Source organism: Cornus florida, unplaced genomic scaffold (assembly GCF_030987335.1).
Source record: "Cornus florida cultivar Cherokee Brave unplaced genomic scaffold, ASM3098733v1 CherokeeBrave_3.0.0_Hap2_Chr05, whole genome shotgun sequence".
NCBI lineage: Eukaryota > Viridiplantae > Streptophyta > Magnoliopsida > Cornales > Cornaceae > Cornus > Cornus florida.
This window is the reverse complement of record NW_026775575.1, coordinates 95,988,213-96,114,685: the sequence shown is the minus strand read 5'-3', so window position 1 is coordinate 96,114,685 and position 126,473 is coordinate 95,988,213. Positions and strand designations below refer to the sequence as shown.

Here is a 126,473-nt window from a genome sequence, read left to right as displayed (position 1 = left end):
AATTCTTTGTCTTAAAACAAATATTAAATTCCTCCACTTGAATAGTTAATTTAATGTGGAAGTTCTCAAATAAATTTGATTAAAAATGCATGAATGGCAGTCAAAGTTGAAACTCTTCAGAAAAATGTGAGTTCAAGAAATAAAATCATCTGTGTATAATAATACATTATATTTTTTGTTTTCCCCCTTTTTCTCCACTTGAATTACCAATTCTTGATCTTCATCAATTCCCTTGTTACAACCAGAGGACCTAGAATATTGAGCGAGGGGGCAAAAGTGAATTTTTTTTTTTTTTTTTTTTTTAATTTCAGGGGGACAATGGTAAAATTTCAAAAGTAATACAATTAAAAATAAGAAAAATTACAATAACTTAATTCTAAAAAAAAAAATATAAAATAAAATAAAATAAAATTTAGGGGGCAATTACTATGTTAAAATTTTAACACCATTTGGAGTGGAGAGGAAAATGAAACACTGTGGGCAACTCTACACGGCGGGTCCCACATGGGCCACATCATTATTTCTGTCCCGAACTTCAAATTTGTAGAACCATGGGTCACGTTGGTGGGCCATTAGCTATATTCATTTTTAAATATAGGAAAACTACATTTAAGATAGAATTAGCAATTACTATGATTTATTTTAAAGCTTCCGCCAAGAAGAGCATTGTTAAACTTCAAATTTTAAATGGGATGATTCAGTATGAAAATAACCCATTGGCAACTCTCTGAATAATCTTTATACAATAGTTATTAAGCTAATACAAATATATTTTAATTTTAAAAAATGTGTGATACTGATCATTAAACTAAATAATTGGACTTTATTATAAATGTTAGAATATAGATGGAGCTTGCAAAAAAAAAAAAAAAAATTGAATATTTTCCTTTTGTGATGGAAGGAAAAGAAAATGCAATTTCATTCCACTATTGCTTTTAATTATAATTGAAATAATTATCAATTGTCTCTGTCTACAACTAATGTTAAAAGGTTATATTCTACAGTTCCCAACAAGCTTAATTAATGAGAAGAATGATAGAGTGCATTTCACCCCTCCCAACATTCTTTTATACTACTTTATTATACGGATGGTTTCTTAAATTTTTTTTGAATGAAATAATTATTTGATTTAAAAAGATAATTTAATATTTTGAAGTTAAATTAACTAGTAACTATATAAGTAAGATCATTTGTAGGATAAACAACAAATACATATATGGAGGTAATAAGAAATTCTCCAGTATCTAGTGCCGAGAGTAATTCTCAATTGTTGACAAAGACAAGATTTTACATACACTGGTTAAAAGTTTGAGTCATGAGGTGAAATATGACAATCCAACACCTAAATTTTTTTGATGTAAGTGGAAGTTAAAACATTATAATACGGTTCGGCATTGACGTGAGCCGAATTATGATACGATGATATAAAATCACAGTATGATACTAACTTTTTATTTTTATTTTTATTTTTTATTTTTATGTAAGTAAACGTCATAAAACGATTAGTTATGAGGCTGATGTCAGTTTTTACTCACATCATATTATTATCGGATTCTATTATTTTTTAAAAAACTTTTTTACTTGATCTTTTGTTTTTTAAATAGTGGAGAATTTAATAGGTAATTAGGATATTATCAGTTATGTGCCTACCCGCTAAAAAAGCACATTGTTCATCATTAATTATTGAACTCATAATATGCTTCAACCTGTTAGCTAAGACCTTTGCAAAGATTTTATAGGAGACATTACAAAGAGCAATACGCCGGTAATGAGAAACTTGAGTCGGAATATCTACTTTGAGAATTAAGACCAGATTGGTTTGATTCATACTAGTGAGTTAGTGTCTCAGAATGAATGAAACTTTTTACAGAAGCATACCATCCGGTCCAGGAGCTTTGTGCGGTTGCATTTCAAAAACTGCCTGTTTGATTTCTTCTTCTGTAGGAGGTTGAATCAACTGCTGGTTCATCTCCTCTGTAATGCAGGGAGGGATGGACTGAAGAAAGCAATAAATACCCTCTGGATTTTGTGATTGGAATAGCGTGGAAAAGAAATTATGGAACACATGTTGAACTTCTTGTTCTTGTTCAACCCATTGACCATGCCGGTCTTCAATCCCGGAAATAAAATTTCGTCTCATTCTTCTAACTGTTGAAGCATGAAAGAACTTTGAATTCCTATCCCCAAGCTTTAACCATTGAATTCTTGATTTTTGAGCCCAAAAAAGTTCCTTATCCTTCCATAGCTTAAGCAATTGATTCATAGTCTCTCGGATACGTTCCGGCTCATAATTACGAAAAGTTTCTTTGAGAACCTTGAGCTGATTCTCCGTCGCCATGATTCTCCCGTGGCTATTTGCAATTTTTTAGTTTTTCCAACTATTGAAATTAGGGGTGCAACTTCGGCGGGTCAACTCGAACCTAAATCAAAAATTTTGAAACTTGAATTTTGAAATTCACAAATCAGGCTCAAATTGGGTTGGGTTTTCTCAAGACCCAACCATGTTCGGGTTGGGCTAGGGTTCGACCCGAGCCCAACCCAAAATCCAAATTTTTTTTTTTTTTTAATCCAAATTAAATTTATTACCAAGCCAAAGAGGTCGTGGGATTGTATGGCCGTCCTGGCTTCCAAGAGGTTGCATCTTGTTGCCTTTTAGTTTCTGATATATATTTTCATCGTGTGAATGAAAATGATCAGAGAACCATTTTTTTTTTGGCTGATCTGAGAACTATTTTATCTCCTATACAATTCTAAAACAAAAATTTACTTTTTTTGTGTTCTGCATAAAAGTTTAGGTGGTATATAGATGGTCTTTGTAATGGTAAAGAAATTTAAAGAGAAAAAATGGCAGTATCAATGAATTGAAAACTAAATTTTTCTAGAAAAAAATTGACTTTCAAGCTGAGGAACCCAAAAATGTGATTTTGGCATATTTGTTTGAAAAAATAAAATTAAAATAAGATAAGTTTTATTTTTGGAACAAAAAAAAAGAAAAAAAAAATTGATATTTTAAACAAGATGTAATTTGCATATTTGAGAAGGAAAAAAAAAAAAAAAGGGTTCAATGGGTCAACCTGTCTGGCCCGAAAAAATTTAGGTTTGGATTACTTGAAAGCCCATATCTAAGGTGACATCGGGCTGACCCAACCCAACCCGACTTCGGGTTGAGCCATATTTCCTCCCCTAAACTTCTTGCACAATATCCATTATCCTCCACCCATCTAGCATCAAAATGAAATTGGTGATGACCCTTATTTTTTAAAATTTTTTGAAAAACAGTCAAGGAGGAGGGCAGAGTGGTCGGAACCTGCGACAACCAAATGATTAATTATGTCATGCTTCAGGGAACTTAGTCCGCCATCCTTCACCAGCCAGAGCACGATCCAATCTTTCAAGAATTGTCGCCCCTCCTCCTCTCTAATTACACCAAGTAAATGGGTACCCTATGAACCCCAAGTCAGATAAGGAACATTCCTCCAACAGATTTTTGAAGTTTCGGAGAACCCATTGTGGTTTCAAATTTCTCCCTTCTTCTTAACTCTCAATCCAATCATCATCAGAATATATATATATATATGTGTGTGTGTGTGTGTGTGCGCGCGCGCGTTAAGTAAACTACAAAGCAATTTCTTACATTTTGTTTCTATAAATATTTTGAAAAAAAATGATAATATATACTCCGGTGATATTGAAGACACTGTCCAACTCTTTAACAGGTGTATTCATTTTCAAGTATCTTTTTCTTAGTTTGTTGATGATAAAAAATAAAAAAAGAAAAAAGAAAATTAATAATTTAAAATAAAAAGGTTTAATTCAGTTACACCCTTTGTACTTTGTCCAATTTTTAAGAAGACCCCACACATTTGCAAAAATTCAGTCAACCCCCTGTTATATATATTGTCGGCTGACAAAAACAAATAAATAAATGAAATGATTAAATTATCCTTTTGTCTTTTTCCTATATACACTTGATCAAACCACATTTGTATAACTCAAACCAAAGATTGCTTTATCTGTTGAACCAAACACCGTGTAATCTTGTAGCTAAACACTTCAATCCACTTTACTTCCTTAACCCAAAGTTATGTTTTTCATTTCATTTTCACGACTAACATCCCTAGAGAGGCAAAGAGAAGAGATATGCAGAGAGATATAACCCTAGTTTCATTTGTGAAGACATCGATTTTGGTTGAAGCCTATACCGAATACGCTTGATCAAACAACATATCTGCAGATAGTTGAAGGTTCGAAGGGGAATAATTTGAAACTGTTGAGAAAATATCGCAATTTGATAGGGGGTTTGGGGTTTGTAAAAATGGGTTAGTTTTTGAGTGTTTCTTTGTTCAGTTATTTTGGTTTGGCGGTTTAGGGTTTGTTAAATTTAGATCTGTAACTTAGGATCTTGGTTTGGGGGTTTAGGGTTAGTTTATCAATGTTTTTTGGTCGGTTGGTTGAATTTGTTCAATTTGTCTTTAATTTGTTCGATTGATTTAGGATTTTACTTGAAAATGCATATTTACTGAATTTTTGTTCAATTTGTCTTTAATTTGTTCGATTGATTTAGGGTTTTATTTGAAAATGTATGAATTTGTTTAATTTATGTTAAAATTCTATAAAATTGATATTTTATTGCTTTAATTTAAATTAGGGGTTTAGGGTTTTCTTTGCTTTAATTTAAATTAGGGGTTTAGGATTGATTTAGGATTTTACTTGAAAATGCATATTTACTGAAATTTTGTTCAATTTGTCTTTAATTTGTTCGATTGATTTAAGGTTTTATTTGAAAATGTATGAATTTGTTTAATTTATGTTAAATTTTTTTTTATGCCATTGTTTTTTTTTTTATTTTTTATTTTATTTTTATATTCTCATATGTGTTTGCTATATATGTTGAAAATTTTCTTGTTATTTGAATTATTGACAGTGATAGGAGATATTTATTATAATTTTCACGTGCACTACAAGTCAAAATGTAGAACTGTTAATTATGTAGACCCTAACAAGTATGGTTTGTATGATTTCTCGGAAGACATAAGTAGAGCTGTTCTTGAGGATTATCCTGGGGGTTTACGGTTTACCTATGTTGTATACTGTGATATTCCTGGTTCTTATTCTAAGATGTTGCTTGAGAATGAAGCTGATTTGTTAGACATGTTGTACTTAAATAGTGAAAGAACTAATGTGTATCTTAAGATGGAAGAAGTTGAACCCTTAAATATATCAACTGATATGGATGAGCTTTATGAGGATATGGATTATGGAGTGGATGCTAAAAATAGTGAGGGACTGGGGGAAAAAAATGATAAGGAAGTAGATGATGAAAACAATAAGGAAGAGGATAGTGATGTGGAGAAAGATGATGTGTGTGATTTTAGGAAAGAGAATCAAGATTGGATGGTAGAAGGTGATACTGATTGTGTTGAAACTGACACTGATAGCTCAAATGATAAGTATGCAGGGTTTGAATACAATGATGAAGACTACAATGTGGACTGTGAGGATGACCTATCAGATTATGAGTCAAATGATGAAACATGTAATGATTCAAGTGTAGAGATTGGTGTGAAATATCTAAAGAGAAATAGATTAAATAGTAAGGATTGGGATAAAAATATGAAAGGGAAGGAATATGTAAAGGTTAAAGGATAACCTATAAAACTAGAACAATATATGTTGTTTCAAAATGTGAAACATTTTAGAGAGGTGTTGACAGATTATATAGTCCAAGAAGGGTTTCAAATTAGAAGGATAAAAAATGAGAGTAAAAGGGTAACTTGTGTTTACAAAGCCAAAGGTTGTCCATGGAGGATCCATGCCTCCCCATTGCCTTACAAGACTTACATGATAAAAACATACAATGACAATCATTCTTGTGCGAGTGGTAATAAAAATCCATTAGCCAATTCTACATGGATTGCAAAGAAGTTTTTTAACAAACTCAAACAAAACCTATAAATGACAGTTGAAAGTCGGCGATCTACACTGCATAAGAAATATGACATTAGGGTAAAGAAACAACAATGTTATAGGGGAAAGGAAAAAAAAAAAAAAAAGGCATTAGATGTGATTGAGGATAACCATGGAAAGTTATACAGTTTGTTGCCCTCTTATAGGAATGAAATTAGGAGGACAAACCCTGGTAGTTTGGTCACAATTGATTATAATGATGCTGAATTTAATGGAGTCAATAAATTCAGAAAGATTTTCATTGCTTTTGATGCTTTGAGGTCTGGGTTTATAAAAGGCTGTAGGCTATTCATTGGGTTGGAAGGCTTTTTTTTTTTTTAAAGGACCCACATGGTGGAGTGCTTTTGCATTAGATGACAATAATGGTTTATTCCACATTGCCTATGTTGTGGTAAAAAATGAAGGAAATGAGACGTGAACTTTTTTCTTAGATAATTTGAAGGATATTCTTGGTATAGATGCACAAGCCAGATATTGGACAATTATGTCTGATATGCAAAAAGTATAATTTATTTCTTTAACTTGTTCATTATTACATTTTTTATTATTACTTTTAATTTATTTTATTTTGCATTTCAGGGTCTTGAGGTTGTAATTTCAAACTTGTTTTTTGAGGCAAGCCATAGGATATGTTGTAGGCATTTGTTTAACAGTTTTAGGAAGGATAATTCAGGCTTGTTGTTGAAATTTTTTTTTTTTTAGAAGGCTGCTAGATCATGCAATCAGCTTGAATTTAATAATGCAATGAATTACATGATTGAGATTTCTACAAAAGCTCATGATTGGCTAATGGACAGGCCTTTGGCAATGTGGTCTAGGGTGGGGTATAGTGAGACATCAAAGAGTGACCATATCACAAACAATTTGACTGAATCCTTCAACAATTGGGTTGGTCATTATAGGTCTAAGCCAATCTTGAATATGCTTGAGTGGATTATGATTAAATTAATGGTGAGAATCCAGAAAAGGTATCACAAAGCTTTAGCCGGAAGACAGCCAAATATGAATATGAGAAGTTGTTCACAACCAATTCAGAGTGGCAGCAGAGTTGGAAGACAGCCAAACCAGAGTGGCAACAGAGCTGGAAGATAGCCAAGTCAGAGTGGTATTGGTGTTAATCCTCCTGTTGGGAAACGTGCAAGTTTTTAAAACTTTTTGAGGGATTTGCAATCATAGATCTTGATTCATTACATGGAGACAAGTTTTATGCAAAGATAAATAAAAGATGATGCATAATTCAATAAACAGATTGAATACTTACATCAAAGGTCTGAGTAAACCTTTTGAACTTTCCTCTAAAGTGAATGTTCTCACTTATTGTAGATCCCTTTAGCAAGATCCTTTCTCCTTCTTTTTGATTATTATCTTCCCTTTAGGAATCACCAATATGCCTTGATGAATGACCTTGGAATCTAGGCTGGTGGTAGCCTCCTTTAGAAGAGAAACAAAACCCTAAAATCTAGAGAGAGAAAGTGTATTCCTTTTTCTTGTTCTCCAAGTCACCCCTAAAATATACATGAACTCATGTATATATAGGCAAAATAAAAATAAGAATAAGGAAACAATAAATCATTCTCCATCTCTAATTCAACTTTCTCAATCCTAACATGACTCCAATATCAACTTGGGCTATTGGTGAGAATCCTTTTGGGCTTACTATTTTCTTGGCTCTTATAAATTAATAATTGGTCCGGTCCATTAAACCATGGACCCAATTCAATTAATTCATAAATTAATTTCTACTCCACTAAAAGAAATTAATTGCACTCCAATTAAATAGTAAATAACCTCTAAGTCAATGTTGCACTTTGACCCCTCTATGCTTAATTATTTATCGGATAATTAAAGCCATCAATCCGACAACATAATTAATATAATTATTTTGTTACCTTTGATTATTTCCGGCTCGATCACAATAAAATATTTATTTGACAAAAAATAATAATAATTTATTAAATAAATATATATATAAAACATTTGTCTAAAACATACGATGGCCTTCGAATTTAATTTGTGATCAACCATAATCAAAACAAAATAAATACAAATAGCACTGATGCAAATATTGAGAATATAGACCTCTAATTATTAATTACATAACTACCCAAAGTGTCGATCTAAGGATCCCGAGATATCCGCCGAACAAATCAAAGTAATTATTAATTAATAAAAGAGTCTATACTTCTCTCATGCTTGAGAGTCAAAAGCCATGACTGTGATAGAGAGCAATTGCATACGACAGCTCTCGCAATATATCTCAATCTATCGTGGACTCGATTTAAGTTTTAACTAATTAAATGTCCATCCATAATTACCGACTTTAAACCATTTATGATTACTAATTTATATCATAGTTTTAATTGCCATTACATACATATATAAATATATTTTGTAATCAAGCGGACACCATCAATTCCATAAAGAATCGAAAAATAATACATTCCATTCACCAATTGTATAATGCTTTAATAATAATATCCAGACAAGAAACCATGACTTTTACAATCCAAAATTAGAATTTGCTATGCTAGGGCACACATATCCTAACACCTCCACCATTGGTAAGCAATAAATTACCTAATATTTATCCTCATACACATTAAATTATTGTTGCATTAGTATTCTAATCCTAACATTCAATTGCAGAAAGGGTAGTAAAAGCAATACAAGGAAAGAATCACAGAATGTTTATGTTGGAGACTCTTTTGGTTTTTATTCACCACACAACAGTGAGCTGGTTTTAGGATTTTTGTTACTTTTGATTCCAATGTTGTAATATTGCTTTTGTTTCTTTTGATTCCAATGTTGCAAGGATTGTATTAATATTGAACTAGTTTGTTTGAAACTTGTAAGTTGTGGTTGACACTGGTTATTATTATTATTATTATTATTATTTTTTTTTTTTTTGTGATTTCTTAGTAATAGATGATGCTTGCTTTTTGGTGGTATATGTATGTGCAGTGATAATAGATTAATGATGTTTTATGTGGAAAATGTACTTAATATAGGTCAATATTCCTTGCATCACTTTATTTGAAATAAATAGCAAAAATAGATAACAAAAAGCAAGCAACTACAACTATCTTCAAATACAAAATAGCTTTTTCAACAACTTGTAACCTTGAACCTATATCTTGTCTCTACAACCTCAGTTCAGCAACAACTTCAAGCAAAAGTTGATTTGCAGGCGAATATGTAACGACCCTAAACTGATTCCAATTAAAAAAAAATTCGGCATGACCTTTGCTAAAAAGGGGTCCTACGCCAACCTGCTTAAATGCATAAAAATGTAATAGTCTCTCTTGGACCTTCAAAATTTAGCTAACCTGTCCCAGCACACAATGCAAATAATATAAAATATTTTCAAAACAACAACATCAACAACCTCCTCAAAATAGTCCATCATCATCATCCCATTCATCCAGAATAAAGGAGTACTTGTCTTATACATAATCCCATGCTCACATACTAGAATTTTACTCCAATTACATCTACTTACAGTCCATGAATATAATTACAATAACAAGAATCCATAAGTCTCCATACATAATATAATATACTAAGTTTTACAAAAAAAAAAATGAGACTTAGGTACAAAAATAGCAAAATGATCTTCTAATCCAAATTAGGCATATGGTGGAACGTCATCCGCCACTTCTTTCCCATATCCTGAAAAATGTTAAAATAATAGGGTGAGCATAAAGCTCAGTAGGTGGTGCTTAAAATACACCTCTTGTGACCTCATGAATCTAAACAATGAATAGGGCAATAGGGAGCGGGGTCATGCTAAGCCGGGAAAAAAACATATAATCTTAATTTCAAGTTCGAAACAAGCAAATGTCTTGCCATAAATGCAATGCCATGTAAGTCATTCCCCATTTTCTAAAACATGCATCACTTTACAAACTGTTAATATAATCTGTCCTTTGGTGACTCCGCAGCGACACGAGAGAAGGATTGGCTACTGTCCCTAACCCTTGGTACCCTCGCGGCGTCATTTGGGGCCCAGCTAGCTCAACCACGCTAGGGTGTTTTCCCTAATTCCCTTTTGGTTACATTAACACACCGACTCTTTGGTAACTCCGCGGCAACCGGGTTTTCTCAAAATTTCTCCCCAAAAATCCCTTTAATTTTCATGTCAAAACACTTTCCCTTTTTCTTTCATGCCTAATGCTATAGATGCACGCTACATATTTTCCCAACAATATGAAAATAGAGGAAATTTAAGCTTCACAATTTAACATGCTTCTTCATAGAAATTTCTAGGAAAATATCATAAACACCATGGCATGAAAATTAACATTTAGGCATGCTTCTCACATAATACAATCAACACATATAAGCATAGATTTTGTAGTACAACAATTTTATCATTTTCAAGGAAATCAATTTAAATAAGGCATGCTTCTCATACTATTTAACAAATACACATATTTGCATGCTTCATATACACAATTAAGTCATTCAAGGGACAATCTACTCAAATTAATCATACTTGACAACAATTAAAATAGGAAAAATTCACGAAAGTACAAGAATATGAAAATTAGAGACCCCTACCTCTTAGTTGAAGCAAAGTCCCAAAATTCCCAAATTAATGCCCTAGATCTCGAGTTCCCTAGAGGGCACCAAACAAGAAATTACTCCGATCAACTTGTAAATCTTGCCGTGAGCTTCAATTTGCCACAAATAGCATTAAAAAATACCAAGGATTGAAGGAGAAATCAAGATTCAAAGTTTTGAAGTAAAAAGAAAAAAGAAAAAGAAAGTTTGAGAGGAAGAGAGAGATACCAGCGGGAGAAGAGAGAATTGTGAGACCAAACATGGTCTCTTTGGCCTTAATTCCATTGATGGTGGGTCTCACTCTTTTTTATTTTATTTTTTCTTTTTCTTTTGTTTTCATTTTACACCACATATACATATACACACATTAAATAATTTTCATCACCTTATATAGCACATTAAATAAAATAAATATAATGCAAATTGACTCAATTAAAATCCCCGTGCACGACATTTCCAGTAACGGGTTCCACACGGGATCGTTCGGCCCGAAAACGAAAAAAATGGAAAAATGACCACCCTTACATTTCAAAAAGTCCTGGACTCAATGAAATACTCCAAATAACTCTCAGACACAACTGGCACACTCCACAGTGTCCGGTACGAAAAACGACAAAAGGCAAAAATGCCTTTGCTGTGACAAAATTTTTTAAAAAATGAAAAATGGCAAAAATTTGGAAAGATTACAATCTACCATCCTTAAAGAGATTTCGTCCTCGAAATCTACCCTCCTTATGAAGAAGGCCCACAGCCACACACTCTCCCCCAAAAACACCTCACAAAACATCGAGACTATGAACCAACGACATTGTCGCCTTTGATACCAGACGTCACTAGACAATCACACATCACTGCTACCAAAACCCAATGTGGTTGCCCATCTCTCCCTTCATCATAACATAAGACCAACTAGACCTTACGCCTGACTCAAAACAGACATCAGTCTATTCTATACAGTCACAAAAGGCTCCAAAACCCGAGAAAAGGACAGTTATCAGACCACCTAAAAAGACAACATCTAACCTCAACACATCCTTCAAAGGACACACCAAACCTCAAACAAGAAATCTTATCTATTTCTCGATCAATCTCAACTCTATTCTACACATCCCTAACAGACCAAACACTTGCTATCTAGTACGTAGCTACACTACCACATAACCGTACCAACAACTATAAATCATACTGTATGACAATCATTGTACTTAACAACTTCAAGGTGATTAAACAATGAGTCCACCAATGACTACATAAATATTAGTCACCAAATTAGTAAAATGCACCATTCTGTACCCAGGACACAAATCCTCAAAACAAGACCTTTAATAATCAAAAGAATTGGACACTCGGTCCCACCTAACACACCTCGTCACCCGAAACAACTCACACCACCCTACTGACACAACGCCCAACATCATACTTCCACTATTCGTGAAAACTCAAAACATCTTCGACCTTTGACCTGACGTTGCGCTAAAGAAGGATTGATTCATGAGTAATGGTTGACCAGGCCATTCTCATCCTCGATCCGGTCTCAACACAGATGTCGTTCCTGTCCTTAGGTCCAAACCTCAAACACAGTCTCACACAGTCCATAAAACAATCATGAAATCAACTCATTATCCATCCATTGTTCCACATAACCTCAGTAACTACACAGTCACATACCAGCTCTAAGAATCTCAATAATTCCTCAATCATGAAACTTGTAACAGACTAAAAACAACATGGCACTAAACGTTAGAGTCATCAATTAGCACAAAAGATCCCTAATTTCCTCGTAACACCCATACCAGAACAACTCATAACATTACTCGATTCAATTCTTACCTTGTCAAAACACATAACACGACCATCTCATATCTGAAACCTCAAAACCAAAGTCCATCATTCTCATTATTCCTCAATGGAACCCCATAATCATTCTCTAGCTGCATAACATTCGACAATACCAACACCTGTCCTTAAAACACTGTTAGAATCAATCACCTATGAAAACATCCAAATACATGAGTCACATCACATAACCTGATCATCCTCAATATTTCATCCATGACAATTCCTTGCCACCACCACTAGTACCAGACACTGAAAACATACAATCCCCATTCAACAACTTGTGCCTCATATACCACCGATCAAAGCCACACTCAAAACGAGCTCTACAGAAACCAAAGACTCCACCTCCCTTCGAGGGAGTGAGTCGATTCATTTGATCAGAACCTCTCACAATAGAACGATATCATATAGGATAACTCTATGTAAAGAGGATGTCGAACCCATAGGGAGATGAGATTTGCATTAGTCTTTAATTTCATTTTATGGTTTACAGGTAACTTGGTTGGAAAGTTTGTTGGTTGTCATGATTTAACAAACTAAAATTATAACAAAATATTTAACTAGAGCAAATTAAACTAATTTAAAGGCTCAGAGAGAGAGAGTCTTAGGGCTTTGACTTCACCACAACCATCATATTATGGTTAATTATACTAACTCTGGGAATTTAACAATGATATTTTTTAAAAGAATTGAACTCAATAACATTCGTTCAATTCGGGTTTTAAAGAAAGATGTTTTACAAGATTAGCTAATTATAACCTATCTGCGATTAGCGTGGACTATCCGCTTACCTACTCTACATACTTTAACTACTTTGCGAATGAACCACATTTCCTAAGCATAGATTGTGAAAACATTCTTTTGTAAAAAATATGAAAGTACCATTATATGACCTCTATTCTTGTGTCTAGTAGGGCTTTGCCAGTTACCGTACAACAAGATAAGTTGAGAATAGAGAATAAACTATCACATCTAAGATAAGGGAATAACAGTTTATAATCTATCAAAGCATGAAAACCACTTGAGTTGTCTCAAGTGCTCATAGTCATATAATCAAGAAAATAATCATATATTAAAATAATCCCAGAGTTAAAACAATCAAACCATAATATTAGGTTGGGTTACATTAGTGCCTTAAGAGAGGAATTAGCTACTCATGACGAGGCTGGATATCATCTGTGTTAAGTTCATCTCTATCATCACGGACGACACTTCTCTTTTCAGGATCTTCACTTTTAAGGTTGTAGGAACCCTAAAAGCCACCACGCCTTCAGCCTTCTGAATTACACCGTCAAAAGAGATTGAAATTTCGGACCTCCTCTATCAAGGCTTACGCTTTCTTTTATAGAAGAAAATAAGTATTTGGTGGACTTTTAGGTCTTCTGGCCCAACTGGGATGAGATACGGCTGGTAAAGAGAGCAATCCCGCAATTTTTAATCTGACATGTCATGGAAGGCTCGAGCTTCAGGAACAGAAGCTTGAGCTTTAGGGTTCATGCTCGAGCATAAGGAACAAGGCTCGAGCCTTTCTGGATGGATACTCGAGCTTCCATAAATGGTGCTTGATCTTTACATTGACACTTCAACTATTTTCTGAAGCGTCTTTTTCTTCAACACTTAGAATATTTTTAGGGTTGAACTCTTTTAACATTGCTTGATCCAAGCTTTATGGGCTCGATCACTAGGTATCAGGCTCGAGCATTTGGGGCTCAAGGCTCGAGCATCAATGGATAATGCTCGATCCTTAGTGGATGGTGCTCGATCTTAGAGGTGAGGCACGAGACCTGGGAGCATAGCCTTTCAATTAGATCAACTCTTCTCGAGCACCCTATGGTAAGGCTTGAGCACCAAGGTACAAGGCTCAAGCATTTGGTCCTTGTTGACTTTTCTTCTCTTCTTTGTTTTGATGCTCGAGCCCAACACTTGGGCTCGAGCTCGAGGGCTTGAATTGCTTCAAACTTCACCATTTAAGCTCTTGGCTTGCTCTGAATGACCAGCAACGACTCTGTAAGCTTCGATATCATCATAAAGTCCTGGTTTTAACCATTTATCTGGGAAAATACCTACAAACACACATTAAACATAAATTAGTCTAATTATGGATAGAAGTATCACTTTAGGCCTTAACATATATGTATTTAGGGCTTGAATATGCATATATTCAGCGCTCATCACACCTCCAAACTTACATATTGCTAGTCCCTTAGCAACACAGAACTAAAAAGCCATTTTAGTGGGATTCACTGTTGCATTTAGCTTATGCAACAAGCCTTTAAACCCCTAGGTTTCCCCTAGTGGACGAGTTGTAGTCTCGTGAGGGTTTCCAGTGAAGATACCCAAAAACTTCTTGAATCAGTGCCTTAAATGCACATCAAGCTTATTCAAGCCTATTTTCAAATCATATTATCCCTGCAGTTCATTAATCAGTCAAATATAGCAAGTACACCAATTATGTAATCAGAAAAACTTTCAACTTCCAATTTCAATTAAGCAACCATAACCCCCACATATCAGTTTAATCATTCGTTCAACAATTTTAATCTCTAAAGATACTTTGAAAGTGATCATACAATTCAACGTGTGACTTATTGTCCATACTTGCATTTATTCCTTGATATTCTTTAATTCACTGGCAGACTTTTCAAACTCTAACTCCCAAGGCATTTTTTTTTTTTTTCGGGTATGCATTTTTCAAAAAGGATACTGTGTAATGTTCAGGTTTACTAAGCTTTCTGAATCACCCTTGTAGCGAACTTTCAGCCAATGACTCACAGACCAGATGGTTTTAGGGCATTAAGTGTTAAAACACCCCTTATGACTTAATTGCTCAAGTAATCTAGGCAACCTAAACCGCTTAAGTAACAAGCTTTCAGCCAATGACTCCCAGACCAGACGATCTTAAGGCATTAGGTGTCAAAACACACCCCTAAGGACTTAATCACTCAAGCAATCTAAGTACAAACCTAAACTTGATCATTTTCTACTTTTCTTTTTCTTCTTTATTTTTCATCATGTTTTTTTCATTTTTCATTCACATTGGTGAAGAAATTTTTTTTTTTTGTTGCTTTGCATACATACCAAATTTTTCTGTGTTTTTTTTTTTTTTTTTTTTCCTTTTTTTTTTTTCTTATGCCTTGGACACCAAAATTGTCATATCTACTTGATCATCTCAGTCTAACTCAAAACAAAATAAGACTTCTAATTTCTACCTCATAGAATTCATGCAAGTGTGAATATGTGCAAAGTGTAGCATATCAGAGATCAACATCATTAAACAACAATCATCCTAACAGAGTGAACCACAAGCAACCAACTGATTTTAAAATTTTTTAAGTAATCCCTTTCACAGTAATTTAGCATACAAACCAGTTCTAACCAATATCAGACTACAAACAGAGTATATAACCATTAACAGACTCAAACATATGCTTATATCATCACATATTAAATCATATCCTTATATGAGCAGATTAAAATAAATTTTCCAAGCCAACCTTACCCCCAAACTTATTGTGCACATTGTCCTCAATGTGTGAGAACAAAGAAGAGTTAAAAAGATATTACCATACAAGTAGACCAACAAAGATATGACAAAATACTGCACAGATTGGTAAAAATGAGTTTTCAGCATCGTTTCCTTCAATATAGTGGTTCCTCTCAAAATCACCCCCAAACTTAATCTGTTGTATCTGGAAAAATCAATAAACTCTAACACACATCAGAGTATCAAGTATATGGAGTAAGTAAAGAATAATATCACAAGGATAATATAACCAAAAAACATGTATATATATCAGATATCAGTACAATACTTTTGAAAGAAAGACTTAGGGCAGGTATACATCATATGGAAATAAATATAGCAAATAAACTGCCCTAGTCAACAAAATATAGAAAAGTCCTAAAAACTAATCCATATGTGGTGGTGGTGGATCGGAATAAGTGGCTAGAGCGGACGGAGTGCGGCAAAGTAACTCCTCCAATATACTCTGCTGCCCAGCCAGCATCTGCCGCAGCACCATCTGATCATCTTGCAGCTCGGCCACCCTGGCCTGTAAAGCTTTAATCTCAGCCTGAGAAGAACTCTCAGGTTGGGCTGCAAAGCTCTTATCTCAGCTTGAGAAGAACTCTCAGGCTGGGCTACAGGAGCGGGCCTCCTCTTAACCTGGGGTCTAGAATAGGAGAGATACATCTCCTCATCCGTATCCTCATCATCGTTGTCATTGTCCTCGTCCTTATCCATCGCTGCCATCACCACATCAGCAGGGTCGGTAGACAAAATAGTAGGAGGGGGTAGATAAGGTGGAAAGTGCAGCACATAAGGCACACCCCGTGCCTCAGCGTCCCTACACCGTCGATCCTCTTGAATCTCATCGTCAACACCCTACTCCAGCTTCCTCGTCTTGGGTATATGCCCAAAGACGTTGTTCCACTACGTGAAATGGTATTGGGTGAAGACGGTCATAGAGGCCTTATTCGGGGGTATCTGAACCCCCGACATCTCCATCAGGTTGGTGATAAGCCTGGGAAAGTGAATATGGTGGTTGGGAGGGCATCAGGCCTCTCCTATCTTATCGTATAGCCGGTGGAGCTGTACAAAAACTAACTGGGGAATCGACACCCAGTAGCCAGCGTGGAATACATAGGTCGCATCCACAATCTCAAGGCATCACATTATTTTGTGTCTGATAGGGTGAGTGTTGGCCACAAGGACCGTATCTAGGAACCAGAAATGTCACGGAAGCTGTGACTTTTGGATCGTTTCTAAGGTGGTAGACTATTGTCCCTAGCGCAAAGCACTGACCATCGCCTCCCTGGTCATGCCCGGGGGAATCTGTGGAAACCTCCCCTCAAGAGCGGCTGGGCACCTGTGATGGCAACCCATAGCCTGAGCAATAGTATCATAGCTCACTGTTAGCTGTACCCCCTCGACAGTGGCTGTGAAGTGATCTTCCTCATCGTCTAACTGTAAGGAGCGGTAGAAAGCTCAAACCAGCCTGGGGTAGGCAATCTGGGCTGGATGCTGTAAGAATCCTAAAAGCTGACGAGCCTGCAGGGCCTCTACTGCCCAAAATGTATCACGGTGGAGTTGAAAATCCTTTAAAACGAAATCTTTCTCATGGCAGATCTTGCTGTACCATCATGAATCATCTAACGCCATTACTGGCATCCTAACAACCCGCTGCCTCGGCCGTCTCAACATCTCTATAAATCAAAGACAATATCTAAGCAAAAATCCCAACTCTATGCTCTGATGCTCGAGCCTAGGGTATAATGCTCGAGCTTGGAATCCTAATGCTCGAGCCTGCTGCAAGCAAATGCTTGAGCCTCAATCTGAAGGCTTGAGCTTCCTGGTTTTCAACCGAAGCAAAATCACTCCCAAATCCTCCAAAATCGATTGAACTTCTCTCCAAATGATCCCCAAACTCCTTTGTATTGCTCACAACCCCTAAACTTCAACCAATTTGCTTGAAATACCTCAAATCACCCTAACTTGTGTTTTTCAAATCTAACTTAGATTCGGAATTTCTACAAGTTTTTGGATAAATTTGTAATTAGATAAGGTTATAAAGGATTAAGACGAATAATTCTAGGAAATTTGGGAGTTGTTTGGATATGGAATCAATGAATGTAATAATCCACTCCACCACATGGTATGATATTGTCCGCTTTGGACTCGAGCCCGCACGGTTTTGTTCTTTGGTTTTATCCCAAAAATGCCACATACCAATTGGAGAAAACACCACCACATAAAATCACTTCACCTTTCCCTTACCTAAGCGATGTGGGACTGTACACTCGTAGCTCGCCCAGTGTGGTAGCTTGTTAGTACCTCTTGCACCCGTCCACGACACACTCACCTACAAGGTCGTCACATTTTAAGTCCCACTTTAACTTTCTTAGGAGTAGGAACTGCAACCTTAGATAGACACCCCCACACTTTTAAGAATTTATAGGAAAGTTTTCAATCTTTCCATAATTCATATGGTGTCACATTTGTTTATTTATTTATTTTTTTTAAGGTATTTTATTGAGAATATAATTTGCGGAAAGAAAAATTTCTCCCCACAAATTTTGAGTTAAACCAGAACTTATCGAAATAGCATTCATCATTTCTTAACACCTTGATCTTTTTGCCAAGTTGATTATCAACCTCTTTTTTGTAATGTTTAAACATTTCTAAGGTTTCATCTTTGTTTCGTAACAAATATACATAACAGTATCTTATGCAACCATTGATAAAAGTAACAAAGTACCTTTTTCCACCTCTAGTTGGCACATGTTTAAGGTAATGTAACATACTTCATAATATCATATTATAAAATTAAAATAATTCAACTAATATTGAATTATATAAATAATTCAATAATCTACTTATATAACATGCTTCAATTTCACAAAATATTGAACACATTAATATTTAGCTTGTTATCATATAATAATGTATATAACATTATTTTATTATATCTCAATTATTAGTATAATCTCTACCCTTTTTTTTTTTTTTTTTTTTTTTTTTTTTTTTTTATATCTGAAATAGAAGCATATAATAAATTCTACGCAAGGAAGATTCTGTCTTAAGATTGTTGGTAAATATATATGCTTCACGTCACATTTAAGGTATAACAACCCTTATACTAATATGCCATTAGATAATTAACAATATGCTAAGAAATAATTAATTAAATATGTAACTATATATTTAATTAAATATGAAAAATAAAGTAATAAATTAATAAATAATAAATAAAGAACCTGGATCGAGGCTAGTATTGAATATTATATCCTTAAGACAGATTCACCCCGCTATAGTGCTAACGGACTCAGTGGCGTCTATCTCTCAGGATACAACAGTCTACATCCACTAGTAACAGTATTACAAACTTGTAGATACGGCGAACCTCTTCCGTGTAATACTCTCTCTGACTCAAAAATGCATCTATACTATATAAATGCTAAATTGGGTACAATTCAAACCAAATGGTTCGGACCAGTCTTAATATGGATCGATGAAATTGGATTAGGGTCTAAGTGGCTCGAACCACTTAACCTATGGTTTGAACCCACTTGGGTTGGGTTCAAGTCTAGAGAGGGAGATAGAAGAAAAATGAAATGAATGATTTGCAAATGATCTAAAAGGGAGTATTTATAGGCAACACGGTGCCTTTTCGGGAAAGTGCAACCCTTTGGAAAACACTAAAAAGTAGTTTTTAAGCAAGGTTCCTTTTCGTATTAGGTGTGTTTCTTCATCATTGGACACAATCATTTATATGTGTCTCTTCATCATTGGACACAACCATTTATATGTGTCTCTTCACACTGGACACATCCAATCCAATTGGTTGCAATGGTTCACATGGTGTCTGTTCACCAATAGACACATCAACTCCAATATGTTGTAATGGTTCACATGAATAGTTATGTTTGTTGGTTTTGAGTTGTATCTTTTCATGCCATAACTAACTAGTAATTGCACCTGTTCAGTCCAAGGCATCTATTGATGACTAATCAAACAATTTTCATTCACAATTTCTAACATATACATATAAAAGAGTTCCGTTCCTCCAATTCCTTCAAAAAACATGGAAACGTCAATCCACTACCTAGTCACATACTCCTTTACAAAGAACATAATCTAATTACGTCAATTTATAGTCTATGAAATATAGCTGAAATCATAAGTCCATAATTTTCAACATTATACAAATTATACTAAAGTTTTACAGAATAGTCAAGATTTACATTTACAAAATATTAAAGTTCTAAAACAAAAATAACAAAATATAAATCTTTAATCCCGTCTAAACTTGTGGTGAATGGTCGTCCGCGAACTCCTTTTCGTGTCCTAAAAAAATATTAATAATAAAGGGGTGATCATAATGGCTTAGTAGGAGGTGCCTAAGACACACCTCTTATGACCCCGTGAATCCAAACAAGGAATAAGAAAAAGAATCGGGATTATGCGATTTCCAGAAAAAAATATATATATAACCACAACATCAACAACAATAATCCAAGTCATAAACGAACCATGCCATGCTATAGATTGCATTGTCATGCAATGTCGCTCCCCATTTCCAAAACTTTTTTGGTCATCATTTCCAAACCGTTAGTGTAACTCGTCCCATGATAACTTCATGGCAGTACAAGAGAAGGAGTGGCTAACTGTCCCTGACCTATGGCAACTCCATGGCGTCATTTGGGGCCAGGTAACTCAACCACGCTAGGAAAATCTTCCCAGTTCCTTCTAGGCCACATTAATGCCGCGGTCCCTAGGCAACTCCTAGGCGGCCGGGTTCTCGTAAACCCTTTCAAAACTTTTTCCCTAAAACCTTTTTCATTTCATTTCAAAATAATTTTCCCATTTTCCTTACCCAATGCTTATGCATGAAATGCATAATGCTTTTCATACCATGCCAATACTCATTTTTATACAATTAATTCAACTTAAACCACATAGCATGCTTTAAAAGTAAATAAAAAAATAAAAATAAAAAATACATACTTTCATTCAACAATAATCTAGCATGATAAGCTTATAAAACATGAATTTTAGTCCATACAAGCATGCTCGATCACAACATATCATTCAACACATAATTAAACATTCCATATACAACATTTAAGCAATTCTTGCGAGAATTTATACACATTGAACATGCTAGGTAACAATTTATACAAGATAATTCACAAAAGCACAAAAAGATTATGGATTAGAGACCCCTACCTCTTAAGATGCAAAAACCCCCAAAATGGGTCCTAAATTCGAAATTCCTAGGATGCACCAAATGATGAATTGCTTACAATAATGAGTAGATTTCACCGTGCTCTCCGTTTTGCCGCAAAGGGCATCCAAAAACTCCAAAAGATGAGAGAATAATTGAAGCTTGAAATTGTGAAATGAAAAAAGAAAAATAAAAAGTAGAGGAAGAGAGAAGGCAGCCGCTTGGAGAGAGAAAGAAAGTTAGGTTCGGTAATGACCCCTTGGTCATTACAATGACTAAAGCCCCTGTGGGGCCCACGGCAACAAATAATACATTTAACATTTATATATATATATTCATTTTACAACCATAATAAGCATTTAAATAATTAACTTATGCACAAAATAATAATGCATGAAATGCAATGGACCCGTGACACAGCCCCCGTGCACAATGACCCCGGTAGCGGATCCTACCTGGAACCTCCCGGCTCGAAAAATAAAAAAATGTTAAAATGGCAACCAATACATTTCCAAGAGTCTTGAACTCAATGAAATACCCTAATCAACACTCTGAAACACTCGGCACACCCTACGGTGTCTGGCACGCAAAACGAGACAAGACGAAAATAAACCAAAAAAAAAATTTAGAAAATTCCAAAAAATGGAAAATGGCAAAAATAAAAAAATATTACAATCTACCCTCCTTAAAAGATTTTGTCCTCAAAACCCACATTCCTTAAAGAATGAGGCCCACAACCACACACTTTTTCGAGAAACACCTTTTTAAACCGCAGGACTAAGAGTTCAACAACCTTATTGCCTTTGACACCATACGCTAATAGGCAATCACACACCACCGCCACTAAAACCCAATGCTCACCACCCTCTGAGGGTACTCATCACTCATAACATCATAACACAAAACCCGTTGGATTCTACACCCGACTCAAAATGAACATCGGTCCATTCTACACTGCCACGCAAGGCATTCGAAGCCTGAAAGAAGAATGGTCACAAGACCCCTGAACATGACAACATCCAATCTCAACTCATCCTATAAAGGACATACAAAACCCTAGACAAGGAACCTGTCCATCTCACAACCAAGCTCAACTCAAATCTACACATTCATGTCGGACCAAACACTCGTTATCTAACACATAGGTATACCATCGCATTATGGTACAAATGACCACCAACCGCACCAATAGGCAATCATTACACTTAAGAACCTCAAGATGACTAAATAATGAATCTCGCAACGACCACATAAACATGAGTTACTAAATCAATAAAACGCATTACACTGTACCCATGACACAAATCATCAAAACAAGATCTTTAATAATCAAACGAATTGGACACTTGGTCCCACCTAACACACCTCGTTACCCGAAATAACTCCCTGAATCCACACCACCACACCGACACAACGTCCAATACCATATTTTCACTATTCATGATAACTCGAAACAATCAATGACCTTTAACCCGACATCGCGCTAAAGAAGAATTGATTCAGGAGTAATGGTTGGCTAGGCCATTTTTATCCTTAATCCGGTCTCAGCACAAACGTTGTTCCTGTCCTCAGGTCAAAACCTTAAACACAGTCTTGCGCAGTCCATAATACAGTCATGAAATTCTACTCACTATCCATCCATCGTTCTATATAACCTCAACAACTATACAGTCACATATCAGTTTTAAGAATCTCAATTATACTTTAATCACACAACCCTTAACAAGCTAAAAATGACACAGCACCAAACGTCACAATCATCAATCAACATGAAAGATCTCTAATCTCCTCATAACACCCATACCAGGTAGACAACTCCATAACATCACTCGATTCAATTCTTACTTCTTTAAAACACACAATACGATCGTCTTATGCCTAAAACCTCAAAACTAAAGTCAATCATTCCTATTATTCTCCAACAAAATCCCATAATCACTCTCTAGCTACTTAACACTCAAATAATACCAACACTTGTCCTCAATACACTGCTCAAATCAGACATCAATAAAAACATTCGAATACATGACCCATATCACATCACCTAACTATCCTCAAACTTACAATTCATGACACACCCCTAGCCCTCACCGATAGTACCAGACACCAGAAACAATCCTTATTTGGCAACTCATGCCATCAAAACCACTCTCAAAATAAGCACCACTAAAAACCAATGACTTTCTCTCCCTCTGTGGGAGTGAGTCGACTAAATCAACCAAACTTTTACCAATGAACTCTAACAACATGACAAACCACACACAGGTCCGTCCACCCACGGACGCATATAACTCCTAAATAGAGAACAAGACTTACGACAGACAACGTCCTTGCCAGGACTAGAACAAACGGAAAGGGTAACGAACCTCGCTCTCACAAGAGACTAATGACTCGTACTTGAATGAGCCCGACACCCTGTCACACGTTACACACCAAACATCCAACCATGGACACCTAATCTCACTTAAGATGAAATGAACTCTTTACACACAAGGAGAAAAACCAATTGGAAACACATAAGGAACTACGAACTCAATTCCAGGCGACCTTGCCACTAACGGACCATCATATATTATCCACACAAAAACCTCGCATACGATACACCACGATACCCATGCTAACCAAAACTAATCAGGTAAGAGCACCAAGTTCTCATAGGGCACTAACATTAGGAACGGTCACAGTACGTTGCACATCATGGTCCCGTTCCATCTGGAACCCGTAACTCCCAAATGACAACCTCTATGTTATACAATGACATTAGATCACCTATTATATCTTTACCTTCTCAAGCGACACTGCCTCAATCACCGTGCGCATAAGACCTGTGACCTCAGTCACAACAACCCACTGAATCTCCAAAAGAAAAGGATGCCTATATGGCAACACCGCTCTTATTGGCTTTAAAGACTAAGCCATCCACCATCACCTCGACTGATGTACAACCACCTTTACCTACCTGATAATATAAGGTAAACAACAGATACTCTCCAATCCACCCTCTGATCATACCCTAAACCATTCTGCTCATCCATATAAAGATATCATGTCACAATGCCTCAACTACCACCATCCTCGAATGACAACTCGAACTCACGTCTCACCAACTCTACATGTTACCGCCAAACGATCTCCTCTCAAGCATCCCTAGGATGACACCATCACAACAAGAGAGTATACCCCTTTCTTTATACTCCCCACAACAACCACTACTTGTTACCAGAAAAGAACCTTCATACAGTAATGCCATGTCGACAAATCCCCAATGGAAAAATGAGCACAAAAAACTAAAATGCTCAACACCCAATAGTTGCCTTAAAACCATCAACGATGCAATCAATCATTAACGGTTAATCGGATACTCAAACTACCCTTTCTAAGCAATCTACGCATCTAAACAAGAAAACTTCATACCCTAGGTTCAACATCACTACCTCCCCTCTTCACCGTTCCTCAGAACACCCTTGGCCCTGACAAAAGTTGAATGGGGCTACTAACTAGACCTACGAGATCACCCTCATCCCAATCATTCTAATTATCGATCAGTCTACCTTTTCGGATCCTCAAACAACCAACACTTCAATTACCCTATACTACCAGCCTTATCGCGCAACCCTGCACTAGACAGCTATAACTAACCACTAAACACCACCTCGAGACTCTCTCGACAACCATAACAACCCATAAACCCACTCATCGACTGAGCCGTGCAATCAACTCACCATGAGTCGATTACCCGCGACACATTCCTGTAGTTTCCTGGAATGGGAATCACCTCTCAACCAACCATAACCAACATACTTCCTTAAACAGTACCAGAACAACCGTAATACACATCTACAACCCATAGACTACATTCGTGACTCAAACAATCTTTGTTACACCTACTACGACCGGTTTGAAAAGAACGTCGGCACCAAATTGTGACCCAAGTCACAAACACTAACCTCCTAAGGTCATACATTTCTCCCTCGAAACCCTCACTCGCACACTTGACCTCCACGGTCACAAGAACCCATCCACCGATGCATGGAACTCACACACAATAAAGACACCATGCCATGAAATATGAACCCGTTCTAAAGTCGTGCTCTAAGCATAGCACAAAATGCAACAAGAAGAACAAAATGACTACACACCAAATAGCTCAATCCACGAGCTAGAAGCCCACGCCATTAGTTCGACAAGAACTAGCACCTAAACAACCCTAGAGCAACCGAGCTCCTCGCCTACTCAAGTCAAAACTTACACAATTATCTATGCCACAACAACCGTACTAGCAACAATCCCATACTCAACCATACATACGCACATAAATATAAATATATAATAACCGTACCCCATACCATGATACAATCGTGTCTCTTTATTTAAAATTTAAACACCCCGTCTTTCCTTTAAAAAAAAAAAATACTTGCAGACACCTTGCCTAAATGACCATCACAATACCATATGAAACATGCTTTCAATTATTATCACATAAATATTATGTATACTTGGCCATGGCATTTAAACACATAAACATGCGAACACTTAACAAGTAAGCATGCCTTTCAAAATCGTAAACACATAAGCAATTAAGCAAATAAACATGATACTCAAATAACAAACACTTTAACACATAGGCACATAAACAATGCAATTGACTTCCCACACAACCTTAGGTAGGCCTCTACCCGTCATTTTAATAGTTTTCGAACCATTGTTCTGATACCAAATTTTGTAAAAACCCAAAATGATACCAGACATAAAAAAAATAAAAAATAAAAATTCGGCATGACCTCAGCTAAAAAGGGTTTTACAACAACCTATTGAAATGCATAAAAAAATGTAATGGTCTCACTTGGCCATAAACTAATCTATCTTGTTCCAACGCACAATGCAAATGATATAAAACATTCCCAAAACAACAATATACATATAAAAAGAGTCACGTTCCTCCAATTCCTTCAAAAAATATGGAAACGCCAGTCCACTACCTAGTCCCATGCTCCTTTACAAGGAACATGCTCTAATTACGTCAATTTACAGTCCATGAAAAACAGCTGAAATCAAAAGTTCATAATTTTCAACATTATACAAATTATACTAAAGTTTTACAGAATAGTCAAGATTTACATTTACAAAATATTAAAGTTATAAAAAAAAAATAGCAAAATATAAATCTCTAATCCCGTCTAAACTTGTGGTGGATGGTCGTCCGCCACCTCCTTTCCGTGTCCTGAAAAAATATTAATAATAAATGGGTGAACACAATGGTTCAGTAGGAGGTGCCTAAGATACACCTCTTGTGACCTCATGAATCCCAATAAGGAATAGGAAAAAGAACCGGGATCATGCGATTTCTAGAAAATATATATGTATATATAACCACAACATCAACGACAATAATCCAAGGCATAAATGAACAATGTCATGCTATGTCATGCAATGTCGCTCCCCATTTCCAAAGCTTTTTCCGTTATCATTTCCAAATCGTTAGTGTAACCCGTCCCATGGCAACTCTATGGCGGCATGAGAGAAGGATTAACTAACTGTCCCTGACCCATGGCAACTCCATGGCATTATTTGGGCCCAGGTAACTCAACCACGCTAGGAAAATCTCCCCAATTCCCTCTAAGCCACACTAACGTTGTGGTCCCTAGGCAACTCCTAGACAGCCGGGTTTTCGCAAACCCTTTCAAAACCTTTTCCCCAAAACCTTTTTCAATCCATTTCAAAATAACTTTCCCATTTTCCTCGCCCAATGCTTATGCATGAAATGCATCATGCCTTTTCATACCATACCAATACTCATTTTCATACAATTAATTCAACTTAAATCACATAGCATGCTTTACAAGTAAATAAAAAAAAATATACATGCTTTCATTCAACAATAATCTAGCATGCTAAGCTTATAAAATATGAATTTTAGTCCATACAAGCATGCTCGATCACAACACATCATTCATCACATAATTAAATATTTCATATACAACATTTAAGCAATTTTTGCAAGAATTTATACACATTGAACATGCTAGGTAACATTTATACAAGATATTTCACAAAAGCACAAGAAGATTATGGATTAGAGACTCCTATCTCTTAAGATACAAAAACCTCCAAAATGGGTCATAAATTCGAAATTCCTAGGATGCCCAAAATGATGAATTGCTTATATCAATGAGTAGATCTCGCCGTACTCCCCGTTTTGTTGCAAACGACACCCAAAAACTCCAAAAGATGAGAGAATAACTGAAGCTTGAAATTGTGAAATGAAAAAAAGAAAAAGAAAAAGCAGAGGAAGAGAGAAGGCAGCCGCGTGGAGAGAGAAAGAAAGTCAGGTCTGGTAATGACCCTTGGTCATTATAATGACTAAAGCCCCTGTGGGGCCCCAGCAAAAAAACATACATTTAGCATTTATATATATATATATATATATATATATATATATAAACAATTCATTTTAGAACCACAATAAGCATTTAAATAATCATGAGTTCGGTAATGGGTCTTACTTGGAAGCTCCCGGCCCGAAAAATAAAAAAATATCAAAATGGCAACCAATACATTTTCAAGAATCCTGAACTCAAGGAAATGCCCCAATCATCACTCCGACACACTCGGCACTTCCCACGGTGTTTGGCACGCAAAACGAGACAAGACGAAAATAAACAAAAAAAAAAATCAAAAAATTTCAGAAAATGAAAAATGGCAAAAATCGAAAATATTACAGTTTTAGAGCTAAATCAAAAGAGATGTCATGGTTATGAGATTTGAAATAGGGTTGAGAAGTGTAAAAAATGAGGAAGAAGAAAATTTATAATATTTCGGTACTCAAAACTGAATATTTTGATTACATAGTATCTTTTAAGCTGGTAGGTGGAAAAAAAAAAAAAGAAATAATATCATTAGTTAAGTGTTTGGTTGATTAATGAAGGAAAAGAAAGAAATTATGAATCTTCTTGGTGTTGCTAGAGAAACCCCATAAGAAGTCTGTCATCTTCTTTTCAATAAGCATAATAATAGATGAAGGAATTTTAAAGACTGAGCACCAAAAATAGGTGAAAGAAGTTAGGACGGTCCTCACCAATTCCACCCTTCCAGCAAGAGATAGCTTAATGCCATTCCAAGAATTCAATTAAAGAATAGTAATCTTATTTGAGAAAAATAATAGAAAATAAACTATTCTAATGAATTTATAATAATACTCTCTTTCATAGATTTTGTTTTTTTATAAAAAAAAAGTAGGATAAATTTGATATTAATAAGTTTATATTAATAATTGCTAGTCAATTCTTCTATTTTCTCTCAAAATTCTTCCATTCCTTATCTTTTTCCCTTTGAAAATTTTACATTTTGTTTCTATAAAATATTCACAGAAAAGAAATGATAATGTACTCTAATGATATTAGCATTGAGAGGTGAATGTCACCAGTCTTAGTCATATATACCTTCTAGATGCATCTTTCCATTGCTGACTATTTCAAAGAATTAGTTGCAGAAGGCCAATATATCCCCACCCCAAGGTATTGAAGAAGTTGACATATAGATGGTTTATGTGGACATCCTTGACCTTGGATTTGTTACACCAAAGTTTCGACTGAATGTGAAGCACTTCTTTTCCACTACTGTGGAAAGGATTAGCCAGTGTGTGTATATGCTCAATTTGTGGTTGATGCCATCTGAATAGGATCAATTGAAAGGTCAATTATGCAATTAGCTTTTAGTCAAGGAAAATGATATTCAGGTTGAAGACATTAGTGGAGTGTTCTGCTAACACTTTGCATCCATGGCCAATGGGATGCAAAGGGATGGGACCCACTCTATGGATGCCTTCTAAAGACTTCCGCTGAAGTTTTTGGCTCTAATGGCATGGTCCTTTAATTTATACTCGTGGCGCAACTGTAAATACCAAAAGAATGGAAAGGGACGTCTAGGTCTAAGTCACGTAGAGTGGGAGAAAGTGCAGGAGCGAAAGAGAGAGTATGAAAGTGTCAAAGTCTAAATTTTTTTAAAGTAGGAATATTGTGTATTAGGTTTAAATAAAATTATATCAAATCATTACATATATATTTTATATATTTTTATTTATTGAAATCCATATGCAAATATATACATGATTATTTATTCTATTAATGATATATGAAATAAATATGTTAATTTTTCTCACTAATAGATGCGTGATTTATTTGTAATATTCTCTAATTGGGAAGTTTTTTAATAATATATTTTCAAACATGTATAATTAATATATCTATATCTATATCTATATCTATACTATTATTAAATGTGAAAATCTATACTATTATTAAATGTGTAAAGTGTTTCAGTGTTTCAGTATTTCAGAATTTATTTATTAATTGATATAAATTCTATAAAACTCAAAATTACCTAATAAAAATAAAATTAATTCAAATCAACAAAATATAAAAAGAGTTTAATTAAAATTACAAAGTTCCACATTGGTTTTAAGTAAAAATGATTACATGCCTCTTATAAAACTATAGAGCTAGTTAAAGAAATAATAATCACACATTCTCGGCCTTTTGGCTAAGATCAAGTGTGGTACTAAATTTTTTTGGGTCGGCCTTTTGGCTAACCTTTCTTGGTCTTCTGGCTAAGATCAAGTGTAGTACCATTTTCTCGGCCTTTGTGCAAATAGTTTCAGTATTTATTTATTAATTGATATAAATTCTATAAAACTCAAAATTACCTAATAAAATTCAAATTAATTCAAATTAACAAAATATAAAAGAGTTTAATTCACAATAAAGAGCTCTCATTAATTATTATATCCCACGATATACTATTAAATGTGCAAAGTATTTCAGTATTTATTTATTAATTGATATAAATTCTGTAAAACTCAAAATTACCTAATAAAATTAAAATTAATTCAAATTAACAAAATATAAAAAGAGTTTAATTCAAATTACAAAGTCTCACAATGGTTTTAAGTAAAAATGATTACATGAAAGCCTCCTATAAAATTATAGAACTAAATAAATAATAATCACACCTTCTCGGCCTTTTAGCTAAGATCAAGTGTAGTACAAAATTTCTTTCGGTTACCCTTTTGGCTAACCTTTATTGGTCTTTTGGCTAAGATAAAGTGTAGTACTACTTTCTCGACCTTTGTGCAAAGAATTTCAGTATTTATTTATTAATTGATATAAATTCTATAAAACTCAAAATTACATAATAAAATTCAAATTAATTCAATTAACAAAATATAAAAGAGTAATTCACAATAAAGAGCTCTCAATAATTATTATATCCCACGATATAAATTTTATAAAACTCAAAATTACATAATAAACTTATAATTAATTCAAATTAACAAAATAAGTATTTATTTATTAACTGATATAAATTCTATAAAACTCAAAATTACCTAATAAAATTAAAATTAATTCAAATTAACAAAATATAAAAAGAGTTTAATACAACTTACAAAGTCCCACATTGGTTTTAAGTAAAAAGGATTACATGAAAGCCTCTTATAAGAGTTTCAGTATTTCAGTATTTATTTATTAAATTATATAAATTATACAAAACTCAAAATTACCTAACAAAATTAAAATTTATTCAAATCAACAAAATATAAAAAGAGTTTAATTCAAATTACAAAGTCCCACATTAATTTGAAATAAAAAGGATTACATGAAAGCCTCTTATAAAACTATAGAGCTAAAGAAATAATAATCACACTTTCTTGGCCTTTTGGCTAAGATCATGTAATACCCCCACATTTTCCACGCATAAGTTGATCAGACTTATACACGAAAAATGAAAGATATCAAAAACATTTGGTAATATACAAGCGTGGAATACAAAATGATAATAATAAAAGAACTTAGACAGGAAAGGAAAACTCGATAATAAAACATCCATCCATCCTTTAATAAATACAATACTCCGTTATACAACTTGGAAATCCCATGTCTAGGATCCCTATATAAAAACTTGAAAGTTCAACGTCGGAAGTAAATAAAACTGAAAACTAACTAATACATGAAACTTCTACCCTGAACAAGACCGTAAGAGTAGATGAGTTCGGATGGTGGTCCCACACTGCTAAGCCTCAACCTGGAAACGGGTACTGACCGTGTCCTGAAATAACAACAATGGTGGGTCAACCCCACGAGCAAGTCCTCTCTACTATGACCCAAATCAGAGAATCAAATAAATTAATCATTAATATTCGGCAGTATACTATACCTGTATACACCCTAATGAAACTATACCATGTATAATATGACCTCAACCAGAATAGACGGTGATCACTTAGACTCACACGAGGTGGTTAAGTGTCTCCTTTCCCTACCTGGTAAATCAACTATTAATACATGGTGCAACGATACTGACAACACAGACTATAAGTCATACACAGTGGTAACACATCTCAAGGCACTAATGCATATACTGAGCATATCACTTAGGCAACACATGCCAATAATATTAAACCACATACCTCGACAGCCACACATTTGTCTATCGCAACGAATGCATAAGATATAAATGAGTCTCAACTTATTAGTCAGCTCACATGGTTCTATATGGCAACACATCCATATAATATAAATGAGACATAAATTTATTTAGCAGTCCATTTACCTCCTGAAATGCACACAGCATGGTAATAATAATTTGTATATCATTAACAACATAAATAATCCCGTAATGTATACTGGACAATTTATAAAACTATGTAATCATTTAATTGAACATTAACGATTAATACCATTTAATAAAAGAAAAACACAATTAATATTTAACAATATCATTAAATTAATTACATCTGTTTAATAGCGACCCGTACAGAAAATGATGCAATTAATATTTAGAAATAGTAATCGGACATAATAATAATTAACGGGTAGTACAATAATAATTTAATGTCCTGCTAACCCCGAAAATACCAACCCGAGGCCCAAAAATGCAAGTTGAAGACTCTGGAAATTACAAATCAGTCCTTAGGGGTATTCTGGACTTTTCCAGCAGCTGCAGAGACCCCACACGCGCCCTCACGCGCCTCCCAGAGCTTCCTACATGCGCCGCCACCTTCCTCACATGCGCACGCGCTTACACGCGCCACCACGCGCGTCTGGCATCAGCCACGCGCGCCCTAATGCGCCTACTGACGTGGCGTGTCCTGATTGGTCTGTTGTAACGAACTCCTATGTACGCGCTACACTGGATCAATCTGTTGACCAAAAACTAATCTAAGGGCTGCGGATGTAAGCACACACTAACTACAGTGCGCCGCATCACACCGGATCACTCTGGTCATCTTCCTCACTGCCGGTGGCCGGAAATACCGCCGGAGTCTCGCCGGAAATTACATAAAATTCCCGAAAAATTCTAGAAAATTCTAAAAAAATCCCTAAAGCTTTAAATAAATATTTTAGCTATAATTAATTATATAGGCTAATAAAATAATATCTAACCCTTAAATAATTAATATTTCACTAATTTAATAAACTAAAAAAAATGATAATTTATTAAAATCCTAGCATGCTTTCTATGCTCCAAAGTAACCGAAATAAATTAAATAATTAATTTATGGATTCAAAGGAGAAAAGTAGATAATAACTTGCCTTATGGATTTGAAACAAATCCGCCGGTTGCGCGTAGTCGGGTAAAATCACCTACACCGGTCCAAACTTCCTTCTCTCTCCCTTTTCCTTTCACTCTTATAAAATTGCTCACTGTTATCTTTTTGTTTCCTATCCTACTTACGTGAATCCCCTTCCTTTGATAAGTTAACTAACATAAATATATATACTAACTTATATAATATAAATAATACAAATATCTAAATTTACATTAACTATCAAAACTTCCCACCTAATTTAATTCAAGGCAATTAAATCTAAGTCAAATAATTGGCATAAAATTCTACCCTAGTAAATGAAATTCTATCCTAAGATTAAATTGACATCATGGCATTGTTTGGATAATATTTTTATTATTATTATTATTATACTACAAAACAAATGTCATATTTTAATTAACTAATATTAATTAATCTAAAACATAACTAATAAAATATATAAATCAACATTATAATAAAAAGAACATACAAATAATATTACATGCACAAATAAAGAATATTAATTTAATAATTTAGCATACACAATTAAAAGGTGAATAAATCTACACATTAAATAATTAACCTAATACAAAATTAATTTAAATAAACTCTTTTAAAAAATACGGGGTATTACATTCTCCCCCCCTAATAAAGGAATTTCGTCCCCGAAATTCACTATATACCTGTATGAAAGAGCTCGGGATACTTGGCACGGATAATATCTTCTCGTTCCCAAGTAAACTTTGTTTCACTATGATGACTCCACTGTACACGTACTAATGGAATAGTCTTCGTGCGCAGTATCTGATTCCTATGATTGAGAATACAGTAAGGTTGTTCTAAATAGGTTGCATTGGGTTACAACTCAATCTCACCCACATCAATGTGTTGATATCTATCTTCTTCCCGTAGAAATTTTCGCAGCATGGATACATGAAAGACATTATGTACCTGTGAAGGGAAAAAATCCCCTCCAATAAGAATATTCCACGTTATCACAGATGTAAATCTATCTGCCAAAGGCCCGTCATGCTCAAGCCCAAATTGAGTGTATTTTTAGCCCAAGACCACTGTTATTTGTCTTCCAACCTCCATCAAGGCCGAATCAAAAGGTCATCAGTCCAACTTTTTAATATTGAACATCCGGCCCGTTATTCAAGCCCAGCCGGATCAAAGTATGTTCAGCCCAGTTATTCAAGAATGCACAAGTCCTACCAGTTGAAGTATTTACCATAGAAGGAAAATTCTGAGATAAGAAGTTCTGTACAAGGCAAGTTCTATGCATGGAAAATTAGACAATGAAAAGAACTCTATTAGTAAAGAATGTTTATATAGAAAGAATTGGAGGACAAGCAACGCGAGTCCTACCATAATTCTACAATCTTTTGTATATAAATAGAGGCTTAGACCTCCAATAAAGAGATCAAGCAATTCTACGCTTCTCGATATACTGTTCTTGTTTATTTTCATTATTTGTTGAGTGAGTTGTTTTATTTTTCTTAATCATTATTGGTTGAGCGAAATTCTGCACCTACACTTTGACGCCGTCTGTGGGAATCGTATAGAAATAAATCCCCACCAAAGTTACGACACTTCAAATTAAAATCTCCAAATCCAGCAACGTGACTTGAAATTAAAATCTTCAAGTCCAGGATTTGAACCCAAGTCCTCTCCAACAACGACTCTCATGGCCAAAAGTCACGTTGATGAATACGTTTTCGGACAATAATGCGTACCAAAGCTGATGAATGGAAAACCCAAGAGGCATCACATGTGTTTGCCCTGCAATCAGATGTCCATCGGAGTCCACAAAGCCTTAAGTTAATCAAATAAGTGTTTTGATTTTGATTTCCTGTTAATTTTGATTATATATATATATAATCTTGAGCAACAATTCCATGCATAATTATTGTTCATACTAATCTGAACTCAAGATTATTAAGTCGAGTTGATCTTCAGAACTCGAGTCTGTAACTTGACCATCAGGTTAATAGAAAAAATAATTTTGAAAAAATAAATAAATAAGTTCATGTTTTTGAAGAAACTTGAATTAGCTGGAACACTTTTTCCGGCAATTTCTTGCTGCTTTTGGCCCCAATTTCTGGGAATCCCAACTTATAGAACTCTGCAAAGAATTAGAAAATCGATTAGGGTTGGGAAGAATTGATATAACTGAAATTCTTGGCGATTTGCCTAAAATTCAGAAGCTTACTTTCTATGCATTTTTTGTGAAGTTTGTGGCAGCAATGTTTGATTATTTGACAGCACTAGACTGCGTGACATGACATTGGATCAACTTCGAATTATGCTAATGATAAGTTTAACATTACAAGAGAATTGATGTGTTTCCGAGCATCATCAAGAGCAGAAACAATGTGGGTGGACTGAAGAGCCGATTAATTGGCAATCATGAGGAGATCATACACTCGGCAATGGACCCCAAATCCAAAGTCGGAGACATGCTCGATCTCTGAGATGGAGTCGCTGGCGGTCCGGATCTCACGTCAGGTGTGTCATCGTTCTCATAATCGGACGTGATAGAACGGGTGGAGGCAAGGGTGGATCGGGCAGAGACCAATTCGAGATCCAAATGAACTCGATTCATGGATAAGATTTGATAAAACTCCTTCTGAAGTCATTTCATAGCGATTTGTATAAGGTTTTAGACTCGCACAAGCATGTCGAAGGTTGAGATCGGCCAATTTTCATAACAACCCCCAGTTGTACAAGCCACCATCGCCACAGCGGCCTAGACCGTCACCACCAGCCAAGTCCGCCGAATGCACCGACGAGAAGTCACAGCCGCTTCCTCATGACCGGACCGGAGTTCATCCCAGCCGAACCACCCGTCTTCCACAAGCTCCCCGGCTATCCTCATCAGCGCCGGCTGCATCCTTACCAAGCTCGCAGATCTGTCTCGCTGGTGGTTTTCACCTCACCAGCCGTCCATCTCTACCGCGAGCTTGCCGACCAACTTCATCCTCGTCAAGCCATCGCCTACAGGCCGAACAGCCCGCCGTCCATCACAACTTCTCCTTGCTCGCCTCCTTTGTTAATTACAAACTTGTATCAGTTTATATATATTTATATATATATATATAGCCTAATGGTCACTGTTTGGTTGCAAATGTAAAGCTATTCTAGTTTTGGATTAGTCCAGAACTAAACCCGCTTGGTAACCTCATTTGAGAACTGGTTCTGTGGTAACCCAGTTCGGGAAAAAAAAAAAAAATTATATTGCCGATTTGAATTGGGGACTCATTTTGGAGCATTCAAAGCTTTGTCTTCCGAGATAGCTTGGTCTTCCAAGAACCGAAGAAATCAGGCTCTTAGGTCGGCAAAGTTCTTCCCAGCATTCCATTTTTCAAGGCTAACGGTGAAATAAAGGTGTGGAGGGAAAAAAACTCCCCCCAATAAAAAGCGCACACGTCACCACTACCCATATCTACATTCCAAGGACATATAAGGCCCATCATGCTCAAGTCCAAATTGAGGGTATTTACAGCCCAAGACCATTGTTATTTGTCCTCCAACTTCCATCAAGGCTGAATCAAGAAGTCATCAGCACAGCTTATGAATATTTAACATCCGGCCTGTTACTCAAGCCCAGCCGGATCAAAATATATCCAGCCCAAGAATGCACAAGTCCTACCAGTTGAAGGATTTACTGTAGAAGGAAAACTCTGAGATAGGAAGTTCTGTACAAGGCAAGTTCTATGTATGGAAAATTCGACAATGGAAAGAACTCTATTAGAAAAGAATGTTTATATAGAAAGAATTGGAGGGCAAGTAACGCGAGTCCTACCATAATTTTGCAATCTTTTGTAAATAAATAGAGGCTAAGACCTCCAATAAAAGGATCGAGCAATTCTACGCTTCTCGATATACTGTTCTTGTTTATTTTCATTATTTGTTGAGTGAGTTATTTTATTTTTCTCAATCATTATTGGTTGAGCGAAATTCTGCACCTACACTTTGGCGCCGTCTGTGGGAAGCGTATAAAAATATACTCCCACTTGTTCTTCAAATCAAATCCTTAGTCGTGTCTGGAATGTCAAACGGAGAGTCAGCAATGAATCAACAGATAGAATTGATGCAAAAGATGCGAGAAGAGTTCTTGCACTAATTTGAGACACTCCGGCAAGCAAACGATACGAGTGTCGCCCAGATAGCTGCGCTTCAACAGCAGACTCATACGCTGCACACGGCCATGGCCAGGCTAACGCCACAACCGCCACCAGGCGATGCTGCAGCACCACCCCCCACCCGGAATTTACCTCCGGTTCACAAGCCTCCAGCCAACGAGACACCACCCAACGGGGCTCGACTTAATGAGGTTCAGCAAAAGCAAGGGACGAGGTTTGAGGCGGTTGCTTCGGATAATCTCCCGCATCGCACACAGGACGAACAGGCTGAGTCCAGCCATAGGCTTACGGTATGGACCAATGGTGTTCCAGATGGCGCACGCGTACAAGATGCCTTCGACGAAAAGAAGCTCTTAAGAGTTCAGACACCAGCCGAGATGGCTAGAGAGCACAAAAACTCCTTGGTCAAGACCCCCTTTACTGACGAGGTGTACCTTGTGGAGAGACCAAAGAAGTTCACTATGCCATCCTTCACCCAGTTCGATGGGGCAGGAGACCCCTCTCGGCATCTCGATCATTATGCGCAAAAGATGGCACTGGATGATCATAACGATCCGTGGATGTGTAAGGTTTTTCCTACCAGTTTAACCGGAGTAGCGTTAGAATGGTTCAGGAATAGGCCACACATGTCTATCCCTGATTATGAGACCTTGTGCACTATGTTCTTAGCCCAGTATTGCGGAAATAAGAAGTAGAAGAAAAGTATCGCCAGCCTTTTCACCATAAGGCAAAGGAAGGGAGAAACTCTGCAAGATTTTTTATCCAGGTTTAACATGGAGGCCTCGGAGATAGCAGATTGCCACCCTGCCACGGCAATCGAAACATTTAAGTTGGCAATGATCCAGGGAACCAAGTTTCACACATCCTTGGTCAAATATTCTCCCCCGAATATGCAGACTTTGAACGCTAGGGCACAAATCTACATTCGGTTGGAGGAAAACGTAGCCCACCGTGCACAGTACGCTACCCTCGTCACAGTGGAGAACAAGTCTCGAGAGAAAGCTGCGAGCACAAGGATGCAGAAGGTTCCTCATACCGCCACGCAAGTCACCCAAGCGTCTGAGAAGAGGCGAAAGACAGAGGACAGGCTTACCCCTCTCCGTACTACCTTGGCGCGCCTATTCCAAGAGAATAAGACCAGGTTCGCAACTCCTCAGCCCATGAAACAACCCTTGGAGCAGAGGAACAAAAGCAAACATTGTGCCTACCATAGAGACTATGGGCATACCACCAATGACTGCAGGTCCCTACAGCGACAGGTAGAAAGCATGATAGCGAGAGGAGAGTTAGTGGAGTATCTCGCCACGAAGGAGCACGTAAAACCTCGGGAGGATAACCTTCGACGGGTAGAGGGCGGTCAGGTAAAGGTTATCCATGCTATACACGGAAGGTCAGAGGATGATGAAGAGTCTGAAGAGTTGTACAGATCCAGGCTGAGAGAGGCTCATAAGTTACGAAGATTGTCCTCGGTAAACACGGTTGCACCAGGCAGCATCAACATTGGATTCGATAACAATGATCTTTCAAGAGTCCAGCGCCCGCATGAGGACCCCTTGGTCATTAGCCTCCTGGTAGCGAATTATGTGATCAGGAGAGTGCTGATAGATCCTGGAAGTAGCGCCAACATCATTACAAAAATAGCTTTTGATCAGTTGGGGGTTTCACTATTGTCCATCAGGCCAACTTCTAGCCCCCTAATGGGATTTGATGGTACTAAGGTGAATCCGCTTGGGGTGATCGATCTATCCGTTACTGCAGCAAAGAGGACTCTGAAGGAGAACTTTATCGTGACGGAGATTCACCCATCTTATAACCTCATTATGGGGAGAGGTTGGATCCATCGTATGAACGGAGTCCCCTCTACCCTTCATCAAGTAATGAGGTGTTTATCCCCAGATGGCAGGGAAGTCATCGACCTCTGGGGAGACCAGGTGGCTGCAAAAGAATGTTACATGCTAACGCTACATGAAGCAAAAAAGGCGTCGAAATCACCTTAGTTAGAGGTGAATCCCAAAGGCGCAATCAAATAGCAGTTACAATATCCTCTGCCCAAGTATCTCAAGGCAGAGGAAGAAGCCAAAGCTGAAGCACCTACCGAGGAGTCCCTCGAAGCTATAGAGGTAGTCCTCGGAGACCCTCAGAAGGTCACCTACATTGGCTTATCTTGCACAGCCGAAGAGAAGGAAGCAGTGATCAGGGTCATTCGGGGCAATTCAGATGTCTTTGCTTGGGATCACTCGGACATGGTGGGGATCGATCCTATGGTCTCATGCCATAGTTTGAGGGTCAACCCAGAATTCAGGCCGATCAAGCAGAGGCACCGACGGTTCGCACCTGAACGGAATCGCATAATAGCCGAGGAAGTAAATAAGCTATTACAAGCAGGATTCATTCGAGAGGTGCAGTACCCACAGTGGCTCTCAAATGTAGTAGTCGTTCAAAAGAAGAATGGGAAATGGAGGGTATGCGTAGATTATACCAACCTTAACAAAGCTTGCCCAAAAGATAGCTTCCCTCTGCCCAAAATTGATCAAATGGTGGATGCTACGACAGGTTATGAGAGGCTCACATTCCTCGATGCATACTCCGGCTACAATCAGATTCCCATGAATCCTGAAGATGAGGAGAAAACCGCTTTCATTACAGAGACTGGCACTTACTGCTACAGAGTGATGCCCTTCGGTCTAAAGAATGCCGGAGCCACCTACCGGCGACTTGTCAATAAAATTTTCAATAATCTGCTGGGGAACACAGTTGAAGCCTATATCGATGATATGGTGGTCAAAAGTATACTGAAAGAGGACCACCCGAAGCACCTCCAGGAGGTCTTTGATACTCTCAAAAGGTACAGTATGAAGCTGAACCCCACCAAGTGCTCCTTCGCCGTCTCATCAGGACAGTTCCTCGGGCACGTCGTAAATAAAAGAGGAATAGAAGTAAGCCCAGCTCAGGCAAAGGCACTCATACAGAACCAGGAGCCAAAAACCCGCAGGGAAGTGCAAGTTCTAACCGGCCGAATTGCGGCTCTCAGCCGGTTCATATCCCGATTATCTGATAAGTATAAACCTTTCTTTGATGCTATTCGATCCAAAAACAAAGATATGTGGGGACCTCAGCAGCAGGAAGCTCTCAATCAATTGAAAAGCTACATGACGAAACCCCCGATCCTTTCTGCTCCAACGCCCGGAGACACTCTCATCCTGTACTTAGCAGTATCAGCTGTAGCAACGAGCGCAGTGTTGATCAAAGAATGAGGCAAGTTTCAGCACCCAATCTTTTACATAAGCAAAACGATGACGGATGCCGAGACACGGTACAGCAAGACGGAAAAGGTAATCCTGGCGTTAATTTATGCCAAGAGGAAACTTCGACATTACTTCGAGTCTCACAGCATAGTGGTACTCACAAATCACCCTATACGAGCTATCCTAGCTAAACCAGACCTGTCTGGTCGAATTACAAAATGGGCTATTGAACTTAGCTCTTTTGACATCACCTATGCACCGAAGGTATCTCACAAGGGGCAGTCAGTAGCGGATTTCCTACTAGAGTACGAAGATCAACCTGAGGAACCGACACTTCAAGAGCCATACTGGGAGTTACGGGTTGATGGCTCTTCCAACCGGAAAAGGGCAGGGGCCGGGATTGACATCACAACACCCGAGGGTACCAAGCTGCAGCAGTCAATTTTGCTAGATTTCCCATCTACTAATAACGAGGCCGAGTATGAGGCGTTGCTCGCCGGACTTCGGCTAGCTAAACAGCTACAGGTACGGTGTTTAAAAGTTTTTAGTGACTCACAGCTTGTGATCAATCAAGTGACAGGGCAATATTCTCCCAAGGAGGAACGTATGAAGTCGTACAAAGATGCTGTGGAGAGTACTATCCGGGAGTTCGATCAAATCGAGTTCCATCAGGTACCACGAGATGAAAATGCTGAAGCAGATCGATTGGCCGCAGCCGCATCATCTTCAGATGAAGAGTTGATTCGGCTTGTTCCAATCGATGTTCTCGAAGAACCCAGCATTAATCCCCGGCAAGAGGTGATGGTGATCCCGGAAGTACCACGCGAGCCCTGCTGGATTGATCCAATCGAGGCCTACCTCAAGGAAGGAGTTCTCCCGAATCAGAAAGCTGAGGCAAGGAAGCTTAGGCTTACCGCGGCTAAGTACGCAATCATCAATAACCAGTTGTACCGAAGGTCATTCTCCGGTCCCTATCTCAAGTGTTTAACCCCTACTGAGGCTCTCACAATTTTAAAACAAGTTCATGAAGGAGATTGTGGAAACCACTCCGGAGGAAGATCCCTTGCACACAAAATTCTAACCCAAGGTTATTTCTGGCCATACTTGGCTCGGAATGCCGAGGAATACTCAAGAAGATATGACAAGTGTCAGCGTCATGGTCCAATAAAGCACCAACCTGCCGAAGGTTTGCACGCCATGGCTAATCCATGGCCGTTCGCCCAATGGGGGATTGATATAGTAGGACCATTACCCAAAACCATGGAAAAAAAGGAGCATGTGCTTCTGGCTACGGATTACTTCACCAAGTGGGTGGAAGCTAAAGCCTTCTCTAGCGTAACCCACGAAGAAGTAAAGCATTTCATTTGGAGCAACATTATTTGCCTGTTTGGGGTACCAAAAGTCATCGTAATGGACAATGGTAAGAACCTCGATAACAGAAGTACAAGGAAGTTCTTTAGCGAACATGGAATCCTGTAAAAATTGGCTGCAGTTAATCATCCACAAGGCAATGGGCAAGCTGAAATAACTAATCGCATGATATTCGGGTGCTTAAAGAAAAAATTGGAGAAATTGAAGACAAAGTGGTACGAGAATCTCCCTCAAGTGCTCTGGGCCTATCGAACCACTCCAAGACGACCCACGGGAGAAAGCCCATTTGCTATGGCATATGGATCCAAAGCTGTCATTCCTACCGAGTCCATAATCCCAACCCTTCGGACATCCTTGGTTCTGGAGGGGAACAATGAGCAACAACTCGAACATAGCTTTGGTCTAGTGGACGAAAGGAGAGATGCAACAACAATTCGTCTCGCGGCATACCAACAGCAGGTGTGTAACAGTTATAACAAACGCGTCAGATTCAGGAGCTTTGTGGTAGGTGATTGGGTTTTGAAGCAGAAGACAGCTCATGTAAAGAAACTGGAACCTAATTGGACCGGACCCTACAGGGTTACCGAAGTAGTGGGGAAAGGAGCATATCGTTTAGCCAAAGCTGGCGGACGTCCCATTGCGCGTCCTTGGAACGCAATACACCTGAAAAGGTATTTCCATTAGTTAAGTTTGTCCATTTTGCTACAACTTCTTCACAAATAAAGCTGCGTATGTCCACAGTCAGCCAAGCTTTTCTTTATTTTGCTTCTATATTCAGTACAACTTTCCTCTATTTTTGTTTCTTTTTATAAAAATGGGGGGCCATACTATGCATGGCATTCGTCGTCTGATTTTTTTTTTTTAAAAAAAAACACAACAAAAACAAAAAACAAAGGAAATAAAAAGCAACAAAACATGAGTTATGGCCTGTGCTTAAACCTTTCTATCCCACATCGACAAAAAAGTATGTGCCACATTCTGTTATATATGGGAATATTCAAAAAGTTAATCACGGTGTAAGGAGGGCCCACTGGTATTTAAGGCTGTCAAGCTCAAAAGCAGAGGCATTCCTTACACCGACCTTTTTGACAAAATTTAGTCTATGTCCCACATCGGATAGAAATAGAAAAGAAATGCGGTTCATAAATGCGTGGTCCACAACATTTGGTTGCCAAGAAGGGAGTATCAGTGGAGGAGGCAGGTCTCCAAAGTCAACAAATGGAAAACTTCACAGCCACTGTTACTCGCTTTCTTGGCCTCTTATCATTTTTGAGTCCTCGGCCTCATGATAAGTGGTTTGAGAAAAAATATAAAGCAAACCTCCCCTCAGGCTCAGTGCCGGGGAGTGATTCATTTAACCTCCCCTCAGGCTCAGCGCCGGGGAGTAGTTCATTCGCCTCGGACCTTGAGTGTCCAGCTCGGCAAAACCTCCCCTCTGGCTCAGCGCCGGGGAGTGATTCATTTAAACCTCCCCTCAGGCTCAGTGCCGGGGAGTAATTCATTTAACCTCCCTTCAGGCTCAGCGCCGGGGAGTAGTTCATTCGCCTCGGACCTTGAGTGTCCGGCTCGGCAAAACCTCCCCTCTGGCTCAGCGCCGGGGAGTGATTCATTTAAACCTCCCCTCAGGCTCAGTGCTGGGGAGTAATTCATTTAACCTCCCCTCAGGCTCAGCGCCGGGGAGTAGTTCATTCGCCTCGGACCTTGAGTGTCCGGCTCGGCAAAACCTCCCCTCTGGCTCAGCACCGGGGAGTGATTCATTTAAACCTCCCCTCAGGCTCAGTGCCGGGGAGTAATTCATTTAACCTCCCCTCAGGCTCAGCGCCGGGGAGTAGTTCATTCGCCTCGGACCTTGAGTGTCCGGCTCGGCAAAACCTCCCCTCTGGCTCAGCGCCGGGGAGTGATTCATTTAAACCTCCCCTCAGGCTCAGCGCCGGAGAGTAGGTCACTCGCCACAGACCCTAGGTGTCTAGCTCGGTAAAAATTTCACCTCGGACCCTAAGTGTTCGGCTCGGCGAAAATCTCGCCTCGGACCTTAAGTGTTCGGCTCGGCGAAAGTCTCACCTCGGACCCTAAGTGTTCGGCTCGGCAAAACCCCCTCCGGCTCCACGCCAGGGAATGTATAATTTGCCTCGGATCCTAAGTATCTGAGACAGCTTCGGACCCTAAGTGTCCTATTCAGCACTAGTCCTCCACGACTCAGTGCCGAGGGGTAATTTTCCTCGGATCCTAAGTATCCGAGATAGCTTCGGACCCGAAGTGTCCTATTCAGCACTAGTCCTCCACGACTCAGTGCCGAGGGGTAATTTGCCTCGGATCCTAAGTATCCGAGACAGCTTCGGACCCTAAGTGTCCTATTCAGCACTTGTCCTCCACGACTCAGTGCCGAGGGATAATTCGCCTCGAATCCTAAGTATCCTAGACAGATTTGGACCCTAAGTGTCATATTCAGCAATATTCCTCCACACTCAGTGCCAAGGAGTAATTCGCTTTAGACCACTGGTGCCCAGATCAGAACTCTTTCCTCCGGACTCCAAGTGTTTAATACCCTGTGGATGCGGATATACCATAAGAAGGAAAGAGTATGTATACGTCTACTGCAGGCAAGTAAAAGGCAAGGAGGGTTCATTTAACAGTTAAATCATTGTCCATATGAATCATCCTGCGATATCAACTAAACTGTTAAAAGGATCTCCTTCTTCCCACAATCCTTGCGTTTTCGCGGATAGCATAAATCCGAAGCATAAAGACAATGTTTATTGTTTAAACACATTACCAGGCAGAGAAATATGAACAGTATCAAGAGCATACAGCAAAAACAAGTCAGGTAAGCCTAAAACAAAAAGGTATATTCATTATCCCAAATAGGCTGTCCATAAAAACAAAATACATGGTTCTACTTCCTTTTCGGATCGAAGGGAGTAGATTCAAAAGCATCCACTACATTAGGACTTGGGGTAGGAGGAATTGAAGCCGCAGGAGCAGACGAGCTAGTAGTACCCTTCAGGTGCGCCTTCACCATCTCGGCAAAGCGGATTTCAGCTTCCAAAGCCTCTGGCCCTTCATCATATGGGAAGTGCACCCCCACCTGCTTGTCAAAAGCTTCCGGATCCATCGTCTTAGGGCCTGAGCCCTGATTATAGCCAGACCGGAACGCTTTAGCACTAGCCAGGTGTGCCAAACAAGAGTAGCGCCCCTGCATTTGCTTCCCCGCCTTGAAGCAAGTAGTAAGAGCCACGGTCAGGCGTTGAACTTCGGCCTGAAGAGAATCCACCTTAGCCTCGGAAGCTGACAACTGCCTCTTATACGCATCCTTGGCTTCAGAAGCTATCTTTAGATTAGTAGAGGCAGTAGTGGCTCTCTTCTCTGCATTGTCAAGATCCTTTTCCAGCTTCTTGATGGAGAGGGATTGAGCTTCAGCAGTGGCGCAGAGGGCCATGGTGTGGTATAGACTCTGTTTAACAGGAGAGCAAATATAAGCATAAGTAGAAACATAAGCAAGCAAGAGAAATATAATTCTGAAGGAGCAATGCGAACCTCTATGGCCCGGACTGGGGCAGAGGGGAGTAGTTGTTCCAACCCCATTTGGCTGATGGCTTCCTCGTCCTTTGGGAGCCACATGCCTCGAGCCACCGCCAGTGCAGCCAAAGGGTCTGTAATCACAGAATCCCCTGAGTGCAGGACTGACCTATCTGCCCTGGTGAAGGAAGGAGTCCAAGGAGCCCCAGTCTCAGCCAGAACAAAGGCCCTGACTTCATCTTCAGGTTCGGGGTCTCCAGCTTTTTTCCCTCTGCTCTTAGAGGGGACTTTGCCCTTGCCAGAGGATGAGGGGTTGAGGTGAGATTTCTTCATTGGTGGTTCCTCAACCTCCACCTCATCCTCAGTTGATCTAATAACAACCAAGGGTTAGGCATCTTCGGCTTTCTTTTTTAAAGCCTCAGCCCTCCGTACCTCCTCCTCAGTCATGGGGAAACTGTCAAAGGATGGTAGAGACAGATCCATGAGGTCTGCAGCAACAGCACTGGAGGCAATATCCTTGAGGTTTGAAGAAGTTAGCAGGTCCTCGATAGGAGAGGGGTCACTCCAGACTCGTTCCTCAAGAAAAGAAAGTTTGTTCCTTGCTGCGGAAGATGGGAATGTAGCTGAAAAAACACCAAGAAACTCATAAGTACGGCGAAACATTAAGACTTGGCAAGGAAAACAGCCAGAACACTTGGTATGAAGGGAGGTTAAGTATTCTATACCTAATTTCCCGAACTTGCATGGGATGGGGAGCGTAATTGATTGGGGCACGAACCATTTTCCTTTAACTATAACCATCCTTTCTTTCCACATCTTTTCGGATTAAAGAAGGTTCGTGCATATCCTTTGATGAAGGGGAGAGGTAAAAAAGAAGCGACCAGGGTCGGACCCATGCTTAGATATATTGTAAGTAAGCAGAAGGTCGGCAAGGGTCAAATCCAGAGCCTCTAATTTCCGGCGCACCAACAGTGCCGAAAGGATGCGAAAGAAATTAGGGTTTACCTGAAGGGGGGCAAGACCCAGCTTATTGAAAACTAAATGATAAAAGGGATGAAGAGGGAATCGGAGGGCGTTAAGATGCCCCACCGAAAGAAGCAACTCATCCTCCTCAATTCCCTCGCCGGAGGTAAAATCGGCACCCTCGGGATATTCTGCAATTTCTACTCCCTCAGGAATATCAAATTCTTCCATTACCGAAGCAATAGAGAACTTTATGCGGTGAATAGAGATGATTGCTCTCTTCTCTTCATGAGTAAGAACATAATCAGAGCCTGAGGTGGAGGTCTCGGTTGGAAGAGGGGAAGTACCTAATGGATTCAACAAAGGGCGATCTGTAGAAACCCTAGGAGGGGGAGCCCTAATGCGAATGGGGGAAGATGAAGGTGTGGATTCAGAATCCCCAAGGTCTATACGTTCGGGAGTAGATGAAGTACTTATAATGAAAGATTGAAGAGAAATATGCGAGACTAACCTGACAAAGCGATGGAATGAAGAACGCAGAAGTGCAGCAAGGGCAAATGTAACTCTTGCAAAATCTTGTATGACGGAGTAATAATGAAAGACCTCTAACCATTTCTGAAGCAAAGTAAAAAACCGGTTTCAATTCCCTCTTTAATAGGAGCCGTCACTCAATTAAAAACGAAATTTGGGGCAAAGTGTGGAGGGAAAAAAACTCCCCCCAATAAAAAGCGCACACGTCACCACTACCCATATCTACATTCCAAGGACATATAAGGCCCATCATGCTCAAGCCCAAATTGAGGGTACTTACAGCCCAAGACCATTGTTATTTGTCCTCCAACTTCCATCAAGGTCGAATCAATAAGTCATCAGCCCAGCTTATGAATATTTAACATCCGGCCTGTTACTCAAGCCCAGCCGGATCAAAATATATCCAGCCCAAGAATGCACAAGTCCTACCAGTTGAAGGATTTACTGTAGAAGAAAAACTCTGAGATAGGAAGTTCTGTACAAGGCAAGTTCTATGTATGGAAAATTCGACAATGGAAAGAACTGTATTAGAAAAGAATGTTTATATAGAAAGAATTGGAGGGCAAGCAACGCGAGTCCTGCCATAATTTTGCAATCTTTTGTATATAAATAGAGGCTAAGACCTCCAATAAAAGGATCAAGCAATTCTACGCTTCTCGATATACTGTTCCTGTTTATTTTCATTATTTGTTGAGTGAGTTGTTTTATTTTTCTCAATCATTATTGGTTGAGCGAAATTCTGCACCTACAAAAGGCTTTCAGAAAATTTCTAAAGATCGGTTGCCGCTCAATGCCACAAAATTCAGCAGACTCATCAGCCGGGCATTTCAAACATCCCAGGCCTTATCAGACGCGAATCTCTCTAATCAGATAAGTTTCCCAACTTTAATTTTACAGTTAAGATTAAGCTTTTCGTGCTAAAAGTCTTTATTAAAAATTCAATACATATTAAATATATATATATATATATATATATATATATATATATATATATATTTACGCATGCTCATTATACATAAAGATTTATGACTCGGCTCAAATTGCATATTCAGTATACTCTATTGAGTAAAATATAAAAAAGAGACCACCTGAATTTCTGTCTCTGTCAACACTCAACAAATTCTTTAATCTCTCTTTCTTCGATTATAATCCTCTAAGGATTCATCCATCTCTCCCTCATCGAGGATTTTTAGCATTGCAATTTTAGTTTTATCCACTAGTTGTTTTGCTCACGATTCACTTTGATCAAAATTTTAGATTATATCCATTCGTTGTTCATTGAAGGTTGATAATTGGTCAAAACCTTAGGACCACAATACTTAATATTGTTGGTTCAGACTCTTCAGAGAGATGCACTACTTCATCACTACTCAACTAAAAGAAGATTTTGATCCTCTACATTGACTTCTGAAATTTATACTTGAATGAAGATCAGAGGCCAAAGGCATTGTTGAATGCACGAGTTATACTATTTTGTCTGTTGCTCGAAATCCTAAAGTATTACATACATTGAATAATTTCAATGTACTTGATAAACAAAAACGAGTAAATACTTGTTGCTAATTAGAATTTCTGATACGTAAGAAGTTCTTAAAATTCTTTCTTTCCTTTATCAGTTGCTATATGCTACGTGTAATCATTTTACATGCTTCTGGTAACTTTATTTATGAATAACTTTGTATTTACTCCGTATTCGTATGCTAATTAATATTTGGGTTGATTTCTTTTCTGTGCATTGCAAGACAGATTGATCCCCAAGTGTTGTGGCGAATAGACCAACTATGTAGCTATGCTATATATGGCCTCAAAACGCCAAAAAAAAAAAAAAAAACCCTCGGACCTCAAGAGTTCGACGGCATCAAAAACTCTCAAGGCACAAAGCTGAAGGACAACAAAGTCTCGGACCTCAGGAGTCTGTAGGCACCAAAAAACAAAATTTCCTCTAAGGCACACAGAACTGCCGAGGAATAAAATTTATCTTCGGACCTCAAGAGTCCGCAGATTTCAAAATTCCTCTAAGGAATAAAATTCATCTTCGGATCTCTAGAGTCCGTAGATTTCAAACTTCCTCTAAGGCACACAGAGCTGCCGAGGAATAAAATTTATCTTCGGACCTCAAGAGTCCGCAGATTTCAAACTTCCTCTAAGCACACACAGCTGCCGAGGAATAAAATTCATCTTCAAGAGTCCAAGGATTTCAAAATTCCTCTAACGCATAATAAGCGGCAACGTGGAATAAAATTTCATGAAAGTTACCTCAAATACGTCTAAGGTTAATTTTTCATGAAAAAATTCTCTAAGGTACAAAACAATGCCGATTAAAAATTACATGAAAATTACCTCGAACTCAAATACGTCGAAGGTTAAATTTTCATTTAAACTCCTCCAAAGCACAAAGAGTGCCGATGCGTATAGTTACATGAAAATTATCTACATCGCCGCCATCAAACAAAACATATTTTTCTTTCCTTCATAGGGGCAATACCTTCCATAATGGGGGCAATATAAGCAGCCCTAAAGGGATATTAAAAAAAGAAAACATATTCTCTCTTTTTTAAGCCCAGATTATTTGGCCTAAATACAGTTCCTCTCAGGTTCAGAGCCGAGGAACTTACTACCTCGGACCTCTAGAGTCCGATACATTACAGTTCCTCTCAGGCCAATAGCCAAGAAACTTAGTACCTCGGACCTCAAGAGTCTGATACATTACAGTTCCTCTCAGCTCATAGCCGAGGAACTTATTACCTCGGATCTCGAGAGTCCGATAAATTATAGTTCCTCTCAGCTCATAGCCGAGGAACTTATTACCTCGGACCTCGAGAATCTGATACATTACAGTTTCTCTCAGCTCATAGCCGAGGAACTTATTACCTCGGACCTCCAGAGTCTAGTACATTACAGTTCTTCCCAGGCTCATGGCCGAGGAACTTAGTACCTCAGACCTCGAGAGTCCAGTACATTACAGTTTCTCTCAGGCTTATAGCCGAGGAACTACATGCCTCGGACCTCCAGAGTCCGGTACATTACAGTTCCTCTCTGACTCATGGCCGAGGAACTACACGCTTCGGACCTCAAGCATCCGGTACAAAACTGTTCTTCTTAGGCTCATGGCCGAGAAATAAACATTCACCTTCAGACCTCAAGAGTCCGAGTACCTCAAAGTTTCTTTAAGGCACAAAAGTGCCGCAAAACAAAATGACATGAAAATTACCTCGAACTCAAATAAATCGACGGTTAAAGTTTTCATATCAAATCCTCTGAAGCACAGAGTAGTGTCGAGGGTATAAATTACCTCGGAATGCTAATCAGGAAAGTTGAAGCTAATTGTTCAAGAAAAATACTATGTTGATCTCCAGGATGATCATTAAAAATGATCACCATCATTATTCATTAAGGCTAGTCACCCAAGCTAATCGCCAAGAGTGATCGTCATCAATCTGAAAAAATAAAAGCGCCAATAGCTTGAACAGAAGAAGGCTCAACATAAGACGCCACCTCTGAGCATGGGGGAACCTCAACTATAACCTCCTCAGAAGCCTTGATTTTGGATCTTCGTATTTTCCAAGAAGACAAATATAAGTCACTGCGTTCAAGGCATACTGTCTCAATTTTTTAATTTCCTCTAGTTATGACTGCCACGTCAAACTAAAGGGAATTGAGGGCAAAGTGTGGAGGGAAAAAATCCCCTCCAATAAGAATATTTCACGTTATCACAGATGTAAATCTATCTGCCAAAGGCCCGTCATGCTCAAGCCCAAATTGAGTGTATTTTTAGCCCAAGACCACTGTTATTTGTCTTCCAACCTTCATCAAGGCCGAATCAAAAGGTCATCAGTCCAACTTTTTAATATTTAACATCCGGCTCGTTATTCAAGCCCAGCCGGATCAAAGTATGTTCAGCCCAGTTATTCAAGAATGCACAAGTCCTACCAGTTGAAGGATTTACCATAGAAGGAAAATTCTGAGATAAGAAGTTCTGTATAAGGCAAGTTCTATGCATGGAAAATTAGACAATGGAAAGAACTCTATTAATTGGAGGACAAGCAACGCGAGTCCTACCATAATTCTACAATCTTTTGTATATAAATAGAGGCTTAGACCTCCAATAAAGAGATCAAGCAATTCTACGCTTCTCGATTTACTGTTCTTGTTTATTTTCATTATTTGTTGAGTGAGTTGTTTTATTTTTCTCAATCATTATTGGTTGAGCGAAATTCTGCACCTACAGTACCCTATGAAGATTATCTGGTAAAGCCAGACGATAAGCTACTACCCCAATCCGATCTATAATCATAAAAGGACCCACAAAACGAGGCAATAACTTACCCTTTGATCCAAACCGCATTACGCCCTTTATGGGAGAAACCTTAAGTAAAACCTGATCACCCACCTTAAACTCCAAGACACGAGTTCGACGGTCAGCATAACTTTTCTCTCTGCTTTGAGCTGTACGCATCCGATCCCTAATGATAGCGATCTTTTCTGATGTGTCCTTAATAAATTCAGGACCCAAAAAGCTCTTCTTGCCAACTCCAAGCCAACAAACTGGAGACCTACACGGTCTACCGTACAAAGCCTCAAATGGTGCCATGCCAATAGTTTTCTGATAACTATTGTTATAAGCAAACTCTGAAAGCGGCAAATATTCCTCCCAATTGCCCTTAAAATCAAGAACACATGCCCGCAACATGTCTTCTAAAATCTGATTAACTCGCTCAGTCTGTCCATCTGTCTGAGGATGATAGGCAGTGCTAAGATGAAGTTCTGTACCCAAAGCCTGCTGAAAGCTCTTCCAAAATCCTGATACAAAGTTCGGATCTCTATCTGATATGATGGACAACGGTATGCCATGAAGTTTCACCATTTCTGCAATATAAAGCTTAGTATACTGTTCTAACGTAAAGTTTGAATGAACAGGCAGAAAATGAGCGGACTTGGTCAATCTATCAACAATGACCCAAATAGAATTGTGATTATGATGTGAAGGAGGTAATCCCTCTATAAAGTCCATGGAAATACTCTCCCATTTCCACTCTGGTATGGGAAGTGGCTGTAAAGATCCTGGAGGTCTCTGGTGATCAATCTTAATCATCTGACAAGTACTGCATTTAGAGACAAAGATAGCAATATCTCTCTTCATGCCGGCCCACCAAAACTGGCGTTTCATGTCCTGATACATCTTGTCTCCCTTTGGATGTACAGAGAACTGAGAAGTGTGTGTCTCTCTCATCACAATATTTCTCAAATTGTCAGCTGAAGGAACAATTAAACGTCCCTTGTACCTCAATCCTCCATCCGTACCCATGGAATAAAAAGGAACATCACCTGAAGCTAACTCCAAAACCCGATCAATACACTGTTGATCTGTGAGTTGAGCTTTAATGACCTGGTGAAAGATAGAAGGAGTTACTACCACACATGCCATAAAAGCGTCTGTTAACTCATTAACAGCCTTCAAAGCATCCCACTCTGTTGCAAACAAAGCTGAAAGGCTGACATAGGGTCGGCGGCTGAGTGCATCTGCTACTACATTCGCTTTCCCTAGATGATATTGAATAGAGAAGTGATAATCTTTCACGAACTCTAACCATCTGCGCTGTCTCATATTCAGTTCCCTCTGGGTGAACAAATACTGTATACTCTTATGATCACTAAACAATCGAAAAGTTTCCCCCAAAAGATAATGCCTCCATATACGCAAGGCAAAAACCACTGCTGCTAACTCCAGATCATGAGTCGGGTAATTAAGCTCATGAGGCTTAAGCTTCCGGGACCCATAAAAAATTGGTCGCTTTTCTTGCATCAATACACAACCCAAACCCTTCAGAGAAGCGTCGGTATATACTAAATACTCGATTCCACTATGAGGTGTGGCTAAGACAGGTGCAGAAGTTAACTTACTCTTTAATTCAGTAAAAACAGTCTGACAAGAATCATCCCACACAAATGGTACATTCTTCTTGGTTAGATGAGTAAGTGGACCCGCAATTTTGGAAAATCCCTGGATGAACCTACGGTAATACCCCGCCAATCCCAGAAAACTGCGAACCTTTGTCGGTGAGGTAGGTTGTCCCCACTCCATAATTGCCGCAACCTTGGCTGGATCTACTGCTAACCCTTCTTCTGACACTACATGGCCCAGAAACTTGACCTCTTTCTGCCAAAACTCACACTTTTCAAACTTTGCAAACAACTGATGTTCACGAAGTGTCTGCAAAACGGTGCGTAAATGTCTGGCATGGTCCTTCTCCGACTTAGAGTAAACCAAAATATCATCGATGAAAACATTGAAAAACTGATCTAAGTACTCTCTGAAAACTCTGTTCATCAAGTCCATAAAGACCGCTGGGGCATTAGGTAAGCCGAAAGGCATAACACAAAACTCATAAGATCCGTACCTTGTGAGAAATGCTGTCTTTGGAACATCTTGTTCTTTGACTCGTAGCTGATGATAACCAGATCTCAAATCTATCTTCGAGAAGTAAGTAACTCCCTTCAACTGATCAAACAGGTCATCAATTCTGGGCAACGGGTACTTGTTGCGAATAGTGACCTTGTTCAGTTCTCTGTAATCAATACAAAGACGAAGAGATCCATCCTTCTTCTTAATAAACAATACTGGTGCTCCCCATGGTGAAGTACTCCTGCGAATAAATCCCTGGCTGAGCAACTGTTGAATTTGATCTTTCAACTCTCGCATCTCTACTGGTGCCATTCTATATGGCGCCTTAGCAATAGGCGTAGTGCCTGGAGCTAAATCAATGACGAAGTCTATCTCCCGACTCGGTGGCAAGTCTGGAATTTCCTAGAATACATCCTGAAATTCCTGCACTACCGGGATGCTGTCAAGAGATACCGCGGTCGCTTCCTGTGAGTCCTCCTTAATAACGAATAAATAAGTGCTAGGCCCTCTATCAGGTTGTGGTACAACAATAAGATACATCTCCTGTCCTGGTATAGCAAATACAATAGACTTTTCGTAACAGTTAACCTGAGCATGGTACTGAGATAACCAGTCCATCCCAAGTATAACATCATAAGAATGCATATCCAAAACTAACAATTTTGCAAGAAATCGAAGCCGGCCCATATCTATAAGAACATCACCGCAACACTCTCGTAAAATTGCGCCAACTCCCAATGGTGTATAAATATTGAAAGGTTGGTCACAAAACTGAGTCACCATACCAGATAAGAAAACAAAAGATCTAGACACAAAAGAATGTGATGCACCAGTGTCAAACAGTATACGAGCAAATCTACCATGTATAGAAAACATACCCTCAATAGCCTGAGGAGACTGCCCATTATGTGGCATGAAGTTATATACCTTGCCATGATGCAACTGTTGTGGAGGTTGTCCCTGAGGAAGTGGTGGTGCTGGAAGTGCCGGAAAGTTCTGAACTTGCCCACGTGGTATCTGTGGGGCCGGTAAAGGTAAGGGCTGATTAGGTCTCGGCTGCCCATACTGTCCCTGCTTAGCTTTGGGACACATCTTAGCTGGATGCCCAATCTCCCTACAGTGATAACAACGTCCCTGAAAAGGACCTGTCTGCCTCCTCTGTTGATTTCCCAAAAACTGTTCTTGTCCAGTCTGAGGTACCCCAACTTGCCTACCCTGATTAGAAACCCCATCTCTCTGCACATCTGTGTTTCCTTTGTTTTTCTTCCAAGGTTGATGTCCTTGAACTCTTCCCCGGTCATTAAACTTGGTACCACTATTGCTTCCCCTCTCCACTGTCTGGTGAGTGAAGTCTCGGTCAGCCGGCTTATCTCCCTTGGATTTCCGGTAATCACTCCTTATCTGGCAGTGCTGTAAAGCGGCATTAACCACCTGTATGTAAGTAGTATATGCAGGACTGCCTACGATCACCATCTTAATTGGCCATATTAACCCCTTAACAAAACGGTATCTCTTCTTTTCTTCAGTGTTCACCTCCTCTGGTGCGAATAAAGACAAATTAATAAACCTCTGTTCATATTCGGCCACGGTCATATCCCCCTGCTGTAGATCCAGAAATTCGGTCTTCATTGCTGATCTTACTGACAAGGGAAAATATTTGCTATCAAAGCGAGTCTGAAATTCAGCATACGTCAATCTGGTCCTCTCTTCAATAGTAGTGATAGACTCCCACCACTGCAACGTATTGTTGATCGGTTGGTCAATTATACATCAACCTTCGCAATAGCACGAATCATTGTAAAATAGGGCTATTGGTCGGGTAAGTCGAACCACTGGGACTACGCTAGTCTAAGGCAACCTAAATGTCTAGAATCATTCTTAGAATGATAAGGGGTAATAAGGGTTTGTTTGTTTGTCACTAAACTAGAAATGTAAAGATGCATAAACTAGTAGATTGCAAGGAATGTAAAGAAGTGAGATACAAGTAGAAAATACTAGGGAGATGAATCCACTACCTACTCTATTAACATGCTAGTATGTGGTTAACTTGGGAAACAAATTAGATATATGGCAATGATATGTAGCAATACAAAATTACTACACTATCTCCAAAAATTTCATAGAATCAAGATTTAAGCATAATCCCTCAAAGTTATACATGCTTGACTACCTAAATGAAATTGTAGCTTCACATATTCACTAAGCTAGGGACTATCAAACCCCTCAATAACTATGGTGATAACACATGGAGCTAAGAATCAAGAATAAATCCATCAAAGGGGGACCTTAAGCTATGGACTAACAAGATTCTCAAATACATTCCAATAAAAACACTTTCACAATCTTGTTTCCATTGTCACTATGGAAATGAAAGCAATACAACCATGAGAACATACACTCTAAGAGAAGATAATATATTCAACATGATCATTTCTAAGAGTTTATATTCATTACATCAAATACAAGCTCTAGACCATGAAAGTGCCATATATATACATATTTCCCAAGATTAAACCAAAACTAAGACATGCTTACAAAGTAGGGCTTCATCACCTCCCTAGATAGAGAGTTAGTTACCCATTGCCAAGCTAGAAGAAGGAAGAAGCTCCATCTTCATGGCCATTTTCGTGCACCCTCTTTGGAGCTTGAAGAACACCCTCTTTGCTCTCTTCTCTCTCCTCTAATCTTGTAAAAAATGAAGGATAATGATATGTGTGGCCTTCCTTGCCTTATCTCCTTCAACAAAGCTCTCTCTCTCCTCCAAAAAAACATCCCCAACCACCTCATAAAGAAGTAAGTAGAAAATGAGGAAACCAATGCACAAGTGGCTGCCAAAATGAGAATTCCCGAAGGCAATTCTGCCCCAAATTCGAGCACTCTAAGCAAGGCCTCGAGCACTCGAAAATGGAGCAGATTGCTCCATGCTTGCTTTGATTCGCCCGGACCTACTTTGGTAAAACAGCCATAACTTTACGCTCCAAACTTTGAATGATGAACTGTTTAAAGATTTGGAAAGATAATTCAGAGATCTAAAAACTTTATGTTTTGGTAGAGATCCAATTCTCAAGTCTGGTTGGTCGAAATTGAAGAGCAAGGCAGAAATTCATTGCTGCCAGGCAGTTCTGAGCACCTATGATAAGAAGATCATAACTCTCTGCTCCGAACTCCGAATGATGAACCACTTAAAGATTTGGAAAGATGATTCAGAGCTCTAAATATGTCATGTTATGATGGAAGTCCAGTTCTCAAGTTTTCAAGGTCAAAATGGCGAGCAAAGTTCAGGATCCACTGCCGCCAGAAATTCAGCCTTGTGCCTTTTGATGGCCAAAACTCCACAAAGCCTTGATTTTGCTCCTTTTTTGGCAAATGGACCTGAAAATATATACATACACACAAATGAAGATAATCTACTTAAATAATCAAACGATGGACTTAACTAATGCAATTTAGGGCGCTTGAATATACAATATTCGGCGCTTATCAATTGCCTATCAGCATAAAAGTAGCTAGCATCTGTTTCTGCACTTCGATACAGACTACCATCTGAAGATGACGTTCGCTCTCCTGTTTCCACTGATATGCTAACATGACATCTGTGGACCCTGCAAATGATGGTGGATTCCCTCTGATGAACGAGTGACGAGTTTTGTCCCATGACATTGGCTGTGCTACCGGTTCAGGAGCAGGCGCCATCTGAGGAGGTTGCTGGTTTCGTAAAGCAGATGCTACTCCTGCTGCCACAACTCGTGCAATGATATCAGCAACTTGAGGAGTAAATTCCTGATTCTCATCTTGAGTTGGGGAAATACTGCGATTTCTATTTGTACTCCTTGTCCCACGTCTAATCATTTTTCTGTCGGATTAGAAAAATCTAACATTAGTACATTATAATGGACCGACTAAAAGAGTACAAAGAACCCTAATACTTAGGCTCTAATTATCAGAATACACAACGCGGAAGTATAGTAACCACAGATCCCTAGGACACTCGAATCTGGAAGGCTCTGATACCAACTGTAACACCCCCACATTTTCCACACATAAGTTGATCAGACTTATACACGAAAAATGAGAGATATCAAAAACATTTGGTAATATACAAGCATGGAATACAAAATGATAATAATAAAAGAACTTAGACAGGAAAGGAAAACTCGATAATAAAATATCCATCCATCCTTTATTAAATACAATACTCCGTTATACAACTTGGAAATCCTTTGTCTAGGATCCCTATATAAAAACTTGAAAGTTCAACGTCGGAAGTAAATAAAACTGAAAACTAACTAATACATGAAACTTCTACCTTGAACAAGACCGTAAGAGTAGATGAGTTCGGATGGTGGTCCCACACTGCTAAGCCTCAACCTGGAAACGGGTACTGACCGTGTCCTGAAATAACAACAATGGTGGGTCAACCCCACGAGCAAGTCCTCTCTACTATGACCCAAATCAGAGAATCAAATAAATTAATCATTAATATTCGGCAGTATACTATACCTGTATATTCCCTAATGAAACTATACCATGTATAATATGACCTCAACCAGAATAGACGGTGATCACATTTTTCACGCATAAGTTGATCAGACTTATACACAAAAAATGAGAGATATCAAAAACATTTGGTAATATACAAGCATGGAATACAAAATGATAATAATAAAAGAACTTAGACAGGAAGGAAAACTCGATAATAAAACATCCATCCATCCTTTATTAAATACAATACTCCGTTATACAACTTGGAAATCCTATGTCTAGGATCCCTATATAAAAACTTGAAAGTTCAACGTCGGAAGTAAATAAAATTGAAAACTAACTAATACATGAAACTTCTACCCTGAACAAGACCGTAGGAGTAGATGAGTTCGGATGGTGGTCCCACACTGCTAAGCCTCAACCTGGAAACGGGTACTGACCGTGTCCTGAAATAACAATAATGGTGGGTTAACCCCACGAGCAAGTCCTCTCTACTATGTCCCAAATCAGAGAATCAAATAAATTAATCATTAATATTCGGCAGTATACTATACCTGTATACACCCTAATGAAACTATACTATGTATAATATGACCTCAACCAGAATAGACGGTGATCACTTAGACTCACACGAGGTGGTTAAGTGTCTCCTTTCCCTACCTGGTAAATCAACTATTAATACATGGTGCAACGATACTGACAACACAGACTATAAGTCATACACAGTGGTAACACATCTCAAGGCACTAATGCATATACTGAGCATATCACTTAAGCAACACATGCCAATAATATTAAACCACACACCCCGACAGCCACACATCTGTCTATCGCAATGAATGCATAAGATATAAATGAGTCTCAACTTATTAGTCAGCTCACATGGTTCTATATGGCAACACATCCATATAATATAAATGTGACATAAATTTATTTAGCAGTCCATTTATTTCCTGAAATGCACACAGCATGGTAATAATAATTTGTATATCATTAACAACATAAATAATCCCGTAATGTATACTGGACAATTTATAAAGCCATGTAATCATTTAATTGAACATTAACGATTAATACCATTTAATAAAAGAAAAACACAATTAATATTTAACAATGTCATTAAATTAATTACATCTATTTAATAGCGACCCGTACAGAAAATGATGCAATTAATATTTAGAAATAGTAATCGGACATAATAATAATTAACGGGTAGTACAATAATAATTTAATGTCCCGCTAACCCCGAAAATACCAACCTGAGGCCCAAAAATGCAAGTTGAAGACTCTAGAAATTACAAATCAGTCCCTAGGGGTATTCTGGACTTTTCCAGCAGCTGTAGAGACCCCACACGCGCCCTCACGCGCCACCATCTTCCTCACACGCGCATGCGCTTACACGCGCCACCACGCACGTCTGGCATCAGCCACGAGCGCGGACGCGCTGCCACGCGCGCCCTAATGCGCCCTGTTGACGTGGCGTGTCCTGATTGGTCTGTTGTAACGAACTCCTATGTACGCGCTACACTGGATCAATATGTTGACCAAAAACTAATCTAAGGGCTGCGGATGTAAGCACACACTAACTATAGTGCGCCGCATCACACCGGATCACTCCGGTCATCTTCCTCACCGCCGGTGGCCGGAAATACCGCCGGAGTCTCGCCGGAAATTACAGAAAATTCCCGAAAAATTCTAGAAAATTCTAAAAAAATCCCTAAAGCTTTAAATAAATATTTTAGCTATAATTAATTATATAGGCTAATAAAATAATATCTAACCCTTAAATAATTAATATTTCACTAATTTAGTAAACTAAAAAAAATGATAATTTATTAAAATCCTAGCATGCTTTCTATGCTCCAAAGTAACCGAAATAAATTAAATAATTAATTTATGGATTCAAAGGGAAAAAGTAGATAATAACTTGCCTTATGAATTTGAAACAAATCCGCCGGTTGCGCGTAGTCGGGTAAAATCACCTACACCGGTCCAAGCTTCCTTCTCTCTCCCTTTTCCTTTCACTCTTATAAAATTGCTCACTGTTATCTTTTTGTTTCCTATCCTACTTACGTGAATCCCCTTCCTTTGATAAGTTAACTAACATAAATGTATATACTAACTTATATAATATAAATAATACAAATATCTAAATTTACATTAAGTATCAAAACTTCCTACCTAATTTAATTCAAGGCAATTAAATCTAAGTCAAATAATTGGCATAAAATTCTACCCTAGTAAATGAAATTCTATCCTAAGATTAAATTGACATAATGACATTGTTTGGATAATATTATTATTATTATTATTATTATTATTATACTACAATACAAATGTCATATTTTAGTTAACTAATATTAATTAATCTAAAACATAACCAATAAAATATATAAATCAACATTATAATAAAAAGAACATACAAATAATATTACATGCACAAATAAAGAATATTAATTTAATAAATTAGCATACACAATTAAAAGGTGAATAAATCTACACATTAAATAATTAACCTAATACAAAATTAATTTAAATAAACTCTTTTAAAAAATACGGGGTATTACAGATCAAGTGTAGTACTAAATTTTTTTAGGTCGGCCTTTTGGCTAACCTTTCTTGGTCTTTTGGTTAAGATCAAGTGTAGTACTACTTTCTCGGCCTTTGTGCAAAGAGTTTCAGTATTTATTTATTAATTGATATAAATTCTATAAAACTCAAAATTACCTAATAAAATTCAAATTAATTCAAATTAACAAAATATAAAAGATTTTAATTCACAATAAAGAGCTCTCATTAATTATTATATCCCACGATATAAATTCTACAAAACTCAAAATTACCTAATAGAATTAAAATTAATTCAAATTAACAAAATATAAAAAGAGTTTAATTCAAATTACAAAGTCCCACATTTGTTTTAAATAAAAAGGATTACATGAAAGTCTCTTATAAAACTATAGAACTAAATAAATAATAATCACACCTTCTCGGCCTCTTAACTAAGATCAAGTGTAGTACTAAATTTTTTTGAGTCTGCCTTTTGACTAACCTTTCTTGGTCTTTTGGCTAATATCAAGTGTAGTATTACTTTCTAGGCCTTTGTGTAAAGAGTTTCAGTATTTATTTATTAATTGATATAAATTTTATAAAACTCAAAATTACATAATAAAATTCAAATTAACAAAATATAAAAGAGTTTAATTCACAAAAAAAAGCTCTCACTAATTATTATATCCCAATATATAAATTTTATAAAACTCAAAATTACCTAATAAAAATAAAATTAATTCAAATTAACAAAATATAAAAAGAGTTTAATTAAAATTACAAAGTCCCACATTGGTTTTAAGTAAAAATGATTACATAAAAGCCTTTTATAAAACTATAGAATTAAAGAAATAATAATCACACCATCTCGGCCTTTTGGTTAAGATCAAGTGTAGTACTAAATTTTTTTGGGTCGGCCTTTTGCTAACCTTTCTTGGTCTTTTGGCTAAGATCAAGTGTAATACTACCTTTTCATCCTTTGTGCAAATAGTTTCAGTATTTATTTATTAATTGATATAAATTCTATAAAACTCAAAATTACCTAATAAAATTAAAATTAATTGAAATTAACAAAATATAAAAAGAGTTTAATTCAAATTATAAAGTTTCACATTGGTTTTAAATAAAAAAGATTACATGAATGTCTCTTATAAAACTATAAAACTAAATAAATAATAATCACACATTCTCGGCCTTTTGGCTAAGATCAAGTGTAGCACTAAATTTTTCTGGGTTGGTCTTTTGGCTAACCTTTCTTGGTCTTTTGTCTAAGATCAAGTGTAGTACTACTTTCTCGACCTTTGTGCAAAGAGTTTCTGTATTTATTTATTAATTGATATAAATTCTATAAAACTCAAAATTACATAATAAAATTCAAATTAAAAAAATATAAAAGAGTTTAATTCACAATAAAGAGCTCTCATTAATTATTATATTCCATAATATAAATTCTATAAAACTCAAAATTACATAATAAAATTAAAATTTATTCAAATTAACAAAATAAGTATTTAATTATTAATTGATATAAATTATATAAAACTCAAAATTACCTAATAAAATTAAAATTAATTCAAATAAACAAAATATAAAAAGGGTTTAATTCAAATTACAAAGTCCCACATTGGTTTTAAGTAAAAAGTATTACATAAAAGTCTCTTATAAAAGTTTCAGTATTTTAGTATTTATTTATTAATTGATATAAATTATATAAAACTCAAAATTACCTAATAAAATTAAAATTAATTCAAATCAACAAAATATAAAAAGAGTTTAATTCAAATTACAAAGTCCCGCATTGATTTTAAGTAAAAAGGATTACATGAAAATTTCTTATAAAACTGTAGAGCTAAAGAAATAATAATCATACTTTCTCGGCCATTTGGCTAAGATCAAGTGTAGTAATAAATTTTTTGGGTCGGTCTTTTGGCTAACCTTTCTTGGTCTTTTGGCTAAGATCAAGTGCGGTACTACTTTCTCGGCCTTTATGCAAAGAGTTTCAATATTTATTTATTAATTGATATAAATTCTATAAAACTCAAAATTTCCTAACAAAATTCAAATTAATTCAAATTAACAAAATATAAAAGAGTTTAATTCACAATAAAGAATTCTCATTAATTATTATATCCCATGATATAAATTCAACAAAACTCAAAATTACCTAATAAAATTAAAACTAATTCAAATTAACAAAATATAAAAAGAGTTTAATTCAAATTACAAAGTCCTATATTGGTTTTAAATAAAAAAGGATTACATAAAAGCCTCTTATAAAACTATACAAGTAAAGAAATAATAATCACACCTTCTCGGCCTTTTGACTAAGATCAAGTGTAGTACTAAATTTTTTTAGATCTACCTTTTGGCTAACCTTTCTTGGTCTTTTAGCTAAGATCAAGTGTAGTACTATTTTCTCGGCCTTTGTGCAAAGAGTTTCAGTATTTCTTTATTAATTGATATAAATTTTATAAAACTTAAAATTACCTAATAAAATTCAAATTAACAAAATATAAAAAAAGTTTAATTCACAAAAAAAAGCTCTCACTAATTATTATATCCCATGATATAAATTTTATAAAACTCAAAATTACCTAATAAAATTAAAATTAATTCAAATTAACAAAATAAGTATTTATTTATTAATTGATATAAATTCTATAAAACTAAAAATTATCCAATAAAATTAAATTAATTCAAATTAATAAAATATAAAAAGAGTTTAATTAAAATTACGAAGTCCCATATTGGTTTTAAGTAAAAAGGATTACATGAAAGCCTTTTATAAAACTATAGAGCTAAAGAAATAATAATCACACATTTTCGGCCTTTTGGCTAAGATCAAGTGTAATACTAAATTTTTTTGGGTCAGCTTTTTGGCTAACCTTTCTTGGTCTTTTGGCTAAGATAAAGTGTAGTACTATTTTCTCGGCCTTTGTGCAAAAAGTTTCGGTATTTATTTATCAATTGATGTAAATTTTATAAAACTCCAAATTATCTAATAAAATTCAAATTAACAAAATATAAAAAAGTTTAATTCACAAAAAAGAGCTCTCACTAATTATTATATCTCATGATATAAATTCTATAAAACTCAAAATTACCTAATAAAATTAAAATTAATTCAAATTAACAAAATAAGTATTTATTTATTAATTGATATAAATTCTATAAAACTCAAAATTACCCGATAAAATTAAATTAATTCAAATTAGCAAAATATAAAAAGAGTTTAATTCAAATTACGAAGTCCTATATTGGTTTTAAGTAAAAAGGATTATATGAAAGCCTTTTATAAAACTATAGAGCTAAAGAAATAATAATCACACATTCTCGGCCTTTTGGCTAAGATCAAGTGTAGTACTAAATTTTTTTGGGTCAGCCTTTTGGCTAACCTTTCTTGGTCTTTTGGCTAAGATCAAGTGTAGTACTATTTTCTTGGCCTTTGTGCAAAGAGTTTCAGTATTTCTTTATTAATTGATATAAATTTTATAAAACTCAAAATTACCTAATAAAATTCAAATTAAGAAAATATAAAAAAGTTTAATTCACAAAAAGGAGCTCTCACTAATTATTATATCCCATGATATAAATTCTATAAAACTCTAAATTACCTAATAAAATTAAAATTAATTCAAATTAACAAAATAAGTATTTATTTATTAATTGATATAAATTCTATAAAACTCAAAATTACCTAATAAAATTAAAATTAATTCAAATTAAAAAAATATAAAAAGAGTTTAATTCAAATTACAAAGTCCCACATTGGTTTTAAGTAAAAATGATTACATGAAAGCCTCTTATAAAAGTATAGAGCTAAAGAAATAATAATCACACCTTCTCGGCCTTTTGGCTAAGATCAAGTGTAGTATTAAATTTTTTTGGGTCGACCTTTTGGTTAACTTTTCTTGGTCTTTTGGCTAAGATCAAGTGTAATAGTACTTTAGCAGCCTTTGTGTAAAGAGTTTCAGTATTTATATTTATTTATTAATTGATATAAATTCTATAAAACTCAAAATTAATATAAAAGAGTTTAATTGACAATAAAATGTTCTCATTAATTATTATATCCCACGATAAAAATTCTATAAAACTCAAAATTACCTAGTAAAATTAAAATTAATTCAAATTAACAACATATAAAAAATAGTTTAATTGAAATTACAAAGTCTCACATTGGTTTTAAGTAAAAAGGATTACACGAAAACTTCTTATAAAACTATAGAACTAAAGAAATAATTATCACACTTTCTCGGCCTTTTGACTAAGATCAAGTGTAGTACTAAATTTTGTAGTATACTACTACTTACACAAAATATAATAAATTCTCATTAATTAATATATCCCACGATTGCAGCAGGAAGGGATTCAAAACAAAAACAAAAACCAAAACCAAATGGACCAAATAATTCTTTCCACACTTGAGAACAAAAATATTTAAACTAACTACCATATTTGATCTGAACATTTCGGAATAGCTTTAGCTTTTATCATGATTTTCTTAATAAAATAAAATAAAATTAGACACAGATATATTTAAAGAAAATTAAACAATTGCAATAAAACTCTATCACAAATTACCTATTTTTTTTTAAAACTCTACCACAAATTAGCTTTTATTATGAGTTTTTCATAAAATGAAATCTAATTAGACAAATATTATGAATATAGAAAATTATTTATTATTTAATATAAAAAGAGATTTTCAAAGAGTTTTTATAAAACTCTAACACAACTTACCTATTTATCTATTTATTATGAGTTTTTTAATAAATTAATCTAATTAGACTAGAATTATTAAAATAAAAAATATTTATTAATTGATATAAAATGAGTTTTTAAAAGAGTTTATATTAAACTCTAACACAAATTACCTATTTATTTATTTATTATAAGATATTTATTAATTGATATAAAGAGAGAAATTCAGAGGGGCATAAACTCAGAATTATAGAAGCTCCATCAAAGAGTTTTAATATTTATTTATTTATATATAATATACAGAATATAGAAGCTCTGCCAAATAATTTCAATCTTTATTTATTTATTTATATAAACAAATTTTATTAAACGTGTAAGGAGTTTCAGTATTTCAGTATTTATTTATTTAGATAAAAAATATTTATTAAATGATATGAAAAGAGTTTTTATATATAAAAAAACTATATAAAACTCTAAAATCTACCTAATAAAATTAAAATTAACCTATTTATCTATTTATTATTATGAATTTTTTAATTAAAGAAAATGTAAAGTTTCAGTATTTATTTATTTATATAAAAAATATTTATTAAATGTGCAAAGAGTTTCAGTATTTATTTATTTATATAAAAAATATTTATTAAATGATATGAAAAGAGTTTTCATAAAAAAAAACTCTATAAAACTCTAAAATCTACATAAGAAAATTCAAATTAATCTTTTTATCTATTTATTATTATGAATTTTTTAATAAAAGAAAATCTAATTTTCAGAGTAAAATACAAAAGCTCTGCCTATATGTTTATTATTAAAAAATTCATAATAATAAAAGAAAATCTAAAGTGTTTCAGTATTTATTAATTTATATAAATAAAATATTTATTAATTGATAAAAAAAGAGTGTTTTTCAATATTATTATTAAATGTGCAAAGAGTTTCAGTATTTGAGTATTTATTTATATTAAAAAATATTTATTAATTGATATGAAAAGAGTTTTTATAAAATAAAAAAAAACTCTATCAAACTCTAAAATCTATCTAATAAAATTTAAATTAACCTATTTATCTATTTATTATTATGAATTTTTTAATAATAAAAAATCTAATTAGACAATAATTATAAATTTAAAAAATATTTATTAATTGATATAGAAAATAAAATAATTTTTTTTCTAAAACTCTACCACAAATTAACTTTTATTATAAGTTTCTTAATAAAATTAAATCTAATTAGACAATGATATATTTAAAGAAAATAAAATAATTTCTATAAAACTCTATCACAAATTACATATTTTATTTTCAATAAAACTCTATCACACTAGACAGAGATATAATATTTAAAGAGTTTCCATAAAATTTTAACACTAATTACCTATTTATATATTTATTAAAAGTTTTTAATAAAAGGAATTCTAATTAGACAAGTATTATTAATATAAAAAATTATTTATTAATTGATCTAAAAAGAGGTTTTAAAAGAGTTTCTATAAAATTCTAACACAAATTACCTATTTATATATTTATTAAAAGTTTTTAATAAAAGGAAATCTAATTAGACAAGTATTATTAATATAAAAAATTATTTATTAATTGATTTAAAAAGAGGTTTTAAAAGAGTTTCTATAAAACTCTAACACAAATTACCTATTTATCTATTTATTATGAGTTTTTTAATAAAAAGAAATCTAATTAGACAAGAATTATTAATATAAAAATATTTATTAATTGACATAAAAACAATTTTTAAAAGAGTTTCTATTAAACTCTAACACAAATTACCTATTTATTTATTTATTATAAGTTTTTCTATAAAAGAAAATTTAATTAGACTAGAAAAACTCTACCACAAATTACCTATTTATTTATTTATTTTGAGTTTTTTTTAATAAAAGGAAATCTAATTAGGTAACTATTATTAATATAAAAAATTATTTATTAATTGATATAAAAGAGGTTTTAAAAGAGTTTATATAAAACTCTAACACAAATTACGTATTTATTTATTTATTGAAATCTAATTAGACAAGAATTATTAATATGTAAAAAATATTTTTTAATTGACATAAAAAGAGTTTTTAAAAGAGTTTCTATAAAATTCTAAGACATATTTCCTATTTATCTATTTATTATGAGTTTTTTTTTAATAAAAGTAAATATAATTAAAAAAAATAAAATAATTTTTATAAAATCTACCCTAAATTGACTGTTTTATTTCTATAAATTTCTATCACATTATTTACAAAAATATTCAACACGTGCATCGCACGTGCCTTTTCCTAGTATATATATATGTGTGTGTGTGTGTGTGGGGTAGTATAGCAACGCTATACAGTTGGGGCACACTGAAATTTAAATAATTAATGTATATATTGAGTAATTTTGTAAGTAATAAATGCATATATGGTAGAGGAATGCTAATTGCAGTCGCGCAAGCGACTGCCCATTCACAGTCACCAGTTATGATATGTTAGTTTTGAATGTATTAATTAGTTTGAGATTCTATTTTTATGGGACTCTACTAACATTATTTTTTAGACAAAAATACTCTTTTAAATTATCTAATCTTTCTTCTTTTTTCCTCTTTTAATCGAGTATGTGTGGTTAGTTATGTGATAGGATAATTCATTCACAAGAGATGGATGGATTTGGAAAAAAAATAAAAGGAAGAAGAAAAAAATAAAGAGCAAGAAAAAAATCCGAAAAGAATAAAAAGAAAGGTAAAAAAAATGGATTATATATTTCTTCCTTTTTGTTTTTTCCTATATATATATATATATGTTTCTTTTTGTTTTTATTTTTAATTTTTACAACTATCCTTGTATAAATGGATTTTAAAAAAAAAGGAAATAAAAGAAAAGGAAATAATTCCTTCACCAAAAAAGAAATATATACGTGTATAAAACTAATTTTGTATATATATATATTTTAAATCTTAGAATTTATTTCGTTCTTTTTCAGATTTTTTTTTTTTTGCATCCATTCATATCACATTAGTTATTATTATTATTATTATTATACACATACGCACACATCCCTATATAAATCGATTAAAAGAGGAGATAAGAAGAAAGACATAATTTAAAAGGGTATTTTTGTCTAAAAAGTAATGTTAGTAGAGTCCATAAAAATAGAAACTTAAAGTAATTAATGCATTCAAAACTAACCAATCCTAACTCGCGACTGTGAATGGGAAGTCGCGACTGCAATTAGCATTCCTCTATATGGTAATATAGGTGTCTATATCATTGAGACTCTAATAAATGAACAGTGATTGGGAACTCAAAATATAAAATACAAAAAGTCTCCGAATCTAATGTGGCTGGCCACATCATATACTTTAAAAAATAGAAAGAGTTTCCCGCGGTAGTATAACTGAAAAGAAAAAAAATAAAAAGAAAAAAAAACAAAAGATTGCTTGCATCCTCTTTCCTCACAAACCGGGAAATTAAAAGGTCTCCACAATTAGCGTGGAAGAGAGTTCTGTCATCGATCGCTCCAAATCCTAATTTTATGTGCAAATCTTTAATTATGTTTTTTAATCTGGTAAATTGTATGTTATTTGTTGGGTTTCAGATATCTTTTTTCTTTTCCAATATGATCATCGGTCAGAATTGCATATTAAACAAAGGTGATTGATTAGGCAACAAGGGGATGTAGCTTCTATTCCAAGGCTAGGTTCCTTAGTCACAAAACAACTGGAAAGACGAAATGGGTCACACCCAATAAAAGCACTAGAAACATTACCTAAGTCCTAAACACAAAATTCAAAACTTCAGAAAGAGTTACTTCTTGACTAATTGTTAATTGTTAATAGAGTATAATTTAGTTACGGAGGTTTTGACTTATTGTTGGTTGTTTTGGATTTTGAGTTTGTGAGGAAAGAGGGAGAAGGCTTTTTTCTTTTTCTTTTTTTATTTGTAATTTTTTCTTTTCTGTTATATTGCCTAAGGCAATTATTATTATTATTATTTTTTAATTATTTAACGTTGACTAGTCACATCAGATTCGAAAACTTTTAGTATTTTATAAAAATTTAACTATATAAAATATATTCGTATGAAAAATTGAATTTGTGAATTTTGTAGTAATCCGCATACAAGTTTTCTTTGAACGAATTGTGATACAAGTTTTCTTTGAACGAATTGTGTGACTTGAGGTTGGCCTTTCTCATTATTTCTCATTATTCAACATGTCACGCATTGCAAATTCTTCGTAACAGAGGAAGCCATCACTGTCACAAATCTGTTTCAAGTGAACAAGGATTGGAGAGGAAGGGATGGAAGAGTGACGCCATTAGAGAAGAAAAGTGGGTTTGCTTCGTCTCATTAGGGTTGTTCATTTTCTTATTGAGAGAGAGAGAAATCGTGTTTTTGAGTCGTTTTGAACATACACTCGATTGATTTTCATCTCCAATTTCAAATTTTCAAGGACAAAAAATGCTAACCCCAGAAATCTCCACCAAAAAATACAGGTCTATCTCTATCTCTGTCTCTATCTCTGTCTCTATATATATATCTTATGTAATCAATAATGTCCTCAAACAGTGTTGTATAGGTCTTTTGGATGGTCTAACAACACGACAATCTGATACAAGGAATTGGCGGCGAATATCACTGTCCGCGATGTTAAAGAAGGTTGGTAACTGTCATTAATGTATGTATTCACTCCATAATTTTTTCAAGTCTTCGCATACAACTTCAATAAATGCTAAATCAAAAGAGTTGTCATCTAAGTGAGAAACAGATTGAAAAAGTAGTTTGATTCTAAGAAACTTAAAATAAAATAATCCTGAAACTAAAATATTATAAAGATAAGAATAAATAGAATTGCTTAACCCTAATTTGCAAAATTTCTTAATTTAATTTATCTTTTCCCCGCGGGTCATATACGTTCTAACTCTTGGGTCGTGACTTGGTCGTTGACTTGCACCCTTGGGTCGTGACTTGGTCGTTGTATGCAAGTCAACGGCCACCAAAGATTCGAAGAAATTACACCATTCATAGGTGGTGTTATTATTCAAAAGAAATGATTGATTGTTATACTCAATGTCTTCTGTCAAAAAAAAAAAAATAGTACTCTCTTGGGTTATAAACAATTCCTTGGGGGAAGTGTTGAGTATCAATTAAGAGGGGGAAAAAAAAACAAAAAAATTTGTTATAGTCAATGTCATGCATACAATATATACTTCATGAGTCAGACTCCTGGAAATAAAGGAACAAAAAAAAAAAAGAAAAAAAGCAGAGAGTAAGATTAGTCTGCAAAAACAGTGAGGCCAGTATTCTCTGTCATCCCACCGATCAAGTCAAGTGATTCGAACCATAATTATACATACACCAAGATTATTCTGCATAATGATATACATAACCAAGAGACCATGTAATAATCTCTCCACAATATCTTCTCCTGTGGAAAGGGAGGAAGAGAGTGTGTGGGTTTACCACAATTCTTATGGGAAGCATGAGTGAATCATCAAAGAATTATGGCTTTATCATATTTCTTTCTTTTTATTCTATGTTTTCCATGTTAACAATAACCTCCGATGCAGTAGAGTTGGACACTATAACTACAACTCAATCTCTTTCAGATGGGCAAACCATGGTCACTCTAGACAGAACATTTGAACTCGGATTTTTCACCCCCTTAGGTAGTACTTCCAGGAATCGATATTTGGGAATATGGTACAAGAAAATATTTCATGGGACTGTGGTATGGGTTGCCAACAGAGATACTCCACTTACTGATACCTCAGGAGGAGGTGTCTTAAAGCTCACAGACGGAGGAATTCTCATGCTTGTCAATACTACAAACACCATCTTCTGGTCTTCTTCAAATTCATCCTTAAATAACAACACACTGAATTCAGCTCCAGTTGCACAGCTTTTGGATTCGGGTAATCTTGTTGTCAAAGATGCAAATGATAATAATTTCCTGTGGCAGAGTTTTGATTATCCTGGAGACACTTTGTTGCCGGGCATGAAGCTTGGAAAGAACCTAGTAACTGGAATCGATAGGCGTCTATGGTCATGGAAGTCCAGTGATGACCCTTCTAAAGGTGAGTATTCTTATGGATTTGATCTTCGTGGATTTCCACAAATAGTCCTCCTGAAAGGTTCGGTTGAGCAATACCGTAATGGACCATGGAATGGTATCAGCTTTAGTGGCACGATGGGTTTAAAATTAAACAGCATCTACACATACCGTTTTGTTTTTAATCAGCAGGAGGTGTTTTATGATTTTGAGCTTATTAATAGCTCAGTTTTCTCACGGCGGGTTTTGAATCAAAATGGAATTACACAGCGCTTGACATGGAATTATAAAATACAGGATTGGACAGTCTACATGAATACACCATCAGATAACTGCAATTTTTATGGGCTGTGTCATGCCTATGGTATCTGCAGCGTTGCTAACTCCCCCAAATGTGGGTGTCTTGATAAATTTATGCCAAGGTACCCAAAAGATTGGGGTACAGCAGATTGGTCAGGTGGGTGTGTTCGAAGAACGGCCTTGGATTGCCACAATGGATCATCAAATGGATTTCTCAAGTATTCCGGTGTTAAATTGCCTGACATACGGTATTCTTGGTTTAATAGGAACATGAACGTCAAGGAATGCGAGACAGTATGCTTGAAAAACTGTTGTATGGCTTATGCAAATATAGATGTAACAGCAGGAGGAAGTGGCTGCTTGCTCTGGTTTCAAGACCTGATTGATATTAGGGACGTCACTGAATTTGGACAAGATATTTACATAAGAATGGCTTTCTCTGAGTTAGGTATGTATGATATATATATATATATATCCCCAAACATGAGTAGCTTTTACATTCTTTTGTGGAAATAAAAAGAAAGTTGCCATCCTTTCAACAACTTTGCAAGCAGAGTTGTAGAAAGGAGGCATAAATAAAGAGGCATTGAGAAGCACTCACAAATTTTTCTTGCACTTCTTACAGTACTTAGTTATGGATTATCTTATTAGATCTGTGTCTCAGAATGGCAGCCTCAGAATTAGGTATTAACTTACTCCTCAGCGAACTACATTATTGAAAACTGTGAGTAATGGATTTAGTTTTTATGTTTACACCTTTTCTTCTCTTCCAATTCAGTTACGGTGATGGCATTAAGCCTCTCTACCACCATTAAGTCTGCAAAACCACCTAGTTGCTTCCCTCATCAATCAGTGCCATAAAAATTGCTCAGTTTTGGTTCAAGGAGATGGGAATTTTCCATAATGTATTCAGGGGAAAAAAAAAAAAAAGATTTCCATATTGCTGAAACTTGAAGGAAATTGAAATTGACATTTTTTTTATGTTGGTGAGTCCTAAACCAAAAAAAGAAAAGAAAATAATATTAAGTTATTTAAGATTAGTGCAGAAAAATGATATCAAGTTATTTAGGATTAGTCCAATTGCAGCAAATTTGCTGTAATTACTCTTCCTAAAATGCATGCTTCATGATCGTGCCTTAAGGTGAATTACACCGGTGAAAGAAAGAGTCTCCTAAAGACGATCATTTACAGAAAAAGTGTCTTCTTTTACTGCTGCTTCAGTTCATTGTTTTCCTGCCTTAAATTGTAGCTCATTTAAACTATGGTAAATTTTGACTGTGCAGAGACACATGGCAGCTCCAATGTAAAGCGACGAGTGAGGATTATAGTCATTCCTATATTACTTACAGCAGTGGTACTCCTAGGTCTATTGCTGCTCTTGCATTTCTTGAGGAGGAGGAAGCTGAAGAGAGGAGGTAACATATCTTAAAGACTCATATTACTTTTCTTTCCTGGTTAGCAAATAAATCTTCGAATTCTTACCAAGGCGAATCCAACCCCATTTTTTAGTTAGATTCGAAGTTTCTATTTTATGCCTTTCTCATGTCTTGCATGAAGGTCAAGATTTTTAATTTTTATTTCCTTTGCCACTTTATCTTGGTGTTATTCTGTATCTCCTCATGTTAATTGAGCCACTTTAGCTTTTACAAAAAGGGCAGGTTGTTAAAACCTGATGGCTCATGTGCAGTGAAGTGTACCAAAATTAGGCTTTCTGAATGCTATTAATTTCTGATTTTCATTTTCCTTGTTCTTAGTGAAACAAATTGATAAAGTCATTCAATCAAAGTGATTTATTTTTATTTTTGCAAATAATCCACTAAAATGGACCTATCAGATTTTGGGTCTTAATCATAATCCTCTTTTAGGCTTACATGACTTTTTCTGGCTGATGATAGTGAGAGTTGTTTGTCAAGAAGGGTGTGTATTTGCCTGCTCTGAGAACATCAATTGTCACCATAAGGGTCTTATAACCAATAAACTAGTAGTTAACCTAGCTGCCTAGAAATTTACCATTAGGAACTGATATAGTTTTTGCACTAGGAGTGACAGCAATACCGCCATAGATGACATTTACTGAAGTGATTAAAGAGACAAATAAATACTGCCAAAAATACATCTAGGGTGTCATTACTAAAGTTTAAGACTATTTCACTTTCTTTTCTGTTGATAAAACAATGGACACCAGCTGGACATCTCAACTCTTATTCTACCCACTGATGTTGCTTACCAATTTCTTTTTCTTTCTTGTTAAACAAATAATTATCATGATGCCACTGTACTTAAGAGTGCCATACCATACCAATCTGGAAAGAGAGTAAGCATGATCCACTAGGAAGCAAAATTTTAGAGATTTTAATTTGAGGTCTTATTGAATGGTTTATCCTACTTCTGGATTCGTGCCATATTGCAATACATGTTAGTTCAAGGAATATGTAAAACTTGTTTTTATTCATATGAAGTTCATTTTCTACTCTGCAGGACCAATTAGACTCAATCAAGATAGAGATTACGCCAATGAAAACGAGAGGAGAGATATAGAGTTGCCATCAGTTGACTTTGAGACGATAGCAAATGCCATAAATAACTTTTGAATTTACAATAAGCTTGGAGAGGGTGGCTTTGGACCTGTCTACAAGGTAAAGATCAATATTTATATAAAACTATGCAGCATCTAGGAAAAATAATTCTGCTACCAACTCTGTTATGGTACCATCTCTATGCACCAAACCCCAGTATTTGCATACATAGTTTTCAGTCACTAATATTCTCTGAAATATTCTCAGCTTTAAAATCTTCATTCTGAATGCTTACCAATATTAATCAGTGCTATTCTTTTCAAAGATTATCAATCTAATCTTTTCCCAGTGAAGGACTGTGTTTGCCTCTTTGAATGGTAATGATCGACGAGTCGATTACAATTATAAATCAACCCATTTTGCAATAGCATAAATCATTGTAAAATAGGGCTATTGGTCGGGTAGGTCGAACCACTGGGACTGCGCTAATCTATGGCAACCTAAGTGTCTAGAGTCTTTTTAGAATGATATGGGGTGTTCATAGAGGATAATGGTTCCAAGCCGTCCAGTTCTTTCCCTGAGTGCTCCAGATGTGGTCGACGTCCAAAGGGACTTACGCAGCGGCACCGTTTGAAGAAGAAGATATATTTTGCCCCTCTTTTTGAAAAAGATGGACAAGAAAGGAGAAGCAAAAGTGGGTGCCGTGTCTACAGAATAATGTTGGTACAGTTAAGTCCATCTCTTCGCATGGACCTTCTCCTCTTGAACCTTTTTTTTATTTTTCTTCTCATCCTTGTGGGGAGACACGAAGGAGCTAGGGGTGGAAAAGGGCGTGTTGTCTACTGTTTCTAAACTTTTGTCCCCTGGCCTTTGAGGAGAATCCTGAACCGGATTGCGTGGAACGGTATGGTGGAGGTAGTGCTAAAGGGTTGGGTTCCTCTCGATTGTGTGACATTTGTTGTGAGGGAGTTACTGTTTGTGTGGGGCGAGATGTAAAGATTAAGCTCAATGATTCTACAACCAATGTTCTATTGAATGAGTTGCGGGATCATTTGGCCTCGAAGGGTTTGCAATGTGATGCTAGAGATTCTGGGTCTGATGAAGAGGTTGTGACTCTGTTGGCTTGCTGTTCCCTTTCCTTTTCTAATGTTTGGGAGGGAGATGTAGCTTCCTCCTTTGTTGGGGAGTTGGGTTTGGTCCAGTGGGAGGGGGATGAGGTAGATGTTAATGTGTTTGTCCCTTTGGCTATTGTTCGACCGGAGGATAAGAATGGAAAGGATTTTGTTATAGTTGAGGGAAATGATTGTTTGGAGGGGGAGTGGTTGAGAGAGGTGGGTTCTCTTTTGGGTGTATCTTTTGAAGGTAGGATGGATGAGGTGATGAGGTTATTCCATGACGTCCTTGGTGTTCAGCTTTCGGATAGGGTGGGAAGAAAGGGTGGTTCTCATGCTGGGATAGGGAAGAGGGAGATGCAGAGCCCCTCTGATTTTGTAACTTATGAGAGGAGGAATAGGGGTCTTGGGAGAGGGACAGTGGAAGGAGGAGTGGGATTACTATTTTATCTATTTCCTTATGAAGCTATGAATTCTTTCATGAAATGTTCGGGGTCTCAATGACTAGGTTTGAAGAAGAGTTGTGAAGTCGGTGATTCGTAAAGAGGAGATGTCATGTGGTTTGCCTTCAAGAAACCAAAATTGCAACGATAACGAACTTGATTATGGGAAACTTGAGGGGGTGGGGGGTGGATTGCTTTGGATGTGGTTGGTACTTCAGGTGGCATTCTGATTATGTGGGACAATCGTTAGGTCTCTTTGGAGGACTCTCAGGTGGGGTTTTTCTGCCTCCTGCGTTCTTTCTTTGTTGGAGGATGGTTTTTGCTTAGTTTGTTGGGGAGTTGGGTTTGGTCCAGTGGGAGGGGGATGAGGTAGATGTTAATATGTTTGTCCCTTTGGCTATTGTTCGACCGGAGGATAAGAATGGAAGCAATTTTGTTATAGTTGAGGGAAATGATTGTTTGGAGGGGGAGTGGTTGAGAGAGGTGGGTTCTCTTTTGGGTGTACCTTTTGAAGGTAGGATGGATGAGGTGATGAGGTTATTCCATGACATCCTTGGTGTTCAGCTTTTGGATAGGGTGGGAAGAAAGGGTGGTTCTCATGCTGGGATAGGGAAGAGGGAGATGCAGAGCCCCTCTGATTTTGTAACTTATGAGAGGAGGAATAGGGGTCTTGGGAGAGGGACAGTGGAAGGAGGAGTGGGATTACTATTTTATCTATTTCCTTATGAAGCTATGAATTCTTTCATGAAATGTCCGGGGTCTCAATGACTAGGTTTGAAGAAGAGTTCTGAAGTCGGTGATTCGTAAAGAGGAGATGTCATGTGGTTTGCCTTCAAGAAACCAAAATTGCAACGATAACGAACTTGATTATGGGAAACTTGAGGGGGTGGGGGGTGGATTACTTTGGATGTGGTTGGTACTTCAGGTGGCATTCTGATTATGTGGGACAATCGTTAGGTCTCTTTGGAGGACTCTCAGGTGGGGTTTTTCTGCCTCCTGCGTTCTTTCTTTATTGGAGGATGGTTTTTGCTTAGTTTTTTCTAGGGTTTATGGTCCTACATAGGATAGTGTGCGACATTTGTTTTGGTAAGAGTTAGGAGAGGTTTGAAAGAGTGGTCATTGCCTTAGTGTATTGGAGGGGATTTCAATGTTGTTCGTTCTCCTTTTGAGAGGTGGACGGGGGGTAGATGGATGTTTGGCATGGAGTCTTTCTCGGAGATCATTGGTGAGGCTAAGTTGTTTGATTTGCCTTTGGTGGGTGGTCCTTTTACTTGGTCTAGTGGTCGCTCTCCTTCTACCCTCTCTCATCTTAACAGGTTCCTTGTGTCAAGTGATTGGGATGAGAAGTTTTTCAATGTTGTTCAAGCCACTTTGGTTTACCCTATTTTTGATCATGTCCCGTTGATGTTGGATTATGATGGTTTGCGTAGTAGAAGATCCCCTTTCTGATTTGAGAATATGTGGCTTCGGGCTGAGGGGTTTGATCTTGGTGGTCGGGGTATGGAGTGGTTGGCACCCCAAGTCATTCTTTTGCAAGTAATCTGCGTCTTTTGAAGAATGATATCAAAGTTTGAAACAAAGAGGTCTTCGGTAATCTCGTTTGGAGGAAAAATTGAGTTTTTTCAAAGATTGCTGAGATTGATCGAATGGAGGGTCAGGGCATTTTGGCGGAATCCCTGAGACTTAGGAGGGTAGAGTGTCAGGCGTAGTTTGCTGAGATTACTGTCATAGAGTAGATTTCGTGGAGGCAAGAGTCTAGAGCCATGTGGCTTAAGGAGGGCGACAATAACACTAAGTTTTTTCATAGACTTGCCAATGCTCATAGAAGGGGCAATCACATTGGGAGGATCCGGGTGGATAGGGAGATGTTTTGTGATGAGCGCTGAAAAGTACGTATTTAAACCCCTTAAGCTTAGGCATTCTAGTACCTTTATCTATCTTACTTTACCGTTTTAGATTGATTTCGTATTATTTCCTTTTTCAGGCACTTATCCCAAAAATAAGCTAACTCAGCCAAATAAGAGCTTAATTAAAGCAATTTTGGGATTAAACAAAGAAAGGAACAAAGTGGAGAAAGAAGGAAGCAAATGAAGCCAAAGGTGGTAAGCAGCAAAGTTCGATCGATCCAATTTTAAGGTTCGATCGATCTCACAATGATCGATCTCAGCACTTCAAGATAGATCCAAGCCTAGACCCAAAAGCATAAAGTCTAAAAGTTTGATCGATCCAACACCATCCTTCGATCGATCGAACACTTTTGTCCTTATTCAAATGATTGATCCTATCCACAGCTGCACCACCCACTAACCACTTTTGTCCTTTTCCCATAAATATCCCCCCTAAATATCTCGGATTTGTCTTTTTCCAAAAAGCTCAGTTAGTTGGATCAATCCAGCCTAAGTTCGATCGATCTCACTTACTTTCGATCGATCCAAGTTCAAGTTTCGATCGATCAAACTTCCTCCAGTGCGAAAAAGTTAAAATTCCATCTCATTGAAAGTTGTCATTTATCTAATCATTAGGGAATATTGTGTACACGACCCCAGCTCATTTTGGGTGTCATTTTGACCTACCTATATAAGGATAAGGATTATTTTTTACAAAGGGGAGCCAACATTATTTTTATATCATCTCTTAGAGTGCAAGCTTAGAGGAGCAGGAGGCTAGAGACACCATATAAGACTCTTCATCAACAAGGAGCAGATTTCAACCATGGAATTAGCCCTTGAGGGTTGGAGCATCATCACCATGAGTGGCTAGACATCCTCTTGGGGCTAGAGTTAGCCCCAAGCATGCTTTTTATATCTTAATCTTGTGTATTATTAAGGGATTAGTGTTGTAATTGATGTTTTGTCACTTTGATTTATATAGATCTTGTTTATTCAATGATTTATGTGGTTTAATTCTTCCACTTGATCATTTCATTTTATCCATATGTCTATGTATGCTAGAATAGGTATTCATGTGCTTGTCTCTAGATTTTGTATTATTGATGCATGTCTATGTGTATTGATGCTATAGTTTGGAGATTGTCAAAACATAGTGCTTAAAGGAATGCTTTTGTGATTCTCTTGATGGTTCATGCTTGTGCCTTGATGGATTGTGCCTCTCCCCTAGTTTATTTTCATGCTAGTAGTGTAGATGTAGTGTAGTTGTAGTGTAATGTTAAATGGGAGGACAATCTATGCTTGTTGTTTGATGATCCAAGCTTTTGAATGCAATTAGCATATGTCTCTATCCTTGTGTTGTATTTGGATTGTGAGCTTAATGAAAGGATTAATGACTTGTTTTGATTTATTGTGCCCTTTACATGTTGTTTAGACAATATATGCTTCATTGTTTAGATATATTGTGCCTTTCACATGATGTTTAGACAATACATGCTTAACTAGTCATCCTTGCTTATTGAATCAACCAAACACACACACACCAATATTGCAACATACCATTTGCCCTCATTAATCACTTGCCAATGATATAGAAATGCATTGCTTGGTGGTGATCTCTAAACCCCAAGATCTCTCTCTCTCTCTTACTTACTCTTAATTGCATTTTTTTGCTATCACTTAGTTTAATTTAGTTACTCTTTAATTAACCAACCAACCAATTGTTTGATCATTCGACCTACAAGCCCTAATTATGATTCCACGACATTGCTCGATCCTCATAATCCTTTGGGATGATCCCTACTCACTCTTGCTACTTTAGTAGTAGTGTTGGTAGTGGTTTTTATAAATTTAAACTTGACCCAAAAGGCTTTTCTTGAACCGCACATTCACTACTTTATTTTGGCGTGTATGAACGGCAAAAACTCTCGTCAAAATTTTGGAGCCATTGCTGGGGATTAATTGATTAGATTTGGCAATGTCGGATTTGTGGAATTGATTAGGATTAGTACTCTTTTGATCGTGTCTTTACTTTATTTCTATTTTTCTTTTTGGTTACTTATTGTGTTGTTCTTACTTAACTAGGTGCATTATTGGAGAGGAAATAAGCAAAGGAGCAATCAAGCATTCAAGCAAGCAAAGAAAGTAAAACGATAAAAATTCTAAAATTGCTAAGCTAAGCTTTAAATTTGGAGTTGAAGTGCTAAAGGACCTTTGTGAGACTTTCTTTACTCAATCCCTTAGTTAAATCGTCGGCCCGCGTGGAGGCTTATTTTTTATTGTCTTGCATCATTGTTGTTAAAGCATGGGAGTATGAATTAAATGTTTGTGGAAGAAGTCTAATTGCATTGTTGTAAAGGCATAGTGTTGGTCATTCTTTGTGTTTGTTGTGTTTTGCATTGTGCATGAATGGACGTCGTTCATTGAGACCAACTCTTATCCCTCTTGATTTGCATCTTGAATCTATCGTTAGAAATCCTAGGGGAAGAGGAAGTTCAAATAGAGCCAATCTTTCAATGGATGACCATAATGATAATCATGTTGAGGACATTGGTCACATAGACCAACAAGGTATCCTTCATCCCAATGTGCACAATGAGAACATACAAGTACCGTTAGGCATGCCTAGGCCATTCATTCACCAACCACCACAACAATAAGGCCAAGTTCCATATGGAATGCCAAGGACAATGTATGCTCCACAACCTCCCATCAACAATCAAGGAATTCAAAACCAAGGTGTTCATGTTGCACCTCAAGTAGCTAATCCACCTCTTGCTTTAAGAGACCATTATGTGCCTAATGAGTATAATGCACCTACATGCATCCAATTGCCTCCATTTAGAGCACATCATTATGAAATTAAGCCACAAACCATTCAAATGCTTCTTAACTATCATGGACTTCCAAGTGAAGAACCTTACAAGCATTTGGATGAGTTTCTTGAAATATGTTCCACCGTAAAATATACGGACATGCCGGAAGAGGTTTTAAGACTCAAACTTTTTCCATTCACCTTAAAAGACAAGGCAAAGTATTGGTTTAACAATCTTAGGCCTTTTTCAATCACTTCTTGGGCAGAAATGCAACAAGAATTCTTGAAGAAGTACTATCTAGTTTCTAAGACCAATGCTATGAGAACCTCAATTCGAGAATTGTCACATGGGGATGGAGAAACGTTTCATGAGGCATGAGAACGCTTCAATGAATTGCTTAGGAAGTGTCCACATCATGACATGCCCAAATGGCAATTAGTTCAATACTTCTTTGAGAGCTTATCAGATAACTATAAGGGTATGGTTGATGCTTCCATGGGTGGCTCATACATCAATAGGCATGAGGATGACGTGTGGCGTCTCTATGAGAGCATGAGTGAAAATTCTTTGCATAGAACATTATCATCCAAGAATGGTAGAAATTCATAAGGTAGGAAGAGTGTTAGCTTACATCAAGTCGACCATTCAAATGAAATAGCTGCCGAAATGAAGTCTTTATCTCAAAGGTTTGATCAATTTTTGATTAACCAAAACTCGGCGAACCAAGTATCTTCCTTCCCTAACCATTCTCATCGTGCATCACATGAAACATATATGACTTGTTATAGTGTTCTTCATTCCACTTCTCATTGTCTTTACGGACAAGTGCAAAGTGAACCTAATGAACAAATCAATACGGCTTTTGTGAACCAAGGGAACAATCCTTATGGTACTCATTATAATCCAAGTTGGAGGACTCATCCGAATTTCTCTTGAAAAAACCAAGGAGAGGGCTCAAACCCTTCCCAAGGCGGTTTTCAAGGGAAGTACATTTCACCTCCACTTCAAAACCAAGGATCCCAAGGTTATAGACCCTATCAATCACAAAGGAATCAATTTGCTAATTCTTATTTTCCCAACCAATCTTATTCCCAAGGTAATACTAGAAGTCCCGCATTTGAAGAGAAAGTTTTGAATGCTTTGGGCACTTTAGAGGCTAACACTCAATTACTTTATTCTCACTCTCAATCGATTGCGAAGCTAGAAACCCAAGTAGGCAAATAGCAAGCACTCTCAATGCGAGAGAGAATGGAAAGATGCCTATAAATGCCCTACCTAAGCAATAATGTGTTGTGGAAACCCATTCCTCTTCGGAAGGCCACACCATTGAACATGTTAATGCGATGACTACCTTGCGGAGTGGTAGGATTGTGGACAATCAAGTTAGAATGTCCAATGAAGAGAGTGAACTGGTGCAACCTCAAGTTGTCTCCCGTCCTGTTTCACATCCCATTCCTCCTTCATTGCATATACATGACCTTGTAAATGAAAAAGTTTTAAAAGATGTGTTTGAAAAAGAAGTTTTGAGAAATGATGTTGAAAAGGTTTTATTGAAAAATGATTTGAAAACTTCTTGTATTGAAGTGAGTTCAAAAGAAAATTTTGAAAAAGTGTTTGAACTAAAGGTTCCATTTCCGGATGCCTTAAAAGGATCCATTTCAAAAGACAAGCAAAAGGCAAAAACCAATGAAATCATGGAAATGTTTAGGCAAGTGAAAGTTAATCTTCCACTATTGGATGCAATCAAGCAAATTCCGGCTTATGCTAAATTCTTGAAAGACTTGTGCACCCCAAAGCGGAAGAACAAGAGCCAAGCACCAAGAAAAGTGGTTTTGACCGAGCAAGTAAGCTCAATTTTGCAACATAACACTCTTCCAAAGTTTAAGGACCCCGGTTCACCCACTACATCATGCATTATTGGTGATCATATCATTAATCGGGCGCTTCTTGACTTAGGAGCAAGTGTTAACCTTCTTCCATACTCGGTTTATGTCAAATTGGGCTTAGGTGAATTGAAACCGACGTCGGTAGTTTTGTAACTTACCGATCGATCCATTAAGAAGCCTAGGGGTATAATTGAGGATGGTTTGATAAAGATTGACAAATTCTTCTTCCCGGTTAATTTCGTTGTCATAGATACGGAACCGGTTCCCAATCCTAAGAGCCAAATTCTCGTTATCCTTTGCCGTCCTTTCTTGGCAACCGCTAATGCCAACATCAATTGTAGGACGGGGATAATGAAGATCTCATTTGGCCATATGAAGGTGAAGTTGAATATCTTTAATCCCACACCCAATTCATTTGACAAATATGAAGGAGAAGTTAATATTGTAGATGAATGCCATGATCTTCAATGCCAAGGAAATGAGCTTTTGTGTAAAACCAAAACTTCTAAAGGATCATCTTCAACCTTGCATTCTAAAAGTCTTGTTTCAAACTCTTGCTTTGAAAGGGCATGGAAGCCCAAATGTTGTAATTGCATAGACAAGGGACCAAAGATTCTTTTGAGCTTAATCCAACAAGTTCTTTAAAGAACCATTTATTGGGGGGAGTTCAAAGCATCTATCACCCCAACAAGGAGGGGATGCATTATAAGATCTTTGATCCGGGCTAAAAGAGCCCAATGTCTTGCTAGAGACGTTAAAGACTAGCAAAAGCATTCGTAGGGTGTTCAAACCTTATTCCTCCCCCATTTCTATCTTTCATTTCATTTCTTGCGAAGTCTAGATACTTGTTATTGGTTCATATGCATTTCAAGGAACTATGGTGAGGATTGCATAAGCTTTCATGTCATTATTGAGCATTCTGCATAGTTCGATCGATCTCAAACTTGAGTTCAATCGATCGAACTCCATTCTGCATCCAACGCTTAGAAAATTTTTCGACCTGCAGAAACCTGCATCCAAATCACCTCTCTGTCCCATCGTTCGAACTAACTCTTAGATCGATTAAGAGACCTTCGATCGATCCAACTTCCAAGTTCGATCGATCTCATGACTCAACACTTAGAAAAATTTTGAGCCTGCATCAACCTGCATATTTTAGCTCTCTGTTTGATCGTTAGAAACATTCCAAGATTGATCTGAAAGTTCTTCGATCAATCCAACTTCCCAGTTCGATCGATCTCATGTTCCAACACTTAGCCAATCTTATGAGCCAAAAACCTGCATATTTTTGCTCTCTGTCTGATCGATCGAACTCTTGTTTCGATCGATCTCAGTCTTCATTTCATTATTTTGACTTTGTTTTGACTTTTCAAATTTCCAAAAAATCCAAAAATATTTGCATTTGCATATTCATTTTATTTTATTATATTTTATTTTATTTTTCAAAAAGTTTTCAAAAATCCCAAAATATCTTAAGTAATTTTTAATTATTAGTGTTTATTCAATTTAATTGAATTAAAAAAAAAATACTTTGAAGAGAGTTCATCAAAATTCGATCGATCACAGTTGAGTTCGATCGATCGAACTCTGTCGTGAATATTTTTTTTTAAAAATAGAACCGAGGGTTTGCCCGATCAATTACAAAGATCGATCTAACTCACCCTCATCCTCAAAACCCTAACCTCTCTTCGTCACCGTCACTGTCCAACCACTTCACCATCTCCAGCGAAGCTTTCCGGTGAGTTTCCAAGCTTCACATCTCTCTCTCATCTCGGATTCCATCTTTCTTTCTTCACAGCCACTTCTCTCACTTGTTCAAGGTAAAAATCGAGATTCACTTTGAGATTTGACCTTCGATTTGATGATTTAATGATTTACATATTCGATTTAGGTTACTTAGATGGATGAATCCGCCATTGATGAGCCTTTGAAGCATTGTATATATATGTGTATATATGTGTGTATGTTTTGTAGATATTTTGAGATTTGTTTAGATTTGTTGGAGTATGGGCCTCAATTTGTGATGGGATTGGATGATTTGTTGCGTTGATGGGCCCACGAACACATTCGTGTGGGCCCCATGCTTCCAAGGTCACAGATCTGTGACCTTTGAGTTTTTAGCGTCGCATAGTTCGATCGATCGAACTAGTATCTCCAATCGATCTTGAGAGATCGATTGAACTCATGTCTCCGATCGATCAAAGTAGTGAGATCGATCTAACTTTTGTGATCGATCTCACTCCTTTTTATGATCGATCGAACTTCACAAATCTCTCACACACATTTCACAGATCTCACACACATACACTTCATTCATCATATCTTATGTTCATGCTATCATATCTATGCCCAATGCCTGTGATAATCCACATTGGATGCATTTCATACTTACATTGTTTAGCATGTTTCATATTCTACCACTTACATAGATTCATGTCATATTTGTTTTGTCTATTTTATTTGACATACATGATTCTATTTCGTGCTTTTAAATTTCTTATTCTGGCACTAACTCCCATTGCAAGTTTTTCTTTTTCTTTTTACAGGCCATGGTAAAGAGGAAGACCGTTGCCAACAAGCAACACGGGCCCACCTGACATATTAGGCCATGGACAGAGGAGCCAGCACAGCCTTCTTATGTACAGCGGGAGCCAGCACAAGCTACCCCGCCTCAGTCACCATCTCATGAGCCTGAGGATGACCACATACCATCCACTTCTGCGGCTCATCCTGCTTTCACTCCATCACCATCTCCACCGCAGATTGGAGCTGAGCATTCATATATACCACCTCAGCCAGCTCATCTACGGCGTGATAGGCCCACGCCTCAATATGCGCACATGACACTCGACCATGAGTCAGAGTTTGACACGGCCTTCTTCTCTCGATCGGTGCTGACCCGATCCGCCAACCAGGATATTATTCAGAGGGGCCTAGCCGCTATTCTTGCCTCCATTATAGAGCCGGTCTACCCACGGCTGGTTCGGTTGTTCTACCAGAAGCTCCGACCATCGCCGCATACCACAGCCGAGATAGTCACTTCTATCGATGGCCATCCGATCACCATTACAGTGGACACTTTAGCCCGCTCTTGCCGCTGTCCACACAGATGTCCCCCAGAGCTTCAGGATACATATCCGAGGTTATTCAGGCCTTCATATGTCGACATGGCAGTTTTTCTCACAAGTCACCATGTCAGTGGCGAGACTTTCGCCACCCGGACATTCCTTCCAGACGACCTATGGTTTATTGATTCCGTTCTTTATCGGAATATATACATGGCGGGGCACAAGATCCAGAGGAGGGGCGACTATCTGATAGCCCTTTACTCTTTCTACACAGGGCACGGGTGTTCATTCCCGCGCTCATCTGGAGCGTGATGAGGAAGTTGTATAACGAGTACATCAGCAAGGAGACGCTCGGATGGGCTAAGTCTCTTCCTTTCAGCCACCTCATCACCCAGATCCTTATTGACCAGCGCTACCCCATACATCCTCGGGAGCACCCCGAGACAGGTTCCTGTCACTTCTTCAGGAAGGACCGGAACAAAAGTTATTGCTCTATTATTACTAGGGTGCAGGACCACGCGGTATTGGCTACAGCAGAGTTGGAGCTGGAGGAGGCACAGGTACAGGCCCAGCCCAAGCAAAGGCAGAGGCACCGGCAGCACATCCCGCAGCAGATGATGCACTAGACGATCCAGCTGCCGAGCATTTAGACATAGACTTAGAGTGCCCTGCAGACGATGCAGAGCAGGACTCTCTAGCCAAGTCGCCTATTCATGAGCAGGAGCAGACTCAGGAGCTTTCTTCTGATCTATTAATGCTTGAGACTCCAGATATGACCCCCGACTTTGGAGTATGTCTGCAGACGCTTGAGGATGCTGTTGTTTCCATCAGAGCTGACCTCACAGCCCACAGAGCTGATTTTGCTACAATCCGTATGGATTTCACGACCATGTTCAGAGATTTATCCAGAGACATCCGCGGAACCAGACCTGCCCGTCCTACCTCATCTTCTTGAGCTCCCAGTCTTTCTATCTTATGATCCCTCTTTCCTTTTGATACTTTACTATTGTAACTGTATTATTTTTACAGCTGGTCTGTCGGCTTTGATATTTTTGTTATACCTGCACTTTATCCGTTTTATATATATCTATTTTTGCTATGGATGTCATATGATTGTATTCTCATATCTGTATATTTGACTCCATCAGGTGCATCATAGTGACTTCAGTGAGAGAGTGCTACCCAATTTCCAGGACCACCCTTATACCTCTCTCATTTCTTTATCTGTTTATCCCATTTACACTTGCATGTTCACTGTGCACTGATTATCCCATTTTGTTATCTGATAAGTGATCAGTTGAGTCGATTACAATTATAAATCAACCTTCGTAATAGCACGAATCATTGTAAAATAGGGCTATTGGTCGGGTAAGTCGAACCACTGGGACTGCGCTAATCTATGGCAACCTAAGTGTCTAGAGTCTTTTTAGAATGGTACAAGGTGTTCATAGAGGATTTGTTGGTTGTCACTTAAGCTATGAAATTAAGGTGTATAAAATAAAAGTTTGCAAGAGTTTAAAGGAGAGGAAATACAAGTAAAGAGGACTAGGGAAGTGAATCCGCCTCTATCCCTATACACATGCTAGATTAGAGCTAAATTGGGGGAAAAACAATATATATTATGGTCATGATACATAGCAACACTTGGTTGCTATAATATCCTCAAGAAGTTCATTAAATCTGAAGTAAGCATAATCCATCAAAGGTTAACATGTTTAGACTACCTAACTAAGGTGTAGCTTAACCACATTTACTTGAATGAAAGACTATCAAGCACTAGATAAAATGATGAAGCACATGAAGGTAAGAAATAAACATAAATCATCAAAGGTTTCACCTAAGCAATGATCTATCAAAGTCCTTATCAACATGCCATTAAACCATTTCATAATCTCACTACCATTGTCACCATGAGAGTGTAAGCAACATGATTAAAAGAATTAACCATCAAAGATAGATAATTGACTCAACATTAATCATTTAAATACATGAAGATCCATTACAAGAGGCAAAATACTCTAGACTATGAAAAGACCAAAGATTATACATTACAATCCCCAAAATAGAACTATACTAGGACATGCTTACAAGGGAGGGGCTTCATCACCTCCCTAAAAGGAGGTTTAGTTACCTATGGGAGCCTTAGAAGAAGGAAGAAGCTTGGTCTCCATCCCCATTTTCGAGCTCCTTTGTTGTAGCCTCAAGAACTCTATCTTCCCCTCCTCTTTCTCTCTCTAGAAATCTTACAAAGATGAGATATGATCTTGTTATGTGTGATTTTCCTCCTTTGTAGACATCCTCTCCCACCAAACAAGGCTCAACTCCCACCAAAAGACATCTCCAACCAACCCATAAAGATAGAAATTAGAAATGAGGGAAATAAGGTGCAAGTGGGCTGAAGTGATGGTTCCCGGAGAGTATTCTGCCCATAGTTCAAGCGCTCGAACTAAGCACTTCGAGCGCTCGAAGTTGGACCAGTATGCTCCTTCCTCTTGACCTGCTTTGCACTACTTTGGTAGAACAGCCATCACTTTCTGGTCCAAACTCCAAATGATGAACCGTTTGAAGATTTGGAAAGCTAATTCAAAGCTCTAAATACGTCATGTTTTAATGGAAGTCCAGTTCTCGAGTTTGATAGGTCAAAAATGGCGAGCAAAGTCAGATTCCACTGCTGCCAAAACTTTAGCCTTGAGCACATTGCTATTCAAAGATTGAATAAAACACCATTTTTGCTCCTTTTTGGCCAATGAACCTGAAAATATATAAAAACGTGCAAATGAAGATAATTTATATAGAATAATCGAATAATGGACTTAACTAATGTAGCTAAGGGCGCTTGAATATGCAATATTCGGCGCTTATCACTCCCCCAAACTTACATTTTGCTAGTCCCTTAGCAAAACTAAAATGAAAAACTCAATTAAATGACAACAATGGGAATGTTACCACAAAAATATCAACTATGGCAAAATGAAATATATACATAGCTCAAATATAACTCGAAACAGACACAGGACTAGAGACGGGGTCATTGAGTAGACTACCATGTATATATGAAGCATTGATACAAAAATTGGCTAAACACATTTCAATATACATGCATCAACATCCTAGTCCATATAAATAACTCAATTGTCATCTCTTGACTGGAAATCAACTCTAGCTTCAGTGAAAGTGGATTGGATTCACAACATGCGGCTTTTACTTTCTTTTTCCAATTTCAAGACACAAGTCTTCAAATCATTGAATTCCCTTTTAAATGAAGTCCCTAAGGCATGAATTTATTTACAAAACAACTTTGTTGCTTGTTGACAATTTATTATAACTCAAAATTGATACATAAAATGGTTGTGCAATACTGAAATCCTTTAAGCTTTCTAACCAACCCATGTAACAAGCGTTAGGCCAACAACTCCCAAACCAGATGGCTTTAGGGTGCTGAGTGTAGAGACACTCCTAGGGCTTAATAGCTCGAATTGTCAAGGTTACGAACTCCAACGAACCATGTTTATTACAATATATATATTTTTTGAATTACCGTGCAATGTCTAAGTTTTTTAAGCTTTCTAACCAACCCATGTAACAAGCGTTAGGCCAACAACTCCCAAACCAGATGGCTTTAGGGTGTTGAGTGTAGAGACACTCCTAGGACTTAATAACTCAAGTTGGAAAGGTTACAAACTCAATCTGGTCATTATTATTTTTTTTTTATATTTTTTTTAATTTTTTTTTGGTTTATGCCAAAGGTATCCCATCTATTAGGTTCATCAATTTAGATTAACTAGGTCAAGATCAAGGTTAATCAAGTTACATGCCTCACGGTTAAGTTTTCAATGTGCATCTGTGCATTGTGAAGCATAAAAGAGTGTAAAATCTAGCGAGAATCTAATTGAGACATTTATACAGACTAATTTGAATCCACATGATCATTTTAAAATCACATTTTTCTTTATTTTTAAAAATTCACAATTGCTTCTATATACAAGGTATTAAACATATGCTTCATCTCCGACAAGTTTCAAATTATATTGTCATTGTTTAGCAAAAATATGGAACCAACAATGCAACTTGCACCCCCAAACTGGAAGTACACATTGTCCTCAATGTGGGAGACAAAGATGGATAAATAAAGGGCATAGGGGATAAAAGGAACAAAAATACCAAGTGGAGTGACGAAGGCAAAGGTTTCCATCTATGTAAAAGCGCAAATGCTTCCCCCAAACTTGAAATGTGCCACCTGTAATGGGACACGAAGAAAAGGAAGAAACAACGACAAAAATAGTAACAAACAGTAAAACATGGACGAAAAAATGCTGAATAGAAGATAACAGAAATGCTAAAGGAGTTTCATTCATAATGACATGATTACAAAAGGAACTAAAAGTCAATCATGTTTAACCAGAGCAACTTGTGCATAGCACAGTCCTAAAGTTGAAAAATAAAACAAAAACAGAAAGGAAACATATACATATGCGAAACAAAACGATAAAGTCTAACACTGGCAACTATCTACGGGGCTGGGGGAAAACGGGTGAAGATGGCATTGATGAGAGATTGAGTCTCATGCCGTTTGTCCTATGCCACGCGACGGTCCTCCACCGCAACACGGTGGTCGTCTGCAGCAAGACGACGGTCTTCTTCGGCACGGAAGTAGTCCTCACGCACAGTCCGAGTGTAGTCTGCCAAAGAAATCTCAAAACGATCCATCCGCTCATGAATACGGGCAAGACTAGCCCGGATGAAGGCCTAGTCTGGCGGAAGATCAACAGGAGGCTCGTCCCATTCAGCGTCCTCCGCCATGGGGTCATCCTCAGAAAAAAGGAGGAGATAGAGAGTGGGGCAAAGGAGGAGCAGCGAGCCGAGGGTTCCGAGAATGGCTTAGAACATTGGTCCACCGGCGGAGAGTAAAAGTTTGAATCTTTTTGCCCCTTGGTTCATGAGGAGGAACAATGAAGCCTTTGTGCTTCAAGAGCTTGATAATGAAGAATGGTAATGGCAAAGGCCGATTTTTAAGATGCTGCTGCCATGCATTGATACACTCATCCCAAAACCGCATAAATGTGTCCCAAATGAGCTCCGGGACAGAGAACCATTTGCCTTGGTCCATGGCATACAAGACTTGCAACATTAGGCCTCGGCGCTCGGTGTTGTGTGCCAAGGGGTAAACATTATGCTTGAGAACGGAGTCAAGGAACCAAACTCGTTCCGGAAGGGTGGATTTGAGGGTAAAGCTCCGAGGTCGATGAGGGTCATCCACGTTGCAAATGGCAGCGATAACCTGCTCCACAGTTAAAGTATCTGGCTCCTTATATAAAGGGAGATTCTCACGATTGACAATGTTAGCGAGGCACTCCAGAGGACAACCGGAGACTGCCACCATGTCAGCAAGAGTGAAGGAAAAAGGGATGCCATCAATGGATATGGTGAGAGAGACCGACGGCTCTTCGGGGCAATTAAGATTTTGGAAGAAGAGCCGCACCACACGTGGGTAGGTGACCTTTGCAACGGGTTGGCAAATGTGCTGAAGGAGCCGGTTGACTAGTTCCGCGGCAGCCCATGAAGTGGTGGGAAGAGTGTCAAAGACACTCGTGAGCGGGAAGAAAAGCTTATAATTGAGCTTTTTGTCGAGCCAAGGGGCTCGAGGCTACTCATAAGGAACGACGGGAACATCCTCAGAGGGTCTAGGATGACGAGAAGGGCCGGCACGAGACATTTGGAGAGGCGGACATGGTTGGGGAATTTCAGCGAGCACCTGACATGCATAAAGAAAGAGAGAATGTGAGAATGAGAGGAATTGGTGAAGAAACCCAATAATTTTCAGACACAATGCTCTCTATGGTAGAGCATAGCAACAAGCACAACCAAACTCCAAGGATTTGATGTCCATACTCCTCAAATGTAACATAAGTGGAACAAAAAGATTGAAGAGAAAGATGGAAGAGACATACCTTGAAAGAGGAGTGGAGAGAAGCACGGATGGAATGAGGAGGAATAGTGGGGGTTGATCAACTAAACATCAACCTTTGCAATAGCACGAATCATTGTAAAATAGGGCTATTGGTCGGGTAAGTCGAACCACTGGGACTGCGCTAGTCTTACGGCAACCTTAGTGTCTAGAATCTTTCTAGAATGATGAAGGGTTTATAAAGGTTTTGTTGTTTGTCACTTAAGCTAAGAATATTGAAATTGCATAAATTAGAAACTTGTAAGAATTAAAAAGAAATGAAATACAAGTAGAGAAAAACTAGGGAAATGATTCCGCTCCAACCCTATACAAATTCTAGATTGAGATTAAATTGGGAAAATCAACATAAATGATGGTCATGACACATAACAACCCTTGGTTGCTATACTATCCTCAAGAGGTTCATTAAATCAAAAACAAGAATAATCCATCAAAGATTCACATGCTTGAACTACCTAAACTAGGGTGTAGTCTTCAACATGCTCCCTAAGCCAAAGATTATCAAGCCCTTGATTAAATGATGAGAGCACACAAAGTTAAGAATCAAGTATAAACCATCAAAGGGCATCCTAAGCAATGATTTATCAAAGTTCTCAAACTCCATGCCATTAAAACCATTCTATGATCTAACTTCCATTGTCACTATGGAAATGCAAGCAATATGATTAGGAAGAGAAACCATCTAAGACAAGATGAATAGCTCAAAATAATCATGTATAGACATTAGAATTCATTACAACACATATGATGCTCTAGATCATAAAATCACCAACAATAATACATTGAAATCCCAAAAGTAAAATCTACACTAGAACATGCTTACAAGGGAGGGGCTTCATCACCTCCCTAGAGAAGATTTAGTTACCCATAGGAGCAATGGAAGAAGGAAGAAGCTTGAAGACCTCCTCCATTTTCGTGCTCCCTTCTTCAAGCTTGAAGAACTCTATCTCCTTGCTCCCTTCTCTCTCTTCTAATCTTGTAGAATATGGGATAATGATATGTGTGGCCTTCCTTGCCTTATCTCCTTCAACAAAGCTCTCTCTCTCCTCCAAAAAACATCCCCAACCACCTCATAAAGAAGTAAGTAGAAAATGAGGAAACCAATGCACAAGTGGCTGCCAAAATGAGAATTCCCGAAGGCAATTCTGCCCCAAATTCGAGCACTCTAAGCAAGGCCTCGAGCGCTCGAATTTAGTGTAAAAATGCCCATGCTTCACTTGCTCCGCCCAGACCTACTTTGGTTAAACAGCCATAACTTTACGCTCCGAACTCCGAATGATGAACCGTTTAAAGATTTGGAGAGCCGATTCAGAGCTTTAAAAACTTCATGTTTTGATGAAGACCCAAATCTCAAGTCTGGTTGGTCGAAAATGGGGAGAAAGGCAGTACTTCAGTGCTGCCAGGCAGTTCTGCGCACCTCTGGTAACAAGGCCATAACTCTCTGCTCCGAGCTCCGAATGATGAACCGTTTGAAGATTTAGAAAGCTAATTCAGAGCTCTAAATCTTTTATGTTATGATGGAAGTCCAGTTCTCGAGCTTTCTGGGTCAAAATGGCGAGCAAAGTCATAACTCCACTGCTGATCTCGTGAAGCAATCTGCCCTAATTTCGAGCACTCGAAATTAGGCCTCGAGCACTCGAAAATTGGCCAGAATGCCCTATGCTTGGTTTGCTCATCCCGGACCTACTTTGGTAAAATGGCCATAACTTTGCTCTCTAAACTCCAGATGATGAACCGTTTGAAGATTTAGAAAGCTAATTCAGAGCTCTAAAAACTTCATGTTTTGGTGGAGATCCAATTCTCAAGGATGATTGGTCGAAAATGAAGATCAAGGCAGAATTTCATTGCTGCCAGGCAGTTCTGCGCACCTCTGGTAACAAGGCCATAACTCTCTGGTCCGAGCTCCGAATGACGAACTGCTTGAAGATTTGGAAAGCTGATTCAGAGCTCTAAATATGCCATTTTATAATGGAAGTCCAGTTCTTGAGTTTGCAAGGTCAAAATGGTGAGCAAAGTCCTGACTCCACTGCTGCCAGAAATTCAGAATTGTGCCTTTTGATGGCCAAAACTCCACAAAGCCTTGATTTTGCTCCTTTTTTGGCAAATGGACCTGAAAATATATACATACACACAAATGAAGATAATCTACTTAAATAATCAAACGATGGACTTAACTAATGCAATTTAGGGCGCTTGAATATACAATATTCGGCGCTTATCACACCCCCAAACTTACATTTTGCTAGTCCCTTAGCAAAACTACAATGAAAAACTTAATGAAAAGACAACCATGGGCATGCTACTACAAAAATATCATCCATGGTAAAATGAGATAGATACATAGCTCAAATACAACTTGAAACAGACAAAAACTAGAGATGGGGTCATTGGGAAAACTACCTTGCATATATGAAGCATTGATACAAAAATTGGCTAAATACATTTCCATATACATGCATCAACATCAAAGTCTATATAAATAACTCAATTATCATCTCTTGAATGGAAATCAACTCTAGCTTCAGTGAAAGTGAATTGGATTCTCAACATGCAGCTTTTACTTTCTTTTCCAATTCCAAAGCACAAGTTTTCAAATCATTGAATTCCCCTTTAAATGAGGTTCCTAAGGCATGATTTTATTTACAAGACAACTTTTATTGCTTGTTGACAATTTATTGTAACTCATAAGCGAAACATAAAATGGTTGTGCAATGCTGAAGTCCCTTAAGCTTTCTAACCAACTTATGTAGCAAGTGTTAGGCCAACAACTCCCAAACCAGATGGCTTTAGGGTGTTAAGTGTAGAGACACTCCAAAGGGCTTAATAGCTCAAGTTGGAAAGGCTACGAACTCTAGCAAACCATGTTTATTACTAGTTTATTTTTTGAATGACCGTGCAATGTTTAAGTCCCTTAAGCTTTCTAACCAACCCTTGTAGCAAGCGTTAGGCCAACAACTCCCAAACCAGACGGCTTTAGGGTGCTAAGTGTAGAGACACTCCTAGGGCTTAACAGCTCGAGTTGGAAAGGCTACGAACGTCAACTGGTCATTATTTTCTTTCTTTCTCAGTTTTTTTTTTTTTTGTTAGATTCATGCCAAAAGTATTCATCCATTAGGTTCATCAAATCAGATTAACTAGGCCAAGATCAAGGTCAATCAAGTTGCATGCCTCACAGTTAAGTTTCCAATGTGCATCTGTGCATTGTGAAGCTTAAAAGAGTGTCAAATCCGGCGAGAATCTAATTGAGACATTTATACAGGCTAATTTGAATCTACATGATCATTTCAACTCAAATTTTTCTTTATTTTCAAAAATGTCACAATTGCTTCTATACACAAGGTATTAAACATATGCTTCATCTCCAACAGGTTTCAAATTACAATATCATTGCTTAGCAAAAATGCAAAACCAAAAATGCATAAATGCACCCCCAAACTTGAATGTCACATTGTCCTCAATGTGAGAAGACAAGTAAATGAAAATAAGAACAGAGAGGGTTAAAGAACAATAATACCAAGCGGAGTGAGGAAGGCAAAGGTTTCCATCTATGTGAATGTGCAAGTGCTTCCCCCAAACTTGGACATGAAGACCTAGCAAAACACAACTAATATACAAATGTAAAAGCATAGGCTCTTAAGGAAAAACAAAACAGAATTAAAAACACTAACCTGAATTGTAGTGCAAGATAAAAATCCAAACAAAACACAAATGCAGACATTAGCCACAAGTGTAAAATGGATAGCAAAAGAATGCCAAAAGTGTGCCATTTTTTTTTGAATGGCATGCATGAGGGTGTTGTGGAGGAATTGAGGATGGGGTTGATTGAGTGCGAAGGGTGGTGGGTGGTTAGGGAGTGAAGGTGCCGATAGAGAGATGGTGGCATGTATGGTGGGGTGAGGTGAGGAAGTTTGGTGAGGTTGGTTGGATGGTTGGGAAAAAAAAGGATGCCGAGAGGGGCATGCATGGGGGTTGCATGGTGTTGGTGTGTGTAGATGCCGAGAGAAAGAAGGCTTGTGTGAGGGTTGGTTGGTGAATGAGAGAGGGGTGAAGTTTGGGGTGGTGGTCGGTTTGGTTGGTGTGTGCATGGTGTTGATGTGAATGGTTGGGATTATGTTGGGAGGGTGGCCGTGGAAGGCATGCATGGTTGAGGATGATGAGGGGTTGGTGTTGTGTGAGGTGGTTTAGGAAGGTTGGCATGCATGTTTGGATGGTGCCGATGGTGGTTGGTTTCATAGTTGGATGCCTTGGGTGAGAAAGAGATTTTGAGCACTCCAAATGGGATTTCGAGTGCTCGATTTGAAGACAGAGAGTTCGGTATGTTGGGTTACAGTGGGATAGCAGCTGCGAGCACTCGAAGCTTGGCCTTCGAGTGCTCGAATTGGAGACAGTGGTTGCGGGATGTTGGGCTGAAAATTTAGAGCACTCTAAATGGAAGCTAGAGTGCTCTAAATGAAGGCAGTGAGCGTGGGATTGATGGTTCACATTTAGAGTGCTCCAAATAGGAGCTAGAGTGCTCTAAATGAAGGCAGTAGCTTGGGATGAGATTGGTTCACATTTAGAGCACTCTAAAATGGAATTAGAGTGCTCTAAATACAAGCAGCAGCCTCGGAATGATGGTGGAGAAGTTTGGAGCAATCCAAATGGAAGCTAGAGCGCTCCAAACTTGGGCAGTGAGCATGCAAAATTGGTGTGGTAATTTGGAGCAATCTGAATGGGATTTGGAGGGCACGAAATTGGCTCAGTAGGCTAGGGGGTGAGCTCGGCTGTGAGGACTGAAACAAGGAGTGAAAGGGAAAACATGCAAGACAGTGAGCACCATGGAAGTTGAATTTGTTGCAATGGAATATGGAATGTGAGCAACATGGAAATGGAAGCTGTTCAAAATGGAGTCCATGCATGGAAATTCCATGCATTTGCATTTGCAATCTCATTCCATGGGAGACAGTGAGCACTATTGCATGCACTTTCATGCATTTTGATGCATTTGCAACATCATTTCAGGAATTTTGCAAGTTGGCGACTTGGAAACAAAAAAATTTTGCATGTCATTCCCATGGAATGGAAGAATTTCTGAAAATTTTCAAATTGTCTCATAATGCTTGAATGAACTGAAGAAAATTTTCAAATTGCATCATCTTTGGAAAATTTCCAGACTTTGAATGAATTTGAAAATTTTGGAATTTTTGAATATCTCTTCAATGCAACATCACACAATTCATGGAAAATTTTTAAAACTTAGCACTTTATCTCTAAAGCATGGAAAAAATTTTAAAATTTGTAATTTCAGTCCATTCCACTGCATGGATGGAAAATTTTTGGAAAAATTGTCGAATTGCTCAACATTTCTAATGCCTAGATGAAAAATTTTCAAACTTTGCATTTCATCTCCAATGCATGGAAAATTTTGGGGAACCATGATCCAACAATGCGTTGAAAATGACAGGTTGTGCATATGAGTTGCATGCCAAAGATCCTATGAACTTGCTCGAAAGCGATGGAAATTTCCGGGAATGAAAATTAGAGCTGAGAAGGTCTAAGAGGCCAGTCTAAAATTGCGGAACGCAACTGAAGATCATTTCAGAAAAATCAAATTTTTGGCTTTTCTAAACCATTTCCCAGAAAATGTCAAGGCACGAGCAATTTGAGAAGGTAGGGAAGCTTGGAACATCGAAAGAATTTCTTCCCTTGCTTTGCTAAATTTAATGTCGATAGCTAGACGAACCAGGATCAGGATCCATTGGAGAGATGGATCCTTAACGCTCCGTATGCAACTTGCCTCCTTCATATGGTCTCAAACTTAGATCAATGAATGGTGAGGGATATTGATCCTTCCGAAGAGAAACAAGTTTGGCCTTAGAGGATTTGAGCATCGCTTTTAATCTCACTTCTTTTATTTTCAGATTTAAGCAAATGTGTTGCTTGTTCGAGATTATGGAGGCTCGTTGAATGTCATTGTTTTGACTAATAATGGTAGGATCATGACCTTCCATATTTGCAATCTCCAAGTCATATACCTCATTGTACTCAAATGGTTTGTTCACAGGTTGAGTATCATGGACAATGATTCTAGATTGGGCTGGAATGATTGGAAGAATTTTCAGCAACTTGTCAACATTCTCCTTACCTTTGTCCGGTGGTTCACCCTCAAAATGTTGAGGTAACTCCGGTGAAGAAATGGAAGGAGATGGACAATCCCACGATAGAGATGGATTTGGTGCTTCCCATAAAGGAAAGGAAAATGGTGATGGAATATCAAGCAAGGAGTTGACTTCCCGAATGGATTTGTCCACACCAAAATCCTCAAAATCAAAAGGGACCAAGCAAGCATGTAGGGGATCCTCCGTTGAAGGAGGTGGGATTGGATTTTGAATGTGTTCATCAGCAATAGTGATTTCAAAACACTCATTGTCATCTGAAGGAAGTTGCACAGCATTGAAGATATTGAGCTTAACATTCATATTCCCAAAAGAGATATCCATCAATCCAGATCTACAGTTAATGGAAGCATTAGCTGTAGCTAGAAAAGGACGTCCGAGAATTATGGGAATGTGTTTTCTTGGATCATGGACTGGTTCTGTATCAAGAACCACGAAGTCTACCGGGAAGTAGAATTTGTCCACTTTTATGATCACATCTTCAATAATTCCCCGTGGTTGCTTAATAGATCGATCAGCAAATTGCAACACTATCGGAGTTGGCTTTAGATCTCCCAAACCAAGTTGTAGGTAAACCGAATATGGAATCAAATTCACACTAGCTCCTAAGTCAAGGAGGGCCCTCTCGATTTTGTTGTCACCAATGACACAAGAGATTGTGGGGGCACCCGGATCCTTATACTTCGGAGGAGTGCTGTGCTGAATGATCGCACTAACATTTTCGGTTAACCTCACTTTCTTTGGTAAATGACTTCTGGAAGTGCGCTTTTGAGTGCACAAATCCTTAAGGAATTTTGCATAGGGAGGAATTTGCTTGATAGCATCCAAGAGAGGAAGATTGATCTTTACTTGCCTAAAGACCTCCCACATGTCTTGAATTTTGCAATTCTTATTCCCAAAATGTGTCGACTCTTGAAGACGTTGAGGGAACGGAGCTTTTGGCTCATAAGTAGTTTCCACATTTGGGGTGACATGCGTGGGACTTCCGTGAATGGTATTTGGACAAGAAGAACTTGGATTTGGACTTGAAGAGCTTGAATTTGGATTTTTCAACGGAGGGTTTTTCTCACTTGTGTCTCCATCAACCTTGTTGTCAACCACTCTACCACTCCGAAGGGTGGTGATAGCTTGAACTTGTTCATGAGTCGGCCCACTCGGAGGAGGGGTTTCATCAATCACATGCATTCCTCTAGGATTTTCAAATGGTTGAGCGGGAAGCTTACCCTTGTCTTTTTGAAGAAGTTGGTTCACTTGGTTAGCTATTTGTCCCATTTGATTTTCGAGCCTAGCTATGGATTGAGTATGGGAGTGAACCATTTGGAGAGTAGGTTGCAAGGATGTCAAGAGATGCTTATTGGAATCTATGATTTGCTTGTTTAATGATTCCATCATTTGCACATTTAATGATTCCATCATTTGCTTGTTTGCAGCCACTATCTCATCAATTGGATTCACAGGAGGTTGAGTGGAGACATTTGGATTGTATGGAGGTTGGTAGCTTGAAGAGGCTTGGAAAGGCCTACCTTGATATTGAGAAGAGGGCTGATTTTGAGGCCCTTGATTTTGAAGTTGGGAATTTTGTGGGGCTTGTTGCCTCCACGAAAAATTCGGATGGTCTCGCCAACCCGGATTGTAGGTGTTGGAATATGGATTGTTCCCGGGCCGTGAGAACATGGCATTAGCTTGCTCTTGGTTGGGATTGGGAAATTGCTCCGGTGTGGGGCAATCTTCCGAGAGATGAAATGGACTATTACATGAGCCACAAACCGAACTTGCCGAATTTTGAGACACTGAAGGAGGAAGATGTGGTGCCATCAATTGGTAGAATTTATCAGCTATGGCATCCACTTGAGATGATTCCTCCCTTATTGATTTTTGTTGACAAGGATTGGTGTTCTTTGGAGTGGTTGAGGTCGGAGCCCTACGAGAATTGTGTTGAAGTGAATTTTCACTCAAATTCTCAAGTAAGGTCCAAGCCTCATCCGCATTCTTGGACATGAACATCCCACCACAAGAAGAGTCAACCATAAATCTATGGGTGTCGGTCAAACCGGCATAGAAAGCTTGCACTAATTGCCATTTTGGGATCAAATGATGAGGACATTTCCGAAGAAGATCTTGTAGCCTTTCCCAAGTCTCATGGAGTTGTTCTCCATCAATTTGAGAAAAGCTTAGAATGGAACGCCTCATTTGGTTGGTTTTACTCACCGGATAATACTTCTTAAGGAATTCTTGTTGCAATTGAGCCCAAGAAGTAATGGAATTGGGAGCAAGGGAGTTCAACCAATATTTTGCCCTATCCTTTAGGGAGAATGGGAAAAGATGAAGATGAAGTGCATTGTCCGGAAAACCTCTCAACCGGATAGTCGAACAGATTTCAAGGAACTCATCAAGATGCTTATATGGATCTTCATTATCAAAGCCATGAAATGATGGAAGCATTTGGATGGTGCTTGATTTGATCTCATATTGAGCTGCATCTATGTTTGGCATTACTATGCAAGAAGGAGAAGCATAGGTGGTAGGAATGAAATGATCTCTAAGAGTCATTGGTTCTACATTAGGAATTTCAGCCTTTTCATTCCCCGGATTTCCTACGTTATCCCCCATTATATTGAATTCAGTTTCAAGGTCCCTTATAAGAGTGGGTTCCCTAAGGTTCCGTCTAAGAGTTCTTTCAAGAGAGTTAATATCAATGGGAGAATCGATTGTGGGTAAGGAAAGTGACCTACGACCGAACATCAACAACAAAGCATATACTCAACAAAGCAATTCATCAACCACAACTCCACATACGATGTTCCCTTTCTCCTCAATTATCAAGACAGAAAATGTAAATGGCCACGACAAGGACCGATGCTTGAACACAAAATATAAACAAGATAAAAGCCTCGACAAGGGCTTCACAACTAAATTAAACACATACACAATATTCACAATGCGAAACTAGAAGTCAAGAGACTTACCTGGGGTCCTCTAGACTTACAATTTGCTAGCAATCCCACGGCGAGCTCCGAGTCCCTAGAATCTTACAACACGAAGATGATCAAAACACACAAGGAATATTCACAAGACACAATATTCACAATCAAACTAAAATTAACCCTAAACTTTGGTTGCTAAACCGTTTGCAGTCCCCGGCAACGGCGCCAAAAATTGATCGGTTGATCAACTAAACATCAACCTTCGCAATAGCACGAATCATTGTAAAATAGGGCTATTGGTCAGGTAAGTCGAACCACTGGGACTGCGCTAGTCTTACGGCAACCTTAGTGTCTAGAATCTTTCTAGAATGATGAAGGGTTTATAAAGGTTTTGTTGTTTGTCACTTAAGCTAAGAATATTGAAATTGCATAAATTAGAAACTTGCAAGAATTAAAAAGAAATGAAATACAAGTAGAGAAAAACTAGGGAAATGAATCCGCTCCAACCCTATACAAATTCTAGATTGAGATTAAATTGGGAAAATCAACATAAATGATGGTCATGACACATAACAACCCTTGGTTGCTATACTATCCTCAAGAGGTTCATTAAATCAAAAACAAGAATAATCCATCAAAGATTCACATGCTTGAACTACCTAAACTAGGGTGTAGTCTTCAACATGCTCCCTAAGCCAAAGATTATCAAGCCCTTGATTAAATGATGAGAGCACACAAAGTTAAGAATCAAGTATAAACCATCAAAGGGCATCCTAAGCAATGATTTATCAAAGTTCTCAAACTCCATGCCATTAAAACCATTCTATGATCTAACTTCCATTGTCACTATGGAAATGCAAGCAATATGATTAGGAAGAGAAACCATCTAAGACAAGATGAATAGCTCAAAATAATCATGTATAGACATTAGAATTCATTACAACACATATGATGCTCTAGATCATAAAATCACCAACAATAATACATTGAAATCCCAAAAGTAAAATCTACACTAGAACATGCTTACAAGGGAGGGGCTTCATCACCTCCCTAGAGAAGATTTAGTTACCCATAGGAGCAATGGAAGAAGGAAGAAGCTTGAAGACCTCCTCCATTTTCGTGCTCCCTTCTTCAAGCTTGAAGAACTCTATCTCCTTGCTCTCTTCTCTCTCTTCTAATCTTGTAGAATATGGGATAATGATATGTGTGGCCTTCCTTGCCTTATCTCCTTCAACAAAGCTCTCTCTCTCCTTCAAAAAACATCCCCAACCACCTCATAAAGAAGTAAGTAGAAAATGAGGAAACCAATGCACAAGTGGCTGCCAAAATGAGAATTCCCGAAGGCAATTCTGCCCCAAATTCGAGCACTCTAAGCAAGGCCTCGAGCGCTCGAATTTAGTGTAAAAATGCCCATGCTTCACTTGCTCCGCCCAGACCTACTTTGGTTAAACAGCCATAACTTTACGCTCCGAACTCCGAATGATGAACCGTTTAAAGATTTGGAGAGCCGATTCAGAGCTTTAAAAACTTCATGTTTGATGAAGACCCAAATCTCAAGTCTGGTTGGTCGAAAATGGGGAGAAAGGTAGTACTTCAGTGCTGCCAGGCAGTTCTGCGCACCTCTGGTAACAAGGCCATAACTCTCTGCTCCGAGCTCTGAATGATGAACCGTTTGAAGATTTAGAAAGCTAATTCAGAGTTCTAAATCTTTCATGTTATAATGGAAGTCCAGTTCTCGAGCTTTCTAGGTCAAAATGGCGAGCAAAGTCCTAACTCCACTGCTGATCTCGTGAAGCAATCTGCCCTAATTTCGAGCACTCGAAATTAGGCCTCGAGCACTCGAAAATTGGCCAGAATGCCCTATGCTTGGTTTGCTTATCCCGGACCTACTTTGGTAAAACGGCCATAACTTTGCGCTCTAAACTCCAAATGATGAACCGTTTGAAGATTTGGAAAGCTAATTCAGAGCTCTAAAAACTTCATGTTTTGGTGGAGATCCAATTCTCAAGGATGATTGGTCGAAAATGAAGATCAAGGCAGAATTTCATTGCTGCCAGGCAGTTCTGCGCACCTCTGGTAACAAGGCCATAACTCTCTGGTCCGAGCTCCGAATGACGAACTGCTTGAAGATTTGGAAAGCTAATTCAGAGCTCTAAATATGCCATTTTATAATGGAAGTCCAGTTCTTGAGTTTGCAAGGTCAAAATGGTGAGCAAAGTCCTGACTCCACTGCTGCCAGAAATTCAGAATTGTGCCTTTTGATGGCCAAAACTCCACAAAGCCTTGATTTTGCTCCTTTTTTGGCAAATGGACCTGAAAATATATACATACACACAAATGAAGATAATCTACTTAAATAATCAAACGATGGACTTAACTAATGCAATTTAGGGCGCTTGAATATACAATATTCGGCGCTTATCAGGGGTGATGGTTATATATATAAGGATGGATGAAGAGGAAGGAGAGGAGTGAAATGGGTGGATGAATTATGGAAGGAAGGGGAAGTTGGAAGGTTGGAGGTCGTGGGTTGTTGGTAAATGAAGGAGAGTAGTGGGGTGGGGTGGGGTGGAAGTTAATGGAGGAAGAGAGGAAGTTAAAAAGGTTAAGGTTGTGGGTGGATGGAAAAAAGTGGGGTGGGGTGGAAGGGAAGTAATGGAAGAGAGGAAATTAAAAATGGAGGGAGGAGGTTGTGGGTTGAGGGACTGGAAAGATGCGGGAGAGGGAGAGTTCAGATTTAAAAAAGAGGGAAGGAGGGTTCGAGCGCTCGAAGTTAGGCCTTCGAGCGCTCGAACTTGAGGCAATGAGTTTCGAGCGCTCGAAGTGAGTACTTCGAGGGCTCGAAGTTGAGGCAGTGAGCTTCTATGGACTTTCGAGCGCTCAAAGTGTGTCTTCGAGCACTCGAACTTGAGGCAGTAGGCTCTTGAATGAAAAATGGAAGTTTCGAGTGCTCGAAGCTTGGACTTCGAGTGCTCGAAATTTGACCAGTGAGCAAAAGCCCGGGTAAAATGACTGGAATTGCCAATTTGCCAACATCTGTTCAATGCATGGATGGAATTTGGCGAAAATTTTTGAACTTTGCAATATCATTCCAATACATGGATGGAATTTGGCGAAAATTTTCGAACTTTGCAATATCACTCCAATACATGGATGGAATTTGGGGAACCATGATCCCACAATGTATGAAAAATGAGAGGTTACACACATGTGTAGCATTCCAAAGATCCGATGAAATTGCTGGAACGAGATGGAAGCATCCGGGAATGAAAACAAGGATTGAGAAAGTCTAAGAAAACTAGCCTGAATTGCGGGAACACAATTTAAAATAGTTCTAGATAAGGTTAAAGTTTTGGCTTTTCTTAACCATTTCCCAGAAAAATTTCAAGGCTCAGGCAATTGGAAATGTAGAGAAGCTTGGAAATAGAAAGAATTGCTTCCCTTACTTTGCTAAATTTAAAGTCGATAGCTAGACGAAGCTAAAGCAGGCATCAATCCTCGTAAATTGGGTCCGTCAAGAGGACTTTCTCAATTTTTCGGGTTGGGACTATGTCGTCAATGCAAGGCTTAAGCCGTTGGCCATTAACTTTAAAGAGTGATCCTTTTGCCGGATCTTGGAGTTTGATTGCTCCATGAGGGAAGACAGTAGTGACGATGTATGGACTATCCCATCTTGACCGGAGTTTACCGGGAAAGAGTTTCAAGCAGGAATTGAAAAGCCAAACCTTTTGTCCCGGGGCGAAAGACTTGCTAACAATGTGCTTGTCATGAAAAGCTTTAGTCTTTGCCTTATAGATTTTGGCACTTTCATGTGCATCATTTCGGATTTCCTCAAGTTCATTCAGTTGCAAAGCACGATTAAAGCCGGCTTGTTTGAGATCAAAATTTAGCCTTTTTATGGCCCAAAAAGCATGGTACTCTAATTCTACCAGAAGATGACACGCTTTGCCAAAGACGAGTCGATATGGCGACATGCCAATGAGTGTCTTATAAGCTGTCCGGTAAGCCCAAAGTGCATCGTCTAGTCTTAGTGACCAATCTTTGCGGTCTGTAGAAGGGTTTAAACGTAGCCGGGGAAGAGAACACAGAGCAAAGGAGGGGGAGAGCCGGCTCCTTTAGGGTTTGGAGCCGGCTCTACATGCTTGGAGGCGGCTCCAAGACACTTGGGAGCCAGCTCCAAGGCCATGGAGGCGGCTCCAAGGTTTTCCAGAGCCTGCTCCATTTGGTTATCTCCAGTTTTCCACGTTCCGTGAGGTTTTGTTCCAGTTTTCAGTGAGATGGCTTTATGGAGATTGATTTTCTAAGTTATCTAAATGGAATGGTTACTGTAATGGATGGTTTAACAAGGGTCTGGAGTGGGATTAAGTGATAAGCGCCGAATATTACATATTCAAGCGCCCTTATTTGCATTAGTTAAGTCCATTAGTTGTTTATTTTATTTAGATTGCCTTCATTTGCATGTTCATATTTATTTTCAGGTTCATTGGCCAAAAAGGAGCAAGAATGAGTTTTTGTTGAAGCCTTAAATGTCATGGTGCTCATTAAGGAAGTTCTGGCAGCAGTGGGAAGTGAGTTTGATCGCCATTTTTGACCTAGCAAACTCGAGAACTGGACTTTCATCAAAACATATAACATGAAGAGCTATGAATCAGCTTTCCAAAGACATAAAGTTTGCTTCATTTGGAGTTCAGAGCAAAGAGTTATGCTATCTTCACCAAAGGTGCGCAGAACAGCCTGGCAGCAATGGATTTCGACCTTGCTCCTCATTTTTGACCCTCCAACCTTCAGAACTGGACTTTCATTATAACATGGTTTATGTAGAGCTTTGAATTAGCTTTCCAAATCTTCAAACGGTTCGTCATTTGGAGTTCGGAGCGGGAAGTTATGGTCATTTTGCCAAAGTGGCTCAAGCTGGAAAGTAGCTTCGAGCGCTCGAAGAGCCACCTTCGAGCGCTCGAAAATTGGGCAGAATGCCCTCCGGAAGTCCTCATTTTCAGCCCACTTGTGCCTTGTCACCCTCATCTCTTATTTCCTCTTTTTGGAGTTGGTAGAAGATGTGTGGAGGGCCTTGTTTTGAGGGGTTTTGGTTGGTTTTCTTGCCTACAAAAGCTAAAGGAGCATTTCATTATCAAATATCTTGGAAGGGCAGAATTTCTAGAGAGAGGGAGGAGAGCAAGAGAAGGTTTTCTTGAAGCCACAAGAAGGGAGCTCAAAAATGGAGGGAAAAGGCATGGTTTTTCCTTCATCTAAAGCTTCTATGGGTAACTAACTCACCCTCTAGGGAGGTGATGAAGTCCCTCCCTTGTAAGCATGATCTAGTTTAGCTTTATTTTGGGGATTACAATGTATATGCTATGGTCTTTTCATAACCAAGAGCACTTCATTTGTTGTAATGAATGTTAATATTGCTATGAATGATTTATTTGAGTTGTTTATCTTGTTTTAGATGACCTCTTACATTAATCATGTTGCTTGAGTTTTCATGGTGAGAATGGAAACTAGGTTATGGAATGGTTTAATGACATGTTGATAGGTGACTTTGATAGATCATTGCTTAGGGAAGCCCTTTGATGGTGTATGCTTAATCCCTACCTTCATGTGCTTCATCATTGTGTCAAGGGCTTGATAGTCTTTCATTTAAGTATATGTGTTTAAGCTACACTCTAGTTTAGGTAGTCTAAACATATTCACCTTTGATGGATTATTCTTGTTTGTGATTCAATGTACTTCTTGTTAATTATATGGCAACCATGAGTTGCTATATAATTCTTGGCCATTATATATTGTTTTTCCCCAATTTAGCTCTAATCTAGCATGTGTATAGGGATGGAGACGGATTCACTCCCCTAGTTGTCTTTAATCGAATTTCATCTCATTTAAATTCTTGCAAGTTTTTAGTTCATGCATCTTAATTTCATAACTTAAGTGACAACCAACAAATCCTCTATGAACACTCCATATCACTCTAAAATGATTCTAGATACTTAGGTTGCCGTAGATTAGCGCAGTCCCAGTGGTTCGACTTACCCGACCAATAGCCCTATTTTACAATGATTCGTGCTATTGCGAAGGTTGATTAAATTTAGGTCATATTATCAACCGATCATTAAGTTCCAAGGTATTAAAGGTTGCACCATGATTTTTACTAGTTTTCCTACACTCTATTTTGCTTGGTCCTGAATGTATTTTCATGTTATAATTTCTTCATTATGTTAAATTTTTATTTTAGTTCAATGAAATTGATGAGTAATGATTTTTAATTAACTCTATATCATGTTGGAAATCAATGGAATTAATTTTTAGCTACAAGGTTGATGTGTTAAAACAGTTGGAGTTTGGGATTGCATAAACTGCTAGTATTAAATTCTTGTGCAAAGTTTATGTTTTAATTAATTTTGGTAACTGAGCAATGAATTTAGTGGACTCTGGAATTAGTTGGAATCTAATTTAAACATCTAAGACTCTTAGGATTGAAACACAGTTTAACAGAAACTCACCGGAGTTGGAAACAGAAGAACAGAGAATAAACGGCTTAAGTTTTCAAAGAGACGGCTCATAGAAGCAAAAAGAGCAGGCTCTTTGCAACCAAAGAGCAGGCTCCAAGCAAAGAAAGAGCAGGCTCTTTCATTTGAAAGAGCAGGCTCTTTCCCGAACTTCTAGTGTGACGTATTCTGTGACTTGTTTGGCTACGGAACTCGGATTTTGGATTTTTCAGAAGCTGTAGGAAGCTATACTTGGGTGTTTTGAGATGTTCTAAGTCTAATTAACACTTGTGAGAGTGGATTAAAGTTTAATAAACCAGTAGGTGTTTATAGCTTAGACATTAGTAAGCATCGACGAAAGTTGTTCATTGTAGTGCAGAGGAATTATACTTCTACTGAATTTAATTTATATTCTCTGTGGATGGAAAATGGATTAATATGATGCTATTAATAGTGACAAGCATGGTAATTAATATAGTTAAGGTTATTGTACTTGTCATGGATTCGTGGACGAGAATGATGAATTATCTGCATGCTCAGTAATATGATAATTTATAATGGAGATATGGGATGAATATGATAACTTATATATTTATTTTATGTTCATCATGGTATTAATTGATATGTCTTATGGTTTTGGTTTGTCAATTACTGGAGTAGGCATGCTAGTCTATATCTTTATTTATGCTTATTACGGTTCAGTTGCTATGTGCATTGTTTATGTATGGTATCAACTGTTGGATGGATTGGATTGTATGTACCGGTATGGGACGGTGACATACTAGGTTTGGATAGCACAAGTTGCTAAGTTCTACCTATTTGGAATGAGGGTACGGGTTATTAAATAAATCCTCCTTATATGTATGTAAGTCGGTGCGGTTGACTACGCCGAACGACTTAATGGATTTCTTGTGGATGGATGGAGTTGGAGTTTAAATATGTTTTATGGTACCGTGACATGAGCTTGAGTCTCAGAGTCAACGGTTAGGATGCGTATATGCAGTTGGATGTATAGCTGACTGTGGGGATTGAGGTATACCCTGTTTAGGCTTAGGTACTCATACCCACTCAGGTGCGATTTGTGTGATGCCTTCTATTCAGGTTGAGACCCTCTTCATGGTCTAGCGAGAGTCCAGTAGTGTGGATATATATTTATGTACGAACTATTAGCTATTGTTGAACTATTTAGTATGTACATGCGTATCGGGTCTCTGCTTGGATTGCAGTAGGATAGAACTTGTTCGTGGGCCTGACCCACTCCTATTTTACAGGTATGCGTTAGTTCTAGGCTTGAGCTTGTTCGTGTGGAGCAGAAACGGTCACTCATTCTTCCGACGATGTAGGATCTCTTTCCAGATGTTCGACTTGGATTTTATCTTCAGTTTTACTTTGATTCAGTTTGGGATTTTTATATTAGGGGTCCACTAGAGATGGATTCCCGAGTTGTTAAAAGATTGGAGATTTTGGATTGTAGGATTTTAAGTTATTAATATTTTAAGGTTTTTATATTGAGGATTTCTTTTATAGTATCTTTCCGCTTATTCTTTTATTTCTTAAATCATTTTTTGTAATCTGTGTTCATTTAAAATACTTTAATTGTTTGATATTCCCTCGGGTTTGGGCCTGGGCCTGATCAACCCGTGTCTCGGATCCGAAGGGTATCACACTAAGGGTCTAGAGTCTTTTTAGAATAACATGGGGTGTTCATAGAGGATTTGTTGGTTGTCACTTAAGCTATGAAATTAAGGTGCATAAAATAAAAGTTTGCAAGAGTTTAAAAGAGATGAAATACAAGTAAAGAGGACTAGGGAAGTGAATCCGCCTCCATCCCTATACACATGCTAGATTAGAGCTAAATTGGGGGAAAAACAATATATATTATGGTCATGATACATAGCAACACTTGGTTGCTATAATATCCTCAAGAAGTTCATTAAATCTGAAGCAAGCATAATCTATCAAAGGTTAACATGTTTAGACTACCTAACTAAGGTGTAACTTAACCACATTTACTTGAATGAAAGACTATCAAGCCCTAGATAAAATGATGAAGCACATGAATGTAAGAAATAAGCATAAATCATCAAATGTTTCACCTAAGCAATGATCTATCAAAGTCCTTATCAACATGCCATTAAATCATTTCCTGCTCTCACTACCATTGTCACCATGAGAGTGTAAGCAACATGATTAAAAGAATAAACCATCAAAGATAGATAATTGACTCAACATTAATCATTTAAATACATGAAGATCCATTACAAGAGGCAAAATGCTCTAGACTATGAAAAGACCAAAGATTATACATTGCAATCCCCAAAATAGAACTATACTAGGACATGCTTACAAGGGAGGGGCTTCATCACCTCCCTAGAAGGAGGTTTAGTTACCCATGGGAGCCTTCGAAGAAGGAAGAAGCTTGGTCTCCATCCCCATTTTCGAGCTCCTTTATTGTAGCCTCAAGAACTCTATCTTCCCCTCCTCTTTCTCTCTCTAGAATTCTTGCAAAGATGAGATATGATCTTGTTATGTGTGGTTTTCCTCCTTTGTAGACATCCTCTCCCACCAAACAAGGCTCAACTCCCACCAAAAGACATCTCCAACCAACCCATAAAGATAGAAATCAGAAATGAGGGAAACAAGGTGCAAGTAGGCTGAAGTGATGGTTCCCAGAGAGTATTTTACCCATAGTTTGAGCGCTCAAACTAAGCACTTTGAGCGCTCGAACTAAGCACTTCGAGCGCTCGAAGTTGGACCAGTATGCTCCTTCCTCTTGACCTGCTTTGCACTACTTTGGTAGAACAGCCATAACTTTCTGCTCCAAACTCCAAATGATAAACCGTTTGAAGATTTGGAAAGCTAATTCAAAGCTCTAAATACGTCATGTTTTAATGGAAGTCCAGTTCTCGAGTTTGATAGGTCAAAAATAGCGAGCAAAGTCAGATTTCACTGCTGCTAGAACTTTAGCCTTGAGCACATTGCTATTCAAACATTGAACAAAACACCATTTTTACTCCTTTTTGGCCAATGAACCTGAATATATATAAAAACGTGCAAATGAAGATAATTTATATAGAATAAGCGAATAATGGACTTAACTAATGCAGCTAAGGGCGCTAGAATATGCAATATTCGGCGCTTATCAATAAGTTTATCCAAGTGCCAATTTTCAGGACCACAGTTCATCCCAAGTTTGGGGGAGCAATGTCACCCACTTCGGATACTTCAGTCCCGATCATTCTTGCTTAGTTGCACTGGTATACTCTTTCCTTTGTTCTCTTTGCACATTGAGGACATTGTGCAATTTAAGTTTGGGAGGACTGGTGCTTTACAGTGTTAGTTTTAAATTCAAATTTTGAGCATGCCTTGTGTATTTGAGGGATATTTCTATGATTGGTCCATATTTAGCTATGATTTTGATCTTTTGAGGACTATATTGCTTAAAGTTTAAAAATTGCTTGACTTGAGACTTTAATACTCCTTGTATGCCTTATGAATGCCATTTAGGAGTAAATTTTTTTAAAAATTGATATAATGCTTGCACTTGTGGTCTACATCATCTTGATTTTGTGATTGTTTTGAGATTCACTCTAGTCTTCTACACTAGCACCGGCGTACACTAGCATTCATTTGTGAGGTACATGCTTTGTTGATTATTGAATTGGTTATATCCCAATTGAGATAGTAGTGCATTGAAAGCTTTCATTCTTGATAAAGGTGGATAACAACCCCTTTTCACTAAGTAGCCAGGATTCTAGCCTTATCAAGTACTGAACTTCTCGCGCCGAAAGGTGGAGAGCCCAAACTCTAGGTTAACAATTGTAAAAAAAAAGAAAAAGAAAAGAAAAAGAAAAGAAGCAAAAGCAAAAGTGAAGAATTCTCCTAAATGGTGAGAAATGGGAAATGATTAGATGGAGGTTGTCTTGATTTGTAACCTAGTTGATTTGAGCTTGTAAGTCCGTAGGGGTATTTGAATGCCTAATACCCTAAAGCCGTCTGGTTTGGGAGTCATTGACCTAACGCTCGATCTCATGAATCGCTAAAAAGCTTAATAGATCAATACATTGCACCATGCTTCCATCTTTGATCCTAAAAAAAAAAAAAAAAAAAAAAAAAAAAAAAAAAAATCAAGTGAAAAGAATAAGCACACCTAGAACAATAAAAGCTTTAGTAAAAGGTTCACTTTTTGTCTTGATGATCGGTACTAGTTTTGTGTGCTAGTTTGAGGGTAAGAATGTGATTAATTCTTTAGTTGGCTAAGATAGCAACATATTTGATGCCGGTCCACTCAAAAGGATTATAGAGTTGTTTTGATTTGCATGATCATTTTCTTGATGTGTGGAGGACCATCCTTCAAGTCATTCTTTTGCAAGTAATCTGCGTCTTTTGAAGAATGATATCAAAGTTTGAAACAAAGAGGTCTTCGGTAATCTCGTTTGGAGGAAAAATCGAGTTTTTTCAGAGATTGCTGAGATTGATCGAATGGAGGGTCAGGGCATTTTGGCGGAATCCCTGAGACTTAGGAAGGTAGAGTGTCAGGCGTAGTTTGCTGAGATTACTGTCATAGAGTAGATTTAGTGGAGGCAAGAGTCTAGAGCCATGTGGCTTAAGGAGAGCGACAATAACACTAAGTTTTTTCATAGACTTGCCAATGCTCATAGAAGGGGCAATCATATTGGGAGGATCTGGGTGGATGGGGAGATGTTTTGTGATGAGCGCTGAAAAGTGTGTATTTAAACCCCTTAAGCTTAGGCATTCTAGTACCTTTATCTATCTTACTTTACCGTTTTAGATTGATTTCGTATTATTTCCTTTTTCAGGCACTTATCCCGAAAATAAGCTAACTTAGTCAAATAAGAGCTTAATTGAAGCAATTCTGGGATTAAACAAAGAAAGGAGCAAAGTGAAAAAAGAAGGAAGCAAATGTAGCCAAAGGTGTAAGCAGCAAAGTTCGATCGATTTAAGTTCAAGGTTCGATCGATCGAACAATGATCGATCTCAGCACTTCAAGATAGATCCAAGCCTAGACCCAAAAGCATAAAGTCCAAAAGTTCGATCGATCCAATATTATCCTTCGATTGATCGAACACTTTTGTCCTTATTCGAATGATTGATCCTATCCACAGCTATACCACCCACTAACCACTTTTGTCCTTTTCCCATAAATATCCCCCCTAAATATCTCGGATTTGTCTTTTTCCAAAAAGCTCAGCCAGTTGGATTGATCTAGCCTAAGTTCGATCGATCTCACTTACTTTCGATCGATCCAAGTTCAAGGTTCGATCGATCGAACTTCCTCTAGTGCGAAAAAGTTAAAAGTCCACCTCATTGAAAGTTGTCCTTTATCCAATCATTAGGGAATATTGTGTGCACGACCCCAGCTCATTTTGGGTGTCATTTGACCTACCTATATAAGGATAAGGATTGCTTTTTACAAAGGGGAGCCAACATTATTTTCATATCATCTCTTGGAGAGCAAGCTTAGAAGATGAGGAGGCTAGAGACACCATAAGAGACTTTTCATCAACAAGGAGGAGATTTTAACCATGGAATTAGCCCTTGAGGGTTAGAGCATCATCACCATGAGTGGCTAGACATCCTCTTGGGGCTAGAGTTAGCCCTAAGCATGTTTTCTATATCTTAATCTTGTGTATTATTAAGAGATTAGTATTGTAATTGATGTTTTGACACTTTGATTTATATAGATCTTGTTTATTCAATGATTTATGTGGTTTAATGCTTCCAATTGATCATTCATTCTATCCATATGTCCATGTATGCTAGAATAGGTGTTCATGTGCTTGTCTCTAGATTTTGTGTTATTGATGCATGTCTATGTGTATTGATGCTATAAATTTGGAGATTGTCAAAACATAGTGCTTAAATGAATGCTTTTGTGATTCTCTTAATGGTTCATGCTTATGCATTGATGGATTGTGCCTTTCTCCTAGTTTATTTTCATGTTAGTAGTGTAGATGTAGTGTAGTTGTAGTGTAGTGTTAAATGGGAGGACAATCTACGCTTGTTATTTGATGATCCAAGCTTTTGAATGCAATTAGCATATGTCTTTATCCTTGTGTTGTATTTAGATTGTGAGTTTAATGAAAGGATTAATGACTTGTTTTGATTTCTTGTGCCCTTCATATATTGTTTAGACAATATATGCTTCATTGCTTAGATATATTGTGCCTTTCACATGATGTTTAGACAATACATGCTTAACTAGTCATCTTTGCTTGTTGAATCAACCAAACACACACACACACCAATATTGCAACACACCATTTGCCCTCATTAATCACTTGCCAATAATATAGAAATGCATTACTTGGTGGTGATCTCTAAACCCCAAGATCTCTCTCTCTTTTACTTACTCTTAATTGCATTCTTTTGCTATCACCTAGTTTAATTTAGTTACTCTTTAATCAACCAACCAACCAATTGTTTGATCACTCGACCTACTAGCCCTAATTGTGATTCCACGACATTACTCGATCCTCACAATCCCTTGGGACGATCCCTACTCACTCTTGCTACTTTAGTAGTAGTGTTGGTAGTGGTTTTTATAAATTTAAACTTGACCCAAAAGGCTTTTCTTGAACCGCACATTCACTACGTTATTTTGGCGTGTACGAATGGCAAAAACTATCATCAAAATTTTGTAAAGAGGAGGAGATTTGTAAGGGTATTGTTGATTACTATTCGATGTTGTTTGCAGAAACTACTGGTTGGAGACCCTTGCTTGTAGGGCTTTATTTTGATTCTATTTCAAGTGAGAAGTGCTCTATTCTAGAGGAGCCTTTTTCTAAAGAGGAAGTTTTGTCTGCATTGAAGAGATGTAACGGGGATAAAGCCCCAGGTCCATATGGTTTTTCCATGCGTTTCCTTTTGGAATGTTGGGAGGTGGTTCATGAGAAGGTGATAAGCACTTTTCACTCTTTCCATGCTCAGGTCTCTTTTTGAGAAGAGCTTGAATGCCACTTTTATTACTCTCATTCCGAAAAAAGGAGGGGCGCTGGATGTTAGGGATTTTTGCCCTATTAGCTTGGTCAAGTGTCTTTACGAGTTGATTGCTAAAATCTTGGCTTCTAAGTTGAGAAAGGTCTTGGATGGTGTCATTTCTAATTCTCAAAATGCCTTTGTGGGTGGACTCAGATTTTGGATTCAGTTCTTATTGCTAGTGAATGTGTGGACTCTAGGTTAAGTAGTGGGTCCGGGTGTTTTGTATAAGCTGGACATTGAGAAGGCGTACGATCATGTGAGCTAGAGTTTCCTTCTTTACTTGATGGAGATGATAGGGTTTAGTGTGTGGTGGAGGGAATGGATCTTTTTTTGTATTTATAGTGCTTGCTTCTCTGTCCATGTGAATGGAGCTCCGACTGGTTTTTTCTCTAGTTCGAGGGGATTGAGACAAGGGGATCCATTTTTTCCGTTCTTGTTCCTTTTTGTGATGGAGGCTCTAAGTAGATTGATTAAGAGGGCGGTCGAGTTGGGCGTTTTTGAGAGGCTTTCGGGTGGGCAGGGATGTTGCTAGTCAGTTGGAGATTTCATACTTGATGTTTGCTGATGATACTTTAGTGCTTTGTGATGCGAATGCGTCCTAGTTGAGATATCTGATATGCGTGTTGGCCTGGTTCCAAGTGGTCTCTGGGCTTAAGGTTAATGTCGAAAATAGTGTTCTTGTGCCGGTTGGGGAGGTCTTTGAGATCGAGATGTTTGCTTAGATTCTTGGATGTCGCACTGGCTCTTTTCCTATTTCTTACTTGGGGTTGCCCCTGGGAACTCCTTCGAGGTGTGTAGGAAGCTGGGATCTAGTTGTGGATAGATTCGAGAAGAGATTGGCGGGATGGAAGAAGCAGTACCTCTATAAGGGGGCCAGGTCACTTTGATCAAGAGCACCCTTTCATGCCTCCCCACGTATTTCATCTCTTTTTTTCAGATTCCTTCTTCTGTGGCTGAGAGAATTGAGAGATTACGCGCGCGCCCCCGGGGGGGGGGGGGGGGGGGGAGGAATTGAGTTTAAGTTTCATCTGGTTCGTTGAGAGCAAGTGTGTTATCCGATTCGGAGTGGAGGATTGGGGATTAGGAGGTTGTTGCCTTTCAATAAGGCTCTCATTGGGAAATAGCTTTAGGGGTTTGGGGTAGAGAAGCGTTGGCTTTGGAGGAGGGTTATCGTGATCAAATTTGGGGAAAGCAGTAGAGGGTGGAGTTCTTTTGAGGTGTGCGGTCCTAGAGGGGTGGGGGTTTGGACTCTCATCCGGAAAGGGTGGGATGATTTCAGCAAACATGTTTGTTTTCGGATCTGGGATGGTAGGAGGATCAAATTTTTGGGGGATCTTTGGTGTGGAGAACGTCCTCTTGCTATTGCTTTCCCACGGCTCTACAGGATTGCTTCTCATAGGTAAGCCATGATGGTTGACTGTTATCATCTTGATAACGGGAGACTAACTTGGGATGTTCAGTTTAGGAGGCATTTTCAGGACTGGGAAATTCACGAGGTCACTCGCTTGTTGGAATTATTGTATCGCCAGGTGATTACAGCTGGGGATTCTGATTGTTGGCTTTGGGATCCTAACTCTCAGGGTCGCTTTGAGGTTCGGTCCTTTTTCAGGTGTCTTACGGTTAGCTCTAAAGGTCTTTTCCCTTGGAAGTCTATTTGGCGATCTAAGACTCCTTTCAAGGGGGCCTTCTTTGCTTGGACTTCTATCTTGGGTAGGATTTTAACCCAGGATAATTTGCGGAGAAGAAATTAGGTGGTGGTTAGTCATTGTTATTTGTGTCGACGCGATGAGGAAACTGTTGATCACCTTCTATTACATTTTAGTATGAGGAAACTGTTGATTTAATGCTTGTTTTGGGTCATGCCTTGTTCTCTAGAGGGTTGATTGAGGCTTGCAGAGGTTTTTCAATGGGGGCTCTCATTCAGGACGCTTGGAGGGCTACGCCTCTTTGTATTTGGTGGTGTATTTGACTCGAGAGAAATCGGAGATATTTCGATGGAAAGGAGAAGCCTATTTATTTGCTTAAGTTCTTTATTATTTCCACTCTTTTTTGTTGGGTTTCAGGGAGAGATTTTAGATCTCTAGAGGAGATTGTTGTTTTTTTGACCTTTTTGAAGGTTTGAGACACTTTTTGGCCTTCTGTTTGTCTTTGGGTTTCGCGCCCCTTTTGAGTGCTTTCTTTATAAAATTTTACTTGAAAAAAAAAAAAAAAAAAAAACCAACAAGCTAAGGCTAATATGCCAGAGTGAACAAAGGTTTACTTTTATTTATATTTTATTTTGGATTCCTAAGAAGTTGTAGATTTGTACAATCCCCCCTCCTAAACAAAAACACACACACAAAATAAAACTTGGTTAGCTTTTTGTGTAAGGTTCACGTGCAATGTACGTGAAGGAAAATCATAGTTTATATATATATATTTTAATCAAGATGTGTTTTGCTAATATAATGATGCACAACAAATATGCTAATGTTGTTTGTTCACGTTTTTCCTAAGCTATTTTAATGATATTTTGTTACGCTAGGCTTGAAATTTCTCCATCTAAAAATTAATCTTTTGATTTGTTTGCTTGATCATCATTTTGTTCAAATTTTTGAACCTTTTGTTGCATTTAGAATTTTGAAAGTCAAACTAAATTTTTTGTTATTATGTCTACCTGTACAAAACACTACTGTTGGATAACTTAAATATGTGTTGTACATGATTTTTTTTGTGTATAATTTTTTTATATGTTTTAAACAACATAGTGAAATGCCTCCACCACAACTAAACGATTGTATTCTCAAATAGCAACTGTTTTAGTAACCAAATGATTGTAAATATAGGATTGGCATACATTTCTCCAAACAATATTTCTACCACCATGCATCTCATATTATTTTTAATATTTTTTCGTTGACACACACACGAGACTTTGAAGTTGTTGTCAACTACTGCTTCTCACATAGCAACCTGTAAAGTGCTTCACATCAGTATCTCAGAAATATGTTATTATAGCTGATGAATTATCAAAGTTTCGGAAGAATATAATGAAATGCTATAAAGGCTTTGAAAAAAAAAAAAAAACCCTATAATGTAGAGTTGAAGTGTTATATAATGAAAAAATTGCAATATTCAGGATTGGAACTTAAAATCATTTTAGAAAATTTTAGCGCTGAATGGTTTTCTCCAAGTATTTTAGAAAATTTTAATAATGCTATACAGGATACCCAGTGATTTGCAGGTTAAAGCAAATCATCACATAAGTATATTTTCCCAAGGTCGTGTCACAAGTTAAAATCAGAAGTTTGACTTGCTTAACTGGTTTGAAATTTTCAAATTGAATACTTTCATATTTTTATTTACAATGGTCACCTTACTCTCATCACATCCTTAAAGCTCAAACAACTAAAAGTTAAGATTATATGAAGAACAATGCATCAGAAACTAATGAAGCTTTACCGCCAAATATAGAATTGAACTGCAATTAGCAAAGCATCAAAATACTATCAAGACAAAGTTGAACTGGGATATCATTCAAGTGTAATCAAAGACATATAAAATCAGTGGAAATGAACACCACTATCAAAAACCAAATAAAAAACTATAATAAATGTAAACCATATCATGATCAAAACCAAATCAAACGATAAAATGAAAAATTGGACCATGATGAAAGCTAAACAATAATACACCATCAAAGGCAAAATAAAACAATACAATAGGAAAGCATTAGAAGAAATTTAAATCTTAAAACCTGTTAGAAATTATATTGGATAGCACATGCCTTGATAGAAAGGTTGAGAAAGACCACGGGAACTAATTCAAAAACAAAATATAAGAAACAGATTCTTTCTCAACCCATAAGCAATCCCAATCTCTTCTAGTGGAAAGATAAGTCAGACCACAAGCAAAACTAAACGACAAATGTGCAAAAATTTTGGCCAGAAATGGACCGTGCACAAAAACTTCCATTTAGATTAAAGAGTTGTAAGTATCGAGAATTTCAAGAGGTCATCATGACATAAGTTTCAAACTGTAACTCTTAACAGTTGACAATTCAAAGAGGCCCAAAAGTATATTATTTAGCTCACTTATATATTAATAATTACAAATAAAATTATGTATACACTTTTATACGAGAAAAATGTTCATCTTCTGATTTATGCCTTTTTGTATTAATGCAAACACAATTAATGGAACATTTTTGTATTTTAAAAAATCGAAAAATATTAAGAAATTAGGAAAATGGCTTGCACTTTTATAATGGTATAGATAAAGGGCTAGTTAGCAATGGGGCAAAATGTTTGTTCTGTTTTCGAAAAAGAACAAATTCCCTCTTTTGCAGAAGTAACTCTTTATGCAAATGTGTATCTGTCCTCATGTATATATATTTGTAAATTTGTTCTATTAGTTCTCAATTTCTTGATACTGTGTTATGCCAGAATTAATATAATGATCAGAATGTTCAGTGATGAATCATATACTATTATACAAGTTTCGACCTTTGAATTATTATTATTATTATTATTATTATTATTTTTATTTATTTATTTATTTTGCTAAATTAGAATCACTTTGATTTGTAGCAGTCCTGCTATCCTTTTAGATGTTGGGATGTTGTGTAAAAAATTAAAGGAAATAAGATTTATTGAAGCAATTTTTAGTAGAGTGAGGCAAACTCTTTTGGGTATATATATCCGTTATGAAACAAATCAAAAATCAAACCAGTGAAAATACAACACAAGGCAGTAAGTAAAAGATAAAAAGAAAAAGGAAGCAATATAAACATGAGTTTTTCTTTTCTTTTTTAAATAATATTCTTTAACCTATCATAACTGTGAAGTGTTTCAGGGTATTCTGGAAGAGGGAAAGGAAATAGGAGTGAAGCGTCTGTCAAAATATTCCACTCAAGGAATTGACGAGTTCAAGAATGAAGTTATCTGTATAGCAAAGCTCCAGCATCGAAATCTCGTGAAGCTTCTAGGATGCTGTTTTCAAGGAGAAGAAAAGATGTTGATCTATGAATACATGCCTAACAAAAGTTTGGATTTATTTATTTTGGTTTGGCTCTTTACCATGATAAATTTAACTCAGTTAAAGCATCTGACTATGTTAATTATACTTGATCCAGCATTGGTTTTTGACATGGTGTTGCGATAAATTGTTCCAACCAAGGTCCCCCTCCAGCTTCCTTTTTTTTTTTTTTTTTTTTTGGGGGGGGGGGGGGGGGGTACACATTTTCTAGTTATACGAGCATTTAATTAGCAGCAGTATAGACTAATATGAAAAGTTTTGACAGATCAAACCCAAAGCAAATTACTGGATTGGCCTAAGCGCTTTGACATTATCAATGGAATTGCTCGGGGACTTCTTTGTCTTCATCAAGATTTCCGACTGAGAATCATCCATAGAGATCTCAAAGCTAGCAATATTTTGCTAGATGTTAACTTGATTCGTAAAATATCAGACTTTGGCATGGCTAGAAGTTTTGGAGAAAATGAGACTGGAGCAACTACGAAAAGAGTGGTTGGAACACAGTATGAATCTTTAAACATTGTTTATACAATCCATCCCTATTTTTGCTACATCTGTTTCTTAGTTCAGTATTCCCTGCATTGGCTACATGTCCACAGAGTATGCTGTAGATGGGATTTTCTCTGTAAAATTAGATGTATTTAGCTTTAGAGTTTTGGTACTTGAGATGGTGAGGGGAAAGAGGAACAGAGATTTTTTTCATCCTGAACACCACCTTAACCTTCTTGGCCATGTAAGTCTCCTGTTTAGAATCTTATCTACATGTTAAAACTTACACATGATATGTGAATCACTTATAATCTATATGTTAAAACAAACAGTCTTACTAATGATTTGTGAATTACTTATGGGAGCTGATATTTGCAGTCCACATTTAACCTCATCAACTCCAACTTTTAAAGTTAGTAACTGAAATGACTGTTTTGCCCCTCTTTCTCTCGTGTCTTTTAGAATAAATCTTTTAGGTTCATTTAGGAGATCAAGGGTAAACTTGTCGTTTAATTATTAAAAATAAAATGTGGAATGTCTGAGGTCAAATGTAGAGCGCCAATATCGCCTCCCTTGTATGTTAAAGCTAAGACTCTTACTAATGATTTCTGAATCACTTATAATCTATATTGCTAAAACTCACACTCTTACTAATGATTTGTGAATTACTTAATAGTCTTGGAGACTTTTCAAGGCAGGCACGTCCTTGGAACTGGTAGATGCACTTCTCGGAGAAGACTCTATGTTGTTTGTCCCAAGTTCTACGATCGATCCATATTGCTCTATTAGGTGTTCAACAATCTCCAGAAGATAGGCCGAACATGTCATTTGTGGTTCTAATGCTAGGTAGTGAGGGTGCATTACTTCAGCCTAAACAGCCCGGTTTTTACACTGAAAGAACTTTTCCCGAAATTGATTATTATTCGTCAAGCAAGCAGACAACAAGTTCAGTCAATAAAATCACCATGACAGTATTAGAGGCTTGATAAAAAATAATAATAATAATAATAATAAAAAACACACACACAATGTATTTGTGTTTTGTATGTTCTTTAATTTGTGAACAAACCATTTTTGATCCATAAGGCCATTTGTCTTAGTTAAATTGGGATAATACATCATAAAATTTATAAATATTTCTGTTTCTGCAGGACCATTTCTATTATTCTACCAATATGCTTTACATATGTATTATATATATTGGAGTGTGGGTTTATTGTGAATAATTTACCTACTTGGTGGAAGCCTTGAATATTGGTCATGTTAGCCACTGAACTTTTTATTTCTTGTAGGTTCTTGTCAGTTAATTTAGGTAAGATCTTGTCAAAACCATGGCACATTATGCAGAAAAAATATTTTACATCTTGGTGATTAATTAATTTGAATTAAGAGAATGTATTGTAATGTGGAAAACTCTAGGGAGGTTCCTAAGTCAAATGGCATGGGCCCCCAAGGGCATAGTAGAGTTGGTAGAGATTCAGGAAGTAAGTCTTGAGGTTTTGTTTTCGAATCACACTTCTAACTTAAATGATGTGTATTGTAGGGCCGATACACATGCTAAAAAAAAAAAAATCCAGTCAAATAGCAAGGCACTGTACAACGTTTCCTTCACTTTTACATGTTACTTGACAAGTTAAGACACAAAATAGAAGGTATCAATGCCACAAAATCGAGTTTTATTATTCCTCCTCTATAAAAATCCAAATATTGATGCCTAATACCGCATAGATAGTTACCACGGTACAAGAACAATATTAATTTTGGGTCGAATAGTTTGTAGCTGAACCTTAGACCATCTCTAATACAAAATGCTATTTTTGCATGCCAAATCTATATTTTGACAGGTGCTACAGTGTCAAAATGCTACATTTTAACAATTCTGCTCCAATTGTGTATTTCATACAAAATGCTATTTTTTGACACAACTACCATTCTCTGATCTATTCTATATGTTCAATTTATTATTCATTTATGCTTTCTCCTGTCTTGCCAGGAGAACTTTCTTCGCAACTCAAAGAAAAGATGTGTATTCTAATACTGTCTTAAGTATGCAGAATGAAATGAAATAGCAAAATTCCTTATAAGAAATAAAAATCAATTTTACAACTAAATCTATAAAATAGCCATTTTATTTTAAAGTAATTTTTTTTTAAAAAAAATAAAATTTAAGTTTCCAAAAAAACTCTTATATTCTATGTCTAAAAATTATCACTGTGCCACCACCACATATGTTGTTGCTGTCATCACTGATGTCACCTCCACAGCCTTCCGCTACCATTTCTTTAAATATAATATATATATATATATATATATATATATATATATATATATATATATATAAAGGTGTTTTGAAATATTAAATTTAAAATTCCTACATCATTTTATATTTACCAAAAAAAAAACTCATTCTTTAAAAATAAAAAATAAAAAAAAGGTGTTTTGAAATTTTAAATTCCCCCACCATTTCTTTAACAATAATATAAAAAAGGTGTTTTGAAATATTAAATTTAAAATTCCTACGTCATTTTATTTTACAATCGCAAAAGTAATAAAATAAAAAAATAAAAATTTGCATTAAGCCCGTTTTAACGAATTGACCGGGTTAACCCATATGCCCCCTTTAAGCTCTGCATCCTTTCAACCGTTGCACCAAACCACATCCGGCCCGTTTTAAATAATATTCTTTAATTGCTTGATGATTCGCGACGTCGCCGGTGGCCACTGCGAAAGATTTCTTCTCTGAAAGGAAGAAGAAATCTAGGGTTGTCGTTAGGGTTTGAAGGGCTGAGGGAATAAGGATTGGAGAGGAAGAGGGAGGAGAGTGACGCCATTGGAGAAGAAGAGGGGGTTTGCTTCGTCTCCTTGGGTTTTTCAGATTCTTATTGAGAGAGAGAAATCGTGTTTTTGATTCTTTTCAAACATACACTCAACTGATTTTCCTCTCCAATTTCAAGGATAAAAAATGCTAACCCCTGAAATCTCCACCAGGAAAGCTGCCAAAAAATACAGGTTTCTCTCTCTCTCTCATCTCTATATATATATGATAGGGAAAAATAACCCTAGCCTATCTTGACTTAATGAAAAAGGTAATTAAATATTGACCGGCCACCAGATTTCTCCAATTCTTAGACGATAATATCTCATTATTAAGGATAACCATTTCTATTAGATAAGAATGATGACAAATCGTATCTAGGATAGGATTTGTCATGGGGTAAGTTCAAATCTTATCAAGGATAAGATTTCCACGAGGTAGGCTCCATGGGCTAAGGACGATGAAATTCCCTTATCAAGAATAAGGGAAGTGACTATAAATACAAAGACGACTCGAGAATAAGGTACACACAAAAAAACTCCTACTAAGCGAATTACGATTAAAATTCTCTATCGAGAACCCTTACTAACTTGATCGTCGGAGGGTCAACGGCCGGCACCACACCGGTGTTTGACTTTGCCATCCTTATTTTGCAGGAAACGGTGTCGTACTAGACCGCGGCGAATTTCAACCTCAACAGTTGGCGCCGTCTGTGGGAACAGCGATTCCCTTGAATCGATTTATTACTCGTTGGGTATAGACGTTTGCGGTCCGGTATGGTTACCGAAGGAACACCGTCGCAGGGATCTGGTCAAAGGGAAGAGTCGGGTGAAAATCTAGACGTCCTAAATGACTAGACACGATTTGTAACGTTGGAATTGCATGTCCAAACTCTGAATCAGGGTATGGACCAGTTGATCCAACAAAATGCAGCACTCCTACAACACCTTGTTCCACCGGTTCAACAGGGCTTGCCACGCCAAGACCTCTCGAATCCAAACAGGGGTAATGGGAATCTAGAAGAGTGGGATACTCATCCTCCCCGATATGAGACCGAAGTTGAACAAAGCCATGTGGGAAACCGACATAGAGAGGTGATCCACCCCTTTCTTCCACGGAGTTCCCGACCCCATGAAGACACGACTATCATTGAAAAGACCGAGGAGATTTCCCACGTTGACCTAGAGATGCAGGATCTCAAGGCAAAGATGGAGGGTGTGATGCAGGCCATGAAGGGAAAAGGCATTGCAGCCATAAATGGTTTGGTGCAGAAGACCAATTTGCCGTTCAGCCCCTCGGTTATGAAATGCCCTTTGCCAAGCAAATTTAGAATACCCACAATTAAGAGTTTCGATGGAACTAAAGATCCCCTCAACCACTTGGAGACTTTTCAGGCGCTTATGCACCTACACGCGATGCCGGATGAGATCATGTGCAGGGCTTTCTCAACGACTCTTAAAGGATCAACACGGGTATGGTTCAACAAACTAAAGCCAGGAACCATCGAAACCTTTGAAGAATTGAGTAAGGGCTTTGTGGGCCATTTCATTGCTGGCCAGAGGCATAGAAGGCCGGCTACCCACCTCCTTACTGTGAAGCAACAGAAGGGAGAGTCACTACGAGATTACATTAGTCGTTTTAACACGGAGATGGTACAAGTGGAGGAAGCGGATGACAAGGTGGCCCTAGCCGCCTTCATGGGAGGACTTCAAACCTCAAGATTCCTCTTCTCTTTATCAGAGGAACCTCCTACCAGCATGGCCGAGTTATTGGTTCGAGCTAAAAGACATATGAATGCTGAAGATGCAATGATTGCGAGAAAGGGAAAAGAAGGGGAGGATAAGAAGTCAGACAAAAAAAGGCCAGCCCTGACGATCAGAGATGAAAAGGAAACCAAGTATAAGAAACCCATGGTCAACCAGAATGAAAGGGCATCTCGCTATAAGAACGCGGAGAGGTATACAAATTACACTCCTTTAAATATGCCGATAGATCAAGTTTTCCTGCAGATCCAGGATGAGCCATATCTGAAGTGGCCACCGAAGTTAAAGTCAGATCCGGCAAGGAGACCTCATGATAAGTATTGCAGGTTCCATAAAGACCATGGGCACGCTACAAAGGATTGCTTCGACCTTAAGGATCAGATTGAGACTGTGATCTGAAGGGGGCACATGCGAAAGTTTATTGTGGGGAATGACAGAACCGACATTAACCCACTAAGAGCAGGCCGAGACAACCACCCTCCTGATCAACAACCAATAGGAGAGATCAGGGTCATAGCTGGGGGGTGTGCAGGAGGTGGAGAATCAAGCTCAGCCCGTAAGGCCTATGCCAGGAGAATGCGAAGCTCATCTGAAGTGTGCGAAGTAGGAGCACAGATTCAACATCGAAAGATGCCTCGTTTAGGTGATCCAGTTATTACATTCTGAGATGAAGACATGAAAGATGTGCAGCAACCTCATGACGACCCTCTTGTCGTCACCATGATGATCGCTAACTATAATACTCGGCGAATATTGGTAGATAATGGAAGTTCAGCTGATATCATTTTTCTTGATGCATTCAGCAAGATGAAGATTGGTAAGGAAAAACTCAGACCTACTAGATCACCATTGGTGGGATTCACGGGAGACAAGGTCTCTCCTCTAGGAGCAGTCATCCTTCCTATCACTGTAGGAACCAGCCCAAAACAAGTCACTGTCATGGTCAACTTTCTGGTGGTGGATTGTCCATCTGCTTACAATGTCATCCTAGGAAGAGCGACCTTAAATTCGATGAGGGCCATCACTTCGACTTATCACCTATTAATGCGCTTCCCTACCGAGCATGGCGTGGGCAAACTAAGAAGAGATCAGTCCATTGCCAGAGAATGCTATGTTGCCTCTCTCAAAGAAAAGAGGCAGCAGGAGGCTTTGATTGTCGATGAAGTTGAAAAGAAGGAGCAAGACCGGGCTAAGCCAATCGAGGACTTGGTGGAGATATGCTTGAATGACACTGACATAACAAAAAAGGTGAGGATAGGGTCTCTGTTCCCCTCAGATTTCACAAATATTCTTATACAGTTCCTCAGACATAATCAAGATGTATTCGCTTGGTCACATGAAGACATGCCCGGTATTAATCCAACTACGATTGAGCATCGATTAAACACAGATCCTACATTTAAACCTATCAGGAAAAAGCGAAGAACATTTACCGCGGAAAGGAACATGGCTATATCAGAAGAGGTGAATAAGCTTATGAAAGCTGATTTCATCCAAGAGATTCATTATCCCGACTGGTTGGCCAATGTTGTTTTGGTAAAAAAGGCCAATGGAAAATGGAGGTTGTGCGTAGACTTTACCGATTTAAATAAGGCGTGCCCCAAAGACAGTTTCCCTTTGTCAAGAATTGATATATTGGTAGAAGGGACAGCTGGCCATGAGCTGCTCAGTTTTATGGATGCATACTCAGGGTATAACCAAATCTCAATGCACACACCAGACAGAGATAAAACTTCTTTCATCATGGATAGAGGTTTATATTGCTATAAGGTGATGCCTTTTGGGCTAAAAAATGCTGGTGCAACATATCAGCGGTTAGTAAACCTGATGTTTAAGGACCAAATCGGAAGGAATATGGAAGTGTATGTGGATGACATGCTCGTAAAAAGCTTGAAAGCTCAAGACCATCTGGTTGATCTACAGGAAACGTTCCAAGTCCTCAGGAAACACCAGATGAAGCTCAACCTAAGTAAATGTGCCTTCGGAGTCTCCTCTGGGAAATTCCTCGGTTACATGGTAAGTAGAAGAGGGATAGAAGCTAACCCTGAGAAGGTCCAGGCGATTCTTAACATGCAGTCTCCAGCATCGACCAAGGAACTTCAAAGATTGACAGGAAGGATCGCAGCTCTGAATAGGTTGATTTCCAAGGCGACCGATAGGTGTTTGCCTTTTTTCCGTGTGCTCAGGAAAGCTTTTTCATGGACCCCTGAGTGCGAGCAAGCTTTTACAGAGCTAAAGGAGTGTCTCACTTCACCACCATTATTGTCGCGGGCGATGCAAGGAGAACAGTTGTATTTGTACTTAGCGGTTTCTTCGTCGGCAGTAAGATGATGGAAACCAGAAACTGGTATATTATATTAGCCGTGCATTCAGGGGGGCGAAAGAAAGGTACCCAAGGATAGAAAAGTTGGCATTTGCTCTAGTTATCTTCGCGAGGAAACTCAGGCCTTACTTCCAAACTCATACAATAATAGTATTGACGGACCAACCACTTAGGCAGGTTCTACGCAAACTTGATACTTCAGGGCGACTCATGAAGTGGTCGGTAGAACTTGGAGAGTTCGATATCCAATACAAACCCCGAACGGCCTTAAAAGCCCAAGTACTGGCAAATGTTATAGCGGAATTCACACCAGAAGATGGGCCCGAGCATGCTGCAGATAAGTAGGAAGAAGCCGAATCTACTTGGACGTTATATGTGGATGGGTCTATCAACGCCCGTGCAAGTGGGGCAAGGCTAGTAATTATCTCCCCAAATGGGGAATGCATCAAATATGCACTCAGGTTTGGTTTTAAAGCAACCAATAATGAGGCAGAGTATGAAGCCCTCCTAGCAGGCCTCAGGATGGCGAAAGCTTTGGAAGTTGAACGACTAGTAGCATATACTGACTCTCAACTAATAACTGGACAAGTCCAGGGGGAATATGAAGCCAAGGATGGGAAGATGAAAACCTATTTACATAAGATAGAGGATATCAAGGGTTTTTTTAAGAAGTTTTCTATTCGCCGGATTCCCCGAGAAGAGAATACACAGGCAGACGCCCTGGCTCGACTGGCAACCACAGAGGAAGATAAAGCCATACCCGTGGGATATTTGGATGAGCCTAGCACGGTCTGGGATTGGCCACAGAAAATACACCAGGTGGCCCACGGCATAGAGTGGGCAGAACCTATTATCAGGTACATTGAGAACGAAGAGCTACCCAGGACCGCATG

The 126,473-nt window shown here is 37.6% G+C and overlaps 1 protein-coding gene and 3 pseudogenes across 1 annotated transcript; all 4 read left to right on the top strand.

Moving 5' to 3' along the window:
- The first annotated feature begins 63,210 nt into the window (after window positions 1-63,210).
- Window positions 63,211-63,368, top strand: LOC132310538 (U2 spliceosomal RNA; annotated as a pseudogene).
- A 353-nt stretch (window positions 63,369-63,721) lies between these two features.
- On the top strand, window positions 63,722-63,784 carry LOC132310541 (U2 spliceosomal RNA; annotated as a pseudogene).
- A 5,750-nt stretch (window positions 63,785-69,534) lies between these two features.
- On the top strand, window positions 69,535-119,665 carry LOC132307764 (G-type lectin S-receptor-like serine/threonine-protein kinase At4g27290; annotated as a pseudogene).
- A 2,734-nt stretch (window positions 119,666-122,399) lies between these two features.
- LOC132309783 (uncharacterized) lies at window positions 122,400-123,656 on the top strand. Its single transcript, XM_059808061.1, has one exon. It carries the CDS (start codon window positions 122,400-122,402, stop codon window positions 123,654-123,656), a length of 1,257 nt encoding a protein of 418 aa, XP_059664044.1.
- The last annotated feature ends 2,817 nt before the right edge of the window (window positions 123,657-126,473 follow it).

Bases quoted from the DNA above. Each gene is read 5' to 3' on its own strand.
- LOC132309783 (XM_059808061.1), top strand. From the start codon at position 122,400: ATGGACCAGTTGATCCAACAAAATGCAGCACTCCTACAACACCTTGTT.